We start from the raw sequence: 144179 nt of genomic DNA, 5'->3' as shown, positions 1-144179 counted from the left end.
GTATATAGATATAGCTAGAGGTGATCATGGGTCGGGCCGGGTCCAAAAAAATTTTAGGCCCGTTTTCTAGGCCCAGACCTAGCATGGCCCAAAAAATGGGCCTAAAAATTTGTCCAAGCCCGGCCCGAAAGAAAATTGCTAAGCCCAAGTCCGGCCCATATTAAATTTTACAACACCAAAATAGCATCAAAAACCTGCAAAATATAGTCAACCAACCAGAATATCTATACATTAACCAATCAACATATTTAATTTTATAACAAACTATAAATTGTAAGCTAAATTAAATTTTCAACAATTAGAAAGGAAGGTAACCTAAAAAGCAATCGAAAAAACATGAAAGTTAAAAAGTATATTTGATTAAAATTAAAAAATATATATTTAATATATAATTACGGCGGGCCAAGCCGGGCCAAAAAATTTTAAATATGTTCTTATTTTTTATCTAAACTCAATAAAATCCACAAAATTAAAATTTAAACCTTTAACTTTATCATTTTACATAGTTTCTTTAATAAATATATTTATTTTTAAATAATATAATTATTATTTATTAAAGTACTAAATTTTGACATGCATGAACAGCCCGATAATTATTTATGGTAGTCTAATAATTATTTACTTTAGGTTTATGATGTATCTATTTGATTATTATCAAAATCAAAATTTTATATTTCATGTAATAACACAATTCAAATTTTATTATTCTTCAACCCTTCTTTGATATTGTATAAATAACATATTTTTAAAATTAAAAAAAATCAATAATGAGATTTATGAATCCACCAAATATGTTTTAACCGAGACTTATTACAGCAAACCAGTCATCATTACCCTTCAGTCTAATAGAGTTCCTGAAACTTCACTTTTATAAGATAATGTCGATAAGATCACGTCGTTTACATTAGTTTTTGTTAAAAGTCAATGTAACCTCTAAATAAAAGTCAAACTTAACTTTTAAGAGATGATTTTTTTGAAATATTCTAGAATATAAAATAGAAAAAAAGATATCACCTAGAAGACTAGATATTGTATATAAACATTGTAGTTATTAGATATTTGTGAAATTAATGGTAAGGATGTTGATATGTGTCAACAATCCAACAATCATTAAATTCTATAAATAGGGTAGGAGCTTTCATTTTGTTTTTGTGTGTGTCTAATTGTAAGTGTATTGTGCATTACTAAAAATGTTCTTTTCTCTTGTAATGGTAAGTCTTGGTTACAGAGATGTCCATCTTGTAATGGTAAGTCTTGGTTACAGAAATTTACATTAAATTTCAATAGTTTTAGTAATTTTATTTTTAAAATGTGTTTAACAATTTTGGATAATTCTTTTATTAAATCTTTTAATAAGATGGCTTAAGGTGTAAAAACCTTCAAACTTAAAAAAGCAATTAAACTCTTAATTTTTTTACTAAATTGAGTACTTGAACTTTCAAAATGCATTAAAAGGCCTCAAACTTTTTCAAAAAAAAGCAGTTAAGACTTTGATTTTGTTTTCACTCAATTAGATACTTGAACTATAAAATGCATAAAAAGATTCATTAATCGTTAACTTTAATAGTTAACTGTTAAAGTTAATTACCCTAATTTTTTGATTAAGGTCATCTCGTGTCATAACACGACATGACATAGGACAAACAAATTATAAAAATAAAATCAATAAATTTTATTAAATTTTAATAAAAATATAAAATATTAAAATTAGAAAAATATAATATATTGTAACATTTTATAAAAATAATAAAAATAGAAAGGCGCTTCAACTCATTTGAACGCATGTCCTCTTATATTAACAACAATATTCGTATAAACTCAATTAAGACTTTTCTTTTTTTACTATTAATCTCATTATAAGTTTTGATCATATTTGTTCTTTTTGATACAATGCCTAAAACTACTCATAGCCCCTCTCTAACCCTTAAATAGGAGAACAACACGTTTCAGCACACTTGAATCTATGTCTTCCTACACTAATAATAATATCGATGCTAATCAAATTAAAATCTAATCTATACCATATCTAGACAGTATAAATAAATATATTAATGGAAATATAATAAACCTTATCGATGGAGAAGTTAAATTTTATTCAGGAACCATGCCCAGGGCCCATCAACAATCTCTTGATGATCCATTTTATGTCCAAAACTAAGTCCTTTTTGGGCTTAAGGCTCATAGTCATGCGGAAGTACCAGCTAATGGTAAAACATGGAACTGTATGAATTAGGATACAAGCCATTTGGGATGACAAAATTGAAATAGCTCCATTGATTTTGACTTGATTGGTTTTGAATGGAATCAATTTTTTTATGTAAAAGATTTTTTTTAGACAGTGAGTATGCAACGATTTTGGTAATTACTTGTCCCGTCTGGCTTCACTATAAAAAATTATTTCTTTTTTATCTATATATATAATTATGAAGATAATAAAAAAAGTATTATTGTATTATAAAAAAAACTATCTCTTTTGAATAATTATGTTTAAACATTTATTAGAATTTAAAAATATTGAAAATATTAAAGATAAATAGCAAAAATTAAATTAAATCGGAGCAATATGAGGTGAGGTGGGGTGGAGACGAATGCATCTAATATCCATGAAAGTCGTAATGATTTTAAGATTATACATCCATGAAGAAGTAGAATTGAATGTGGAGTAAAGCGTGTCAACTTTAAAGTGATGGTGAATTTAACAAAATTATCTTTGTTTCAGTCTAATATCATTTTTAAGTGAGACTCAAACTTGACTACTCAATATCTGGTGAGGATATCAAAGTTACATTGATTAAATATATATATATATATATATATCTAAAAAGTCTATTGGGGCAATTCATTAATCAAATGGAAGAAGCATCACTGAGAACAATATCATGCAGTTCAATTGGGGGTTGTTTTTTTTTTTTTTTAATTAGGTAAAAGGAAAAAGGAGGCCAAAGTTAGGATTTGTCCGCAATCCCATTACCAAATGGGATTATTGGTGAGATTAACCAAGATGATATTAAGAAAATTGTTTTTATTTATAATAATATTGTCCTAAAACTCATATTGATCTAATTAAGATTTTTTATTTACATATTATTTACTAACACAATCATAACTTAAATTAATACATTTCAGCTTATAAATATTCGAATCCCACAAAAATATGTTACAAGTTCGATTGATATTCTATACTTAGAAAACATAAACTTTAATAAATTTAACTTAATAAATTTCACCAATCCCCATATTGCTATTAAACTCAAATAAATTACAACATTCTTCCTATCAAATTTCAATTCAAAAATGACCCATGATTTTTTTTTACTCTTTTAATTCCTTTTGATTTTAAAGAACATATCTCAGTATATGGAAGACCAAAACATGTAACTATCTATCTCCTTATCCTCCAAAAAATTCTATTCCCACAATGCCCAATCACCTCTCCTTTATAGTTCATGGATGTCATGTAGGACCAAGGTTTTTAGAATTGGACTAATGATTAAATCGATTAAAGTATCGATTCATCAATTTAACCGATTCGATTAGTTCGATAGGTCCATTCGATTCAATTAAATAAATTATTAAAAAATCCATAAAAATGTGAAAAATTCAATTCAATTGCACAATTCAATAGATCCATATTGATTTTAATCCCCTTATCTGAACCGATACCTTAACTGATTCCTAATCTGGTTCAAACAACTTTGTGTAATATCTTTTTCTTAATCTAATTACACATTTAAAATTCAAAATTCGACCTTTCAATTTATAAAAAGAAAAGGAAAAAAAAAAGAGAAGAAGGTTGTATTGGAAGGAGTGGATTGGTGTTGTTTGAGTTTCCACAAGGGTCAAAGTGAGACCAAATAAAGGGGAAAAAATGAAGATTGTATTCTATACTATATATATTCCATTTGGTATGGATTGATTATTCTCAATATCAAAAGGAAACGTGGGGTTATGCTATTCCTCCATTTCCAATAATATAGTCAACCTCCATTCCCACCTCTACTTATAAATATTTAGCAATTGCTGAAATATATATGTCATTTTTTGTCGTGGAAATGTCTTGCATGAAGATATAGGGAGTGGGTCTGAGCCAAGGATGACTTGCCGCCCCTTCACTCAACTCAGTTAAGTTGCTACTCTTATATATATATATATATACTCTATGTTACTTCGACTCGTAATATTTTTTCAAAATATTTGAATATATGAAAAAGATTAGTTTTGAAACGAGTGAATATGATTATATCCAACACATACTCGTATCTGATATTTATCTCGAGTCTCAGCAACATTGTGTGTATATATATGTGGTGATATATGTGGCTTAATTGTGTTGATGCCGTGAGTTGTCCGGGCTCAGTTTCACTCTCTGTCCTTACATGATAGATGAACCCCGATGTCAACTAGGTCATATGTTATTTCCATTACGAAATAAATCATATATATCACATATATTATGAATAAATCTCAAAACTATAGATGAACTTTAACATAAAATTTTGATTTGATTCAATCCTCACAAATTATTAACACAATTATTAGTATAATATCATTCTATGTTTATACATTATATACAAAAATAATTATATTTACCTAATTTAAAATAAATTATTGTATTTATTTCTTTCAAGGGGTAGCACCAAGGGGGACAGGTAGGGCTCTGACCCCTCAAAATGCAAATTGTCATTTTAATCCCTTTAAGTTTTTAAAATTATAAGTTAATTTAATGGTAAATATATGTTTTGCCCCCAGATGAAAATTTTCCGTATAAGATTTTTTTTAATCTACTCATATAAATTTTAAATAGGGAGTAAATTACCCATAACATCAAATCTCTAAATGGAAACTCTCTTCTTTGAATAAAATATATATTTTCTATAAAAAAATAAAGGCATAATAATAAATTAAGCCTTTAATATTTACTTTTATCAATTTAGTCCTTATTTATTTTTAACCTAACTTTGACCTTCAAGCTTTTAAAAGAGTCAAATTTGACCATTAACTTTTAAAGAGAATTAAAGTGTTGTTTTTTAACAAAATTCTTATTAAAATGTTGAATTTTAAACATGGAAGCTCGCACAACAATCCAAGTGTACTTCTTTTTTATGAATTTTATAATTTTTGAATTTAAATTTATTTCATTTTTAAATATTTTATAATTTTAAAATTATTTGTTAACGTGACATATAAGACAAATAGTGTCATGTTAGCATGAAATGCTACCATGCATGTTGTTATGTCGATATTGTTAAAAGATTAATGTTTTAGTGAGCATTTTCATTAGAGAAAAGCAATTTGACTCTTTTTTAAAAGTTGAATGTCAAATTTAGCTAAAAAAAATGAGCCAGAATGACAAAAAATGTAAACGTTAAAGGTTAAATCTATCATTATGCTAAAATTGAAATAGAATATAACACACGCGGACTTAAATGTGCTTAAACATGTGATGTTGAAGTTGTTCCAACAACAATAATATAAACCTAGTAAATCAACCACAATAGGGTAAGTCTAGGAGTGGTATCGGTTTGGTTAGATCAAGTTTTTTAGATTTTTTTAACCTTCCATCATAATTTGGTTTGATTCTCGGATTTTTCCTATTAAACTTTTATTTTGAGTTTTATACTTATTTTTATAAAATGAGCTTTGTTTTATGGTTGTTGAATATAATTTGACAAAATTTAAAGGTCTTTTTCATAAATATTTTTTAAAATTTTTTAAAAATTTTAAATTGTTTTGAATATAAAATATTTATTTTATATTACAAAAATCAAAATTAATTATATATTAAATAAAAAATAAACTTTAATTCGATTTCAAGTAACTACGATTTTTAAACTTACAATTCATAAATCGTCTAAATACCTCGATCCAAGTTAATTTTGGAGTTTTTTTAACTTTACATAAACTTAGTCAAGACAACCTAATTTATTTTGCACCTATTGTAAGATTTTTAACTTCATATGTCTTATTTTTTAAATTATTAAACGAAATATTAAAAAATACCTTGAATTTCAATACTTTAATTAATTCAACCCTTTTAGCTTTTTGCACAAATAAAAACCTGGCCTGGCCAGTATAAAAAGCAGCTAATCTAAAACAAGCCTAGGCTAAATCCAAAATTCACCTAAAAGCCCAACAAGGACACCAACCTAAGGACCCAATAAAACCTATGCCCACTCACTCCATCTACTCTGCAGATTTTAACCGAGACTCATTACAGCAAACCAGTCATCCTTACCCTTCAGTCTGATAGAGTTCCTGAAACTTCACTGTTATAAGATAATGTCGATACGATCATGTCGTTTACATTAGTTTTTGTTGAAAGCCAATGTAACCTCTAAATAAAAGTCAAACTTAACTTTTAAGAGATGGTTTTTTTTTTTAATTTTCTAGAATATAAAATAGAAAATAAGATATCACGTAGAAGACTAGATATTGCATATAAACATTGTAGTTATTAGATATTTGTGAAATTAATGGTAAGAATGTTGATATGTGTCAACAATCCAACAGTCATTAAATTCTATAAATAGGGTAGGAGCTTTCATTTTGTTTTTGTGTGTGTCTAATTGTAAGTGTATTGTGCATTACTAAAATGTCCTTTTCTCTTGTATTTCAATTTGGCATTTCAATTTAACATCTTTTTTAATGTGATATCTATATTATTTTGATCCAATGTGTCAATTTTTAATGTTTAATTCGGTTTTAGAATTGATTACAAATCAACTTTAAAACCGAATTAAATCATGATTTATCGAATTGTACTTAACAAATTAAAAAAAAAACTCATAATTAAAATTAAATTTATTCTATTAATAAATTCATGAAATACTTAAATTTAAGAGAGGGAAGCTCCACGTTAACGACGAGGAAGTCAAGTATAAGCCTAAACCTAAACCAGATTTGAGTATCATTTCGGTTAAAGAATGTATATCTTGAGTATCTTTGTTTGTAGTTAGCTGTTAAAGAATGTGTATTTGAGTATCTTTGTTTGTAGTTAGCTGTTAAAGAATGTGTATCATTTCAGTTATCATGGTTACAGTGCACTGTCCTTATTTGCTTTTCTTTTTTATTCATCACACACTTTAATTCTTATAAAATACAAATAATGTCAAATATATAAATAAAAAACTATGGTGTATATAAAATTATTTTATAAAATATATAATATTTGATAAATTTTAATTGGAACTCGATTAATAACTAAAATTAACTTAATCAGGCATTTAATATATTGTATAGATAAACTGTAAATAATATAGGCCTAATGCGAAATTTGACATTTCAATTTAACATCTTTTTTTTAATGTGATACCTATATTATTTTTTGATCCAATGTGTTAATTTTTTAATGTTTAATTCGGTTTTTAGAGTTGATTACAAATCAACTCTAAAAATCGAATTAAATCATGATTTATCGAATTGTGCTTAACGAATTGTATCTTCGTAAGAAGAACTTCCAGAAGGAAGGGTAGGGTGCTCTCTCTTTTTGCTCCACCACGTATCTCACCATTTAAATATTTAGATGGTATGAATGTGATTTAACTCAAATCGGTGATTAGTTCTGTTTGGTTGGGTTGTGTTGAAGGAAGCAAATCAGTAACATTTTTCTAATTTTTTGTTCAGCATCCGATAGCAACTTCTTTAAACGAACCAACTTAAAAAATAATAATTTCAACTAATCAAGAAATATAAGAAAGAACTTGAAAATATTTAAATCTTTCACATATCCAATTTCGACACCATTAATTTTTTATTTATCAAATAATTTTACAATTTTATATTGTAGTTTTTCTTCAAATAATGAATAATTATATATATGATTAGCATCTTGATTTTTCAGGTAATAAATAAATATATTAACAATAAGATATCTTATTTTTACTATTTTATTATTTAAATTATTGCATTGTTATAATATGAAATGTAAATTTTAATTAAAAATATTGGATTTAACTTAGATTCCATTTTATAAATTTATACATTCACTTTGATGCTTTAAAGTTTAACAACAACAAAATAATATTTTAAAACAAATTTTCCAAATCAGAACAAGAAAATGAAAAATAAAAGGAGTGCAGATGGATTATTTCCATAATAAACCCCATCCTCGTTTTAAAATTATAACCAACTTCTTCCACTTTTTATCTAGTCATGTTAGTAATAGAAGAAAACAACAAAAAGAAAAACTTTGTTTTCAATTTCGGGTTAAATTAGGCCCAAACTAAAAAAGTTTTACTTGAGATCTGACATGTTATTTGATCGGGTCTTTTCTTTTTTTACCTAAGACTATTTTTCAGACTTATAGTTTTATTGAAATCTTTTTACTTTTTGACCAGACATTCGGGCCGAGGCGGATCGAATCTCCTAACCCATAAACAGATCTCTAATAATAATTGTATAAGCTTTATTTCGCGCATGATTTTTGTCCTTGTAAGTAATGAATTTTCTTACTACTATTCCCCTTTCAATAATTATTCAATTTTAGTATTAAACAAATAAATAATGTAAAATAATATTTTATTTTTTTATGTAAATTTGGAGTTTGGAAATGAAATAAAACTCGCTCTCTTTTATTTAGAGGTGACAGTGTTGCTGTTAATTAACAAAATAAAATTATAATTTAAATAATTGATTCCTTCTTTTGTTTCTTTAAAAATGAGATCTTAAAAATTAAAAAAACAGCATATTGTTGAAGATGAAAAGCAGATAAAGACTACACAAAAAAATTTGGTTAAACCAAATATTTGTCAACGAAAAAAGATTGAGTTAAATAAAATATTTTCCAACGAAAAATAATTATTAGTATAAAAAATTCGAGAATAAATAAAATAATTAATTCAAAAAATTCAGAAAACCAAAGTTTATAAAATTGTTTTCCATATTAGTTGAAATGGGGAGATGCATAATCTTTGGAGATACATCTTTCCTTCACATTCAATTAATTGATTTCCCTTTTGAGATACAGTGAAATGAATTTGGACCATACATACCAACGAAAGGCATTTCTTGTAAATCCATTTTCCCCAATGTCAACTCCTTACTCTTCACAATTTCTCTATAAAATCTTCCCATACCACCTTCTTCCAAAACATTCACTCAAGAAATATATATATATATATATATATACACAACCATGAAGTTGCCAACCATCCTCTTCGCAATCTCGGCAATAATGGCGATCTTTATCGCAAGAACAACTCAGGCATACTTCGACAAAGAAGTACCCAAAGTTCAAACTAATCAAATTTCATCACAAGGATTGTGTCGGTTCCTAACTCAGCAATATCCGAAACACGGCATGACGTGCGACAAATTTCCACGTATTTGTCGTCAAAAGGCCGGAAGTCCGGGACCGGATTGTTGCAAAAGGAAATGTGTTAACGTGATGAAAGATCGGTTCAATTGTGGGATGTGTGGATATAAGTGCAAGTATAGTGAGATATGTTGCAAAGGGCAATGCGTTAATGCTTCATTTGATAAAAGAAATTGTGGTGGATGTCATAAGAAGTGCAAGAAGGGTGAATTTTGTGTTTATGGGATGTGTAATTATGCTTAAATTTGTCTAAATTTAAATCCGTCTAAATTTAAATCGAGTTGCAAAATTTTAAGTTCGATATAATTTAAATAAAATTTATTAATCTAATTAATTAATTCGACCTCGATACTGATTCTTCATTTGAGGTATATTCTCATGTTATTTTATCAATGTTTTTTTGAGAATTCTATCCAATGTTATGTCTAAGTATGTATTTATTGCATTAAAATTAGATATAATGACTTTTAGGCCTTCTAATTTTATAAAAAAATCATTTTGGCCCTCTATTTATATTTTGGTCTCTTTTTGCTATTGAACTTGCATTTGTTGTCAAATCACCTAAAAATGAATTGAAAAGTTAACGTTTGTTAACTTTGCAAACATGTCATACACATAGATGACATGCCATCATTTAATTAATTTTTTTAAATTTTAAAAAATGTTTTTATATTTTTAATAATTTTAAATTTTAAAAAGATTTTTATAATTTTTTAATTTTTAAAAAAGCTAGTTAAATGCTGATGTGTTATCGTGTTATCCACGTGGAAATTCACATGTATACCACGTCAGTAAAGTAAAAAACGTTAAACTTTTTTCTCCATGTTGGGGTGATTTGACAGAAAATGTGAGTTTAAGCGCTAAAAAAAGTGAAACAATAAATTGAGGGATAAAATAATTTTTTCAAATATTAAAAATATCTTTTATATTTTTTAATGAATTTTAATTTTTAAAAAGAATATTTATATTTTTTAATTTTAAAAAATTAATTCAATGCTGACGTGTTATCCACGTGTATGTCACGTCAACAAAGTAAAAAAACGTTTAATTTTTTTCTCCATTTTGGGGTGACTTGACAGAAAATGCGAGTTTAAGGGCTAAAAGAGGTGAAAAATTTTAAGGAATATTTTTTTTTTAAGTTGGAGGACCAAAAAAGTCATTGTGCATTAAAATAAATATGTTTGTTTGTTTTTTTTAAGCTTATGTTGTACTTGTAATTAATTGATTATTATATCGTTGAAGAAAAATTAATTTGTTCTTTTGGTATTAAGATTTTTATTCTTTGTATATTTTCTTTAAAAATAAAGGCATAATGACAAATTAGGCCTTAATATTTATCCTTTTTATCAATTTAGTTCTTATTCTTTTTTACCTAAATTTGGCCTCAACCTTTTAAAAATAATCAAATTTGACCATTAATCTTTAAAGAAGAATTAAATTGTTGTTTTATAAAAGAATCCTTATTAAAGCATCAAATTTTTAAACATGGAAGTTCGCATAATAATCCACTTGTACTTTAGCATAAAACTTTTATAATATTTTAAATTTTAAATCTATTTTATTTTTGAATATTTCGTAATTTTTAAATTATTTGTTAACATGACATATCAAATAAAGAGTGTCACGTTAGCATGAAATGTTACCATGCAAGCTATCATGCCAATACTGGTAAAAATTTAATGTTTTAGTCAACATTTTCATTAGAGAAAAGCATTTTGGCTCTTTCTGAAAAGTTGAAAGTCAAATTTATCTAAAAAAATATATAAGAGTCAAATTGACAAAAAATATAAACGTTAAAAGGCTAAATTTATCATTATACAAAAATGAAATAGAATATAACACACACGCATTTTAAATGTGTTTAAACATGTGATGGTGAAGTTGTTGCAACAACAATAACAATATAAACCTAGTAAATCAACCACAATAGGATAAGTTTATGGGTGATATCAGTTTAGTTCGATTGGATTTTTAGATTTTTTAACCATCGATCATAATTTGACTTGATTCTCATTTTTCTTATTAATTTTTATTTTGATTTGTAGACTTATTTTTATAAAATGAGTTTTGTTTTATGGCTTTTGAATATTATTTGACAAAATTTCAAGTTCTTTTTCATAAATATTTCTAAAATAAATAAAATTTTCAAAAACTTTTAAATTATTTTCATTATTTTAAATATAAAATATTTTTATATAATAAAAAATAAAATTAATTATATATTAAATAAAAGATAGAATTCGATTTGAATTCAAGTAACTACAGTTTTTAAACTTACATTTCATAAACCATCCAAATGCCTTGATTCGAGTCGATTTTCGGATTTTTTTCAGCCCTACATAAGCTTAGTTAAGACAACCTAATTTTATTCGGATTCATAGCTTTTTCATACTAATTATTTTGAGTTTTGAGTTTTTAAACTTATTTAGATAAAATAATTTTATGTTTTTTAGACATTATTTGAAAAACATTCAAAAACTATATATAAATATTTCAAGAAAAAAATAACTTTTAAAATAAATAAAAAATAATCAATATTTATTATATACTATATTTAAAAATAAATTTTTATATAAAATTTTGAGTTATTTTTATTAAATATTTTGCCCCAATGCCAAAATGCTCCTCAACACCCCAGGAAAGGAGCCCACACTGCTACAAATGCATAATGGGCAAAGCCATAACACCATTCTCATAATTCCACCAATGATACTTAAGGGTGAGCTTTTGATCGAACAGAGTCAAATTGAATAAAAAAATTTCAAGTTAATCAAATTGGTAAGTCCCATTTTATTGTCCTAACTGGATTTGAAATTTTTTTCACATCGAGTTGAATTAATTGAAATTGTTCAAGCTAAATTAAAATTTTAAAGATGTCAAATTAAAATCTTGTTACAATATAACTAATTTCATGTTAGAGCATATAAATTTGAAACCATATATATTTGAAAACTCTTTCAAAATAAAATAAGATACTTTAGTATGCTAAATTTGAATTGTTAATTTATTTATTTAGGCCCCAAAATTATTATTTTAGATTTTTTAATTTTAAAATTATCTTTAGAATTTTTATATTTTTTAAAAATATAACTTTTGGAATTTTTATAAGTATTTTGAATTCTAAAAATTAATTTTGAAATTTTGAAAATTGTTTTGATTTTTTTAATTTTTGTTGAAAGAGTAATCAATTTGCTCAATTTTTTTAAGTTGACAGAGACCAAAGGGGTATTTATACTAATCTGTTATTTGAGTTGTTCAAATTGTGAAATTAAACCCGACTCGAACTCGAAACTTGAGTTACTTATTCGAGTTGACTAAAAAAATCGAATAACTTGATCCAATTAACTCAAAATTCGAAAAAAAATTAATTTTTTTAGTTGAATCTAATTTTGGTTACCCCTAAAAAACCATCATATCAAATTTAATCTCATTAATGGTCTCAACATCTCATGTTAGTCACATTTGGCCCATTCTCTCAACTCATTAACCTTAAAAGAGTCAAATTCAACTAACATCTTAAACCAGACCTAATATCACTGCTTTCAGAACTAAACTGTTCAGGGTAATGTTCTAGAGTAAAAAGTCAAATCGATTCAACTCACACCTTAAACTTGAAAGGGTCAAATCTAACTAGAGGTGTTCATGGGTCGGGCCGGGCCGGGCCCATAAAAAATTTCAACCCGAGTCCTAGGCCCAGGCCCAGCCCTGCCTGAAATATGGGCCTAGAATTTTGTCTAGGCCCGGCCCGAGGGAAAATTCCTAAGCCCGGGCTCGGCCCGGCCCGACCCATTTTTTAAATAAACACAAAAAAAGAATTTTAGAAAATTTAAAAAAAAAGTATTTTAAAAATATTTTAAAAATAAAAAAGTATTTTAAAATATTTTTAAAAATAAAATATATATATTTATTATATTGAATTGGGCCGGCCCGTGCCAAAAAGTGGTGCCGAGGCCGCCCGCTTTCTAAACGGGCCTCATTTTTTGCCCAAGCCCATATTTCGGCCTATATTTTACCCAAATCCTCTCATATTTGGACGGGTCGTCGGGTCGGGCCGCCCGCCCATGAACACCTCTAAATCTAACTCACACCCTAAACCAGACCTAAGATCTCTGCTTTCAAAACTAGACCGATCAATCAAACCAAAAATTCATCGAGGTACTGTTCTAAAATAAAGAGTCAAATTGATTAATCAGTGAACTAGTTGAACCAATCGAATCACGATCGAATTGGTTGAATTGAGAGAACCAATAATTTAACTGATTTCACCATGGATCTTATTTTGAAAATCTTACCTAAGATTAGACTCTACAAAGAAACCATTGCACACTCCAAGCCTTTCTCCATTTATAAAAGCCCTTCCAAAGTAACCACCACTTATAGTGATTCTTCGCCCTCCTACAACGTAAGGGTGTGAACCCCACTGCAAGCCATCTTATTTTAAAATTATAAAATTTCAAGTTGACCGTCGGATAGTGGTCTACTCATTAAACACCGTCGTTGTTGCGTGGAGGAATATGAACTGCAAACTTCCATCTCCTTTTGTTCATTGCCAATTGTCGATGTTGCTTTAGTCAATTCAACTACAAAATGACAAAATAATAATAAAAGTTGTGATCCCTAGTCCCTACCTTTTGGGAAACCGGCTTTACCTATGGAAGAAGGTTTTTTGTTTTTGTTTTAATTCTATCACTAATTTTTTTATTTTATGGAAGTTACGAATTTAACCTTTATACTTTAATTTGATCATTTTAGTCTTTGTATATTTTAAATTTTAAAATTTTCGTCTTCATTGAATGACAACTATTAAATTTATTAAGTTAAATTCTTTTATTTCCAAAATTTGATGCAAGAAACTTATTATCATATGTGTAATGTCATGTCACTCATCATTTCTAATGTTATTCATTAAAAATCAATTAATGGATTAACAACTATCATTAGTACCAATATTGCACTTTTAGAATTCAAAAGGTATAGGGTATTAGAATGATCCAATTGGAGAATATGGACTAAATCTATAACTATATATATATAGTTCATGACTAGTATCTGAATTTAACTGCTATTGTTTGGGTTATGACTGAAATTTCAAAATTCGAAAAGTATAGAGACTAAAATAAATCAAAATAAAGTACAATGACTAAATCCAAAATTTCACAAAGTATAGGGACTAATAATAGAATTTAACCTTTTTTAGAAAAATAATAATTACATTAAACTATATCACGGTGAAAAATAAAATTTGTATTAGAAATATATTTATAAAATATTTATTCTGAATTGAATTATAGGTAGACTTTTTCTTAGATCACTTGTCCAAGCACGAAAGCTCGTTTGAAATTTAATAAGGTTTAAACGAAAATATTTTACTAAAAATATGGTTTTTGACAACAACAAAAAAACTTATATTTCAAGCCAAGCCAAGTTTAGACAAGCATAAAGTGTGCAAATATTATGTTTAGAGTACTTGACCTGAATCCAACCTGATGTATATGAATATCTCTTTTATCATAGTTAACCAAGTTGGTAAAGTTGAGGCTTCTAGATGACCCAAATTAGAGTCTTGAAATGTGCAAATGTAATGTTTAAATTATTCTCTTAGATTATCTTATCAAGAATAAAATATTATTATAAATAAATAAATAAAAACAAAGCAGCCAATGCTTTTGTAACCGGACTAGTTAAGTCAATTTGATCTATTAGCCCGATTTAATTAAATAAATTATTAAAATTATAAAATAATAATAATAATAATGGTCAAGTATCATAAACCCTTGACCGTGTCAAGTATCATAAAGCGTCTCAAAATATTGATCTACGCATCTATAGACTAGGTGACCCAACTGATTTCAGGTCGACCTAAGATTTACATTTTTCAATCCGAGTTGATCCAACTTGATTTACCATTCAGAAATAATAAAAATAATTTACATTAATATTTATATATTCTAGAACCTTCTAAACTTTTTTTTATTGTTTGTCTATTGTCTTGTTCACTGATTTACGTGATTCATAAGTCAATTAAAAATCAAGTCAAATTTTGTACATTAATCCTAAGGAAAGTTCATATAGCTTATGCAAAGCAGGTTCTACGTGTATATTAAGCATTTAGTGTACCTTTAAATTGTCGGTGCGTTTACTTTCGATAAGGTTAAAAATAGTGGTGGTGAGATTAATCACTGTAGCTATGAGTTAAAAAGTTCTACCGCACCGCAGCCATCACCCATTGAAAAACACACTTGATTTATTTTCTTACAACATGATAATATTTTAAAAAAATAAAAAAAAATTGTAATGATTTTTATTTATTTATTATTTAGGTTTTTTATATCCAATCTAAATGTAATTATTTTAATTTCTCAAAGCATAATTGAAAATTTACCAAAAATAATCATTTAATTTTAAATTATTTTTTTACATATATATACTTAAACAAGATATAACTTTTCTTTCAAATTATATATCTTTAAATATTTAAAAAAATTCATCAAAATGCATTGGTGAATTATAAATTTATCCTTAACGTACTTTTTGCCTTTTGGTTTTAGACTTTTTTTTCAATTTAATCATTATATATATATATATATATTTTTTAAGAATTTACTGATTTTATTTTTAAATTTTAAAATTAAGGTCGATTATTAACGCAGTTAAATATTTTATTATGAAATTTGTTGATTTGATCATTTGAAATAAAATGTTTGATATTATTGTTATGAACTTAAATTTAACAAAATAAATTACAAATAATTATTTTGAAATTTACAAAATAATTTACCACGTGTGAGCCATGTAAGGAGGACACAACACCTATTATTAACAAAGTAGATTAAAGAAGCTTCATGCACTATGTGTATGCATGAAGGGTAAAATCAGATTTTTTTTTGTGTGGGGGTAGGGGAGAATTAAGTTATGTGTTTTTTTGATGTTATGCAATTTCATAATTATATTAAGTTAAAATTCTATCTTTTGAGAGGATAAATTGCAATTTGACTCTCATTTATAATTTTATAAAATATAAACGAGCTAATGTAATATTTTTCCATTTTAAGGAGACCTTAATCCTTGATAGCCCCTCTTGATGCCGCCTTTATATATATATGTCCAAGAAATTTGATATTCATGTAGTCTTTCTCTTGACGAGGCCATGATCAATAGAATAAATAGAAATTTTTATTTTACATCTCTCCTATATATTATATATATATATGAGATTCTGTATGAAATTATGTTTATGAAAAGATCTTTGTTTTTCAAATTCGATGTGCCAACAAAAACATATAATATAGTAAGGCATTATTAGATCCGTATGCTCAATATTAGATTTGATTCGATTGAGTCCTAGGCCCAGCCCATACACTGAAATATGGGCCTAGAATTTTGTCTAGGCCCGGCCGAGGAAAATTCCTAAGCCTGGCTCGGCCCGCCCGACCCATTTTTAAATAAACACAAAAAAGAATTTTAGAAAATTTAAAAAAGTATTTTAAAATATTTTAAAAATAAAAAGTATTTTAAAATATTTTAAAAATAAAATATATATATTTATTATATTGGTTGGGCCGGCCCGAGCCAAAAAGTGGTGCCGAGGCCTGCCCGTTTTCTAAACGGGCCTCATTTTTTTGCCCAAGCCCATATTTCGGGCCTATATTTTTACCCAAATCCTCTCATATTTCGGACGGGCCGTCGGGTCGGGCCGCCCGGCCCATGAACACCTCTAAATCTAACTCACACCCTAAACCAGACCTAAGATCTCTGCTTTCAAAACTAGACCGATCAATCAAACCAAAAATTCATCGAGGTACTGTTCTAAAATAAAGAGTCAAATTGATTAATCTGTGAACTAGTTGAACCAATCGAATCACGATCGAATTGGTTGAATTGAGAGAACCAATAATTTAACTGATTTCACCATGGATCTTATTTTGAAAATCTTACCTAAGATTAGACTCTACAAAGAAACCATTGCACACTCCAAGCCTTTCTCCATTTATAAAAGCCCTTCCAAAGTAACCACCACTTATAGTGATTCTTCGCCCCTCCTACAACGTAAGGGTGTGAACCCCCACTGCAAGCCATCTTATTTTAAAATTATAAAATTTCAAGTTGACCGTCGGATAGTGGTCTACTCATTAAACACCGTCGTTGTTGCGTGGAGGAATATGAACTGCAAACTTCCATCTCCTTTTTGTTCATTGCCAATTGTCGATGTTGCTTTAGTCAATTCAACTACAAAATGACAAAATAATAATAAAAGTTGTGATCCCTAGTCCCTACCTTTTGGGAAACCGGCTTTACCTATGGAAGAAGGTTTTTTTGTTTTTTGTTTTAATTCTATCACTAATTTTTTTTATTTTATGGAAGTTACGAATTTAACCTTTATACTTTAATTTGATCATTTTAGTCTTTGTATATTTTAAATTTTAAAATTTTCGTCTTCGCTGAATGACAACTATTAAATTTATTAAGTTAAATTCTTTTATTTCCAAAATTTGATGCGATAAACTTATTATCATATGTGTAATGTCATGTCACTCATCATTTCTAATGTTATTCATTAAAAATCAATTAATGGATTAACAACTATCATTAGTACCAATATTGCACTTTTAGAATTCAAAAGGTATAGGGTATTAGAATGATCCAATTGGAGAATATGGACTAAATCTATAACTATATATATATAGTTCATGACTAGTATCTGAATTTAATCGCTATTGTTTGGGTTATGACTTGAAATTTCAAAATTCAAAAGTATAGAGACTAAAATAAATCAAAATAAAGTACAATGACTAAATCCAAAAATTTCACAAAGTATAGGGACTAATAATAGAATTTAACCTTTTTTAGAAAAATAATAATTACATTAAACTATATCACGGTGAAAAATAAAAATTTGTATTAGAAATATATTTATAAAATATTTATTCTGAATTGAATTATAGGTAGACTTTTTCTTAGATCACTTGTCCAAGCACGAAGCTCGTTTGAAATTTAATAAGGTTTAAACGAAAATATTTTACTAAAAATATGGTTTTTGACAACAACAAAAAAACTTATATTTCAAGCCAAGCCAAGTTTAGACAAGCATAAAGTGTGCAAATATTATGTTTAGAGTACTTGACCTGAATCCAACCTGATGTATATGAATATCTCTTTTATCATAGTTAACCAAGTTGGTAAAGTTGAGGCTTCTAGATGACCCAAATTAGAGTCTTGAAATGTGCAAATGTAATGTTTAAATTATTCTCTTAGATTATCTTATCAAGAATAAAAATATTATTATAAATAAATAAATAAAAACAAAGCAGCCAATGCTTTTGTAACCGGACTAGTTAAGTCAATTTGATCTATTAGCCCGATTTAATTAAATAAATTATTAAAATTATAAAATAATAATAATAATAATGGTCAAGTATCATAAACCCTTGACCGTGTCAAGTATCATAAAGCGTCTCAAAATATTGATCTACGCATCTATAGACTAGGTGACCCAACTGATTTCAGGTCGACCTAAGATTTACATTTTTCAATCCGAGTTGATCCAACTTGATTTACCATTCAGAAATAATAAAAATAATTTACATTAATATTTATATATTCTAGAACCTTCTAAACTTTTTTTTATTGTTTGTCTATTGTCTTGTTCACTGATTTACGTGATTCATAAGTCAATTAAAAATCAAGTCAAATTTTGTACATTAATCCTAAGGAAAGTTCATATAGCTTATGCAAAGCAGGTTCTACGTGTATATTAAGCATTTAGTGTACCTTTAAATTGTCGGTGCGTTTACTTTCGATAAGGTTAAAAATAGTGGTGGTGAGATTAATCACTGTAGCTATGAGTTAAAAAGTTCTACCGCACCGCACCATCACCCATTGAAAAACACACTTGATTTATTTTCTTACAACATGATAATATTTTAAAAAATAAAAAAATTGTAATGATTTTTATTTATTTATTATTTAGGTTTTTATATCCAATCTAAATGTAATTATTTTAATTTCTCAAAGCATAATTGAAAATTTACCAAAATAATCATTTAATTTTAAATTATTTTTTACATATATATACTTAAACAAGATATAACTTTTCTTTCAAATTATATATCTTTAAATATTTAAAAAAATTCATCAAAATGCATTGGTGAATTATAAATTTATCCTTAACGTACTTTTTGCCTTTTGGTTTTAGACTTTTTTTTTCAATTTAATCATTATATATATATATATATATATTTTTAAGAATTTACTGATTTTATTTTTAAATTTTAAAATTAAGGTCGATTATTAACGCAGTTAAATATTTTATTATGAAATTTGTTGATTTGATCATTTGAAATAAAAATGTTTGATATTATTGTTATGAACTTAAATTTAACAAAATAAATTACAAATAATTATTTTGAAATTTACAAAATAATTTACCACGTGTGAGCCATGTAAGGGAGGACACAACACCTATTATTAACAAAGTAGATTAAAGAAGCTTCATGCACTATGTGTATGCATGAAGGGTAAAATCAGATTTTTTTTTTGTGTGGGGGTAGGGGGAGAATTAAGTTATGTGTTTTTTTTTGATGTTATGCAATTTCATAATTATATTAAGTTAAAATTCTATCTTTTTGAGAGGATAAATTGCAATTTGACTCTCATTTATAATTTTATAAAATATAAACGAGCTAATGTAATATTTTTCCATTTTAAGGAGACCTTAATCCTTGATAGCCCCTCTTGATGCCGCCTTTATATATATATGTCCAAGAAATTTGATATTCATGTAGTCTTTCTCTTGACGAGGCCATGATCAATAGAATAAATAGAAATTTTTTATTTTACATCTCTCCCTATATATTATATATATATATGAGATTCTGTATGAAATTATGTTTATGAAAAGATCTTTGTTTTTCAAATTCTGATGTGCCAACAAAAACATATAATATAGTAAGGCATTATTAGATCCGTGCGGCTCAATATTAGATTTGATTCGATTTGAGTTGAATTAGGTTAGTTTTTTTTCTTTTATTTTTTTTACTGGGTTCGTGTCATAACTCTGAGTCCAAAGATTCACCAAAATTTGGTGCTATATAGAAGAAGTCTCACAAACTCTTTGATTACGAACAAGAAAATAGGAGAATTCAAACTATATAGAATCAATCTAAAATCAATCAACCGTGTCAATATTTCGAAATCTAAGGCGACATGTTCAACATTTTTAACGATTTTAATTCATTTTTGTTAAGTCAAAAACAAATAATAATAAAAATCAATAAATCAAATTCTCTGATTCTTTGATATATGCTTTAAATAACGTTTCAACTATTCTTATCTTTATTTATGATTATAAGTTGAGGAAATAGATATATTACATTTTACTCCAAATATTACTTTTATATATCAAATTTACTATCGTTTTTATCATTTTGCTCAAATTTATCATTTCTCCATACCAAATAACATGTTTTAATAAATTAAAACTTTTTCCTCATTTTTTTATCTCTCCTCATCATTTTGTTTTATTTATTTGAGAAAATATATATGAAATATTTTACCAGAGAAATTAGTAAGATAAAATACTATAAACTTCAATTTTTTATGTAGTAATCAATAAAAAAATCAAATTCAACTAAACTAGATAACTTAAGATACCTGATAACGTGGGAGAAAGTATTATGTATATCATTATACTAATAGTCAAATTACGTTTTACTCCCTCTATTCAAAAGATGAGTAAATTAGTCATTGTATGTTAGATCAAAGATCAAATTGTTCATTCGGTTAAAAATTCATTTCATTTCTACCATTAAGAATGGTTTCTATATGTCAACATGTGGTATATGTGGCACACTAGGTGTCATTATCTAGTTATCCCGTCAGTCACGTCAATTTTTAATAGTACAAATTGATGGAAATTTTAACATAAATGATCAATTTGCTCATTGATCTAACATACAATGACTAATTTATCATTTTTTAAATAAAAGGGACCAAATAATATTTTACTTCTAATACAAAAACCTCTTAAATAATATTACATTTTATGAATAAAATGTACCTTTAAAAACTCTCTAAGCATAACTAAGAAAAAAAACAAAATAATCATATAAATAGCTGATCATATCTGTTCTTTTTGATGCAATGTCTAAAACTACCCATAGTTTCCCTCCAACTCATAAATAGGAGGATAATGCGCTTCAGCACACTCGAGTTCATGCCCTCCAACATTGGCAACAATGTCCATGCCAATTGAGTTAAGGCTCAATCGACTGTACATATAAATTCTTAAACAAAAAATAACTTTTTAAAAAGTATCTTCTTAATTCTACATATTTAAATAATATATATCCAAACTAATTTTTGAATTGCAAAGTTGGCCTTAACGTACTTTTTGTCTTTTGCATTTTTGGTCCTTTTCTTTTCTCTTTCTTTTTTAATCCTCAAATTATCAAATTGACCCTAAAAGGATTAAAGATTCTAGGGTGTGTTTTTTAAAATATTTTTATTTCACGCATTTGTTAATTTTCTTCTTTTAATTTCAAATAGCCTAAATTAAAAGATATAATTTAGAATTTTATTTGTCGATTTTGAATCTTTCCAAATTTAGGTTCAAGGTTGTATTTGAATAATTTAATTAATATTTCGAGTTATTTTAAATTTGGTTCAAGTTTTATGTGGCATTTTATTTGAATTTCTAGAAGTAGGGTTGTTGTCTTTTAGCTTGTTTTTGACCTGTATGCATCCCCTCTCTCCAACTTTGAATATTCCAAAAACATCATTAAATATAAAAGAAAAAGGAAAAAAAAAAATCAAATATTAAATTGATATTTAAATCACGCATGGAAATATAAAACTTTTTCCAAAAACTTCAACTTTAACTATATTTGGTTAATTACTAATTTACAATTTTATAATATATAAAGAGACTAATATGATTTTTTTTTTTCCATTTTCGAGAGGGCCCTGGCCCTTGTTAGCTCCCTTGGTGCAGCCCTTGCTCGCTATATAAAACTATTACTTTACCCTCATTCAGAGTAAACATGTAGAAAAAAAAAGCATTATAGAAAAACCCTTATGTTTTATTTTTCTTGAACAATATATGTTTTTTTACATAGTGTGCTAAGAGTTATTTATAGCCCATCACGAACCCATAAATAGGAGAATGATGCGTTTCGGCGCACTCGAACCCAAGTCCTTTTGCATTGACAACAATGCCCATGCTAATCGAACTAAAACTCAATCGGCTATATTTAATATCTATAAAAGTGACTGCCTCTCTCAACAATTTTGTTTCCAAAGTTCGAACACACGTTCTCTCTTTGAGAGTATAATATATCTTACCATTATACCCAATTATTTATTGGTCAAAATGATAATAAATTTTAAAATTACACACCTATAACCAAATATAATATATTGTAGAATAAAACATGCCAACTATAAGACAATTGTGTATTTAGTAAAATAAAATTATCAAAAAATTAAACTTGAAATTAATATTAATTAAAAATTTAAATGCATTTTTCCACATTTATTATAGTTTATTCTAATCACAATGGATAATTTTATATGAATTAGTGGATGGAAGTCAATTTCAACTTAGTCATGTCCTATGGCAGGCGCAATCTCAATTTAATACTATTGTTTAATCACTTTTTTCTACCTCAAAATCAACAAAAGTCTTTAAAATTTACATCCAACATCCTTAAATTACTGTTTAGTTTCTATTCCAGTCTCTAAATTTAAAAATATTTTCAAATTGAGTTCTTAAATCATCAAATTTTTTACACCAATTACGTTCTTTCGTGAACCCAGTCATCAATTTAGTCACCGAATGCTAGTTCAAATTTAACGTAGAACATATTTAAAATACGTTAATCAAATTTTCCATGTAGAAGTAGATGTGTTCATGGCTAGGACGAGGCCTGATCGAGTTCAACTTGCCCAAGTTGACCTAAATAGTTTGTTTCACTTTTTTTTTTTAAATAATAAATTTGTTAATAAATTATTTTGAAAAATTTCAAATAGTAAAATAGGCTTGACCAAGCAAGATCGAGGAAAAAAAATGAGCTTAAGTTCAACCCATGAGCACCTCTATATAGAAGGTATACAAATACTTGTAATTTGATTTACGTATTTTAAATAATTTGAGCTAGCATTTAACGTCCAAACTAACAATTAAGTTAACGAAATGAGTTGATCGATACGATATTGAGACTTTAAGAATTCAATCAAAACATTTTAAATTTTAAGGACCAATGATGAAATTAGCCCACTTTCAAGTTTTGACCGTTCCTATGTTTTTATTTTAAATGGTTTGCATTTAAATTCAACAAAATATTTTTAAAATTAAAATTGAGTCACTGAATTCTTACATAAACAATTAGATGAAACCCAAACACACACACAATTAAATTAGTCGCCGGCTTGGTTTGATTTTATTTTTGTAAGCTAAAAAAAAAGTTAAATATAAAATTGCCCCTCAAATTATACCGGTTTTTAAATTTAGGACCTAAAGTTATTTTTGGTAAAAGGTGCTTAAACTATAAATTTCATACGGCACACGTATTTTTATACTTATGGGGTAAAATAGAATAAGTTTAACGAGAGCAATCGATTTAATCGGTCGATTTTTTTAATAGACTTTAACATGAGAAAACTGACTCCATCGGTTTTAATTAAGAAAACCCGAATTGAACCAACTTTGATTCGGTTTGTTTTTTTGATTAAGTGACCTTCGGCTATTGGGTTGGATTTATATGATTAAATTATAAATATATTTTAAATAATTTAAAAATAAAGTAAAATTTTTTGGTCGATTTGGTTTAAGGATTCAAAAACCGATAACCGATCGGATTAACCAATTTAACGGAGGTTAAAACCAATCGCCCCACTCCACCCTGTCCAACTAAATGGAAATCGAAAAAATCTCTCCCTTACACAAAATTGATGTGTACTTAAATGAAAAAAATGATATAGTTTAAGGTTCAAATTTGTAGTAAAGCCTTTAATAAAAAAGAAAAATGAAAATTCTAACCCGCCTACTGCTTCTTTGACCCCGTTCTTCCCCTCCCTTATAAACAACATCTATAAAAATAAAATAAAATAAAACCTAAAAAGGAAAAAAAAATCAAAATCAAAGAATCCACAAACAAAATACATAAACGAAATCCATTTTCAAGAATCAAAAAACCTCAATTTACAGAGATTAATCTCTCTCTCTATTTTTTATATATATTTTTATATATAAATATAATCCAATACAAATCTGTTTCTTTGTTTCTTAGTTCATGCTCGGCCTGCCCTAGATCTTAGTCCTTATTTTTGGGTTTTCTTTTTGCATCTTCGAAATATCCTGAAAGATTTTAAAGATTTCCCTTCACTTTTTCTTTTGATCAACTCCATTCTTCAGGTAAACTCGCTTCTTGATTTGTTTCACTTTGCTGCTTCGTGTTGCTGTTTTTTGTTTAAAGAAAGGCGTGATTTAGTTCTTTATGATGGGGAGGACGGTATTGACTTGAGGAAGGAAATTGAGTGTGAAAATGTTTAAATTTTTTATTTTATTTTTTGGGTTAGATTTGAATTAGTCTTGGGCTTTTGGTAGACTGGAGACAAGCGAGGTCGTCGATTTGGGTTGACTTTTTTTTTTGGCAAATTGCAACACGTTTCTGCTGCTTTTTTTTTTTTTTTTGGTGACATAGAAATTGTTGAAAGGAAGCTGACCGTGTGTTTGGTTTTAGTAGTTACGCGAATCCAGAACTTTGCATTTATTTCATGAATTTATGATTTTTGTGCTTAACTAGTTGATAATTGTTGCTCTCAAGCGATTTGATTTAAAAGAAAGGGTAAATTTGTATTATTATTTAAAAAAAAATTATTTCGAAATGCGTAGAAGTAGAACACATGCTTGATTTACGGGTTTTCTTTCTTTCTTAAAAGATTATTTTAACTATAATTCCATTGCCCGAAGTTTTAGGGTTTAGTATTTGATTGAATTTTGTTGTACTTGGTAATCTAAACTGATGTCTTTGACTATGATTTGTTTTTTGGTCTCGACGATCTTAGTATTCTAATGTTTTGCCTTGTGGTTTTCCTTTTGCAGATCACCTTACATTGACTGATCGGAGAATCTGTGTTCGTTTCCGAATTTGCGGCTTTTATAATTTGGGGAAGAAGAGAATTGCATGAATATAAAGTTGTGGTGTTTGTACTAGATGAAGGGAGCGCAGGCGTGGCGACTAGGCAGCATGGGTGATATGCAAATCTTGCCTGGGTCTCGCCACCGCCCTCCTTTGAAGAGGCCGATATGGATTATTTCATTGGTTTCATTAGTTTGCCTTTTCCTAGTTTGTGCTTATATCTATCCACCACAAGGCAGTGCTGCTTGTTATGTATTTTCTTCAAGAGGTTGCAAGGTCCTTACTAATTGGCTTCCACCTTCGCCGACAAGGGAATTAAGCGATGAGGAGATTGCATCACAGGTTGTGATTAGAGATATTTTGAGTAATCCTCCTGTCCAATCTAAAAATCCGAAAATCGCGTTCATGTTCTTAACTCCAAGTTCACTTCCTTTCGAGAAGCTTTGGGATATGTTCTTCCGTGTAAGTTATTTTATTAACCCATTTAGTATCATGATTATTATTCTTGAACCTGGCTTTCATGAACTGATATATTGTGAAGAAATTCTTTCAAGGTTATACACAAAATCTGCCATGTAGGAGATGTTTACTAAGAAAGAATCACATTTTGGCTGTTGGCTTTAAGTACCCTGCCTGTTTTGTGTCATATTTTCTTTTCTGAACTAATTTGTAGGAGTATTTGTTTATTTTTTAATGAACATTTGTTGTTATAGATTCAAAAGCATCTGGTTATATGGAGCCTATCTGTGAACCAAATAGCACATTTTCTCTTCTGTTTGATTCTAATAAAGTAATTCAGGCTGGTCATCATAGTGGTTTTTATGTCAGTGAATTGTCTTCTATAAATGAGTCATGTATTTCATTCTAGTGAACATCATTTTCTTTGTTGATTGTGGATGCAAAGATGGGTTGTATGTGGTGAAGGTAATAGTGATATCAATCTGGTTTATTTTGACTTGATACTTTTGCTGCGGTGGAGATGGAACTCCAATTCCATTTCCATTGCGTTGTATGCATCAGGATGTCTCTGTCTATAAAATTTTAGTTATGTTTGACTGTCTGTTTACTTCACACTTTTTTGTTGAGTTCTTGTGGAAAGGCATTGCAATAATTTTTATTTTTTCTGCATTTGTGGTTTTTAGTTTCTTTCAAGATGTTATTAACTCTGTATATTTGTTGAATGTTCGCTCATTTTTCTGGCAGGGACATGAGGGAAAATTTTCTGTTTATGTCCATGCATCAAAAGGAAAACCAGTTCATGTGAGCCGCTACTTTCTTAATCGGGACATTCGCAGCGATGAGGTAGATGTCTTAGATTAATTTGCTGTTAGGTTGCTGTTTATCTCTTTCTTTCATTTTTCCTTTGATATGATGTTATATTGGAATTATCATTCCATGCTTCTGCATTTTTGGTGTACATGCAAAGTGTCCTTATTTTTTACTATTGTCATTAGAAAAAACAGTGATTCATCTGCTGTGGACCTGAAAATGGCTCCAGCAGGAAACCTGATAGGCAACAACTTAATTTCAGTATATCGGAGGGAAAAGGGTAGACTGCCCTGTATCTTTCCTTGTATCAAGAGTTTGTCGAGTCCTGTCATAATTTACTGTCCAGCTTTGTTTTTAGTTTGGGAAAATCTCTTGGAATGCATACAGCATTTTAGATACAGCATCATTTTACACCCAACTACTAGACACGATTCTTGTGCAGTTAGCTGTTAGGTATGTGCATGTGTGTTGATTTTAATTTCAAAATTCTGGTCAAACTTTGTAATCTTAAAAGGCTATTCACCAATTACAACTATTATTTTATGGTAATTCATCTACTTTTATTGACATGATTATTGCTTTAAGTTTTCTTATCCATTGTGCTGTAGTCGAACTGATTGTGACATTTTGATATGTTGCTATCATATTTAATAGTGGCACTGTAGTGCACAACTTGGTGACTAGTAATCCTTGGATTTACTGAATTTGCAGGTTGTATGGGGAAAGATCTCTATGGTTGATGCAGAGAAACGACTATTGGCTCATGCTCTACAAGATACTGATAACCAACATTTTGTGTTACTTTCTGAGAGGTAACTATAGTTTCATCATGTCCCCCAGGCCCTTTTTCTCCCACCTCAAAGGATTGCTTTTAGACTTACACAAAATTGTAATTTTGCAGCTGTGTTCCATTGCATAATTTTGACTATATCTACAACTATCTGATGCATGCTAATATGAGTTTTGTTGACTGGTAAGTGAAATCTTAAGAGTGAATAGGAGGCATTCAGGGAACTGTTTTTCCTTGTCTGATATGTCTCCCCTACCTCCTTTTTTCACCAGCTTTTTGGATCCTGGACCGCATGGAAATGGAAGATATTCAGAGCACATGTTACCTGAAGTAGAAAAGAAAGACTTCAGAAAGGGTGCACAGGTATGTCTGAATTGATATAATATAGAGGACATTATTATTTAGGTAAATATACGTTACAATAGGTCAATCTAAATGGTAAATCTGTAGCTGGGACATGTTAATGAACCTTGTCTCACTAAACTCTATTGACAGTATGAAGGCCATGTGTCTCTGCTGGTGTCCTATATTTTGTCAAATTTGATCCCCATTCCTCATTGTTGATGCATTTTGTATTTTCATTTTGAATGTTCACTCCTGTCCAGCTACAAAGTCTCTCAGCATCACCTCTTTAAACCAACTTATTTAGTGTCTTGTTGTGGCAATAAATGAGTGAATTTCGTGCAGTGGTTCTCAATGAGGCGACAGCATGCTCTGATAGTTATGGCTGACAGTCTTTACTACTCAAGGTTCCGGGATTACTGCAAGGTGAATTTGATCTTAAATTGTAGTTCGATTTACTCTAATAAGCTTTGTTTTGAATTTACAACTCCCTTTGATTTATGGATGAGGTAGTTGGTGAATTTTCCACTCTCATCATTCCCGAAAGTAATATTGAAAAGTAGCCTGCCAGCTCTGGTTTGTCACAAGCCTTATTTACCTTTTGAAGTATATCAGTGAAAGTGGAAAGTATACTTCATTTCTATTTTCCTGATCTCTCCCTTCATTCTTCTGACCCCGTTGCCCCTTTCCAATTCAGTCAAGATATGTTTCAATATAGTTAAGTAGAGTGATGAATATCGTTCAATAAAATATGTAGAGCTTTTTTAGGGATATAATAGGTGTTTCTGTATTCCCACTACTTCTGTTCAGTGAGGCTGGTTTCAAGTTGTGCAATCAATGTTTATCTGCCTCTTTCTATTTAACTGTTGTGTTAGCACAAAGAGACAACATTTCTAGGTGTAAATGGCTTGCCTGTGAACTAAGATAAAATAAGCACTTCTTTGGAAAGTAAAGCTTTTTACGAACTCTGGATTTGCATAAATTTAAGATCAGGTTAGATGTTAGTTTCTGCATAAACTTCACCTGTTTAGGCTTAGCCTGATAGTTTTTTGGGTTTTCTTTAGTTTCTTGTACTGTATGACAAGGGCTGAATTGTAATCAACCTAGCTCTAGAAGCTTGACTTCTTTATCCACGCTTGATCTGAAAAAAATGAACCTCAATCAAGCTTTAGCCACGCTTTGAGCCTTGAGTTTGGAGTTGAGCTCCAGCTTTGTAGTGTTTCGGCTCACTTCAGCTTGATTATGGTTATATCTTTTTTAATAGTGAAATGAATGAATTCATCATGGAGATACGTATTATTATTTATCTGGTAACTATAATCTGTAGAAAATCGAAGTAACATATAGAATTAGCGCACAAATTTTATGTTGCTGACTTGTTTTCATCCATAATATTGATTATTACAGCCAGGTTTCGACGGCAAAAATTGCATTGCAGATGAGCATTACCTGCCAACCTTTTTCAATGTGAGAATCACAATCTGGATCATGTTTTCTACTCTTCACACTTCTCCTAATTCCCTTTTTTTTTTTTTTTTCCCAATTTTTGTGCCATCAGATGATTGATCCTGGTGGTATTGCCAACTGGTCGGTAACACATGTTGACTGGTCTGAGAGAAAGTGGCACCCTAAATCATATAAGGCTCAAGATGTTACTGAGGATCTTCTGAACAACATTACGGTAACTCGTTTGTTGCTTTATTTTTAAGTAACCACTTGCTGTTTAACAACTCACCGCCTCACGTTTTAACTGATACACTTGAGAAGGTTTTGGTTCCTCTGTATGAATTTGGGTTCTGATGAGTTTTGCATTATATTTTTTTGCAGTCAATAGACTTGAGTATCCATGTAACAAGTGAGGCTAAGGTATACATTTCAAGCACATTCTCATACTTCAACAACACGGTAAAATTGTGAGATTCTTAACGCGGTTATATTTTTCTGGTTTTCTTTTTCCTCCCGCAGAGTGAACGATTGGTACAACCTTGTCTCTGGAATGGTATCAAACGACCGTGTTACCTATTCGCAAGAAAATTCTACCCCGAAACCGTAGATAAATTGATGACGCTCCTCAATTTTTGACTGTGAATTCTTTGGTCCGCTTTTTCTTGATCCTTCGGTTCCCAATCTCGGTTTCACACACAGATTATATACATTTTGTACATGGCCATGTTTCGCAACCGCAATTATCAAATGCTAGGGCTACAGAAAGAGCAGTTAGGACTGACTCGAATTAGGCTGGAGCGGAGGCTAACGAGTTGTTAGTGCTGCGTCCTTCCAGCTGGGTAATTTCTTGTCCATTCCCCCCCCGCCCCCTTCCCAAAAAAAATTCAGCCAGTCATTACATTATTATTGTTGTTATCATGATCATTATATATGTGAAAAGAATAGTGGGGGAGATTCATTTTTTTTTTTTTGTGTAAAAGTTGGAAAACAAGACTGATGCACCTCTCTTTTGTTTTTTCTGGAAAATATGAAGCTTACTTTTTAAATCCGTGTTATTTTTCTTTGGGCCAGTTCGTAGGGTTCATATTAGTCGCGGAACTTGATAAATTTCCTCAATTTTAATCTCAAAACTTGGATTCCGTCAAGGTGAGTTGATGTGGCACTTTGAGGTTATGCCATATCTCGAAAGGTTTACGGTGTGATATTGGAAAGTGATAATTCTTTTCAATTTGATCTTTGAATTTGGAGTCTGTTAAGGTGGGTTAATAGAGAACTTTGAGGTTGTGCAATGTAGGGGTAAGCAATTTTCGGTTTTAACCAATAAAATTGATGCATTTAGTTTTTTTGGTTTCGATTTAACTAGGGGGATTATTGGTTTTGACCTTAGTTTAATTAGTTAATTCGGTTGGTTAACAAATTTTTGAATCTTGCAATTGAATGGTAGAAAAATTGACTTATTTGATATTATTTAAAATTATTTAAAATATATTTATATTTTATAATATATAATAGATAATAAAACTTGGTTAATAAAAGAGTTGACTAACTTGACCGAATCAAAGTCGGTTCAGTTTGGTCGGTTTCTTTTATGTTAAAAGTTGGTTCGGAAATTTTTGAATCGCCAAATACATCATTATAAAATCTAAAAAAATTCTATAAAATCTATGTGGAAAAAAATTATAAAAGAGATAATGTGGAAAAAATTTATGAAGCTAAAAGTAGTAAATGTTACAGCTTAAAGAAATTAAAGGTGTGTAATGGTCAAATGAGACGGGTGGTATTAGTCAATTTCGTGCTATTTATGGGTCACATCCATCTCAATCCTTGATTCAATTTGAGCCTATTTAAATTTTAATTAAATGGTATTTAAGTCTTTTTTCTTTTCTTCTTTTAATTTGTAAAAGAAGTTATTGTGATAATGTGGGGTGATCTCTAATGGTTTTATTTATTTATTTATTTATCTGTGGAAAAATAAATTATATTTTTAAATTTTAAAAATCATTTAATTTAATTTATAATTCAAACTAATTCGATCATAATAATAAATTGGTATTTTATTAAAGAATTATTTGTTACAATTTTTAATCCAAAACCTAAAATTATATGTAATTTTAATTTAAGATGAGTTATTATCATATTGTTATTATATGGTCAATATCAGCCAACAAAATTAAAATCACGGTATTTAATATTTTATATATATATATATATATAATCAAACAGGAAAGTCAATCATATTTTATTGAAAGATTGTGTCTATTGCTTAGAAAAATCATAATTCATTTTAAAGAAATAATATTGTTGAATAAGATGATTAATTAGATATATATTTTTATATTTTTATTATAAATAAAAATTTACAATTTAATGAGCATGTTAAAATAGGTTAAAAGTCTTTGTATTTGTCGAAAGTTTAGGATTTAGTTTATCTGCTTTTCAGATTTTAAAATACAAGTTTAATTAAGAGGATAACAATGCCTTGACAGCCATGCTCGTACTAATAAAACTAAGACTCAATCAGTACTCCAAATGCATTTTTATAAACACTAAAATACATGCAAATATACGTTAACTATAAAGGAAATAATTTTTAGAATAAACAAAAATAAAAAAGATATCGTCGGTTGAGAGTGACAATTCAGAGTATTAATATTTTTTATTATTTTTCTTATTTTTTCATTGGATCAATTTAAAAGATGAGAAACGTGAGAGTGATATTTGCGTATTAAAATATTTCAATTTCTAACAATTATTTGCCTATGATTTTAAAATTAGTTGAAATAATTATTTTTAATTTCAAAGGAAAAATAATTCTTAATTAGGTACACAATTTTTCAACCATGTTAATCTATGGTTTAAAGGTTTGACACTAAGTTGTCTCGAGACTTCGAATTTTAGAGTTTGAGTTTCATGAAATGAAAACTGTGGAAGCAAGCATGTCAATATAAAATCAACTATAATAACCATACACAAGAAATTAAATGAGGCACACAATTTTATTTATGGAAATTTCTTTTAAAGCAAAGCTTAAAATCTACGGGATTTGAGAGTCTACTTAAAAGTTTCACAATGTTCAGAATTATCGATACAAAATCACGATATTAAGCTAAAATGTTGATAAATGGTCACATTACACTTTGGTCTCCAATAAATTTTAATTTAATCTTTGAAAAACTATAAATGATTAAGCTAACATAATGATGAAATTTCATTTTAATTCTCATAAAAATACATGACTTAATTTCACGCGCTCAAAAATAATTTCTGATTTCGCCAACACCATGGTTCATAATTATGTATGTAGACTTCTTTTTCATATATTTGGATCAAATTCGAATCTTAAAATTAAGATTATTTCGAGGGTTTTACCTAATTATCATCCTAATACGAGTACGACTACACTCTTAGAGTAAAACGGATGAATACACATAATTACACCCAAAAGTATACCATTGCTTAATGATGAGTAGCCAACCTTCCTCCCCCTAACATTGACCAAAACTATACAAGAAAGACAAATACATCACACTAAAATCAAACCTGCAAAACAGTCCAAATCACAAGTGCGTCAGAAAGGATTATCTTTTACATATATATAATAATTTAATAGAGAAACATCAAATCCAAGTAAAAGAATGGGGTGTTGTCTATCTTCTTCTTGCTCTTGCAAACATGCATCTCCGAACACAGTTCGACTAGTTCATCTCAATGGCTACGTAGAGGACTTGGACTATCCCATCTCAGTAAGTCAAGCCATAGGGAACCCTCCTAAGCAGTTTCTATGCACCGCGGCTCAGCTTTTATCGGCAGGGTGCCAGCCACTAAGCCCCGATGCTCCGCTCCAACCAGGCCAGCTTTACTTTGTGCTGCCGTTTTCGACTTTAAAGGGTGACACTTCTCCGCTGGATATGGCGGCGCTGGTGAAGAGGTTGACGGAAAGAGCTAAATCCCACCGTGCGTTGCCGGAAACTAGGTGTTTGTCGAGGACGACGATGACCATGAACGGCCGGACGAGGAGAAGGGAGACGACGGTACATGGTGGGGTTCGAAGGTCGTACAGGGTGAGGTCGTGGAAGCCCATTTTGGATACTATTAGAGAAATGTCGTTTAGTCGAAGGAGTGAATCTGATATACAAGAGATTGATTTTATTACAAGCAATGTATAGCCTGCAAATTTGAGAGGTAGGGGATGATGTTTTTATAATTGTTTATATATATATGTAGATTTTGTATGGAAAAACAATGTCTAATAACATATGGTATTCTGTATAGATTGTTTGAAATTATTGATGGTAAGAGTCATTATGTTGTAAATTCCACTCTTTTTTCTGATAAATATTTGAAGGGTTGTTTATTGAGCTAACATATTTTTTAATAGTTCAGTAGGATTTTATCTTTGGATTTTATGGAGAGTTTGAGTGTCTAAGATTGTTTAAAGAAGAGGGGAGTTCAACAAAACCCCAACCAGAAACAATATCGATCCTTTGAAAGATCCTTCAGCTTCTAATAGATAACATATTTAAAATTTTTCTCAAAAGAGTCGACTTGCACTCAAATACTCATGTTATCATGGGGTTTCAGTCACTACTCCAAACCAATCTTGTATTTTAAAATTTATTATCAAAACTTGAAACCTAAAGAAATTAATAAAGAAGTTTTAACCAATACTTAACTTCATAATGTATTTTCGAGTATAGCATAAATCCATGTGTGTGTGTATATATATATATTAGTAGTTCACAAGTTGGTTTGATTCCCACAAATTAAGTCTTGACCTTATATATGTATATAATTGGAGCAGTTAGAACTTATTGTTTGAGTTGGTGAAAAGTTCCAACCACCATGTAATTAGTCATACTGAGATGTTACCTACATTTATCCATTGGGGTTTAGGGTTGAAAGGAACCAATAAGCTAAACAATAAGCCAATAACATTACAAATACAGAATGCATGCAACAACTGAAAAAAGAAAAATATATACATCCAATGGCCATAACAGAAAAGGTCATATTTGCAGTATGATCCATTGAAATACATGAAAAACCAGAGAAAATGCTTCATTACCTTGTTAGATGCACCTTCCATCGGTTTTGAAAGGACCCTTTCTCTTAATCCTTTTCTTCATCATCTCGGCCCATCTTGTGAATATATCCGAGGCTTGGACATTACCGGAGGACTTCATCTTTCGAGCCAGTTCCTCGAGTATGTCTGATTTGCCGGCTCTAGAAAAATCGGCTGCAAACTTGTTGTAATCAAGTTGAGGAGGTTTCATTCCTTTCTCAAACATTTCTTCTAACAGTCTACATGCGTCTCCTGATCGACCTAAACGGATTACTCCTCCGATGAAAATGGTGTAAGAAACATCGTCAGGGCAAAACCCCTTTTCGCGCATCTCGTCCCAAATTGCACGGCTTGTGTCATAGTCCCTGGACTGGAAGAACGATTTCATCATCATGTTGAAAGTGTGAATTGTTGGTTGGATTCCGGTTTGAATCATTTTCTTGTATACCCTCATTGCATCGTCCGGCTTTCGTTGAGTCGTTAATAATTTAATCAGGGCATTGTAGGTTTGACTATCAGGTGGACAACCTATTTCTTGCATCTCTTTCAACAATCTAAAAACCACGTCCATATTTCTCTGATTTCCGAAACCGGTGATCAAACATGTGTAAATGGCTGCATCGGGCAAACATCCGGAATCACGCATTTCCTCGAAATACAGAATTGCGAAATTCATCTTTCCTTGCTTGCAAAACTCCCGGATCATAATAGTATAGCTACGAACATTAGGCAAAGGCCCTTTACTTTTCATGGCCTCAAACAACTTCGCTGCATCCGACGTCTTCCTACTCCTCAACAACCCATGGATCATAACATTATGAGCAACAACATCCGGCTCGAAACCCTTATCGATCATCTCATTCCATACCTTCCCTGCTTCCATCAAATTCCTCACCTTGCACCAACCGTTTAGCAATATCGTATATGAATTCAAATTGGGCATAAACCGATCTCTCAACTTCTCGAAAAGCATTTGCGCTTCTCTCGCAAGCATAACCCTCCCAAGACTATCAAGCAAGCAATTAACAGTATCAACATCCACTTTATACTTGTACTTCTTCATCAAATCGAAGACCATGACTGCCTTCCGCCGCTCCTTGGCGGCAGCAAAAGCTTTAATGGCAATAATAAAAGTATCCAATGTTAAAACCCCATTAGCACCCATCTCTTCAATCAATCTCGACATGGTTATAAACTGTCTATTCTTAGCTAAAACATTCATCATCTTATTATAAGTCCTGGAATCATGATTAAACCCCGGTTTTTGTCCGGCCCAACAGAAAAACCGAAACGCCGGTTTTCTAGCGTGCCGAAACCGGTTGAGTACATCAATGACTAAATCATGAGTAAGATTAATCCTACATTCATCCAAAACAGCTTCCATGTTTCGGTCTAAGCTAAACAATTCGTCGATCACCTTGCATACTCTCTCAACTTCCTTTGGGTCCGACCTAGATTCGGTGCTACCGGATCCGGTGTCGGTATCGGAATCTCTATCACCGCCGGTGACACTAGAGAAACCTCTCAGATTCAAATCTAGAGCCAGCAACGGTGCTTGTAAATGACGGAATGAAGAGGAGTGTGGCAAAGGAAATGGAATTTGAAGACTAAAACGATGGAGACTATGATAAGGAGAAGGATGAAGCAAATTAAACAAGGGAAGAGAGCTACCACGAGGCAAACACACTTGCCCTCCTCGACGTCGTCGTTTTTCTCGTGGTCTTGGTGTCTGGTTGAGAAAGAAAAAGTCTGCATTTGGTCCGCCATGGATGAATCTGTAAGAAAACCCAGAGTTGTAATGGCGTTGGATGAAGCTAGGGGCGGCGGCGGAGAAAGTCCTTAGAGAAAGATACATTTAACCGCCGTTAAAAGAAAAGGGGCCAACTATAAGTAAACGGAGGTTGAGGGGAGGAGCAGATAGATACATCGAACAACTTTGGTAAAATCCTTTAAAAGGTCCCTATGCTATGCATATTTGGTGGCTTTAGTTCCGGGATAAATATCAAAACTACAAATGAATTTTTGTTCTATGTACAATGCTATACATAAAATTTTAATTTGATTCAATTTTTATAAACTACTAGCATCATTATCGATGTAACACTATTTTACGTTTATATATTGCATACATATACAAATATATTAATTCAAACAAACAAAATATTTATTTCTTTAAATACATAAGCTTAATGTATATATTTGAATCACAATCGAAATTTCGTGTACATAATTATATGCAACAACTCGAGTTCACGTATCGAATTATACATTAAAATAAAATCCATGTGTAATTTTAATATTTATCCCATTTACTCAATCTTGCTATTAATTTACAATAAATTATGGTATGTGAAATTTTTTTGTCAAATATATTTATATAAAAATTGATTTAAATATTAAATGAAGCTTTAACCGAGATGGTTAAGACCGTAGAAATTACAGTGTTTTGAATTTAAATTCCATCAAACATATATTTTAAATTTCACACGATTTAATATAATGAAAGTATCATTGCAATAATATTTATTATTTTATAAAAGGAAAATTTTTTATAATTGTTTAATTAAATTTGGACTCGGTTAAAGTGACACCAACTTAGTAAAGCCCTTAAATATAATATGTAGATGTAGATGTAGATGTAGATGTAAACAGTAATGACGTTGAAGTTAAATCACATGATTTTCAAAATTAAAAATGTAGGTATAGATTTGGAAAAAGCCTTTGAATTTATTAGATAAAAATCAATATAAATTAATTGAATCGACTAAAAAAATTAAATTAAAATTTTAAATATTTAATAATTTTTTAATCGAATCAGTTTAACCGATTAAATCGAAACCTCGAAAACTTACACAGGTAGAATAAATAAAGCAAATTTACTGTTACATAAAATGTATTTCCATAATGTTGAATTTACCTGAAAACCAATTTTACCAAAACTCCAACCAATACGGGCCGGGGGAGCTGCCTGCCGGGTCCACGAGCAAGTTCCATGGAGCGTTAAAGAACAGGGTAAATTACAACAAATGTCACTGAATTATTAGTAATTTTATTTATTGGTCATTTAACTTTAAAAAGTTACAAAATGATCCTTAAACTATTAAAAAATTTCTATTTAAGTCATTGCACTGTTAAAGTTGTTATTATATGACTTTTTTTTGTTTACGCCGCCTGAATGATTTGAAAGCTCCTATCTCTTTCTCTTCAACAATTTATTTTTTTATTAAACAATTTTGAATATCACAAATCTACAATCCAGAGTCCAAATAGATTTCTTCTTCGGTTTTTGACATTGATTGTCAGATCAATTTCAATTTAAGGTGTGTTTTTTTACTCGTCGATGAATCCACTATACTGATGTCAAATTTTCACTTAAAGTTCGCTAATCAAATTAAAAAAAAACTTAACAACCCAGGAAATTAGATAAAAACTTCCGAATAATTTAATGACTATTTTATAAAATTTTAAAATTTAATAATTAAAATATAAATTACTAATAATTTAATGATATTGGTATAGGTGACCCTAAAAGTATAAAATGATGCTTTTTTTTAAGTGTTATAAATATAATTAATTAAATAAAAATTACTATTATTAAATAAAATAAAATAAAGTGGTTTCTTTGAGGGAATTTTTTCGTAATAAACAAAACAAACATCCTATTTGCGTCTTCCTTTTTAATTAATTTTCTTTTTTTTTTAATCTAAAAATGGGAGAAAGAGAGAGAAATTGAAAGCCTGGATGCAAATGGAAGAATCTTGTTTGAATGATTTTTTTGGTGTCTCAAACCCAGGCGTAGTATTTTTTTAATCTGTTTTATGTAGTTTATTAGTGTTTTGATCGCAAGAAATGAGCAAAGAGATTGTAAAAGAAGAAGCGCCATCGTCGTCCTCCGGTGTCGTTCCGGCGGAAAGCCATCCTTTTGGTAGCCTGAGAGGCGTTCAATGGCGTATCAATCTAGGGATTCTACCTCCTTCTTCTTCAATTGATGATCTTCGTAGGGTAACTGCTGATTTTCGCAGAAGGTAACCATTTCATCTTTACCTTTTCCTTTTTTTTAAAAAAAAATCCTAAGAAAAATTTAGCGTCAGAGTGTGAATTTTTAAATTACAGCTTCTTTTTTTTATTGTACAGATTACCTAAACTTGGTTTTTTTAAATTTATTTTCTAATTTTATATCCATTTTGTTCATATTTTTATAAAGCATTTCAGCTAATTCTAGCTTAAGTTTTATTTAAAATTGATAACTTTTTGTCTCTCTTAGATTGTTTCAAAGAACATTGTTTTCCTTAATTAAATTATTATTTTTTTTTTGTAAACTAACTTTGTGAATTTAGATATGCTGGTTTGAGAAGGCAACTGTTAGTGGATCCACATGTTCCCAAGGATGGAGCAACCAATTCCCTTGATCTTGTTATGGATAATCCACTTTCACAAAACCCAGGTAATTGTAGTGTTTATGCTTTCTTTTTTGCTGCATTGCTTCGACTTTTAGTTCATTATTGATTAAATTAAACAATTTGCATTGTTGATCCATCAGCTTTTGTTTTAACTAGTATTGTTGTTTACACCTTGTTATGTTATCTTGATTAATGTTGAATTCGTATGGACAGTGATTATCAGTCCAGTGTCTGTTTCGATTTCATAAAATGGAGGAGAATCTCTGTTCCTGGATTTACACCTTATCATGGTTAGTTGGCTTTTTCGAGCCAGGAATTGTAACCGAACTTTGTCAATGGAAAATTAGATCGCCCTGAATGTTTGGAATATTTCTTCTATGAGCAAATTTACTATGGTTTCGACGTATTTTATGATTTTAGGTGTTTTTTGCTTGATCTATAGTTAAACCATAGTGAATTCTTCATGCAGACAGCACCTGGAGTCAATACTTTCGGAATGCTGAGCTGGAGAAAATGGTTAACCAGGATTTATCACGATTATATCCGGAGCATGAAAGCTACTTCCAGACTCCTGGATGCCAGGGTATGTTGAGGCGCATACTATTGCTGTGGTGTCTTCGACACCCGGACTGTGGTTACAGACAAGGTATTTTTCTTAACTGTTCTGCATGCATGTGTTATATTTTTTCATGCTATCTCGTTGTAGGTTTTGGAAAGCTAAATCAGCAATGCCTTGCAATTCTAAATATTGACTGTGTTTTAACGATTTTGAATCTGAATGCTTTTTAGGGTAATTGGAGTTGGTAATTCAAATTTTATTCCATAGTATGCAATGAAAAACGTGAGGCTTCAAGCTGGCACTTTATCTGTTTCTCTTTCTTGTTTATTTGTAGGAATGCATGAACTCTTGGCTCCTCTTTTGTATGTTCTTCATGTTGATGTCGAGCGACTCTTGGAAGTGCGGAAGCTATATGAAGACCTCTTCATTGACAAATTCGATGGATTTTCATTTGAAGAAAATGGTGTCGCTTACAATTTTGATTTTAAGAAGTTCGCAGATTCCGTGGAAGATGAGATTGAATCTCAGGGCAATTCAAAGAAAGTTATGAGTCTTTATGAGCTTGATCCTGAGTTACAGGCGGTTGTATTGCTAAGTGATGCTTACGGAGCTGAAGGTGAACTCGGTATTGTCTTGTCTGAGAAATTTATGGAACATGATGCCTACTGTATGTTTGATGCTCTGATGATTGGGGCACATGGTTCAGTTGCTATGGCAGATTTTTTTGCTTCATCTCCTGCAGCCGAGTCACAGAGTGGTGTGCCCCCTGTCATTGAAGCCTCAGCTGCACTGTATCATTTACTATCTATAGTCGATTCATCTCTGCATAGCCATCTTGTTGAGCTTGGTGTTGAACCCCAGTATTTTGCACTTCGCTGGTTGCGGGTTTTATTTGGACGGGAGTTTTCACTTCAAGATCTCTTAGTTGTATGGGATAAGATTTTCTCAGAAGATAATAGCCCACTTGATGAAATTTCTGACGATGGTGAGCATTTCAGTTTTAAACTACTCGGTTCACGCCGTGGAACATTAATTGCTGCTATGGCGGTCTCTATGATACTTTATCTTAGATCATCCTTGCTTGCTACTGAAACTGCGACTTCTTGTCTTCAGAGACTCTTGAATTTTCCTGAGAGTATAAATCTGAAAAAACTGATAGCGAAGGCCGAGTCACTGCAGACTCTTGCGTTGGATTCTAACAGATCATCATTGCCATCTACATTTGTTGGGGCTTATAACTGCAGCAAATCTCCAATAAATGCTCACAATGTTTCATCCGATTTAGTTTGTCCGAAAACTACTCTAAACCTGGTGCCGGACAGCTACTGGGAAGAAAAGTGGAGAGTACTGCATAAGGCAGAGGAACAAAGGCAAAATAGTTCGGAAAAGAAAACTTCGAGTGGGAAAAAGAAATGGTCTGAAAGAGTAAAGTTTCGCCTATCTAGAACTGAATCTGAACCATTGCCTGCAATAAGAGAGAAATGCAAACTGGAACATACCTTATCTGTTAGGCGTAGTTTGCTTGAAGATTTGTCTAAGCAACTTGGCTTGGAGGAAGATGTGGAAACGGGAGCTTGTGTCGAGGTTTCTAATTCAGTGGATCATCATCCTGCTGAAGTTCACAGGGATGGACAAAATTGTGCCAATAAAGGTTCAATTTGCACGGTAGAGGATAGATGTGATGATGGAAGTGGAGCTGTTGTCAGTGAAGACAACTCGTCTATTTTTTCCGAACCACCAAGTCCTCCTAGTTCTGTCATTAATGACCATGACCATGAAAATGACACAGAAAAAAGCAGTGTTGCATCAAATTTATCCGCTGATGATAATTATGTTCACCAGCGGAGTATCCCAGAAGATTTACCTCAGCCGGTTTCCCTTCCTCCTGAAGATGTTTATCTAAATTCTCCGCATGAGAATGGATCTTCAGGGAAGATGGTCTCGGCTATGAAGGAGAAAAGGCAGCTTTCAGGTAAATTCCAATGGTTACATAAGTTTAGAGGAAGCATTGTCAGTGAGGAGACATCTGATAAACGAGGAGGTATGAGTGAAGCCGCAAATTCTCCAAATCACGATAGTAAGAGAAATACGGTAGACTCATTTACCGCCGGTGCCTCTTCTAATTCACATCCCACCAACAAAGGCGATGCTATGGACCAGAATATGATGGACACACTGAAGCATCTCGGGCAGGCTATGCTCGACCACATCCAGGTAAATATTCTGATTGTTTAAACTGTGCCAAGCTTCATACTGAAATAACATTGCATTACATGCGAAGAATGTCTTAAAAAATTCTATATGTAGTTTTTATGAAGGTTTGTGTATAGGTGTAGTAGAACACCTTATATATGGTAAAAATACTAAGGAGACCTTTGTATTAGGAGTTTGATTGCATGTTGTCTCCTTTACTTAAAAATTGGGCAAATTAATCCCTATATACTAGATCAAAGAGTAATCTGGTTCTTTCTATTAAAAACTAGCGTGGTTGACCAAATCACTAGACAATGGCATGTGGCATGCCACATATACTTTTATGTTGATGTACATGGACCAATTTTTAACAGTAAAAAATATATGAATTTTTAAAAAGACCAATTTACTCTTTGAATGTACAGGGATTAATTTGCCTATTTTTTTTAGTAGAGGGGACAAAATATAATCTGACTCTTAATATAAGGGTTTCTATAGTACTTTCAGCCCTTTATATTCATGTAATTACACCCGAAACCAAAAATGGTTTTGGTGTTTAGAACGGACGGTGCCTTAAATGTTGATAGGGGGTGATAACTCGGAGATATTCGGGAATCTGTTTTTTATTTTTCTCAAAGCGTTCTATGAAAACGTAAAACTTTATTTGGTTTACTTCCATGGCATGACCATATATATTTCAATTGGCAGGTTGTGGAGTCAGTTTTCCAGCAAGATCAGGGTCAAGGTGGATCATTAGACAACTTATCTAAAAACATTGGCAAAGGACAAGTTACAGCCATTACAGCTCTCAAGGAGCTTAGGAAGATCAGCAATCTTTTGTCAGAAATGTGAGATTTTTGTTTCTCTCTTCTCATTTTTAATGTAAACCTGTATATACTAATTGTAATTACCATTTTTTTTGCTAATAAAATGAGTTTTGTTGGTTTCTTAGCTCTTAAGGTCCTGTATGTATTCACATCTATGGCTTGTCAGTGTGAGAGATATGTATATATATAAGGTTTTCTGTTTGCGACCTATTGTACTTTTATTTTAAGGCATGAAGAAGGAAATTGCATTGCAGCAAGTAATTTTCTTTTACCTTTCTGGAAAGTTTATGTTTTGTTGTTGTGGAGGTTGAAGGAACGTTGATTTTTTCTAGAAAAGATTTCCAAGGTTCATTTGTCTGAAGTTGTCTTAAAATGTTTAAGAGGTAAGCATTCAAATCTTTTAGTAGGTGGTCGTGCACGGTCTAATCCAACAATATATTTTTATTCTGTAAAATCCCATTTTAGGCACTAGAGAATGTTAAAGCGGGGAGACAGCTTCAGTCTGATCTGAGAATAATATTATGAATGATATTTTTTGAAAACTTCTTCAAAAAAGTCGAACTTTTTCTATATAGAGGATATCAATTTTAAATGATGAGGCAGAATCTTTAAAACTTAATAAGTTATCCATTTTTACTAATTTGATAAGAATTTATTTAATTCAAATTAAAATTAAAATAACAATATTGAAATTAAATGTAAATAATAAATAAATTAAAATTTAAAAGAATTATGCAGTCATATTTAAATATTACCAAGACAATTAAATATTACAAAAAAAAAATTAATATTTTGATCCGGATAAAAATGGGTTTCAAGAACTAGACTAAACCAAACTGATCGATTGAACCAACCAAAGTATCAATCCGGTTGACCCAAAAGGCAAAAACTCTGTAAAGAAAAGAAAAACCCATGATGAAAATCTGCATTGCACTTGCATTTTACCATTTTAACAATCCTATCAACAAAAAGAACCATAAAGCATGTTGGTCTGTAAATAAAATAAGCCACTTGCAGATCTGCAGAGGGGACTACCAAGAAACCATGCAATGACCACACGTATCCGTTAAGTATACTCGCCCATATCAAGATGATTTGGTTCTCACTAAAGTATATGATCTTATTCTATGTTGTGGAAGCCGGGAAGAAGAGACGTGATGAAGCCGAAAACAATCATTTGGATTTCCTTAACAATTCCCCACCACTGATTACCGGCATTTCCTAAACCAGGTTCTGGTTCGTTCTCGTTCTCGACCGCCTGATTACCGTCATCTGCTGGTCGGTTCTCGTTCTCTGCTCCTGCTTGTTAAGCAGATGCAAGGTTAAATAAATAACAAACATGTAGAATCACATTTATCAACAATTGCTATTCTACATGGTAAAAATTATAATTTTATTGCATGCCTAACTAAATTTAATTAGGATTTGACTTTGTTGTTTCTCATTAACTTGGTATTATCTTAGTTACCAACTATGTTAATCTAATTCTTAATTGTTCTTAAAGCACTTGTGTTTGATGCATATCTGGACATTGGTATGGAGATGTAACTCTTGAAGAATCCTCCAAACACATGGAAAATCTTAGAAAAATTGCTTATAATTGATGAAACCACAGCTTAATTTTGAAAATTAGCATTTGTTTTATCATACAAAAGCTCGACAATTTATTATATACTAATATCTAGAGAGTAAATTTCGTTGCAAAAATATGTAAGAACAAATGGAAATAATGAAGTTTAGTACCATATACCCTGCTTAAATACCCATAATATTGAAGTTTAATACCATAAGCTTAAAAAAAATTACCTGCTACAGCCACATTTTCATTGCCCTGCCTTCCAGCAGCAGGAACATTCTCTGCTCTAGCGGCAGGCCTAGGTGGATGAGGAGGTGCAGCTGCCCTTTGCATGCCTTGCGAAAGCCATCTTATCAATGGTGTGAGAGCTCCAGTTTGATACCTGCAGAAACTCAATGCATGTTACACTTAAAAGTATCAAGAAAAGTCGTTGATGTTAAGAGTTTTGGAGTGCCGCACAAAACAATTGTCAGTGTTAATCTAAGCAAAATAAAAGAGGGGGAAAAACACTAAACTGGATGTGAAAGGTAAGTACAAAAACGGACCACACATCATCACGGTTTTACCCTCGTTATTTGAAAAAACTATACATTCCCCATTATTAGTCTAAACTCTAATGCCGCTAGTGAAGTATAGGTGATTCCAATGACAGAAATGTCCCCCTTCACCCACCCCACAAAGGGAGGGTTACAATTTCTTTTGAAGCAAAAACTCACACATTCTCTGGCAAAAATACTTCTCAAACCCTTGCTAATACACAAGGACCCGTCAAGCCACAGCAATCCATTTAGAACAAAGATGGTCAAAAGCAGGATTCTAGGACTTGTATCTTAGCTTATAAACTAAATGAAAATTGGGATCTGAACTAGGCGGTGGATTTGGCAACACAGTATTTTTCATTTCTGTTTTCCAATAGAAAAGCATGTGGGGGAGAGAGAGAATTAAAGCAAGCATTGCCAGATGAAAGATGTATAAAGAGTGGAAAAATAAAGCCTAACAAGAAAGAAGAATTTAAGTATATGCCAGTAGAAAGAGAAGTTCAAATACTTGTGACTCTTAGCAATTTTTAAAACAAAACAATCAATAAGAAATTATCCAAGAAAAAACAACCAAACAAATGCCAGTAGAAAGAGAAGTTCAAATACTTGTGACTCTTAGCAATTTTTAAAACAAAACAATCAATAAGAAATTATCCAAGAAAAAACAACCAAACAATCGACACAATAATCAGCAAATAGCAGTGCCAATGAGCTGAACAAGTATTAAATTAAAAGCAATGAGAAGTTTAGAACTTACAAATAGACAAGAGAAGCAAAGAACACAAGGACAGCCAACCTCTGTCTTGATCCATCTTGGTTGAACAAAAATATTACAGCTGCTAGCTTAAGTATAAGCAACAAATCCAGCTGAAATGCAATTTGGAATCTTCTTACGACAACTTGTCTCTGAGGTCCTACCTGCTGCTGTTGATGTTGAGGTTGCTGTGCTCCTTGCCCTTGATCCTCAGCTGCTGCCCCTGCCTCTGTCACCGACCGACTGTTAATGGAAACCATGCAACAAGGTGAGATAAACAACTGAAAAAGAGTTAAGTTAATGTTTGCTTACTAGAGTTAAGTTAATGTTTTCCTTTTAACCATAAAAATATGCATCATTGTTCCTACCCTCCTAACTGAAAAAGCTCTAGAGTTAAGTTAATGTTTGCTTACTAGAGTACTTTTTGTGTCATCGCACTCTATCTATGGCAATATCCTTCATGTATTGTTCTAATCTAACGAAATCCACCAATATTTTTCAAGTATATTAAAATGATTTCCCAACAAAAGTAGGGATTTTCTTACTCTGAATTTCAAAATCAATGGCAAGCCTGCAAATCAAAATAGGATATAACTAGAGTAGTAAAAGGATTAAGATACGTTTTTGGGCACCATAACCATTGAGACGACAAGTTTTGTGATCTTATATCTTCTAATAAACATGTTACAGATACCTTCTAAGGAATAAAATGTTAAAGGAATTTAGACTAGCCTAACCAAAAGGCAGACCCAAAATTAGTGAAGACAAAAAAAAGTCGAAGGAACAATAATGACAGGAAAACATCCAGATGATAAACCGATTAAGCGAGTTGGGCGCATAATAACACAAACATTCCCAGAGCATTTAGTAAAAAGGCCATGTAGTACCACTTGAGAAGGAAAATGTAATTTCTTCACTATGATCATAATAGTAGGGTCCAATGTAGCAGTTGCCAACATTAGGTTGAATAATAATAATAATAACACATACTGGAATACAGAAATTGAGAAACATGATAACTGAGATTTGCAGGTTAAGGGAGATAATTTGAAATTTTGATATATTGGTCAAGGCAAAACACATCAATTTGATCTAACTCCCATTGGCCAAAATTTTAAGAAACAATATGTAAAATAAGGGAACAACAAAAGTTGGTTTCCTGGTTCCTACCCCTGTTCATGAGCGTAAGGTCTAATGTCCTACCTCATTGACTTCCACATATGTACCAAAGAAAAAAGTGAAATTAAAGGGGAAAATGAAATCTTTTAAAAAATTTAAATCACTTCAAAATTTAGGAAACAGTATGCATCTAAGAAATGTACATTCAGCAAAAAGTAGCCAAAAACATTAATTAAAAACAGAAAACTTATAACCCAGGTTCCTCAAGAGAGGGAATCAAGGCAAATGGAGGATGGGAATTAAAACAAAAAGCATGCAGACTAAGAGCAACAGGAGGCTTGAATCAAACGTCTGAGATAGCTTTTCTTTCGGTATAAGTAAAGTTCTCTTCCTAGAAATTGAATGTATATACAAGTTCTCTTCCTAGAAATTGAATGTATAGCTAAATTTGTTTTTCTGACAAGAAGAAATGAGCAAAACATATAGAAAAATTTGGCACCGATTACAAGCCACGGATTTACTCACGTAGGTATGTTATAGGTGAGAGGAATGAGATTGTTAGATGGAATCCCAGAAACATGTCCCATAAATGGTAGAACAGGAACAGCATAAATGCCTGCTCCACGGTTCATCTGTTCCTGATTTTGTAACGAAGTTAAACCTGGAACAAATGCAGGATACATAACCGGAAACATCTGAAAATCGCCATTTTGAAAAGTTGGGAGGCCAGAGTATCCAGGAGGAACCTGAAACATAAAAAAGCCATATAGAAACTAAAAGCAAAGAAAAAGAAAACTGCAGACATAATAAAGCAAATAACATTACAGAACAAGCCCATTTTAACGAACTTGAATCTTTTAGCAATCAATCAGTGGGCCATCTCAATTGGAAAATAAACCCCAGACAATAACCCATGATCTAATTACGAAAACCTAACTATTTTCAGGACCAATTATAACAATAAGAATAACAATCAAAGTTATTGTATTAAAACAATAAGGATTTAAACCCTTTATAGCTAAAAATCAGATCTCACGATTCTTTTAGATAAATTAAACCCATCACTTTACATCCACCCTAATGCAAAACCCAATATTTTATTTCGCCTAAATTGAAAACAAATTATAATAATTAAGCTTAAGACATACCCAGAAACACGAAAAAAGAACTTAACCAAAAATTGACCCAGAAAAAAGATAATAACTATCGAAAAAATCATGGAGGCAAACTGAAAAAGCTATTTAATTGTAGGGAAAAAAACATTAATTTTTTTAAAAAAATTGAATTGAAGATTAAAAAAACCTGGGATATTTTTGAAGTGTTAGGAGAGGATCTTGGTTGTGAGCTAGATGATGACGACGCCGTTCCGGATTCTTCAGCCATTACGGAGGAGAATGGGAATTTTCAAAATCACTTTGTGATTGTTCTAAATTTCAAGCACTAATTTTTTTTTTGGTTGGATCAGTTTTATTTTATATATTTTTCTTGAGTTCGGGTTTGGGTTTTTTTTTTTAATTTGTTATTTACTACTTTGTTATTGTTTCTGAATTTATGTGTTGTTTTTGCCAATAGAAACGTGCCACGTATTTTTTAGAGAATTTGCGACGATAATAGCTTATTATTTTGTTTTGGGTAAACTACATAAATAGTCACCAAACTATCAATACTTTTCATTTTAAGCGCCTAAAATCAAAAGTTTATAATTTAAACACTCACGTTTTGATCAAAAATCACAAACGAGGAGTTGACATGTAGACCTGTTCATGGGGCGAGCTACCCACCCAGACTTGAAGGTCCGTTCGAATTTTGGGAAGATTTAGGTAAATTTATTAAGCCCAATAAATGAGTTTGGGAAAAAAATTAGGCCCTGTTTAAAATGTAAGTCAAGTTTGCGCTTGAACATTTAAGGCTCGACCTATTTTTAAGTTTGTCATACTTTATATTATATTATTTTTATATATTATGTAGTTTAGAACACAATAAAAAAATAAACACCTACTAAATATGTGATACTACTCTAATATAAACATTAAAATAATGCTAAGATTTCAATAAATAAAAACTGTATAAAATTATTAAATATTAAAATAATATAATGTAAATATTTTTTAAAATTTTTAAAAATAATAGGTTTAAGTTAAGTCTTTTGCAAATATGAGTGAATTTAGGTAAAATTTTAAGTTTGTATTTTAGGTCAGACCTAGTTTGGACAAACATAAAATATGTTAATATTATGCTTATGCTCGACTTGAGCTACCCATGAGCACCTCTGCTGATGTGACAGTTAAAAAAATCAGTATAATAATAAATTTAGCTCTTACTTTTATTTATTATATCAAATTGGTCATAATTTTAAAAAATTAATCCTCAAAATTTACAAAAAAAAAATCTCAATTTAATCTTAATTTTAAAAATTTTAAAAATATATAAAAATACATAAAAAAATTTAAAAATATATAATAATCCATCTAAATTTTATATTAATATCATATAAATACAATTATATTAATATTAAATAAAATAAAAATCTCCCACCCCTACCTCTCCCCTTCCCCCTCTAATTCCTGATGTCCAAAGAAGAAAACTTGACATGCAAGTGCTACTCTCCCACATGTGAACAAAACATTTGATACATCAAATTTCGACTTTCTTGTTTGACCTCGTATTTATATATAAATGTTTTGTCCTCAAGGTGCCGCGAGGAGCTCGCCTTCAAAATTTTATCCTCGGCTCTGAAGGGGGATTCAAAGCCCTCTCGATGCCTAAACATAAGTCTTGCACATTAAGAGGCTTGAACCCCACGACCTCTGAAGAGGTCCTACCATGCACATCGTTCTTTGGCAATCAATGGATAGAAGTACAATGAAAGTCATTATACTAGAAATTAAATTATATTATATCCCCTTTAATAAAAAAATAGAGAAATTACTTCACTTAGATTAGATCAAAAAGTAAACTAATCTTTCTCTTAAAATTTTCATCCAATTCTATAGTTAAAACTAATTTAGCTGATTAAATAACCAAACGATTATACATGACATGTCACGTGTACCTTATATTAAGGTATAGATTTTTTAATAATAAAAATAGATAAAACTTTTAACAGGAAAAATCTTTTTGCTTGTTATACTTAGTTGATGGATAAAATGCAACCTGATTTCTTGTATCAAGGTCTCTATAATACTTTTACCACACTTGTTCAAGGCTTCAAGCATTGAAAGGCGTCTTGACATTCTTCAAAGCCGAGGACAAAAACCTTGAGAGTGTGCACTATTAAATGGTTGCTCTGCAGCTTAATGACACCCCAATAGAATAATACTCGCACATCCATTCATTTAAAAGAATAACATTCGATTTAAAAGTACAGTCGTTTTCATTGGAACAAAGAAAATTATGCAATAATATCATTGGTGGTGATGAACCATTCAATCCAAGAAACCCACCATAACATTCTATCACCTGCACTCTTGACACTTAGGTCTGTACAAAATTCATTAAAAAACTCGGAGAATCCATGGACAATGGCAGGGTATCTTGATAGATACTAAATTGTGATGACCAAACACAAGAATTTTAATAGCCTTAAGAAAAGAACACACCCATAAGCCATGAGATTTTGTTTTTTAAGTAACTTCAGAAAGTAACTAATCATCCAATCGGTGATTGATGCAAATGTACAGTAAATAACGATAATAGGTGGTCTACCTATCCTCGACAACTTCAATAGTAGAATGAAGTTAAACAAGTCTTGAAGCAAACTATAACATTAAACTCTCAATCCCAAAACTACGGAAATTGTATCTGTACAATATCTTACTTGCATTTTCATTAAGCAGCCTCTCCCAGGATGAACTAGGTGAAAGGTACGCAAAGCCTGCATATGCTACACATTAATAAGAGACAAATACATATCCCTACATATATGTATGACAAAAGGGTGGAGATCTACCAACACAAAGTTAGATCTGAACCAGAGAGAAAGGGGAAAAACAAAAACCCTGACCGACAAAAACAGCATTTATTGTTTAGCATTTTGTAATTGTCTGTCATGGCTGAAACAAGATAATCATTCAAATGAATTAAGCTACTAGGTGCTTATTGCAGATAAAAACGGTGAGGTTTTGCTCTAAAAGACGCATGGTGATTTGTTCACTGCTATGAAAGTAATACGTATATATTATTGATTTTCAGCTCTTGCAGCAAAACAATAGTTTTCTAGACTTCACTTGTTCAAGCATGAAGACACCTTTCATTCCATGTTCTAGCTCCAAGAAACCCAATTACTTTAAGCACACATTAAGCATTGACATAAATTTGCCAGAAACCATAGTACTACAAAACATATCAAAAATTTCCAGGCAATAACAACACCCTAACTTCCATGAAGTAAAACCAAAACAAAATTTCAATTAGATGTATTTAAGGAGTTCCATATCCAATCACTGATGGCTTCCACTGGATTATCCAAACTAGGGATCCTAATTGCCTTATGCCTTAGCAGCTTCAAGAGGATTAGGAAATAGCCCTTCAAAGTATCAACAACCCTCAATAGGCTTTTCCCGGTGGGTAAGGTAATAAATATTTCTGTATGTTAAAATCAAAATATATTCATACAAGTCTAACAACATCTGGACCTTGATTAAATTCGCCCTGGAAGCTCAAGTTGCTTTTCTCAATGGAAAAAGTTACCAAGAGTTAGTAGGTTAAATCCCAACATAAGAACCATGTAAGCTAGAAGAAAAGCTTGACAAAAGGAGAAAACTCAAATTTATACCCTCCACTTATATATTGCCATGTTAGTTTATGCTTTCTTTCTTTTGCTTTCAAGCCTATGTTGTGTTGCATTTCACTGTCATTTTGCATTTATCAGTCTCTTTTGGCTCATAAATTTATCTTATCAAAAACCTAAAACTCTCACTTTCAATCATCATTTTAACCAAGACTCTCATCAATAATGATGATCCCATCCCCACTCTCATGACTAAGGAAAAAGCACCCGAAGAATTAAATCTAGGAAATTAAAATCCTTGACCAATAGAAAAACAATATTATTACTTGACAAAATTTGTAAACATTTGGATTGAAACAACACCATAGACCAAATGTAGATGATCTGAAGTTCTCGTTTTTTCTCTTTTTCTCTAGGGAGAACTATCATGGAGTGTATTTGGGATGAGATTGGGATAGATAATGACGGTAGAAAAGCAAGTAAGAACTGTAACAAGATATTTCCAATTAAACTGCAATGGGCTTAAATTGTTTTGTGCAAGTCACCCATGACAACAAAGTTACCGTTTTGTCTTTAGTTGGAAAAAAGAAATCTAAATTCCCTTCTTTGTTTGTTTCTTTTGTAAATTTCTCTTGATTCCCTTTTTGTTTCACCACCTGAAGCTCTCCTATGCCGGATATAGTTGTCCAACATGATTGTGGCTAAACCTCCATCAGCTAAGCTGGACCTAGCCTTGATAATTACCATGTAGGATCACCAAGGTAATTTAAGTATAGAATGGAGATTACTGTGGTTTTTAGAGTGACCACTCCATACCAAATTCCATCTAGTGTTAATTCCTTGTTTTTCTCTCTTTCCACAACTTTAAGACTCAAGCATGTATCAATTTTTTATTTTTTATTTTTTGCTTGGAACCTTTAACACCAAGTTTATCACATTTAGTTTTGTCCAACCATCAATTTAATGGTTAACAGTGCTACCACTAGTCTCTTGTTAAGGTTTTCTTGTAGCTTACTATATGGTAGAACCTTTTGAAGTGTACATTTCATTGTGATTGAGTTCAGGTTTTTGATCCTTAGTCCAAAAAAGGGCTTCCATGCATAAAATTAGAGTTAAAGCTGTTGACCAGTTACCTCAGAAAAACTAACGAAATTAAACAAAACCATATTCTTTTATGACCAAATTATCCTTCATGTCTGATTTATGGCACATGAAGCCTAATCCTTTAAGTGTTCATGCCTATCATCTCCAGGATTCAAACCTATGTTCTTTATCTAGCAATGCAATGTGGCTTACCATTGCAATCAACACTTGTTGGTTAAATTTCCATCCTAAAGTATCATGAAGGCTTTGGAAGCTGATTAAAGTTAAATCAATTGCATAACTTTATTGAGGCTAAAAAAAATTACACTTAATTTTCAGCTATTTAGCATATTGCAATAGATGTTATAGAACTAAGCTAGACACTCACCTGAGATGAGATGTCGTGTTTGAGAGAGATGGAAATTATTCAGTAGGATCATCGTCACCGTCCACGTGTCAAGAAGTTTTGTCGCCTGAACCAATCAAAATCTCCACCTTAACTTCCCCCTCCTCCTGCTCTGGAAATTTCAATTCCACATCCATGCTTGTAACATCTGTATAGTGTCCATCTACAACCAAAATCCCGAAATTAACTCTCTAGCACAAAAAAGGCTAAAATATGCTGTTAGTCCCTGTACTTTGATAAAATTTGAGATTTGATCTCTGTAATTAATAAGTTAAAAAACAAGTCCTACCTTTTTTTGTTTAAGTCCAATCATTAAAATAGTAAATATTTTCTGCAAAAATTACTTATCATTTTGATTAGACTGTCCTGGTATAACAAATTTCAGTCAATCTTGACAGAAACTACTATAATGATTTGACACCTCAGTTATACCGATCTCTTCAAAGCAATCAAATAAGATGAAAGATACAATACTAAATTTTACCTGAGACAAAAAAGTTGACGCAGGGCCAGCCGCGTCCGGTGGTGAGAGAGAGGTACTCGTCGGGAGTGAGCTGATTGGTCAATTGATCCATGAAATCGGATACTCTCTTGGAACCTTGGCGAGGAAGAGGGACCCAGAAGGAGGAGCCCGGGAGGAAAGGGAGCCAATCAGGGGTGGATTTTTGGACAATTATGGAGTGGATGATTTCCTCCATTTTGTTAACGGCGGATGCCGATGAAGAAGCGGAGTCCAGGTCGATTTCGTAAAGTTCAGCTTTTGTTGAAAAGCGGCGGAGGAAGGAGGAGTGGTGGTGGAAAATGGAGTGGCGGAGGAGTAGGGTTTTCGGTAGCATTCGGGCCATACCTTTTTCTTTTCTTTGTTTTGGGTTTGGGGCAGCAGCGTTCGGTACGTTTTCAATGGAGTTTGGGATTTTTTTTTGTTTTATTAATACTTTGGTCCTATACTATATCCTAATCTGTATTTTAGTCCTTAAAGGTTTTGGTTAAATCACTATTTGGGGTATGAACTTGACAGCAACTCTCACATTGGGCCTTAAACTCTTTTTCGGATAAAGATAACCCCAGAACTTGGTAATTATTCCAATATTAGGGCCTGAACTAAATAAATGTTCCCACATTGGGGCTTGAACTTTTCTTTGTCCAAATTAGTCTTTGAACTTGTCAATTGTTCGCTTGAACTTTAAGTTTTTTAAAGAAATATCAGAGACTAATTTAGACCACAAAAAAAGTTTAGATCCCAATATGGAAACAATTGTTAAGTTCAATGATTGACTTTGACCCAAAAAAATTTAGGCCCCAATATAAGAACAATTGCCAAGCTCAAGACTCAAAAAATGATTTAACCATTGTTTTTGTTAAAACTAAACATTATCTATAAACTTTATCTCAATTTATAAAAAAAAATTGATATTAGCTTATAAGAATATGGCATGTCATACGCTTTTGTCTAAATTGATAAAATTGATAGTTTATGGACCATTTTCAACCAAAAGAGAAACTATAAGGATTAGTTTAAGCATTGGGCATAGTTTACAAGCCAATTTACTAATAAATCCTTTTTTAATGGATGTAATTGTTAGAAGGGTTACATCTTTATTTGGTTTCTAAAATTAGTAACTATTCTTACATTTGGGTTTGAGCTTTTTTTTTTGTCCAAGTTTTGTCATGAATTTGGCAGTTGTTCCCACATGGGAACAATTGCCAAGTTAGGATCTAACTTAAAAAGTTTAGGTTTCAATGTAAGAACAATTATCAAGTTCAAGGTTTAACTTAAAAAAAAAGAGTCTAAGTCCTAATATGTGACTAGTTGCCAAGTTCAGATCCTAAGAATTGATTTAACCTTTGTAGGAAGAACGATTATCAAGTTCAACTCTTGAAAGTAACATTGTTAGGAGGAGAGCCATCACAGTCCCTAAATGTGAACTATAAAATGGACATGAATAATAAAATTTTTAAAATATATAAACAAATTAATATATTTCTTAATATTGAAGCCAAACTCATATATCAAATTAAAAAAAAAATTAAAGTGAAATTTGAAGCCAAACTCAAGGATTAAATTAGAAAAAAAAACTAAGATACTAAATTGAACATGGAAGCCAAATCCAAGTACCAAATTGTATATTATCCCTAAAAATTTTACATTTTAACCAAATTGATCAATCTTCATATCGAAACCATAGATACTTCCCATTTCCGCACACGACGTACCGAGCCCCACCCCAGGAAATTAGGGTTTGATTGAAATTGGAGAAAGAAATGGCGATGAGGAAAATTTACAGCGAGATAAAGGGGATGAAATTGAAAGAAGTTCCCGGGTACTTCAAGCCGATGCTTTCTGTGGGGTTTGTGAAGAAATCTATTCAGAGGGGTTTAGACAATTACCATGCTAAGTACATTGAGACTGATTCCATCGAACCTCTTTACCATATCTGTTTCGGTGGGATGATCTTTTCTTATCTCGTCGCTCTTCCCAATGAGCGTCGTCACCTCGAGCACAAGCGGCATGCCGAGCAACATGGTCATCATTAATCCCATTCAGGTGCTCTTCATCCCAATATTTATTGTTGGGTTTGTGTTTTCTTTTCTTTTTTTGGTAGGTATTTATGCTTCGTTGTTGAAATGTGGGTAAATTTGGGTTTAGATCAATGTGTTCTTTCTTTTTACGAATGGTGATTCAATTGAGCTTTTGTCTGTTCTAAATCTTGCTTGGATTTCGAATCTTGAAATGCCTTGGGCTTGCTAATGCTTATTGAACTTGCGATGCTAGTACTCTTTGGTTTTTAGATATAAATTTGGTTAAAGAGTGTTGTGGTTGCTTTAGTTTTATGTAACAAGCTTTCAAAAGAAGTGATTCGATTGCATTTACGTGGTTACGTTTTTCATTGGATTGTGAGGCAGTTTTGATGTTTTAAGGTAATGAAGTTTATGTGATGATGGTTTGTAACTTCCTTCATTGATGCACTTGTTTGCTATGTTGCTCGGACTCTTCATGTTTCTTTACCTGTTCTGACATATGGATATGGGATATAGCCTCCAAGGATCCTCTAAATTCGCGGAAAAACTTAGAAAAGACTAACCATTCTTGTGTCTGATACATACTCGTGTCCAACACTCACACTTGTCTGAGTATCTTAGCTTGTTTGTATCTGGTAGCTTTATTTGGTCATAGAAGATTTCTGCCTTCTTTACTAGATTGTTTTAGCTAACATTATTAGAATCGGGAATGAAATGTAATGATCTTTCCTCGATAATTATTTTCATTGTACTCTTTTTGTCGGCATCCTTGGAAACTTTGGTGGACTGATTGTCATCTGATAAACAAATGTTGGGTTGAAGGGAGATGTATATGTGAGCTCTGCAGTTTGAGCATGCTTCTGAGACCCTAACATTCTGAAAGACCATATAGTATATATATACGTATTATATTTTGAGGCAATTTATTGTTCCCGTAAAGTAATTGGAGTATCGGAGTGTGATATCGTGTTTAAACAGCTTTTGCTCAATCTGACAGGTTGGAAAAGAAAGTTTTTATTGTATTATGTATGTGCATAAGTGCATAACTTTATAGAGATGGTGAGAAGTTAGTCTATTATGATAGCTCGAGTCCACTATTAAACCAACGCTTCGTGCTGCTGTAAGTGTAAATTTTGTAAAATAATAGGATATGAATTCCATCTCATGATGATACCAAATCCTGTTGTTCTGTGTGACTAAAATTTGAAAACTCGGGTTTATTAAAATGGTGTTATACTGTTCTCAATTGCCATTATTAAAATGGTGTTATACTGTTCTCAATTGCCATTCTCTATTACTTATATTTATCATGAGCACGCACACATATTTGATAAATGTCTTCTCATAGTTGAGTTTTTTTGTTTCATAGATGTCCAAGTACCATGGAGGCTCCTGTACTAGAACTTAGATTGCATTTTGTCCCATTTACTTAAAAAATGAGCAAATAAGTCCTTGTACGTTATATCAAAGAGCAAATTGGTTATTTCTGTTAAAAACTTCATCCATTTCTATTGTAAAAAACTAGCATGGCTGATAGAAGAACCAGATAGTTACACGTGGCACGCGTATCTCATTCTAACGTGCAAGGATCAGTTTTTAACCGTAGAAATGGATGGATTTTTAAACAGAAAGACCAGTTTGCTCTTTTTTCTAATGTGCAGGGACTAATTTGCCCATTTTTTGAGTAGAGGGGGAAAAATGTAATTTGACTCTTAATACATGGGCCTCGATGGTACTTTTACATTGGTTATAATGATTTTTCATGCGTTATATTAAACATGAAGTACCTACTGTTCTGAAGCATAATCATGCCTAATATCTGATTACTTGTATTTATATCTATGCTTAGCTTATATTAATGATTTCCTAATCTAATTTTTTGCAGCTTAAAGATGGGCCGGGTTGGGCTTTTCTCGGGTTATGGGGTGACCATTTGGTTGTTATTATTTGTGAACATTGTAGGCAGGAAGATACTGTCTTGATCAATGCATTGCAGCATTAAGTAAGAAAATAAAGATATCTTTTTGTTTGTTTTTATAAGTAAGAAAATAAAGGTATCTTTTTGTTTGTTTTTATAAGTGAAAGGCTACCATGGAAACACAATTTGATTTTTTGCTATGGTAAGGCATGTATTGCTGATTTCTATTTATTTATTCATCTTTTATTTCCATGGTTGTTTTTATGGGGATAAGTTGAAAAAAAGTAAAAATTAATAAATTACTGAATTAATTATTATCGTTTAAATGTAGGTAAACTACATCAAGATTACTAAACTATTAGTAAATATACATTTTGGTCATTTAATTTCAAAAGGTTATAAAATGATCATTGAATTATTTGAAAGTTTTTAATTTATTGGGTTGTTAAAATAACTAATTTATGAGTTTTTTTATTTGCACAACTTGCATCAATTGAAAGCTCTCATTTTTTTCTTTTACAGTTCAGTTTTTTCAAGAAATATCTTTAAACATCACGAATTTGAGAATTTAAATTCAAACAGCTTTCTTCTTCGATTTTTACATTGGTCGTGTTCGATTTAGATCTAAGTTATATTCTTCTTACTTGTCGATGGTATTAATCTATAGTATCAATTGTTGAATTATTGTTTAGAACTCACTAGCTAGATTTTTTTAAAATTAACAATCTAGTGATTTGAATTTTTTTCAAAGTTCGGTAATTTAAATTAAATTTTTGAATAATTTAATAATTATTTTGTAATTTTTAAAGTTGAGTGATTAATATATAAATTTATGAATAATTTAATATAATAGTAAAAGAATAAAATGAGCTATCTCGAAATTGAATTTTATTTATAAGATTTCTTTTAAATAATAACGAAATTGCCATTACTCAATGATGAATCATTACAATTCATCCAATTTGCCAACCAATTAAGTGTCTTTATTTATTTTTATTATTATAAAATTTAGAGTTAATTTTTCATTTTTATTTATAAGAAACTTCAACTTTTAGATTTAAAATGTAAATTTAATTATTAATGTTGTTAGTATTTTTCTGTTAAATTTAAATTTATTGTAATATTTCTTATGTTACATGATTAATTTTTCTATTTCAAAATGTCTCCAATGAATATAAAAAAGTCATCAGCCTAATAATTGGACTTGGAAATTTTTTAATCTTAAAAATAGAAGGATGAATTCTAAATATATTAAAAGTATAGGGACTCAAAAGCATATTTTAACATTTGGGAAATCCAGTTTATTCTAAAGAAATAATCAAGCAGGGCTGGCCCAACGTGAAAAGCCTTTGTTCAACCTTTTCTTTTCCTTCTTCAATTTGTTTAGATCTTCCCCATTCCCGTAGGCCACGCAGTGAGCAAAATAAGGAAAATTTAGGGTTTTATTTGAATTAGGGGAAAATGGCGATGAGGAAAGTTTACAGCGAGATAAAAGGTATGAAATTGAAGGAAGTTCCTGGTTACTTCAAGCCGATGCTATCTATGGGTTACTTGAAGAAATCTGTTCAGAGGGGTTTGGACAATTACCATGCTAAGTACATTGAGACTGATTCTATCGAACCTCTCTACCATGTCTGTTTCGGTGGGATGATCTTTTCTTACCTTGTTGCTCTTCCCAACGAGCGTCGCCACCTCGAGCACAAGCAGCATGCTGAGCAACACGGTCATCATTAATCCCATCTAGGTACTTTTCTTCTCGTTTTTATTTTTGGATTTTTGGGAGATTCATTGGCATGGCTTGTCCTTTTAGATTGATGATTGTTAGTTCTTTTTTTTGATGGAATGAGAAATTTCATTTATAGTTGTTGAAATGTGGGTGAATTTGTGTTTAGATCGATTTTTTTTTGTGATCTTTTATTTTCATGATTGATGATTTAATTGAGCTTTTGTTTGTCCTAAATATTTGTGTCTTATTTTAATTGAATTTTATTGCTATGATGGCTTAACGCGTTTGGTGAGTCTTCTTAAAATTCTAAATGGGGAAAAGTCTTCCAAGTGTTATCTGTCCGGACAGAACCCTCTACGGGTCTGTATTGTCCTTGGGCGGGGTTTGGTCTCCCGGCTCTGCGGAGAGAGCCCGACTGCCTGAAATGGTGGATTGAACAGAGTGAGAGCGCCTTGTTGAAATGGACTGTGCTTGACTCATGGCTAGCTACCAAGGAGTTGTGAGCATCCACCGGTAGGGTTTGAACCTAAGTTGCCTAATGTTGTCATTTAAGGGGCATGGGTTCAAACTCTACCATAGGCAAATGTCCATATTCCCTTTGTAGGTAGCTGTGTGCCATGCATGGTCCATTTCAAAAAGGTGCTCCCACTTTGTTGAACTCCCCAGTCCCCACTTAAGACACTCGGGCTGTCTGCTCTCTGCAGAGTTGGGTGACAAAACCTTGACTTGGGACAATACCGACCTATACAACATTTTGGAGACTTCTCTCGAACAAGCTGGCTTCCCCTCAACAATTACCCACTTCTAGAAGATAATGAATGTATTGACACTTGGCATTACATCCCATGGGCAGAGAAGCAAAGCAAATATGTTGAGTAACAGATCATATGTTTCGTGAACCATATAGACTGTTGGCATACATAGTATCTTCATTTCCTAAGCTGACCAGATAAGTTTCATAGAAACAATAGAACAAATATTGTGGCTGATATGAGAAGATGGCATTTGGTACATTTCTTGAAATTTTAATTGCAGTGTAAAGGTGCTATGTTTACATTTGTAGTGTTTTCAATGCAATCACATTTATTCGAAAAATTTGGTCATAAGGGCTATGTTCAATTTCAATTGATAAATAATTGTGTGTTAGGATCTTTTCTCTCTTTTTTTTTGTTCTGGGGCAGTGCCTAGTGGAGAGTCTAGGAGGGTGGTGATAGGAACTTTGTTGAAGCTGTGTGTGAAATTGGTAGTAAAGGATGTGATTTGGTATTCCAATTCTCGAAGATAATTAATCTCTCTTGCTCTATGTCTATGCCTAAAAATACGAAACTCGGTTTTGTATACAGTGGTATGCTGTTCTCATAAGAAAAGAAAACTAATTGGTGTTAAAATGCCATTCAACTTTCCCTGCATTCCCTGATTTTAACAATATTAGCTTATTATTTTTACTGGTTGGTCATAAGATTTTCATGTATTATTTTTGCAGCTTTAAAGATGGTTCGGATCGTTGTTGTGCCCTTCTCAGTTTTATCCGGTAACAATTCGATTTGCTTAATGCTTTTTGGTTGTAATTTGTGAACAATGTAGGCAGAGGAAGATGCTGTCTTGATCAAATGCAAAAATAAAAGAGTACAATTTTCTTTAAAATAAGTGAAAGACTATTAGACTACCATGGAAACACAATATGCTGTTTGGTATGGTATAGACTACCATGGAAACACAGTATGCTGTTTGGTATGGTATGTGTTGCTGGTTTCTGTTGATTTGATTAATAAGGGTTTGTTTCATTTTTATTTTACTTGATGATTATCTTTTGCTACATAAATAGTATACTAAGAACCATAAAAAAATTAAATCAAAAGATCGTAGAAGAGACACTAAGCTGTGGTATAGAGGAGGCCATCCCTTTTGTGCAACATCTAATGCAAAGCTTTACTGCAATTTCAATGACATCGACACACTTTTCCAACCGCACGTTTTGTATATGGTGTTTAAAACCACTGCCTCATGGCATGCTCCGATAAACTCGACCATAATTCGATTTGTCGACACTGTAACTTCCAATGCCGGTAACTCTAATAGCTTAATTAATATGATTTTTTTGTGTATAGTGGGATGGTTAAGGTCTCGAGGTCTTGGTCTTTAGTCTTTACCAATGTTGCGAAGGTTTCATTGGTCAAGGTCTTTTTAGCATATTACGGAGTATGTTATATTATTATGTAATGTAAGATTTGTTGTTTATAGATGACGAAATGTAAGATTATTTAAAGCATATTTTATTAAATTGTATTTAGAACTTTTTCTTGCTTTACAAAAGTTAAAGATTATAATATTTTATTTTACTAATAAATGGATGCAATTTTAATAAAATAAATTTTATATATTTTTAAAATAAATAAATAAAATAGAATGGGAATGGGAATGAACAATAAGCAATTAGAGTGCTCTTTTATCAGTGACAAGAAGAAGAAGAAAAATAAGCTTTTTGTATTAAAAATATGCTATTTGTTATGGTTTAGGACAAATTAGACTAAAATGATAAATATAAGTAAAATTATTATAAAATAATATTAATGCAATAGACAAAATGTAAAATAGTATATTGAATGTTTATTTTTTAACTTGGGGTAATAAATAAGGTTGGATTGTAAAATGAAGAAAATATATAATAGAATTAAATAATTTAATTAATTAGCTTTTATTATTCATTTTGATTTAACTAAAATGAATAAAATCATTAAAAACAATATATAATTATAAAAATGTCTGAGTTCAAAATATATATATATATATAATGTCTCTTTAAAAATAATGTCACATTATTAAAAGGGATGAATTTCAAAATTATATACTGAACTTTGGTTCAATGTGTAATTTTTGTATGAACTTTAATTTTGTGCAATTTTATACATAAAATTTTGGATCAATTATTGACATAGGATCATTTTATGTTTATATATTACATACAGATAATTATATTTATCCAATATAAAAGTAAATTGATGTATTTATTTCTTTAAATGCGTATGATCGAATCAAAATCAAAGTTTCATGTATACATTTGAACTACAATCAAAGTTTTATGTGTATAATTGTACCAAATCAAATTTCATGTATCAAATTGCATATTGAATCAAAGGTTATGTATAATTTTGAGATTTATCCCTTTCTAAAAAAATCAATTTTATATAAAAAGTAACTACACCCAAGGTTACTAAATTATTAGTAAATTTATGTTTTGGTCAATCAATTTAAAAGAAGTTACAAAATGATTATTGAATTATTTGAAATATTTCATTTAAGTCACAGAATTATTTGAAAGTTTTTATCTAAGTTGGGCTGTTTTTTTCTTTGAAGTTCAACTAATGAGCTCCAAATGATGATTTGACGATTGGTATAGTGGATCAGTACTCATCGATGAATAGAAGAAAGCTATTTGGATTATTGATTCATAGATTTGTGACGTTAAAAGCTGTTTAATGAAAAAAACGAACCTGTTGAAAAAAAAAAGAGAATAAGAGCTTTCAATTGGTGTAAACAATGCAAACAGAGAATGTCATATTGCTTTGATTTTAATAGCAAGTAACTTAAATAAAACTTTCCAACAGAAAAATGATCATTTTATAATTTTTTGAGGTTAAATGACTAAAACGTAAACTTGTTAATAGTTTCGTGATGATAAGATATAATTTACCGCATAAAAAAATTCACTTTAACCAGAAAATGTTACCGAATCAGCCGTAAATCCCCAATTTAAAGTTTGAACCGAGTACCAAACTCACAATTTGTCCTTTTATTTTCTTAAAACGGTGACGTAGCTCGGTTCTTCTTCGTCCTTCCTCTGCAAGCTATTAAAACGGAACGCAAAACCGGCAGTTTAAATTCTCAAAGCTACAAAACTAAACCAGAAGCACCGTTCTCTCTATTTCATCTAACACCAAAAAAAAGAAATTCAAACAACAAAGAAAAAATTTTAAATAAAATGACGGAAGAAATAAAGTTAAGCGTTGTAGTGAGTTTATTCACATGGATCCAGAGGAGCCGACCGTCGGCGAAGCGGTCTAAGTTTCGTAAATTCCTCGATACGTTTTGTACACCTTCCGATTACTTCAGTGCTATGCGGCTTATCCTTCCTTCACTCGATCGAGAACGTGGAACTTACGGCCTCAAGGAGTCTGTTCTCGCAATTTGCCTCATCGATGCTCTCGGCATGTCGAGGGATTCTGCTGATGCTCTACGTCTTATCAATTGGCGCAAAGGTGGAGCTAATACTGGTGCTAATGCTGGAAACTTTGCTCTTGTTGCTGCTGAGGTTTTGCAGCGTAGGCAAGGTACGGTTTCCGGGGGACTTACTATCAAGGAGTTGAATGAGTTGCTTAATCGATTGGCTTCTGCTGAAAGCAGGTGATTTGTTTTACTTGTTATTGCCTTTCGTTCTGCTTATTTGAAAGTTAATTGGAAAAAAAAAAAAAGAGATGAAAGTTGTTGTGGTTGACCTAAAGTGAGCTAGAAGTTCGAATGCAATACATGTTAGGAGATGATTGTTTCATATAAATGTAAGAAGATATTTAAAAAGAAAAAGAATGAAATTGAGAAATTTCAAGATTATCATTTTTATTTTAATCAATGGATTGTTTCCCGCTTTTTTTTTTTTCTGGAAAAAAATTGAACATTGATTGTCGAACTCAGGCTAATAATTCAAAAGTTGTATTTGTTACTCATGACATTGGTTCCAGTAGTATCCAACTGTTTCAAATTCATTGAAGTTTTGCTTTTGTAACCAAATGAGCTTTTGACTTTTTGTTTCTTGAATAAAAAACAATTAGAAAAAGTAATAACTAAATGTAGTACAAGGTGTTGTAAATGCATTACATGAATATTTGGTCCTGTCCTCTATGTTTTTGACGTCAGGGCTGAGAAGACTGCAATCCTTGCTACTTTGATTAATAAGACAAATGCACAGGAAATGAAGTGGGTTATCATGATTATTCTAAAAGGTATTATTTAGCACCTGAACTCTTGAGTTTTCTGTCTGCTGTGAAAGCTTTGATCCCTAGTTTACTTTTCCTGCAGATCTCAAGTTGGGAATTAGTGAGAAGAGCATATTTCAGGAATTTCATCCAGATGCCGAAGACTTGTTTAATGTCACGTGTGACCTAAAATTGGTTTGTGAAAAGTTAAGGGATCGTACTCAGCGTCATAAGCGTCAGGTGTGTTATACACATTGAGGCTACTCTCAGATTCTCTTTTAACTGCCTCTGTTGGGTTAAGTGTCTAAATTTTTATTGGCCTGTAGTGTTCTAAAGCTATCAGTTGAGGGACTTCTTTTTAGACAAATCTATCCTTATTTGTACTGAAGTAAAGAAATATTCCATGAACAATCATCTAATCCAGATAGTAATAGTATATTCTCCAAGTGACATTACTCTTATTTTCAGGACATTGAGGTTGGAAAGGCTGTACGCCCACAACTAGCTTTGAGAGTTCGTGATCCAGCTGCTGCATGGAAAAAGGTAAGGTGTTGCATAGTTGGCTTCAAAAAGTTACAGCTGATCTTTGTCCCAAATAGTCAGTAATGGAGTAATAGCATCCATTTTTTATTTTATTCTTAATGACATCAGAATTCAAACTTTTTTAAGGATTATTGTTACTCTCAACAGTTCCTATCTCTTCATCTTATGTTACTTTCCTTTAACTTTTTTATATATTTTCCTAGTGAATAATCTTTAATTCTCTTCCCCTTTCCTAGCTTCATGGTAAGGAGGTAGTTGTTGAGTGTAAATTTGATGGTGATCGCATCCAAATCCACAAAAATGGAACAGACATACACTACTACTCCAGGTGAGCAGCTACAACCCCCCCCCCCCAAGGTCTCCTTTCGATATATCAAGTTTAGTGCAACTGAAGCATAGAATACCCTTTTTGGTGGTCAAACCTCCCTGCAACAGTAGGATCCATTCCTCCTTGAGCTATCAAAACTGGAACGAAAAGGGGGGAATAGGAAAATGGCTTTTCATATTGCTCTTCCTTAGAGAAAAAAGGGTGTTCTGTTTATGTGAAGCGCACATGAAGTTGGTAATTATAATGTGTTCTGTTGGCTCTAACTTAACAGGAATTTTCTTGATCATTCTGAATATCAGCACGGGATGTCAAATATTATTACACAAAATATTTTGGTTGATAGGTGAGATTTTCTAGTTTAAAACAGTCAAACTTGTATTATTTTGAAGAATTTTAGCCTTTTTACTTGTATTCTATTTTTCATTTCATCCAAGGGTATGTTCTGTAGATGTATACTTGATGACTAATGGCTCCTTTTAGACGTGTTTTTATCATTTCTGCTTAATTGTTTCCTTTTAATGTTGTGCAGGTGTATACTTGATGGAGAAATGTTAGTTTGGGATTCCACTTTAAATCAGTTTGCTGAGTTCGGGTCAAATCAGGAAATAGGTTCTTATATTTCTTATTCTTATTCCCACATATTTTCATTTTCTACTCTTTTCTACTTGAGCATCTTGCATAGTTATTATAAATTAATGAGTTGTTATTATCCTGTTTACAGCCAAGGCAGCAAAAGATGGCCTTGATAGTGACAGACAGGTTTTGTGCTGTACAGAACTTGTTTTTCTTATCACTAATTACAATTGTGGAGAATATTTTCTTGAAGTTTGATGTATATGTTAATTTTCCTTTTTCCTTTCTCTTTGGTGCAGTTATGTTGTATCCTTTCATGCATAACCTGAAGCAAGTTGCAGGTCTTGCTTTCTAACATGTTGATATTGTTATATTGGCCTAAAATAAATTTACTCACTTCTCGGAACATGTGAACTTTTCAAGTACCCTTAACTATGGGCTAGATGTTGCATTTGACATTCTTTATGTTGGGGATACAAGTGTTATTCACCAAAGTTTGAAGGAACGGCATGAGCTTCTTCAAAAAGTTGTGAAGCCTTTGAAGGGTCGTTTAGAGATTTTAGTGCCTAATGGTGGTCTCAATGCACATCGTCCTCCTGGTAAAGAATAGTAATATTACAACCTCCGTCCTGGGTATTTTAAATTTTTTTTTTTTAGTTGGCACTTATTATTCATGCAAACACAACATTTTCTTATGAAAACAACTCAACACCAGATCCAAGCTGAATTTATAACTTTATATAATTAGCATGGATGTCACCTTTTATGTAAGTCCAGAACCACTACGGTAGATATGAGTTGATTCATATTTGCTAATAACATGAACTGCTTGCTAGTAAGACAACCTTTTTGGTTCAAATGCAGAATCAAGCAGTGGTTTGCTCTATGCAAAGTGAAAAGGGGAGAGAGAAGGAGATTTCTATTGTGTCTCGAAATTCGATGGAGTGTAGTCTAGTCACATAGTTAACAAATACAAGTGGAATTAGAATTTGATGATTAATGGTTCACTTGGTTCTGTTACATCTTTTGAAGAATCTCCATTTTCTAACTGTTGTAGTCTTAATCTGATGTTTGTTGAGTGTCTTAGCCTCTGCAATTATGGGCCTCTGTTATGTACTTAAAATTCTCAACATACTGGTGGCTGAATATTGTATGACTTAGGGGCTTTCCCATGATTACCCATTGTATAAATATATGGCGAGTTCTGTGAATTTCTGAATTGCACACATATTTTTTTAGTTTTTACTTATGAGAAAAGCAGCAATGATTTCTACCCTAATCTTGCAGGGGAACCTTGTTGGTCATGTATTGCTCACAGTGTGAATGATGTTGAGAGATTTTTCAAGGAAACAATTGAAAATAGGTCTGTTGTTTTTCTAAAAGCTTCTCATATCTATATATTTATATATATATTAAGTTGTATGACCTTTCCTCAGTATATGCAATATGCATTAATTTGGAATTTTCTTTTGATTGGTCATTTATGGGTGTAAATAAACTGTTATCTACTACTTGTGCTTTTGGAAATACCCCTTTTCATATGTTTGGTCTTGCAGAAATCTCAGGTCAATTGTGGGTTTCAGTTTTTGGGTTGTATCTATGAATCTTGGCTTGGTTCACTATGATGATATAACTGTAGTCTGCTGTTAGAGTGCTGACTTTTAGTTCCGGTGTCCTAGGAATCAAACCTTGGCAACCTTAACTGTGTGTAAATATATTACGTGGACTGGATTATAGCACACTTACAACGTGTGTGAAAAAAATTTATGTGAAAATATATTCATAAAAAATTATATAAAAACAAATGAGGCTTTGGTTGAAATGTCAGCATTAAGGCTTTGGGAACCTTGATGTCCTAGGTTCAAGTCCTACCACTTGCGGCTTTATTCTGGGTTCAAATTATTTTTTATAGATTTTATATAAAAATATAAAATGTCAAAAACACCCTCATGATAATATTTGTTTCTTTGTAGATAGAAGGGGTTTTACTCAATTACGCATTTTAAGTTAGTAAAGGTATAATAGCTTTTATTATTGCTTAATGTCCCCTTGCAAATACCTGAGCTTATTTTGAAAGGTGTAGGCCTATTATTACTTCAAATAGATAGTAGCTTAGTTTTTTCCCTATTGCTATGGATATGCTTATGGTTTATTCTTTGCTCTTATTGATTACACTGTTGTCATCCATATTTTTATTTTTCAATTCTGACGCTACACTGCTTCTTATCATCTTAGGGATGAAGGAATTGTAATTAAAGACCTTAATTCCAAGTGGGAACCAGGTGATAGAAATGGGAAGTGGTTGAAGTTGAAGCCTGATTACATTCGGGCTGGTTCTGACTTGGATGTTCTCATTATTGGTCTGAAATATTCGTCTTAATCTTTTTGTTTCTTTTCTTGCCATGTAACACATGTTGTCTCAATGTTAAAACTTGCAATTTCTTGCGTGCATTTCAAGATTATTATTTTTGTTTTTAGGAGGGTATTACGGCTCTGGGCGTCGAGGAGGAGAGGTTAGTTTTGTGTCCCTTGTACTTATTTGCTTTTCTTTTTCTTTTTACGCTCTAATCTATATTTAATTTTTGCAGGTAGCTCAATTCTTAGTAGGCCTAGCAGATCGTCCAGACCCCAATGCCTATCCCAGGCGGTAGTATTTAGCAACTCTCTTATCTCTAAGCTCAGTTGTGCACCTATGCCTATATTAGTGAAATATTTCTTTTACTTTCTTGCTATGTTACTTTGAGTTGGATGTGAGTGGTGGTTGCAAGTATGTTCGACATGGAAATGTTTATTTTTCCCAAGTTTTTCACTGTACTTGGAAGATCTTTGGAGGGTCATAATAATTGTATTCCCTTGTCTTGGTACATGTTGGACATAGTTACAGAAAAGGGGAAAAAATAGTCAGAGCAACTTACCGTCTTGCCCATGGTCATAGAAGCCTTTAGGATTGTATATTATTATCTTTTACATTTATATATTATGGATGGTCTGCTGAGCCGTGGTCCATACAGAAATCAGTTGTGTTATCTATATCAGCCTATGCCCCTTTTGAAGTTTGAGACATTGAAATCTTGAGTTCAGAGCATTGTAGTGTTCTCTTGGTAGACCACAGATTGTTAATTTTGTTATTGTCATTGTTTATTCTCTTGAGGACCTCTCTCTCTTAGCTCCTTTGATCTTTTATAGAAAAACAGTGGGCCTCAAATGCGCAGAGGACCAATATTTTAGCCATTTATCGCTTTAGGTTTTAGTTGAATCAACCTTTATGAGTAACCACTGTTGCATAGGCGTGAGCCACAGGACAGGCTATGTGTTGAGTTGCATGGATGCTCTTATTTGGACCAGTTTGTATGGACCTTGATGGTTTCACTCCTCAAAAGACAGAAAGGATTTAATTAAGTTTTTTTAGTGTAGAACTCTTTTTGAGAGCTAAGTGGGCTCAAATAGTTGATATTATGCATCAATAGTTTTAGCAAAAGCATTAGAATAATGTCCCTTAGAGGACACCATGACAGGTAAAACTGGAGACTCAAGTTCTTTAGCCAGGTATAATCCGCCAACTCCCTGATCAAAGGTCCTTTTCTTGCAGATTTATATCCTTCTGCAGGGTTGGTACTGGGTTGACTGATGATGACTTGGAAACTGTTGCAAAGAAATTGAAGCCTTATTTTAGGTACTTTTCTGGAAACTGTTGCTTCCAGGTTTCTATGAGCTGCATTGACTGGCCATTGAAATGACCAAAGTAGCTTTTGCAGTGAGCCTAGCTTCCAGTTACTGGCCTTATGGCCTAGGAACTAAAAGCAGCCTTCTGAATTGTGTTGCTCTATTTATTTATGTATATATTTTAAGGCCTGGTGTGACTTTGAGCATCAGTATCCAGTTGGTTAATCTTAGATTATACACATGCATGCATGCACAAGTGTATCAACTATACATTATTCTTGAATCAAACAACCAGAGATTGATTACTTAATGTGCCAGAATTTGGAAAAGAAACATCTTTCAGTGATAATTACTTGGGTTAGGTGGTTCCTCTTTTACGGAGGAGACATTTTTATATGATTTACTTGGCTGTTATGTGGTGTCAGGAAATATGAATATCCGAAGAAGATGCAACCAAGTTTTTATCAAGTTACTAATCACTCGAAAGAGAGACCTGATGTTTGGATTGAAAGCCCAGAGAAGTTAGCATTTATTTCTTCCTCTATTATGATGGGAAAGGTCATGGTTTTTTTGAAGCACAGTTTTTCAATGTTTGTCTTTATGTTCAATTTCTTGTTGCAGATCAATCATTCTTTCTATCACCAGTGATATCAGGACTATAAGGTCTGAGGTGTGTATTTATAGCCATTTTTTAATTTATATTTTGGTCAGACAAAAGTAATAGTGCTACTCTAGTATTTGGACTTCCCCATTTTCCTTGTTTTATTTAATTGTTTACTCCTGTTCTCTTGATTTATGCTTATTTATGTTCTCTTTGATTTTTTTTCAGGTATTTGCTGCGCCGTACAGCCTGAGATTTCCACGTATTGATAGAGTTAGATATGACAAGCCTTGGCATGAGTGCCTTGGCGTGCAATGTAAGGGGATAGGAAGTATTGTTGCTTTAATTAATGAATTTCTATTTTTGGGGTGTACTCATGTGTCCTCTTTCAATTTCTTGGTTTTGTTTCAGCATTTGTAGAACTGGTGCATTCAAGTAATGGTACCACTCAAAAAGGGACAGAACAGGAAAACCAGCCTGATAGTAAAACAAAACACAAGGCACATGCTAGAAAGGCAGACAAAAAGAATGTCTCCATTGTTCCTTCTCATTTTATTCGGACTGACACGTCCAGCGTAAAGGGAGAAACCTTAATATTTTCAAATCTTATGTTTTGTATCCTTCAGTGAGATTTCCTTAGTTATCAGTTTCATTTTTCTTCTATATTTTATGCATGCATCTGCAGGTGTGTCTATGCCCTCTCCCTCATTGTATGCATTAGTTTTACTACAAGTTCTCCCCCCCTCCCCAACTTTTCAAGATTCTGTCTGTAGATGGCGTGCTGCAGAATCTACCTTTAGTTTTAGTTTGAACTTCCCTTGACATGCATAGACTTTGTTAATGTGCCTCCGACATATTCTCTTGATTCATTTCACAAAATGGTTGTGGAGCATGGGGGAAGGTTCTCGATGAATTTGAACAATTCAGTTACTCATTGTGTTGCAGCTGAAAGCAAAGGTCTTCTCTCTCTCTCTCTCTCTCTCTCACACACACACACACACACATACACACACACACATGCACGCACATCCCCTCCAGTGCTCAATAATAGAGTTAACAAGAGAACTTGTCAGGGATCAAGTATCAGGCAGCAAAGCTGCATGGGGACATTATCCATTACTCTTGGGCCTTGGATTGTTGCTCACAAAAAAAGCTCATTCCTTTGCAGCCAAAGTAAGATTTGCATTCATCAAATTGGAGCTCCCTCCCCTTCTCTTTTCTTTCCTCTATTCTGACAATTCCTTTTACCATATGTTTTCTTTTAAAGGTACTTCCTTTTTCTTTCTGAATCATCAAAGATGAAATTACAGCAAGAAGTTGATCAATACTTTGACCCTTACTATTGGGACCTTGACCTTGTGGATGTCAAACGGGTATATTTATACTCTAGCAACTCATTCTGCTGCATTAACTACCATTGTGCCTGGCAATGATGGACAAACAAGAAATTAGGAAATTCATTCACGATGTTATGATGATAACCACTAATGTTGCTTCCAAATATTTGGTGATTGACCTGTATATTGGATAAAGTAAACTTATGATAGATTTATCTTGTCCAGCTCTTAAACAATATCCAAAGATCTGAAAACTCCAAGACAATTGACTATTACAGAGCGAAGTACTGTCCAAATGATAAATGGTCCCTGTTTCATGGCTGCTCTGTTTACTTCTACTCTTCAGCTGAGTCTCTGTAAGATATATTGCCAATTATGACTCTACATTTATTCTGCTTATTTGTCTTTATTGAGTGAATAACTTCAAGTAGGTGTCTTAGAGTTTGCTACACGGTTGGTTGTTGATTTTCATTCTCATAGGTTGTAGCTTTTATTTAGGAAAGCTGATTGGCAAGTCTTGCTGAATCTAGCACTGAGGAGGTTAAAGCATGAAATTTTAATGGGTGGTGGCAAAATAAGTGAGAATCTCAGCAATGCTACCCATTTGGTAGTCCTCTCAGTACCGGGATTGGATGTGGACTTTGACTCTTTTATTAAGAGGTAATAATGGTCAATATAATTTATTGTTGTGGTTAATGTCATTTGTTGTAATAATGAGCTTCTTTTGACTAGTCTAGGAATCTTGGTTACACTATATGTTCTAACTCTGTCACAGAAAATATAATATTGCATCTTAAACACACGCATTTCAATGGTGCTTTTCTTGTGATCTTTTATTGGAGAATATGACAGTTCCTTTTGCTTGCTTAAGGATTTGAATGCCAAGATACGGGTCTCATATGGCATGGGACAGGATAGTTGTCAGTTTTGTTTGAAAGAACTATCAGCCAAACAAACAATTACCATCCTACAGTTTGCAAATTCTGTAGTTTCAATTGTCTTTGCATTAAAATTTTACAGTTGTCTGTCCAAGTCTAGGGCTGGATTTTTTTTAACTTTGTTCCTTTTGTAGTTGTTCTTTTGAAGAGAAAAATCTTGTGTGGAAAAAGGGGCTTCATGTTGTCAGATCTCAGTGGTTGGAAAATTGCTTAGAGCAGGGACAGAAGTTGCGAGAAGACCAATATAGCTTGAAACCCAATGATTTTGAAGAAACAAACTTCGTAGAAAGGTTTGTGCAAAACACACTTTAAGTTCTGTTAGCATTCTATTCTTAAATATGCTACTGCCTTGTGATATGTTAACTTATTTGAATGCTGAAACTTTACCAACTTTAGACATCGCATATCAGTTCTAACTCTGACAAGACCAGAATTTCGAGATAGGGTTAATCTAGCTCCAAGCAATATGGAAATAAACACCAAACAACCTTTGCATCTATTTTTATATACAAAACCTTTCTTTGAACTAGTCTTTTGCGACTCATTAAAGCCATATGATACTGAGGCTTCACTTACAAGACTAGGATATATCTGTTTCAAGTTCCACTCTGCATTAGAAATCTGCTCTTCATTCATCTTAAATAGAGTTGTTCAAATAGATTTATTCATGCTCTTGATTTCTTCACTTGATCAAATCATTAATCTATTTATCATGATGTTTCTAGCAGTTGGTTTGTCGAAAAAGATTATGTTCTATTAACTGTAATATTTTAATGAACTAGTCACTAAAACCAAGGCTTACATGGTATTTGCACCTTGTAAGAGAATAAACGTGTTGGAACTTTTGAACGTAATGCACATGCATTATGAACAAGAAACTGCTTTGTAACGCATCTTTATACGAGACTTTGTGCCCTTTTTCGTCCTCTGATGTAGATGTCCTAACTAGTAATTGCTTTATGTTATCACTTTTGTGCAGCAAATTGGACCAAAATCTGGAAAAATCCAAGCCAGATTTCAACGGTGTTCAGAACAAGGGTACATGTACTTCACCTGAAAGTAAAACAAAACAGAGAGGAGGCAAAGATCACCCCGAAAAATCAATTTCATCGGTTACACCTAGTCACGGGAACAGGAAGAGAAGACCTGCTAGCAAGAACACAAAGAAAGGAAAAACAGTTGTAACCCGAGCTCAAAGAGTACCAAGACGTCGTGGAAAGATGTCTGTTAAGATTAACGAAGATGGGTCTGAGGAAAGTGGTTCTGATGACAAAACAAATGAGGAGATAAAGAAGGGTGAAGGGTATAATACTGAATGCTACAGAATGGCCGGTAGGGAAAATTTCGAGTTTCATCAAAATCAAGCAGCAGAAGAAAATGCTAGCATAAACTGGCCTAAAAAAGCTCACGATACCGTGATGTGTGAAACAAATAATGACCAACCTGGCAACAAAGCCGAGAAGTTCGACCATATGGAACTAGATGAAGGGAATTACGGCCATGAGATTTCAAACTCAGAAAAGCTAGAAGTTATGGTCGATCCGGTTCGCGCCATGTTACTAGACATGATCCCAAGCCTTGGAATAAAGCATGTCAAAACCACAAATTCTGTTGTCCAAAACGAGAAACCTCACATGGATAACGATGCAGACATTCGTGTCGTAGAGGACGAGAAACTAGATGCCGATTTTATTCCACAGCCTCAAAAGAAAAAGAAAGTGAGTTACAAGGATGTTGCCGGTGAACTACTCAAGGATTAGTAAAAACGTTGTATATATTATATTGCATGGCATTGTACATTTTTATATTATGCATTACATAAATCCTAGGAGACGATAGTAGTTGTAGGTCACCATCGCACAATACTTGGATTGAGCCATTGTATACCTTGTTTCATTTACACTCCATGAGATGATGCATTTAGCTTTGGCAAAGTATATATACAGAAAGTTATTTTCAAAATGAAGATCATAGAAAGCTGCTTTGGAAAGAAAAAATTAAGCACACGTGTATTCATTCGTCATATGGTCTAACATTAATTTTGTTCGGGTCAAGATACCATTCAAGTAAAACTTTTTTAATAAGGTCGAAATACTATTCAAGTAAAACTTTTTTAATAGTGATGGCCTTAGGATTTAAACTTACTCATTTTGAAAGAACACTTTGATGGTTTTTTTTTTAACAATTAAGAACATTTTTTATAATCGAAATTACATTTCTAGATTAGTTCGTCAATCATACTCGTCTAAATTAATTATAATATACATTATTATGTGAAGTCAGGTTAATTTTTGCATAAGTTGAAACCAAAAACTAAAAAAGTTAAACATATACGGATTTAGTTTTTATATTTTTAAATCTTAGAAATTTTAATATTGATTTAAAGGGTAGAATTTAAATTTGTTAAGTTAAATTTTATTACTAATATTGTATTATATTTGATTTGTGGATTTAATGTTTATTTTCTAATTTGATTATTTTTAGGTTAATTATTTTTCAAGTTTTGACTCAAAACTGTAATAATATGTTTGTCAACTAAAATTTTGAAAATAATAGAGTTTAATATAATAAATTTAAATATAGAATAACCTTAAAGAATTGAATGGATATTGTTTAATTCGAAATTGAAATTTCAAAATTTTAAAATATACACTAAAAGATGTCCAAATCAGAGTAAAAGAACTAAATTCATAATTCATCATAATATAGGGACCAATAAAATAATTTTACCTATCACGATAGATTGGGTGCCCTAAGGCTGAGGCTTAAACCATTATACACGAATACGGATTTGATATATTCTCTTCTTTTGCGTCAGGCACGGCCACCGGCGGCGATGGAGTCTTTGTTAGCCAATTATGCTTCCTCCGACGACGATGAACCCCAACAAATCACTCACCCTCCTCCTCCTCCTCCTCCTAAAGTTTCCTCTCTCCCTCAACCCAAATCTTCTTCCCTTTTCACTAATCTTCCGCAGCCTAAACAATCCCTCAAATCCTTCACAAAACACCACGACGAAGACGGAAACGGCGGTGGAGGAGGTGAAGTAGCTGTTCGTGTTCCCAAACCTGCTGTTCCTCATCCCAAAAACCCATCCAATCTTTTCTCTCATCTTCCCCAACCCAAACCACAACAGCCACCCAATCCTCCTGTCGCCAAAAGAATCGTTCAATTCAAGCCTCCTATAAACCCCAATACCCACGTGGATTCCGACGATGACGACGAGGAGGAGAACGAAAGGCCAAAGCGGGGAGAATCCGAAACCCTAGCTCAAGGTCCTTCCGTGAAATCCTTTCTATCAAGCATACCTGCTCCCAGGAACTCCACTACATTAGGTGTTGCCCCTTCTTCGGGTTCAGGAAGAAGATCCATTATTGATACCCAAGTCATCCCCACGTCGACTTCATCTACTTTTGAAGACAAAAAGGAGGCAAGTATTGATAATAACCCACCTAATTATTCGAATTACGAATGGGGTTCGGATGTAAATGCTGGAACCACTGTGGGTTATAATAATTATGTAAATTATGATCAGTCGAGTGTTGATCAAAATTCAGGAAACTATGGAAACAATGATCAAAATATTGGTAGTTATGCAAATTATGCTGATTATAGTAGCTATCAATCGAGTAGTGATCCGAATATTGGGGGTGTTGATGCTGCTACTAGTTATGGGAGTTATGAGAGTTATGGGAATTACCATGTACAATATGAGAATAATTGGGGTGATGGGTCAACTACGGCTTCTATGTTGCCTGAGACCAAAGGGATAGCTGACTTTGGGGTGAAAGTTAAGGGAAAGAGAGGGAGGAATGATTTACCAGTGGAAATTGTTGAGGTGAAGCAGGATGATCTTACGAAGAATCGGCCCAGGGAAGACCAGGTCAAGATGACTGGAATAGCTTTTGGGCCTTCTTACCAGGTATTGAACTTCTGCTTGTTTGATTTAGGGTTTATTTAATGATATTTGCATTGCAATTTCTTTACTCTTTCAAACAAATTGTTATACTACCTTTCTGTTTGGTCTGTCTTGTGTCTTATCTATTTATTGCACTTGCTTGTGTTGCTTTTATGGTATGCTGTTCTTCATTTTTCTTTGAGTACACGGATTTGGGGATATGACCTCCAAGGATTCTCCACATACGTGTAAAAACTTAGAAAAGAGTAACCATATTTAACAGTCACACCTGAGTAACATAGCTTTCATATGCTTGATAAGTTACAAAATAGACGTGATCAATGAAATCATTAGATCCTGATTTAGCATGTGCTAGTTGTTAGTCTTTTCCCTGCAGCTAAAGTGGTAAAGGTTTTAGGTTCAAGTAGATTATTTCCACGAGATCGATCAGTAGTATTCCTCCGCTTAAAAGAAACAGGTTGTCTGGTTATAGATTGTTGTGATAGTAAAGTTATTTAAATTTTGGGGTCTAGCATGTAGAAGTTATAAATGCGGTGATCCAAGCACAGTAGGGATATTACTAAGTTACTAGTAAAGTTGATAGAGATATAAATGTCGAAGATATTTCTGCATTGTGAATATTGGAGCGTCTTAAACATTGGTTAGTAATAATTTTCTAATGTGTCACCTCTTTCAGTGATGATAAATAAAGGTAACAGAGAAGTAGTAACACCATAGATGTGAATGTTTGCATTAAGTCTTTTAAAGTATTAACAAAACAGAGCATCATCTAAGACTAATGATTACTAACAAATCCTGATTAAACCTTAACAGGACCATTTAGTTTTAGATATCCACTCTGAAAATTATCACACCTCAACCTCTTTATGTGTCCCTAACACGTGGATGTGTGCACCTGACAAAGAAAAGGAAATTTACTCCCATTGACATTAGTATAAACTGATAATGCTCACAGTGTCTCTATTTAGCTTATTACTTCCAATTTGAATAAAGAGGCTTACATTATGCTCTTCTTACTCCTCAAAACTGAGATTATGTTTACCAAGTCCTTGCTCTCTTTGTTAATTTGAAATGTTTTCGTATATGATTTTCATTGGTTGTTGAGGAAGATGACTACTAGGCTTTGTTTGGTTTACCAAATTATAAATAAAGATGGGAATAATGAAAGAAAGAGCAGTTTGAAGGATAATGGCATGCCTGGCAGAATAGATGAGGCATTGATCAAAGGCATAAAAGCAAAAGGCATAATCTGGGATCTTCAGACTGAACCTAGTTTCAGGGAAAGCAAAATTTTGATAACTATGTTATAAGTTATTTCATTTTTCTTTTAGGATATAAGTTGGTTCTACTTTTTAATTGTTGTTCTTCAAGTATCATAGATAGTTTAGTAATTGCAGCTTAGAATCCATCGGTTTAGAATGTTAAGTCCTTATGGTACAGAATATGAGTATCATAGCACCCTATCTGGTAATGCCAGCTTTTCAATTGTCTGTGATGATTCTGACCCTAGCTTTGAAGCCCCTAAATCTTGTTCTTCAACTTCTTTTAATACCCTTTAATATTTGTGGTATTTACCATCTTTGCTTTGCGTGTAGCCTGCTTCGTCAAAGGGTAAACCGACTAAACTTCACAAGAGGAAGCATCAAATTGGTTCACTGTACTTTGATATGAAGCAGAAAGAGATGGAGCTGCAAGAGAGGCGATCTAGAGGTTTGCTCACTAAAGCTGAAACACAAGCCAAGTATGGATGGTGATTTTGTAGTATTATTGATCTCCCCCTATGAAACACACCAATGTTGTTTGATCTTGTTTGTTTGTTTATTTACTTGCTTGTATCTGAGACTAGGAAATAGTGTCAATGATATGCTCTAGCTCTACTATTTCTTCAAGCTGCATTTACTGTTTGGTTGGTTCAAGAAAATTTTCTTTTACAGCATTTTTATTTTAAATTCAATTCTGCATACTACATAAGTTTTTATACCCGAGAAATATTTGAAAATGTTAAGTATTTGAAAAGAAAAAAAGGTAATATGATAAGTGCTTTTTGTGTCATGAGAATTGAGAATGTACATGTCAAAATTTTAGTCAAAACTTGAAAATTTTAAGATTATAAAACAATTAATCTTAATTTATTAAGGATTTGTATTGATTAATTAACTAATAAGTTGATAGAAATCTCATACAAAATAATATTCAAAATCATTCCATTAATAAAAACTTGATTTTACATTAAAATCTTGGAAACAATTAATGTGACTCATATAACTTTGTTTTCTTCATGTTCTTCCTCCATTTTTGCTAAACATTTAAATCAAATAATCTAAATTTTAAAGCAATAATATTTGATGCATTTATCGGTGCATAAGTTCAATGCCCCATCAGTGTAATAGTATGGTCCCTCATCATTAAATTAAACAAAAAATATGATCTAAAAATAAATATTAATAATTTTATTTAAACATAATTAAATGTTGTTTGTATCAATTATAAATAAATATTAATATCTTTGAGATTCGGATCTATGGTTTAGGATTTATGGTTTTGGGTTTAAGAGTTTATGGTCTTGGGTATTTGATATATAGGGTCTTGAGTTTAGAGTTTAGGGTTTTAGTACTTATTTATATTAAATTATGGTTTAATTATGTTCAAATAAAATTATAATTATTTATTTTAAGTCTTTCACCATTTTTATTTTATTTGATGATGAAGTGTTATGCTATTATTCATTGATGGTGCATGAAACTTATGTGCACAAATTAAACCATACAACTTAAAATATTCTAAATCTTAAACACAAAAATTTTCATGAAATCACCATACAACTAACAATTTTCTTTCACAAAAATAAAAATCGCCTAAATTTTTGGTGGTATTATGAGAATGCAATATATTAACCAATAATCAATAATTCAAAATTATTAAGATAATTAATCTTAATGTTCTTTAAAATTTGTATTAATCATCTAAAAATGTTAAGAATATCATAAAAAAAAGCAATAACTTAAAATTATTCCATCAATAAAAACTCAATCTTGTATAGACATCACAATCTTTCACAATAGAAGCCATGATTATAGTTTTCTAAAGATAAACCAATAAAGTTGAAAAGAAAAACTTTCCTTTTATTGTCCTCTTCCACTTTTGTCGCTGGTGAGGCTACCAACGGGTCTTTGATGGCTTCTTTCGCCAACAACGATCCTTCCTTCCCCTCCCCTCCCTTCTTTTGTTTCTTCCCTTCTCGTTATTATCGATCTGTCAGATTTAGTGAAGTGTAGTATATTCGTATTTGTACACTTATATTTTTTAAATAAATTGGTTTAATAAAACATTTATTGATTACATTAATATTATTTGTATATTATCCTTAACGGTTTTTGCACGGGAAGCAAAATGAAAGTAAATATTGGTTTATTAACTATCTAACATTTAACTAAAACTAACGATATTACGCGGTCGGATTATAATACAAAAAGATAACTTGTATTAATAAATAATCTAAACATGTCCTTAATCCAATCGGAAACGAGCAAATTAATTGAAAAACTATTATGTCGTCTATTAAGTTCAATTGAGGAGATACTTTTAGAAGATAGAGACATGGAGATGACTAACTGGATTGACAATATATCGAACAGGACTCTAGTAGAATAGATCCTAGATCTGTTCATGGATTTATTTACTTGTGGTGTTTATAGTGTGACATACCTTAATATTGAGTGGATGATGGACTATGTAAGCGTGACTTGTATATTTTGATGTAAGTAAAAGCCAAAATTCAAGTAGATAAAGAATTAAAAGTAAGTGCGTTGGGTATACGACTTCTGCAGTATGTAGCATTATTTACAATAGTGGAATTCACAGCCCAACTAAAAGGTAAATGATATCCTCTCATCGAATTTACATGATGATGAAAAGTAAATGTGACCATGAGTCGTTTATCTTTGTGATAAATGACTTGATTACTATTCGATAGTAATTGACTTTTCATTAAGAAAAATGTAATAGTTATCATGAGATAAAATAGAATCATATTGGGAGAATAAATTCATCCCCAAGAAATTAAAAATATCGTATGTGGGTAACACATTTATGACAAGGTTGTTCGACGAGCACTTATTAAGTAATCTTCATAATGGTATGTAATTAGGGAGAGCTCGGCCATGTTACTATAGTGAAATGATTTTGTGACTAAATGAGCTTATAATTAATAGACGAAAAGCTGGAACTTAATTATAAATTATTTGAGCCTTAATTATATATGTTCAATTGGTCCCTCCAGTAGCTCGTTGAAATTAGAAATGAATGGAAATGATGAAATTAGAGAAATGGGTCGCATTCACAAATGAAAGCGTTTTCTCACTAAGTATAAAATTACATAAGAATTAATTTAAAGTTTTCGAACTATTATTTAATTAATTAAATAATTGAAGTTCAAAAATGAAATTAAATTAACTAGTCATTATGAATCCACTGAATAAGGAAATTAGAATATTTTCTCATTGTTTCTTTTACGGTAAAATTGTTATGATTTTAACAGAATTAGAATTGAGTTGAGAAAATTATTTAATTGAGAAATTAATTTAGATAATTCAATTAATTGAATAAATAATATTGATATTGAGAAATAAAAAATAAGTATTGAGTTGAATTAAATTATAAAGTGCTAGGTCAAAAGTTTAAGACACACTTATAATTTAACTTAATACATAAGAGGCCCAATCTATCTCACATAACATTATATGAGAGGGGCGATACCCCTAAGAGAATCTAAGAGGGTGTTCCCCCCTTCTGAGTTAGACTAGTAGAGTATTTTCTAATTAAAATAATATTATTTATTTAACACTTATTCAATCAGGATTCTCCTATTTCTGTATAAATAATGGTAATTTATTTACTTGGAATAAATTCTATTTTTTAGGAATTGTGATTTTTACCAGTTTCTATTGAGAGAATTACTTTTCTATTAAAAATAATAATATCGTTTATGTTCTGTGTTTGATTTATGTTGCTCGATCCCACACTTATGCAATTTGAGGTAGAGGCCGATAGTAGAGAATGTCGTTCGGTTGAAAGACAGGATCAACCTGAATCCGTCTCGTACAAAGTATAAATATTTTTCGGTAAAGTTTATTACTATGATTATTACAAACCGGCTCAATTTAAAAAATTTTAAATTTCTGTTGCAACTGTAAACCGTATTTTTTCAACACGGCATTGGGTCTTTTTTTTAGCCTCGCCGATTCCTTTGCTTTTGTTAACCTTATATGTTGGTTTTTTGACCATCGACAGCATGAAAGTGCGAGCCTAAAAGCTTTTTTGGTCTCTCCCCCTCTCGCCTTTTTTTTCCTGTTTGATTCGTTTGCGGCATAATAATTTGTCTGCCTCAACCTATTTGGCGGTGATGGAATCCATGGCCACCCCAATGTCATGGTGGTTGCTTTCTTCCTCCGGTGCGAGTGCTGTTGCAAATGTTTCCGTGTTTCCATAACGACATTGTCTGGAGTTTTTTCCGTTTTCTGTATCCATAGTCCCTCCTCAACCTATAAATAAAAAGATAATGCACTTCAACACACTCAAATCCACGTCCTCCTGTATTGACAACAATACAATACCAAATCATATGAAACTATTTTGTAAGCCTCCTATTACTGTAATATTATGTAGCCAGCAAAATAAACATATTTGAAACATGCTCAGATTTAAGGAAAGGAAACGTGAAGATAAATCAGATAAGAACACAGTTTGAATGCAAAATATAAATATATATATATATATAATGATGTTTCCACGTGGTTCTAAGCATTTTGGAGTTTTGTTTAGATACTTAGAGTCATATGGGAAACATGATTTAATGTGTGATGGATGGGCACACAAAATACAGAATGTTTGGGACCATTAAATTGAAAACAGAAGTACAACAAAACAAAAACAAAATGCTACCAGATTCTACATTAAATCATGTTTTCCATATGACTCTAAATATCTAAACAACATGCAATAAAACAAAAGTTACCTACTTTTTTATATTTATTATTTTCATTGTATTCTAAAGAAATAATATATTTTTTTGTCACTACATTTGGCAATTAGGTTCATTTTGATACTTGGTACTTTTTTTTTGTTCAATTTAGTACTTGAACTTAACAACTAAATTCATTTTGGTCTTTGAACTTGGATTTCGCTAAAACTTAATGATGTGACCAGTGTTCTTAGAACATGGCTAGATTGATTAGGCAGACTGATTAGACCAAGAACAGTCCAGTGTACTGGTTCAAACAAAGGCGTTGAACTGATTAAACCAGGAATTGCTCAGAACTGATAAAATTAAAAACTAGGATAAAAAACCGATAGTTGAATCGATTTAATAATTTTTAAAAAATATTTATGAAATTATATTAAATTTTCAATTGATGTGGCAAATCTCAAAGTGCCACATCATCAAAATTTTTTATATTTTCAAATTCAAGAACAAAAATGAATCCAGTTGTCAAGTTAAAATACTCAAGTAAATTTAATTTATCAAAGTTTAGAATCCAAAAATTATATTATCCCTATTCTAAAAGATATATCTAATGATCCTCTTAAGAAATGTTAATAATAAGAGTGGGACATGAAATTGTCAAAGCTTCTTATCATGCGAGAACCAACAAGTACTATTGGATGTAGTGATAAAGTATATTGTATTTTTAATGGGAGAATTCATGTTCGAATTTCGTAAATGACATTATTGAGAGGGGCAACCATTGATCTCCAAAAAACGTAGCATTCACGGACAGTAAAATGAATATAAAAGATACCTTGATTATATAAAAACAATGAAAAGATGAGACAATATCCCTTGCATCTTTGTTTTCATAATTTATAATTGATATTTTTATGAATAACTTCGAATTTTGAGTTCGTAATACTTTTTACTTTTACATAATTGAACTCATATTCAAGCAAAATTAAAATAGTTCTAAGGAGAATTTATATATAGTGAGATTTAAGTCGAATATATTAAATGACAACTCATATCATCTTAAAGCATTAAGGCTCGAGAATCTCAACTTTTACTAGCATTACTAAGATCTCATTGACTACTCTTACATGCTTTTAGGATATCTAGTTCCAAACCTAAAATAGAATAAATAAGTCGAAATATCAGCAAAGGGGTTCCATATTCCTAATTTCTTTAACATATGAATTTATGTGCAATTAAAATTGCAGTATGCATGGTGCTATCAAATGAGCCCTAATTCTTGCTCTAAAATATTGTCATGGGATTAAAAAAGGATATGGGAGTGAATAAGGTTTTTAGAATTGGATTGGTGATCGAATTGATCAAGTCATTGGTTTATCCATCTAATTGGTTCCATCAATTAGATCAAATCTTCCAATTCGATTAAATAAATCATTAAAAATATTATAAAAAAATTCGATTCAACTGGACCATACCGATTCCCGAATTAACCAGTCTAATAGTATTCTCCAAACTAATACCTCAATTTATTCTCAATTCAACCAATTAATCTAATTCGATTCAAATAACATCAACACATCCAATGCCTTTGAAAAAAGAGATTCATGGGAGTGTTGGGAATGGAAAAAGCATTTATATAAATGAGTATAAATGAGTCCCTAATGAAGACAATTTTAGAGTGACCGTCTTTCAGGGTGTAGGCACGAGGCTTTCATGGTGCATGAGCTAATTGATCAAGCTCGAACCTATTGGAAACTGGACTTGCTGATTGGCTAGCTAGATGCTGACAAACTCAAAGCCATTCCCATCGAAAAAAAAAAGGACGATGGTTTGATTTTACATTTCACAAATGCAACACCAATTGCAACTTATTGTAATGTAATTTGGCATAAATATGGTGACACCATTTTGACTAAAAAAAATTGGAATTTTTACTTCAAATCTTTGATGAGTTTTAGTAGCAATTTATTGGATTGAGAGGTGGAAATAATTAAATTAAGAACCTTTTGAATCATTTTAATATAATCAAATTTCCTTAATTAAAGATATCTGATTTCTTAAAAGAATTATTCTTAGAAGATATCTACTTTTTGATACAATGTCTAAAACTACTCATAACCTCTCCCCAACCCATAAATAGGAGGATAATGTGCTTCAGTACATTCGAACCCATGTCTATTATTTGATTTAATATTGAAGACATGCTTGAACTAATTTCAAGGGTATTAACATTTATGTTGATTAAAACTTTGACAAGTCAATATATGTCTATTTAAGAAAGGTTTGTTTATTGATTAAAGTACGAAATTGAGAGCACTTATCTTGTTCACTTTGAAAAACTTATTTTAATGTATATTTGTTGTAAAACAAACTATTCTTCTTCGTCTTCTTCTTCTTCTTGCAACTAAGCTTTCAAGGGCAAAATCTTAGTGTAGAGAGTGATCTAGTTAATGTATAAAACTGAGGTTGCAACTTGGTAAGAGAGTTGAATTTAAATAACATCTTGCACGGAAGATTAATAATGAATTACTCTCTAGATAAAGCCAGAAAAATGTAGAAAGTTTTTTGAATTGTGTCCATATTGAATTTTAATTCTTGTAGTTACTAAAATCAATTGTAACTTAAAATGCAACTAAAAGGAAAACATCAATGACTTTCATACACAATTGTAAGAACACAACAAGAGACAATTCAACTCTGTATAGAATAGGGATTATTGAATTGTAAAGAGTAATGGAAACATCTAATTGTTTGATTTATTGTAATTATACACTGTAGCGTAAGTAATTATCCAAAAATAGTTGACTTAATTATAGAAAAAATATTAATATATATATATTTTATAATTATAGGTGTTTTCATCCATTTTACAATTTGAATCTAGTATTAATATGTGAACCGGGGTGATATTCAAGTGAAACCCTCTTAACAATGTTGACTTCAAGATTCAAATTTGATCCAAATATCTAAGAAAAAGTCTACATTTACTTTTTCCAACCACTGTTAGTACAACTTTGCATTTTTAAACAATAACTTAACCATATTAACCCGAGACGATAACTTTGGTTAAATGGTACAACTACACTTTTAATTCCTTTTAACTTATGCCCCTAAAACTTTTTAATTTTATGCATTCCAATCCTCCAATATAAAATTTCCGACTTCATCATTGCCTTTAACAAAAGATGATTTAGTTAATCTTAAAAAGGAGAAAAAAAAACAAAAAACAATAAATGAATTAAGGGGAGAAATGTTATTCTATTGAAATTTCAAACACAGGACATGGAAGCATACACTTATTTTACAAGATGATGATGATGGGACTAAGGGACGTAGAGATTTCAAACATAAAGACTGCCGAAAACTAAAGACTCTACTTAGGACGAAGAAGGAAGGAAAAAGGAGCATGATGAAAATGAGGTAAATTTGACAGATTTATTATTATTGTTATTGTTATCATTAGCTCACATACTCATTGGACTTTGTGGATCGTTCAGTGCTGCAATGGCTGTTTCAATCTGCACCTTTAACTCATCCTTCTCCCTTTCATCAGCCTGCATTTTTATGTCAAGCCCAAAACCAAATAAATGATACTAGAATTTATGTGAATATATATGTTTCCAAAACAAATTGCTATATTTAAAAAATAATTTAGAGATAATAAAGTGAATTAGTAATATACAGTGAAATGAGTAATTTATGGTAAAGTGAATTAGTAATATACAGTGAAATTAATTACATTGGGATTTAAATTTTTTAAGTTTAATTTAGTCCCTGAACTTGACAATTGTTCTTACATTAAGGATTGAATTTTTTTTTGTCCAAGTTAGTCCCTAATATTTCCTTGAAAACCTTAAAGTTTAAGCCCTAATGTGAGAATAATTGCCAAAGTCAGGTTCTAATATGAGAATAATTGTCAAGTTTAAGGACTAACTAGGACAAAAAAAACTTAAGCCTCAACGTGAAACTTGTTGACAAATTCAAGCCCCAAATAATTATTTAACCCTACAAAAAATCATAAATTTCTAGACGTGTTTAACTAATAAAATATAATTATAATTATCCATTAAAATAAAAATAAAAATATACAAAAATTTGAAAGTGGTCATTACTACCTCGAGTAATTCTCAACAACCCAAAGAATTTGAGCAAATAATTGGTATCTTATTTACACTCAATTAAGTTAGCTTTATTAATTATAATGATTATTCAAATATGACAAATCTGTAATTATAAGTAATTATACGTAAATTTAATTATCAAATGGCTTTTAAATACATCTTAAAATCAACAAGTGATAAACAACTTGAAACAAAAAGAGTAAATTACATCTAAGGTCACTAAATTATTAATAAATTTACGTTTCAGTCACTTAACTTCAAAAAATAGTAAAATGATCACTAAATTATTTGAAAGTTTTCAGTCATTGAATTATTCGAAAGTTTTCATTTAAGTCATTGAAATGTTAATTATATATATAAGTCCAACTAGCAAGCTCCAAACGATGAGTCAACGATATGTATGATGGATCGATACCATTGACAGGTAGAAGAACATACTTTAAATCTAAGTAAATCTAATAGCCAATGCCGAAGATCAGAGAAGAAAAATATTTGGATTTTGGTTCATAGATTTGTAACGTTCAAAGTCGTTTTATATATAAAAAAACCCTAAATTGTAAAAAAGAAAAGGAAAAAATACTTTTGATTGGTGCATACGATGTGAATAGAAAAAACCGTACAACAATTATTTTAACAGCCCAATGACTTAAATGAAAACTTTGGAATAATTTAGTGATCATTTTATAACTTTTTTAAAATTAAGTGACCAGTACATAAACTTACTAATAATTTAATATTGGGTTGTATTACAAAATTCTGTTGAAAGCGAGATGTGCGGCTATATTTGAGCATAGCTAAGGTTTATCCCTACTTTACTCGGCAAAAACAAAAAGGGGAATTTAAAAGAAAAAGGGGTAAGGGTTTGGCAAATTTCCCAGTATTTAGGCAATTGACACGTTCTTTCTTCTTTATCTTGCGGAACCGAATATGTGGATGACAGAAGGATGCATAATTTATAAATTAACATTCCAAAGGATTCATTCATATTTTTTTTCTAAATAAAAAATCACTTATAAAGTACCTATACTCATGCTTTTTAACTTTAAAGCAACCTCTACCATTATTTTGGAAGATTAAACAATTTGCTTATAAATAATATAAAGGTACCAAAGAAAAACCTTAATTGTATTTATTTATGAGAGAAAATAATGATACCCTAAACCAAACCTAACCAAACCAAAGCTTTGAAGTCTACGTATAGTGATGTGAAAATATTCAGAAAATGATAAATAAATTATGGAAATTTCGAATTGTTTAAAAATTAATAATAAAGACAAAATGTGAAAATAAAGAAGAGCAATTATGTACTGTCAATTTTCATTTTTAGTATACTGACATTTAAGAAAAGGAAATGTAAAAAGGTAATGTGTTATTAAACCATGCGCATAATATATTTTGTTTTTCACATTAGATAAATTAAATAAGAGCACGTTTTAAATGCAAATATATATTTTTATTTAACACATGGTGGTTCCTTGTGGGAGTTTTGTTTAGATATTTATAGCCACAGATATATATATATATATATATATATATATAAAACATGATTTAGTGTGTTGGTCCTATTATAGTGTGATGGGTACAAAAAAAGGCATAATTTTGGCACTGGAAAGTTTTGATAATTACGAATTGTATACGGTAGGGAGAAACAAAGAAGAAGAAATAAAACAAAAACAAGATGCTAGTATATTCTACAAGTTTTCAATGCGGTCCATACTCCTATCATTTATGTGGTGCATGTAGGGACAAAATCAATGATCTTGTATAAAAAAATTAAATAATTCTTTTAAAGAAATAAAAATATATTTAACAAAATGTATTAATTAAACAAGCAATGATAGTTGTATACCTACTCTTTATATTTATTATTTTCTAGAAGATATATACTAGTATTTTAGTATGCTAGTTCTTATAACCCTAAAACCCCACCACAATTTATTAAATATTTTCTTCTCTATTATTGCTTAAATGAAAGATACTTTAGAGTCATAATTATTAAAGAATTTAATTAGGGGTAAAGTCAAAAAATTGCTTTAGAAATTAATAAATTATATTTTTTTAGGTTAAAGTGTGATTTTATCATTATATTAATTTGTAATTTCATAACTTTTGAAGAGATTAAATTTCACTTTTACCATTTTAGGGAAAACCAATAGCCTTATATACCCCCGTCTACTCCCCTAAGCAAAGCTAGCAGGTTGTTTTAGAAAGGGTTATAATTGAATTATAATATATTTGGGAGAGAGGCAACTTAACATTAAATTTTACTGATTCTGAAGGGGATTTTGAGGCCCTGCCCACCTCATTTAGCTTCTCCCTTGAACTGGCAAGGTTTTTTTTTTTTTTAAGCGTTAGAGGGTAAAGTTTGTTAAAAAAATCAAACCCATGCTAATATAAACTAAAATACAAACACAATATTTATCACTCAACTTTAAATTCAGTTTACAAACTTGTCATCTTTTGGACTCTTATTTGAAGGGATGCCAATTATAAATCATGATCCTTCTCTAACATACATATATATACACAGGATTTATAACCATAGTTTATCATGGAGTTACCCAAATGGACATGATTGACACAGTTGACTAGAGGCATACCAAAATTTATATATCTTTTCTTTTTCTTCATGATATACAAAAGTTATATATCTCGAATTAGAAAATATTAAAAATAGCATAATCGATCATAGAAGACTGATATATTGGACGTTTAAAGTGGGGAGTGATATGGGTCCTTTCACTTTCCCTTTTCCTTTCCTACTTTAGTTTTTGTGTCGGAACAGGTTTTATTCGAACACCCTGGATTTCACTTACCCCAAATTCTGTCCATTTATATTATACAAAACAATTCATTTATTTTATAGGATCACCGTGCATTTTAAAAAAAAATATATAAGTAAAATTTAAAAATTAACATATGCCCTCTTTTTTACTTTTTACTATACTCTACATTAATATGTGATTACCCCAATTATGTTGATAGAATTTTTTTTGAATAATCTCATTATAAGTTTTGATCACATTTATTATTTTTTTGACACAATATTTAAAACTATCCATAATCACTCTCTAAACCATAAATAGGAGGATAATACGTTTCAAATAAGATTCGTACTCTTGTATTGGCAACAATACACATATTAATCAAGTTAAGACACAATTGTCATGTTTATAAAATTTTTAAGCTCCAATGATAATGTAATAAATAATTTTTATTTTGTATCTATATATAAAGGATTTTAATTCAATAAAAGGATTGGTTTAAAAATCAAATTATTTAGTAAATTAATTTTTCTAAAAAATACTTTTTATTTAAAATATAATTACTAAAGTAATTAACTACATTCTTGTCTCTCTCTTTTGTTTTTTTCTTTATTTATTTTTCACCTATCTTAAATTAGTCTATAAAAAATGGTAATGGATGATCCACTTTATTAAAGTTTCTCTATCGGTTTCCAAAATTTTAGGCCCCACGTTTCTGGCCGTTTTTTTTTTTATTTGATACCCCTTCTAACTATGTGTTGTACGCCACCACTTTTTTAATAATTTATTTGTCGTTACTTAATCCAGTTATTAATGCTTTTAATTTTTTTATCACAAAATATTTTACGGATGAAAATGTTCACTATTTTTTCCCTTAAATAAATTTGGATGTTTTTAATTAAAAGTCTAGACGAATACTATTAATTATAAAGAGGGTTGAGATTGTTGATGAGATGTTAATGAGTATTCAACTAATGAAATCAACCCAGATTAGTAAAACACCCAGATTAGTAAAACTTGTTTAATTAACTTATGTTAAGTTTGGTAATAAGCATTGTTGTTTTAATCTGTCTTTTCTTCTTTTATATATAATTATAGGTGTACTAAGTTGTTTTACAATTTAAGCTAAATTTTATTCTAGTTGAAGTGATATTAAAATAAAACCTTTCCAACAGTGATGATTTTAAGATTCGAACTTAATCTAAATACTTAGAGAAGAACTCCACTATCAGTACTTCTAATTTGTTGGTTATTTTTTGAACTTGTTTTAGTACAAGAATTAGCATTAAACTATTTTTAATTTCTAATTTTCAGTCACTTACATTATTTGTTTTAATAATTAAAGAATTTATTAAAGTTTTACTGTTTTTAATGATTGAAGAATTTATTGAAGTTTTATTTTTAATTTTAAGTTTAAATTTATACTAATTATTTTATTAGATCTGTTAAATAAGTTTTCCCTACTATTATTATACTAAAAACAGAATATTAATTGGTTATGCTAGGATCTAAGTTGCTTAGAGAGTTAAATTCGATTTTTCTATTTTGGTCTTAAATAATATATTGCCCATTTAATGGGTAATTGTTGTTTCGTACGACGACACAACTAACAAAATAAATATAATATTTGACCCTGTGAAAGGGAACGAAGAACAACAGTTCCAGAAAGACGAAAAATGGACTTACCTCAACAAACACGGTTTTCAACAGTTTACCGGAGACCGCCGTGATGTTGGCCGTAATAATTTTAAGCTTCAATGATTCAAATACCTCGCATAGTCTAACCATCGTGTCCGTCTTTTTGCTGCAGGTTATACTCACCACCATTGTCCTTTCTCCCATGTGCGTCACTTTCAGCTTCGAAAATTCAAAGTGAAATCCAAAAGGAAATACAGTTACAGGTGTAATTTTGAGAAAAAATAACTAATTACATGAAACAGGGAGAAAGTGAAGGGGGAGTTGGAGAGTGTACTTCAAGCACTTCAATAGGGCAAGCTCTTGATCCACCATAATCAAAAATGTTATCGAGTTTAGTCTTCTTAGATCTCAGCCCTGGTAACTCTTGATCATATTCGAAACCTGGATTTTTCTTCAGTTTTCCCGATTCTAACTCGCTGATCTCGGCCTGGATTCTACCCTCTTGATCGTGCAATTCTTGGATGTAATCAATGGCGTCCTTAATTATCGAAGCCTTGTCCATCTAAATCGATTCAAATCAACAACATCAAACTAATTAAAAATCAATTCAGAAAAAATAACAAAAAAACAAACATATATTCACAAATCTATGACGATTTGATAACATACTTTGCTGATGTTTGGAACAACAGCTCTAAGAGCAAAGAGGCGTTCATTAAGCTTTTTCCGTCGGTTTCTCTCAGAGACGATGTTCTTAGCAGCAACGGAAGAAGCTGCTCCGTCAGGAGAACTCGAATCATAGTAACCGGAGAACTCATCAATTGGCCAACTGCATCAATTCAATTCGATTCAAATAATTAGATTCATTTTTCTTTTCTCTTACTGTTTTCTAATGTACTAATTGTCTAACCAAAGGCAATTCACTTTTGGTGAAAATTAAAATGGGTAAAAACACCCCAAAAAAAAAAATCAAAAAAATTGTTGTGAAAAGGTAAGAAGGTACCTATATTCTTCATTTTCAAGGAAATATTTCGTCTCCCAATAATTTTTGTATTCATCACCAATATTCTCAATATTCTCCATGGCAAGCATATGTGAGAGAAAAAATAAAAGGACTGAAAGGAAAATGGAAGGAAAGATTTTGGTTTTTCTCAGTACAGAGCTTTGGACAAGTGAAAATGAAACGAAATTTGAGGGGGGAAGAGATCGGGGGGATTGGACATTTATATCACGTGGACTGTGTTGATTAACCGTCAGATTCTTCTGTAGACATATCAGAGCCGTACAATTTAATCCAATCCTGTTGGGTTAAGGAGGACCGCGTATGTATGAGAAGACCAAAACATCAGTCTATGTTATTGGACCGTGTAGTACACGCTCCTTTAATAATTGAATCTTTGGCTTAGTTTCTTTCCTGGTTGTTTTGTAAACAACTCGTCAATTCACGATTCACATGTCAGATGTATTATATAAAATATTTTATATTAAAATATTAAACAGGATTTGAAGTTTAAGGTTCGAAGTTTTTATTGGGTCGGTAATTGATTCGAGATATGAACCGATGAATTGGTAATTTAATTGACTTGATCAGGAGTGGTGCTAAGGGGATTAGCAGGGATCTCGACGCCCCTTAAAATGAGAAGTTTTAACTTTTGGCGTTTTACTATTTATAAAATTTTTAGTTAGTATAGATAAAATTGCACTTTACCCCTCTCAAATGATAAAATTTTGATTTAGTCTTTTAAAAAATTAAAAAGACATAGACTATTAAAATTGAGAAATTATATATTAACTCTCATAAAAATAAATAATTTAATTTCGGTCAGCTTAGAAAACTTTTTTGACTTCACGTCCGGTTTTGAAAATTTTAATTGGATTTTGGATTTAGATAAGTTTTTTTTTATATAAATATTTTTAATAAAATATTGATTTAGTTTATTATGAACCGAGTTTGGAGATGGACTTTGTGAAATGAATTCAGTCTCTTTAGTTTCTATAATACAAATACAGGGGCGATGCCAGAAAATTTTTTTAGAGAGCCGAAATTAAATTGTTATTTTTAATAGCCTATATTTTTATAATTTTTAAAAGATTAAATTAATTTTTTATCATTTTTAAGGGGGCCAAAGTGCAATATTACCTTTACTAATTTAAAATTTTTAAATTTTTAAAGAACCTAAATGAACAATTTTCCATCACCTGGATACGTCACTGTATGAATGTGAGTTTTGGGATGTTAAAGATTGTGTTTCAAGGCCGTCTTAAGAAGAAATCAAGCAAAACAAGATGAAGAGAAAGATTGTTAGATTAATGAGAAAGAGGTCCCTATGAGAGGATAATACCCATGGCTATCTAATTGGTCTAAGGGCGAACTGAAACATCTTAATAGTTGGAGGAAAAGAAAGCAAAAGTGATTCATATAGTAACAGTGAGCGAAACGGGAGTAACTTAAATCGTGGAAATGGGCTTGAAGGAGAGTAAAAAAGTGTGGTACTACTAGGCAAAGTTGTGAAGTGTTAGGCCTTAGATGGCAATAGTCTAGTAGCCGAAAGCGACATTAGCTTATGCTCTGATTCAAGTAGCATAAGGCACATGGAACCCCTTGTCAATTAGCAAGGACCCCCTTGCAAACGGAAGAGTGAAAAAAACCCATACCAATGAGTGAAATAGAACATGAAGCCAGAAGAACTCAGGGCTCCGATCAAGGTTGCGCGTTATTTATTCTTAGTTTCAAGACTGACATATTAAATTGATTTCGTATTGAGTTTGGTTGACATTATTAATGCTTGATAGCTAGCGTTGCCTCATCTTCGCATAACAAGTTATATTAAAATATTATTGAGGTATAAAATAAAGGTTATACGTTATTAAAAAAGTAATTAAAACTAATTATTTATACTATTATTTAATCTCTTGACTGAGTTGGTGTCAACTTCAACCTTATCATCAACTCGGTTAGGAAGTTACGGTCTTCCATAATTAAAAAAGTAATATTATTCGAGAGTATTTTAGTCTTCTCACTTAAAAAAACCCCAATAAAAATATGCATATGGTGAGATTTGAACCCCCATTAATTGTATTAATAAAACCTTTAATTTACCATTCCACTAAAGCTTTATTTATATAATTATACATTTTAATTTTATTATGCACATTTTATTATCTTCATTGGTTGTATATCTATCTATGTTATTATTTAAGCTCCTGACTCAATCGGTGTCACTTCCAACCAGGTCACAACTCGATTAGGAAGTTACGGAATGCTCTTCCATAATTAAAATAAGTAATATTATTTAAGGGAATTTTAGTATTTTTCACTTTAAAAACCAATAAAAATATGCATATGGTGAGATTTAAACCCACTCCAATTGCATTAATAAAACTTTTAATCTACCATTCAACTGGAGTTTTATTTATTTATTTATATTTTTAGACATTTAAATTTTATTATGCACACTTTATTATATATCTTTATCGCTTGTATATATTATATTAATAATGTATTTGATAGAGTTGGTATCATACGTTAACTCGGCACCGACTCAAGATTGATGACAAGATAAACAACTTAATCGATATTTTTCATTTAAATAACGTAAATATTTGAAGTGTTATTATTAATTAATTTCAAACAATACATTTTATTATTTATTATATTTGATTTAAAAAATATTTTATTATTTAATTTTTAGAACTCTGACCTTCTAACCCTTTATAATCTTGTACTAAAAATTTCTAACTTAAACTCTCTAAGTAATATTTTTAGGCATCATTTGGACTTAAGGCTAGTAAAAGAAAACATCACATTAATATTATAATTAATCATATGATCTTAAGACCCCTTTCATCCCATGATTAAATCTCTGCCATCCATCACCTCTTCAAAATTATTGCATCAAGTATTAATAGTATAAGTACTATGGAGATCCTTATATTAAAAGTATAATTATATTTGATCTTTTTTAATCAAAATATGAGTAATTTAGTCCCTATATCAAAGAGTAAACCAATAATTTCTATTAAAATTTCATTCATTTCTACTATTAAAAATTGACATGATTAACGGAATAACTAGACAACTACACGTGGCATGCCACGTATACCTCATGATGACATAGAGATACCAATTTTTAACCGTAGAAATTGATAGAAATTTTAACAAAATAATGAGTTTGCACTTTAATCTAATGTATAAGGACTAATTTGTTCATTTCTTTAGTAGAAGGGCACAATGCAACTCCTAATACAAGAGCCTTCATAGTACTACCAATTTTAACCAATCAATTAACCGTTAAGATTTATATGTTAGTATTAATAGTTAACGACTTAAATTAACATCAATACTATATGTCTTTAACTGATTAATTAATTATGATCATATGATTAAAAGATTATATGAAATAGTTCACCATATCAACATATGCACAACTTTCATTAAAGTCATGTTACGTAACCACATTTATAAAAAAATCAATTATCCTTAACCATTAATGAATTGTTGAATAATTTATGTGGTTACATATCATTGATTGAATGGAAGTGATATATGTTGGCGTAACATAACTGTTTCATACGATTTTTCTCATATATATAATAATTTATAAGCTTAATACATTATTTATATATGAGTCTAACACTTTTTTAATGTGGTATCTGTATTATTTTTAGTCTAATCTAGTACTTAAATTTGACAAAAGTTATATATTTTGATATCCAAATATAACGATGTTAACTTTTTAATTTAATTCAAGTTTGAGAGTTGATTTGATGAAAATCCATAATTAACTAATAATATTAGCAATTAAATTTCATCAAATCAATCTAAAATATGAATTAAATCACATCCATCGGATTGCATTTGACAAATCAAAATCAAAATTTATTCTATTAACAAAAGCATGAGCATTCAGACCTAATAATGTTTGTTATAATAAACGTCAATAACGGCAGTAGAACAATCCCAAAGCTACAAGAAAAGAAAATAAGAACGCCCAGATTTTACATGAAAAATCATTTCGGGGAAAAAATCACGAGCAGATGAGGAGAAATTCACTAATGTTGAAAAACGAATGATGCAAGAAGAATTTCGACTACATCTATTTAAGGGTTAAAAAACTCGAATCTAATCAAAATCAAAATGATTTTCATGACATCAATATGATATATTGCGATAGAGATTTCAAGTGAGAGAGAAATAAATAGTTGAATAATTCCCCCATTGTAATGGCAAGTGTCAACATTGGGTTGAATAGGACACAATTAATTATTCCATCCTAACCATATGTGCCGTGATATATGAATTATTTAATTCTCGTGTCACGCACACGGCTAATTAATTAGTGTATATGTAATGCTAGAGTACTAGAATCCATGTTACTCATTTGCCGTAAAAAAATAATATATATTATATTTAAAAAATAAAGTAATAAAATTTTAATGTAATTTATTAAAATAGTCACTTTTCTTTACCTCGGATTTTAGTCACTTCCGTTATCACGTTATAATATTTTAATCATTGAGCTGTTAATTGCCGTTAGCGGTGTAATAGTAAGCTGACGTGGCACATTAAATCATTATTGCAAACAAAAAATTTAGGTTAATTTATACAATCGGTCCCTATGTTTTTTCATTTTGAGCAATTTAATTTTTTTCTTTTATGTTCTTATAATTTTCTCTTTTTTTTTCATTCTCTTCTGCTTCTCCCTCTGTTTTCCTCCCATCTCCATTTCTTCTAAGTTGTTTTTCTATGTTTTCCATTTATTAAAACTAGTCCCTATACTTTTACTTTTTTGAACAATTTAATTTTTTTCGAGTAAGGCGAGTCTGTGGACTAGGTTTAACAAATGAAAAACATTGAAAAACTACGTTAAAAAAGGAAGAAGGAGGAAAACAAAGGGAGAAACAGAAGAGAATGGAAAATAAAGAGAAAAAAAATAAAGTTAAAAGAACATAAAAAAATTAAATTGCTCAAAATGAAAAAAAAAAATAGGGACCAACTATAGAATTTAACCTAAAATTTTCGTTTGAAATGATGATTTAACATGCCACGTCAGCTTACCGTTACATCGTTAACGATAATTAACGGCTCAGCGACTAAAATGTTATAACATGATAATGCAAGTGACTAAAACGTAACATGAGGCAAATAAAAGTGACTATTTTGATATTTTACCCAAAACTTTAAGTAAATAATTATCATAAGAAAGAGAGAGAGAGAAGATGTAATTTTATAAATGGTTAGTTATATAAAAAAAAGTTAGGAATTATAAGAGAAGGGGATAATGTTTTAAAATGATGCATTTGAATTATGAGGTGTGGTGTGATGGTTATTTACCTCATCTCTTAATCATGTAGTCAAGGGGTTCGATCTTCGCTCATGAAAATGAAACACATTTCATGGCCAACTATTTACTTTTTCGTAAAACACCCATAGAAAGGAGATTAGTCATTGTTGTTGTTACAGCCCAAAAATAATGTATTTAAAAAAAAATCAATGTATGTGTTAGTGTCAAATATAAATCAACTTCAACACTAGTTGCAATGTAAGGAAAAAGTTGACAGAATATTATGATTTCTCTTATTTGATTCGTAATTTTTTTGAACAAAATGATTTGAAACTTTAATTACTGAATATTAAAAATTGTTGGCAGCTTATACGAGGAGACTTATATGCAACACAAGTAAATATTGAAATTAGGAGAAGGGATTGTATGAAACTGTGATTCCATGTCATCCTTATCCCTTTTCAATAGGAGTATGACAAATCAGATTTTTTTTCTCCTAATTTTTAGCATCTTTAGTTGGATTTGAATTTTTTCAAGAGGAAAAAACTGAAAATCGGGAGAAAAAATCTAAATTGTCATGCTCTTATTGGAAAGGGATAGCGATGACGTGAAATCACACTTTCATATAATTCTTTCTCTCAAAATTAGACTTTGAATGCAATCAAAGTTATCTAAAATAGAAAATTTAGTCTTTAAAAGGGTTTGATTACTAGAGCTCTACTAGGAAGCTAAATATTGAAGACCTTTTTTAATGACTATTTTAATAGAATAAGTTGTCCAAGTTGATTGTATTTCAACAAACATTTTTATTCTTATATTTAGGTTAGATATTCGAATGGAATGGCACATTACTTGTTCAATTAAAATTATTTTTAGTGTAAACTTTGTAAGTAAATTGAATTAAGTCAATCAGTTTATATTTAAGCTTTTAAGCTGACATAGAAAATTTTCTGATTATGTGAACAATATTTTGTATCTATCTCTATTTTTCTTCTTGTAGTTACTTTGTCCAGTTGCAGCTGAACAAAATAAAATACAAAACAACATTCTTTTAATTCATAAATACCTACACTATACTAAATATAGTTTATTGGTTTTATACCAAAAATATCACATCACTATTAACTAATATATAGTTCTACAAAAACCATACACTAAAGTTCCCCCTAAAGTGTTGATCCATGGTAGCTCTCGTAGAAAGATTAAAGTTAAGGCCTACAATCAAGCCAAAGAGAGGCACCGGAAAAAAGTGCGCAAAAGCAAAACAAACCCCTAAAACCCCTATAAGGGAGATAAGGATAAGCAAGTCTTGGCAAGGAGAGGCAATAGGCAAGATTCGATGGAGTAGATCCAAAAAGTCACTCCAGATGGTCGGCCATGAAGAGGAGACCAGTAGCGTGCGACAAACCCAGCATGCACAAAACAGAAAAAAAGGAACAACAAAAAGAAAGGAAAACATAATGAAAAGAATCAACGAAGGCAGAAACAAGGGGAAAAAGAGAAGAAGTGGATGGCGAACAACCGCCGGCAGTAAAGCCAACTAGCTGGCCATTCAACTGAAAGAGGAAGAGACATTAGGGTTTCAAAAAGGATAAGGGGAGCAACGTGAGAGAGGACAAATTCATGTTACAATGCTCTCTATGAATGGGAATAAAGCCCTTGGTTCGAATCGCTTTTCCCTAAGTAATTTCAATTTGTTACTCAAATCAAATAGTATTATTCCACCTAATGAATTCTTAACATGTGTGTTTTAATAAAAAAATATAGGTGATTAATTGATAAAAAATAAACTTAAAAGACCAAATTGAACATCGAAAATAAATTTAAATATCAAACAATATATTAACTCAAATTTTTTTATAATTTTTTTATATTTTCCTAATAAAATTAAATCAATATAAATCGTTTTCCTCTTCTACTCTTTTATAGGTTTAATTGGCCAAATATGTTGGAAAAAAAAAGTTAATTGGCCAAATAGATCAGTTTTTTGAAAATTTAACGAAATGGACTGTTTTTGAAGAGAGAGTGTTGGACGAACTTTCCCTAACATATCAGTAGAAAGCTTGCCTAGCTGGACGAGGTTTCACTCACTCCCTCTAAAAACGACCTATTCCCCAAAATTTAAAAAAAAAAATCAATTAACAATTTTTTGGCATATATGACTAATTTAGCCTCTTTTATATATATATATATATATATATATATATATATGAGAAAATATTTGACACACTTAAAGTTTTTAAATTTCACAAGTAGAATCTCATACATGTTTTTTTTTTTAAATATTAATCTCATTACCATATCTATTCTTTTTGATACAATACTTAAAACTACTCATAGCCCCTCCCCAACCCTTAAATAGAAAGATAATGCGCTTCAGCACACTCAAACCTACATTCTTTTACACCAATAAAATTAAAACTCAATCTAAAATTCTCATACATATTCATAAATAAGCAATGTGTGATCATTACCTAAAGACAAATTAATATTTGGGGTAACACCTTTGTTGATTATAAATATATTTTTTAATTGAAAAGGGAGATTCTTGAAATGATGTGTGCTACACTCAACCATAAATGAATTGATTAATTTATTCAAGAAAAAAACCAAAACAAGGATTTGATTAAATTATGTGGCTATGCAAATAGACAGAATCAAATTTATTGTAGTGATAGAATTTCTAGGAATTATCTTAGCAACCTGTATTAACTTCCAGCTGTTTGCATGAACTTAGATCATGAGAGACAATGGAAGCTGCTTCATGTTGATACTTGTAATTTTCTTTTATCATATAATATAATAAACCTTCCTTTTAACTTTCTCAATTTTTATAGAAAAAAGCCCTTTGACTGGGAATAGAAGTAACTTTTTAATCCAAAGAGATGTTTTAACCACCTACATGTATTTGTATATCTATACAATATATAAAGATTTTGACAGTGTTGGTGTCACTGATAATTAGATTTTAATTTGATTATTTGGTTTTATATCAATTCTTAATAAATATGTTACATAATTATTTCACCCAAATCATATTAAATTATGACACATTTACAACTAGGAGCGAAGCCAGAAATTTTTTCTATGGGGCGAAATTTAATTGTTATTTTTACGATAGTAAAAATATAATTTTTAAAGGATTAAATCAAAATTTATCATTTTTAGGGGAGTCAGGGCCCCTGCCAACCCCCCTAGATTCACCATTGTTTACAACGTGGGTGAAAAATAGAATTATATAACAAATATATTTATAAAAAATTGATATATATATAATAAATGTGGTTTTGGTTGATTGGTGAAGTATAAATGTTGACAATTATATAGGCTTGGGTTCAATTCTTATTATGTGCATATTTTTCAAATTTTCTATATAAAATATATAAAATAATGAAAATACCCTAAAAATAATATAATTTATTTTGTAAAACAATGATATTTTCATCAATGCCTAACTGAATTGATGTTCGATTGATTGCTGACCCCTACTCAATTGAGTTCTTAATATGTAGCATGTGTGTAACACCCCTAACCTATATCCGTCGTCGGAATAGGGTTATAGAGCATTATTGGAATAAAAAAAATCAAATATAGACATTTAATATTATTTAACATTCATGTCAGAAATTATTCATAAAGTCCCTTATATGAGCCCTCGAAGCTCAAAACATACATTAGAAACAAGTCGGGATTAAATCGGGTACTCAGAGAATTTTTCGCAAAATCTCAAAATTTTTCCAATGTACATGGGTCACACACTCGTGTGGATCACACAGTCAAGAGTCATGCCCGTGTCTCAGGCCATATGAATATTCGAAATAGGGCAGACGGTCGTGTCCCTACCCGTGTGCATACCCGTGTAACTCTCTAACTTGGGTCACATGGCGAAGCCACACACCCGTGTGCTAGGCTGTGTGATTATGTAAATTTGCATTAAATAGGTGCATGGGTCACACGGCCAAGCCACACGCCTGTGTGCCAAGCCCTGTGATAAATTTTGAGCATTCTGTTTTGAAATTTTTAAGATGCAGGGGACACACGGCCATAATACACGCCTATGTGCTAGGTCGTGAGTCACACACGGCTAAGACACACGCCCGTGTCTCTGTCTGTGTAGACAAAATATGACAATTCCTAGCCATTTTTCTCACCCAAATTTGTCTTCCACCTATAACAATACTTTAACATATTTTCAAACCAATACAAAACATTTACACCAAGCCAATATCAAGTTTAATACATGTCATAGCATCCCATATACCTAAGTATTCAATCTTATCTAAATGATCTTATAAACACATATGCATATTACTAAATCATTCATCAACATAACAAACATGATAAGCCACACTTATATACATATCAAATATATCCAACTCAAGCCATTCCAATGGCTATTTACAACAAAATACTTTTAAGCTACATTTGGCCTATTTACCCTATACATGCCATTATAACTCAAAAGGAATTTTGCTAATTTTACTGAAATGAGTCGAAGGATAGTGTGATATTGCTCCGACCAGCTTCCAACCAAAGCGAGCTTCCGGATTTCTATAAAACAAAGGAAATGGAACAGAGTAAGCATTTAATGTTTAGTAATTCGTATAACTGGAATTTAACTTGCCAAATATTTCACATTCAAGGTAAACAAAACATGCTCAAACAAGTTTGGCCATTTGCCTAAACACATATCTTTATCAAACTTGTTATTCATGTAATTCACATAAATACCAAGGATTATGATTAAGCTCATCAAAATTCAAATTCCACATACATGTATTTGTCACTTCAATTGTCCATGAACACGTAGATATTTTTTCTTTGTATTTCAAGTATTTCTCATAAGAACTCATCTTCAATTCAAATTATCTCATATCGAAACTTTACCCGTTAAATCATTTAAAATATCGATGGATACTAGGGTAGTACACTTGAAGTGTACATAGCTGTAAACCGTCATTTCATATTCGGGAATGCTTATACGAGCACATAAACAGGAAGCTCTTTCTCGAGCACATATAACAAGAAGCTCATGTGAGCCATGTAACGAAAAGCTTATCCAGGCTGTTTAACAGGAAGCTCATAAGAGCCATAATCAGGAAGCTTATGCTAGCCAATAACAGGTAGCTCTGAAGAGCCATTAACGGTAAGCTCCGGGAAGCTCCGGGTAGCCATATACCGGGAAGTTCAAGCGAGCCATATTGGAAAGTTCCGAAGAGCCATTAACGGGAAGCTCATAAGAGCCATTTATCGGGAAGCTCATGAAGAGCCATATATCGGGACGCTCATAAAAGCTGCGATATGTCCAAAACACATCCAGGATCACAACCAATCAGGATGCTCCGAAGAGTTATTAACAGGAAGCTCACAAGAACCATATAATGAGAAGCTCGAGAGGGCTAATAACGGGATGCTCTTTTCAGCTGTGGTATGTCCGTAACATATGCAGGACCACAACTAACTCGGGAACCCTGTATCCATCAAATCTCATTTATCCAATCGGGACATATTATTTATCGAACATTATTGGATATGTGATTAATTTCATACATATGATTTATACAATTCACATATACAATATTAAATTAAAACATATAAATATACAAAATTTAATTACACGAACTTACCTCGATAATGTTCGTGCACACAAAAGTTACTAATCCGCTACATTCTCTTTTCCTCAATTTAACTCCGTATTTGATCTATCCGGATCTATACGAATGAATTCAACATCAATTTAATACAATTTACATTTAATTCAATCCAATTCATATCTTAGAAAAAATTACCATTTTGCCCTTATACTTTTAATTAATTACGATTTCATCCCTAGGCTCGGAAAATGAAATTCACATAATCTAATCCTTATTCCAAGCCTAGAAATTTTCATATGTAACAATAGAAACCCATGAATTTCATAAAAATTAGAATTTTCTATGAATTTAACATCTTTTCAATTTAACCCTAAATCATGATTTTATCAAAATTCTTTAATAAAATACTTTTAAATACTCATCAACATCTCAAATTCATCATCTAATAACTAAAATCATATGAACTCATCAATGGTAACTTCCAAAACTTTCAATAAATTAAAAAACTAAGGTAAAGGTTACTTAGACCTAATTCTAACAATCTCAAAAACATAAAAATTTCAAGAAGCGGAAAAGGATTTGACTCACATGAAGAAAATATTGAAGAACCAGCTTAAACCCTCTTCAATGGCTATTTTTTTAACCAAAAATGATGATGAAAATGTCTAGATACTTTTAATTTCCAATTTGTTTCATTTTAATTTGGCCATTATTTGGTTTTTATTTTATTATTTTCTCAAGTTATGCCGCCTCATCACTTACTTTAGGCATATTTGTGCCTTAAGTCCTCCCCTATTTGTTAGTTAAGCTATTTAATCACTTAATTATCATAATTAGCAAGGTTTACACCTTTTTCAATTTAGTCCTTTTCAACAAATTAGACATATAATTAGTAAAATTTCTTAACGAAATTTTCATACGACATTCCTATCATACCATAGACCATAAAATAATATTAAAATAAATTTTCTTTCAACCTCGAATTTGTGATCTCGAAACCACTGTTCCGGTCTTACTGAAAACGGGCTGTTACAATGTGTCAATTGAATATCAATTTAGTGACATCAACTCAATTGAGAAATGATTAGAATTTCATTATCTTTACAAACTGGCAAATATTACTATAAGGATATTTTTTGTATTTTTATGTAAAATCCATAAAAATCTATTTAAACCCAAAATAAATCTAGAAAGATACCTAGACATGATGGTAATTGAACATACCATAGTTTCCAAAGGCTCAACTCTACCATTTCAACAAAAACCTTATTTATCGTTTTCATGATTTTTATATAAATACATTTTTTACATATTTTTCTCCTACATCATTGGTGTGTCATAATCAAGTTAGGAAAAGATTTATAAGCTATTTATTATATAATTTCTAAACTATCTATAATCTCCAAAACCTCGATATTAGAGGATAATATGCATTTAAGTACACTTAAACTCATGATCTCTAAATTATTATGGTAATAACGATAATGTTAATAGGGCAAAAAATTAAAATATATTATTAGAGTAATTTTATCTTTTAATATTTTTATATAAAATACTTAAATAAAATAACATAAACATGAAAAAACCTTTTACAAAAGATAAATATATACTTTTTTACATAAATACTTTAAAACATATTCTCTTTTTAAAAAAAACCCCTAAAATTCTCTTTTAAAATCTACAATTGATTTAAAAGATCAATATGTTGATTGAGTCTTAGCTCGATTGGCATGGGTATTGTTGCCAATGCAGGAGGACGTGGGTTTGAGTGTGCTGAAGCGCATTATTCTCTTATTTATAGGTTGAGAAGGGACTATGGATAGTTCTAGATATTACAAAGTAAAATCAAATCACTATGTTATGTTATTTTTTGGGCAATCCACATATTCAACATTTTTTTTTGTAGAGTTTATAAATAGAAATACAGTACAAACCCGAATAGCATTAAATTATAAATATATATATCTTAGCAACTATAAAATTTTCTTTTAAAAAACATAGGCTAAATAGGTAATATATGCCGATTTTTTTTAATTGGTCAAATATGTCTTTTTTTTTGAAGATTTAGTGAAACAAGTCGATTTTGGAGAGAGTATATGAAAGCGAGTCTAGCTAGGCGAGCTTTCTACCGACATGTCGGGATAGCACATCCAGCTGGAAGCGTTTTCTGAAAATTCCAAAGAAAACGCGTCCAACTGGGTGAGTTTTCCCTGACATGTCAACAGAAAGCTCGCCTAGTTGGAAGAGTTTTCCTGCCAACTGTACAAAAAGCGTGCCTAACTGAACACGCTTTCACACATTCTCTCCAAAATCAACATATTTCCTTAAATCTTGAAAAAGAGAGAGCCCTATTTAACTAATTAAAAAAATCGACATATATTACCCATTTAACCAAAAATATAAAACCAAAATATTACCGGACAAAATTTATATATAATAACTAAGCATAATGAATTTTAAACACATAAACCACGGTAATTATTCATTGTAGAATTCACACTTTGAAAACTAAAACACTCAAAACGCTATTTGTCAACAATATCACGTTCAATGATTGAAAAAGGTTGGATTTATTCTTAATTTTAGGGATCAATCAGAGTTTTAATTTTGACAGACTATGAAATGAACGATTTTTTATTTATTTCGCAAGTTATATTTAATGTGCTAAATTATTAGCAAGTTTACGTTTTAATCATTTAACTTTAAAAAGTTATAAAAATTATCATTAAATTATTTGAAAGTTTTCATTTAAATCAATGGGTTGTTAAAATTGTTTTTGTATGGCTTTCTCTGTTTTGCGTCATTTGCACCAGTCGAAAGCTTTCATTCATCTTATCTTCTATAGTTTAGTTTTATTTCATTAAACAACTTTGAAATTCACGAATCTATAAATCAAAATCCAAATAGTTTTATTCTTCAATCTCTAACACTGACCATCAAATCGACTTGGATTTAATATATGTTATTCTACTCGTCGATAGATACTGATCCATCGCACCGTTCGTTGAATCGACACTTGGAGCTCACTAGTTGGATTTGAAAAGAAAACTTAGCAACCCAATAACTTAACTGAATTAACTAAAATTTATATGTTTTTGTCTTTTGGTTAAAATAAGTATAAAACATATATAAAAAATAAATTATATAAAAAATATATTAAATATAATATATATTATTTAATTCAGTTAATTACTCGATTTCGAACCGAATTAATTGATAATTGAAATTTTAAAAAATCATTAATCGACATCAGACCGAACTAAATTCGAGCATTGATCGATAAATTGAATTAGATAGGTTTGGTCAGTTAATTCGATTTTAACCGAACTATGAACATCTCTAATTTCTGTTGTGATTTGATCAAACGATTACAACCTCTTCAATTTTATTTTTTAACCACAATCATTAATTTAGAAAAGGTTACACGATATCTCATTGTACTAAAATATCATCTTAAACGTGTCTAAAATTTTCATGCTAATTTTGGGTTTAAAATTTCAATCTTATTTTGACCTGTGCCATTAGGGTGGCTCTGCAGTGGGCATCATAGTAGGGTCCTAGTGATTGAAATAAGTCGCATGTAAGGAAATATGTTGCCCAAGTCATATGCTTGTACGAGTCTTGCCGCAATTTTCAGTTCAGTCCACACACACGCTGCCGGCACCAGTCGAAAACTTTCATTCATTTTCTCTTTTATATATAGTTTAATTTTTTTCATTCAACAATTTTAAAATTCGCGAATCTATAAATCAAAATTTAAATAGTTTTATCCTTCAATCTCTAACACTGGCCATCAAATCGACTTGAATCTAAGATATGTTATTCTATTCGTCGATAGGTACTGATCCACCGCACCGTTTGTCGAATCGACATTTGGAGCTCACTAGCTAGATTTATAAAGAAAATTTAGCAACCCAATAACTTCACTGAATTAACTAAAATTTATATGTTTTTGTCTTTTGGTTAAAATAAGCATAAAACATATATAAAAAATACATTATATAAAAATATATTATATATAATATATATTATTTAATTCAGTTAATTACTCGATTTTGAACCGAATTAACTGATAATTAAAATTTCAAAAAATCATTAATCAACATCAGACCAAACTAAATTCGAGCATTGATCGATTAACTGAATTAGATCGGTTCGGTCTGTTAATTCGATTTTAACCGAACTATGAACACCTTTAGTTTCTGTTGTGATTTGATCAAACGGTTACAGCCTCCTCGATTTTATTTTTTAACAACAATCATTAATTTAGAAAAGATTAGACGATATCTCATTATACTAAAATATCATCTTAAACGTGTCTAAATTTTTCATGCTAATTTTGGGTTTAAAATTTCAATCTTATTTTGACGTGTGCCATTAGGGTGGCTCTGCAGTGGGCATCATAGTAGGGTCCTAGTGATTGAAATAAGTCGCATGTAAGGAAATATGTTGCCCAAGTTCATGTACTTGTACGAGTCTTGCCGCAATTTACAGTTCAGTCCACACACACTGCCGGTTTAGGGCACCAATCGAAAGCTTTCATTCATCTTCTCTTCTATAGTTTAGTTTTTTTTTCATTAAACAACTTTAAAATTTACAAATCTATATATTAAAATTTAAATAGTTTTATTCTCCAATCTCTAACACTGACCATCAAATCGACTTGGATGTAAGATATGTTATTCTACTCGTCGATAGATACTGATCCATCGCACCATTTGTCGAATCGACACTTGGAGCTCACTAGCTGGATTTAAAAAGAAAACTTAGCAACCCAATAACTTAACTGAATTAACTAAAATTTGTATGTTTTTGTCTTTTGGTTAAAATAAGTATAAAACATATATAAAAAATACATTATATAAAAAATATATTATATATATTATATATTATTTAATTCAGTTAAATACTTGATTTCGAACTGAATTAACTGATAATTAAAATTTCAAAAAATCATTAATCCACATCAGACCGAACTAAATTCGAGCATTGATCGATTAACTGAATTAGATCGGTTTGGTCAGTTAATTCGACTTTAACCGAACTATGAGCACCTCTAATTTCTGTTGTAATTTGATCAAATGGTTACAGCTTCCTCGATTTTATATTTTAACCACAATCATTAATTTAGAAAAGATTACACGATATCTCATTGTACTAAAATATAATCTTAAACGAGTCTAAGTTTTTCATGCTAATTTTGGGTTTAAAATTTGAATCTTATTTTGACCTGTGCCATTAGGGTGGCTCTGCAGTGGGCATCATAGTAGGGTCCTAGTGATTGAAATAAGTCGCATGTAAGGAAATATGTTGCCCAAGTCATGTGCTTGTACGAGTCTTGCCGCAATTTTCAGTTCATTCCACACGCGCTGCCGGTTTAGGGCACTACAAGGTCGTAGCATTCGTTCAATGCACGGATGTCACCTTCAAGGCTCTACACATATAACCCATTTGAGTGGTTATAATTTGGTCAAATTTATAGGTGAGCAATCGGTTAATTCAGTTGAAAATTTTAAAAATTATTTGATTGATTAATTTCATTTTTTTAAAATCAAAATTAATTGATTTTATGGATAAATTGAATAAATTGAATAATTCTTTGTCGATCAGTTAACTAATTTAATCGACATTACTTGATTTGGATTTAATTTTTAGTTAAGTTTGGGTATAGATAATATTTTTGAGTGGATTGAATTTATTTTGGGTGTGAGCTCGGGTAATATACTTGAGAAAAAGGGATTGTATGAAATTGTGATTCCACGTCATCTCTATCCCTTTTCAATATGAGAATGACAAATCAGATTTTTCCTCCTGAAAAAATTCAAATCCAACTAAAAATGTTGAATATTTGGAGAAAAATATGATTTGTCATTCTATTGGAAAGTGATAGAGTTGATGTGGAATCACAGTTTTATACAATCATTTCTCTATATTTGAATATGGGTTGGAGTGTTGATAAGTGTACGTAACATATAGTAAAAAATTTTAAAAAATAAATATAAAAAAAGGACAGGTGACAAAATTTTAACTCTCTGAAAATTTTAAATTCCATTGGTAGTCTATCAAATACTCACCATTAAGATAATAGATATTTTGAAGTTGATTAATTTGATTAACTCAGTTTTGGTTTTTCAAAACTAAATCGTTTTACTCGACCCTTGCAACCGACCTAAAACTACAACCGAATAAATCAACCCGACAACATCAAAACCAACCAGTTTGGTCGATTTAGTTAGTTTGACATGACTTTTGCACAACCCTACAAGTTAGTATGTTATAAGTTGGTTTTATTAGTTTATGGTTAAAATGGTTAAGTCGATTGGATATACTTATTAAACTTTATAACTTTAATCAATTGATTTGACCGACTTAATATATATTGCTTTTATTTATTTTAATGTATTTATAATATAAAATAAATAAGGATTAAGCAAAATCATAACAATAACGTGACTAGCGCGACTTGAACACAAATCACACCTAAAAAAATAAACACCCTAGTCATCAAGCCAACACACGGCTTCTAATTTTATTATCCTTCTTCAACCAAATAATAATAACAGCCATGCCACACGCAAATAACCTTTACACAATGGAACTCTTATTTATTTATTCAAAACTAATTTCAAAACAAAAAGTTAATTTCATACTTAGTGGAGTAAATGGGGAGTAATCATGAATGATTTGCGAAATTAAAGTTATATATATTTACTAAATCCCATCCTTTTCACATGCTCATTTGTTAATTAATGATTAAGCTGAAGAACAAGTTAAAAAGCACATACACGTACGTCATTAAGAGGGTATATTACTCGATTCCCATTGGTATTTTTGCCAGTGCAGAAAGACATGAGTTCGAATACATTGAAGCGTATTATCATATCATTTAAGGGTTAAAGAGGATTTATGAGTAGTTCTAAGCGAAATATATAAGCCTTTACATCTTTTGTCATTTTGATTTTTATTCTTTTTTAATTAAATTTAATCATCAAGTTTTTAAAATGAGTAAAATTTTTTAATAAAAATATCGACTAAAATGTTAATTTTTTTAACTTGGCAGCTCCCATGATAATCCGTGTATACTTTATACTCTCTTTTTTAATGTATGAACTTTTTATATATTTTTAAAATTTTGTATTTTGTATTTTGTATTTTTAATATTTTTATAATATTTAAATTATTTTTTACGTGACATATATGACAAATAGTGTTATGTTTTACTAACCTTTTCTATTGAAAAAGTAATCTGATTGTTTTTGAAAGGTTAATAACTAAATTTAACTTTAAAAGAGAATAATAATCAAACTGATAAAAGATTTAAACATTAAGGATTGAGCTCATATTGCATGTTTTGAATTGAATTTTGAATTGAGATGAATTCAATTTAAATTTAAATTATGCATTTTGAGTCAATATTGCGCTTATGGGTAGTTTTATGCATTATGTCAAAAGAGCAAATATGATCGTAACCTATAATGAGATTATTAAAAAATATCAATACTATTAGATGAGTACCAACTCAATTACTTAAATAATTTTAAAACTATTAATTATACAAAATAAAATATATTATTATGATGTTGTTTTTTATCATTTTAAGATTTTTATATAAAATCAATAAAATCTCACATATGATATAAACTAAAGCTTTATTTAAATAAATTTTTAATAAATATATATTTTACATAATTTTTCAACACATTGTGGGTGTGTCATAATCTAGTTCATATAATGTATTTGTTTTATGCACGTATATATTATATCATGGTTATATTATTTTATTTTTATATTGTATTTAAATTATACTATATTTAAGTACTGATGAGTTGGTCACAAGTCAATTAGACACCATCTCGTTGATAAAATGACTAAAATAACAAATATTACTATGAGGGTGTTCTTGTATTTTTATATTTTCATATAAAATCTATAAAATTAATTCAAACCCAAAATAAATTTAGAAGAAAGATAAAACTTGACAACTTTTCTCACATTCGTTATTGAAAATTCTTCCCACGTGAATCTCAAAACTTTTAATTTTTCTCAATTTAGTCTCTAAATTGGACTTCTATTGAAGTTGGTTGATATGATACTTTGAAATTATGTAATGTCATCACCTAAATTTTTTAAATATTTTTACGCTTTCTTTATTTTTTATAATTATCAAATAATAACATGATAATATTTTAGAGTACCATATCATCACACATTAATGTAATATAAGTTTGAAAACCAAATAGAGAAAAATTATCAAATTCAAAGATTCAATGTTAATTTATCATTAATTTGTTTCTTGCATTAATTTTCTAGGGTTAAATTACTTATTGGGGCCTGAACTTAGCAATTATTTTCATATTGAGGCTTGAACTTTTTTTGTCCAAGTTAGGTCCTTGAAAACCCTGATATTTCCTTGAAAACCCTAAAAGTCAGCCCCTAATGTGAGAGCAATTGTCAAGTCCAAGTCTCAACATGAGAATAATTGCCAAGCTCAGGTCTCAAATAGTGATTTAACTCATTTTTTTATAAACATATATTTTCCCCTACATTATAAGTGTAAGATGAATATTTGGTACACGTATAACATACATATTTTTTTATTTTACAAACAGTCTTAAAAAATTGATATGTATCTTTTTTTTAATATATATGTAAAAAACTTATTTATCTTTTAATTTTATTCGTAAACTTCACTGAAAGTATACCGAATATTATAATGATTTGAAAGAGAGATAGAGATCTCACGTTTTTAACAAAAGCAAATCACTTTTCACTTTCACCCATTACCATTTCATCAATCACCGAAAAGAGAAATGGTTGGTAAGAGAGAAATCAACGGATTTATCTATCCATCCAACCCAACTCTAAGTCGGACTCGTGCTGGAAGGGACCCGCGGGGTGTGTGTGATGCTTTCCAACTCAGTGAGTCATTTAACGTGATGTCACTTTTCATTACGTTTTCTAATGACGTGATGAGTGGCTCAGTGAGCCAACGAAAAAAAAGAAGCCTTCTGTCACAACGTTCCATATTAGATTTGGTTGGATTGCTATTTCATTTTCCACTTTCATCTTTATTTTTAATTTATTTTTTCACAATGTCTGCCCTTTCAATTCACACGTGAAAAATCTGATAATTTGCATTTTTCCTTTTTTATTTTAAAAAATGAGAAATTAAACTTTTTTCATGTGAAGAGTGGACCACTTTGGTCAAATGATGGAATTGGTCTGATAGATATTTGGTTTACGCGTCCATTATTTTAATGGAACTGATTTCCACTTAATCTTGATAAATTAGTTTCAAATTATATGTTTTCGTGTTGAAGTTGAAGGTTAAAAGTCATTGGCTGTCCTTATCTATGCCTTTGCTTTCATCATTGTAATTGAGCTCATAATGTTGTGGCAGATTGGGTTGTAAAAGCCATGAATAGATAAGATATGTTTGGTGAATTAGGTGGGACGAATTTCATTGACTTCTTCTCTTCCTGTCAGGGGTGAGAAGTTAAATCTTTGGTTAAAATGGGCGTATAGCCTTTGTATTTTTCAAAAATTAAAAATTTAATCTTTCTATTTTTAAAATTTTAAAATTTTAAAATTTAGATTTAATAATTAATACTGTTTTTTGAAAATACAATTATAGGGAATATAAACTAAATTCTTGTAAGTTTACCCGGTGATGGTTGGAGGAAGCTACCTGTGAATGTGTGATTGGGGAGTGGGAGTAGTACCGTGCGGCACGACATGGCCGTCGGACCCGCCTACACATTGTCGAGGTTGCTATCCACGCGGCAATATGAAATTTAAGACCAGACCATGCAGTTGACTTGGACAATATTCATTGATGTGATAACCCAACCTCGTTTCTGTTCCGTTTCCTGCTCTCCAATTTCCTCGAAGTACGTCACCAACAAGAACATCCTCCTCCCACAAAATTTACCAAAATAAAGGAAACTAACTGCATCTTCTTGTTCCATTCAAGGGTTTAAGTTAAGCAATTTTGAGGCTCTCACGGGGGGCGGAAATTCGTTAGTGGTATTAGATTGAGAATCAATGCAAGTAATTAGTTTAGTGGAAGGTATTAGATGGACTGATTTGAGAATTAAGAGCTAATTTAGAGGGAAAGATAGGGGCTTGGCTCTCTTCAAATGAAAAAAATTTATCTTTTAGTCCTTTAATAAATTGTAGAATTAAAAGTTATTGTGTGGTAAAATTTTACTTTAGTCCTTTTAAAATGAAAAGATTTATATTTAGTCTCTTTAAAAGTGATGAAACTATAAATTAATACAAGAGCCTTAAGAGATTTTCCAAGATGAAACTCAATTATGCTTGGTACAATCAGCGGTAGAGTCTTAAGAGATTTTCTAATACGTGATAGTGACGACCCGTTTAAAAGTACATGGGTATCTAATGGGCCTAAATGAGTGAGTAGTCTTTAATCAAAGTGATTGACTTTTGCTATTATAAAAGTTTTCACGCACAATAAAATTTTACATGCACCAATATGAGATTGAAAAAATTAAGATCATATACTTGTCAATATATATTAAAATTACGTAACAATGATATGAAATAGTGATAACAATAAACCTTGAATTCGATATGTATCGACTTGGTCTGGCCAAATAGGGACAAGTTTTTTTAAAAAAAATCGGGTTTTCAGACCGACATTACTCTATTATGAAAGTATGAAAGATGCAATTTTAACCTATAGTTCACTCATTTTACCCTTGTCTCTCTAATGATGGGACGGGTGCAGTACAGTCAGATCCATCATTTTCTCTTCTTTTTTGTTGGATCTCACATTATGAAATAAAATGAATGGGGACCTAAATGTAGTAACTCATCAAATTCAAATCTCCAAGTTTGAAAAACAACTCATTTGATTGCTGTGGTGGTTTCTCTGTTATTTTCAGACATAATATGTGACAGAAATTGACCCAAGTGTTGATGTCAGCCATGCAATGATTTATTGGGGTTGCAATTTGTTGTATTCTTCATACAATTTGATTGGCAGAAGGATGATTTGTTGAGATTCTCAATTTATTTGTATCCTTAAAATAGTTTGTGTTATCAGTTTTTGTATACACCTGTGTATTTAGATATTGTATTTAATTTGTTAAATTTTATTAGAGTTGTGTGATTCGAATCCCATTTGATTCGGTTTGAAAAGTTCGAGGTGTAACTCTTTTGTTAAAAAAATAAAATAGAGAGGCAAAATTGAGGATCTCTGTACGGACCTTGCCACACAAGTTGAATCCGTATAGGACTATACTTCTTTTATTAGACGTTGGTTAAAAACTACGCATAGTCAAAAAACCTCTTGTATTGTTGTTTCTCCATATTAGTGATGAATTTCTCCTCCTCTACCCATCGTTTTTCCCCGATAAGAGTTTTCCACGTAAAATCTGTGTTCTTATTTTTCTTTCTTATTGCATTGCGATCATTCCTACCGCCATTATCGACGTATAGTATAACATTTTAGTCACTATATTTTTCGAATTTAAGAATTAAAGATAAATATCATAGCTATACACGAACTTTAGTCAAATGTGCAGTGTGACACACATGAACTTTGATTTTGTGTAACGGTATGCAAGAAATTTAAATTTGATTCAATTTTCATAAACCATTAATTCAATTATCGCCATAACATCATTTTATGTTTATATATAGTATACACAAATAATTATATTTATTAAATATGAAACTAAATGGATGTATTTATTCTTTAAATTGTGTTTTGTTGAATCAAAATCAAGGTTTCATGTATGTAATTGCACCAAATTAAAATTCATGTATCAAATTGTACATTTGGCTAAAGTTTATGCATAAATTTGAGATTTATACCTAAAATTCCAATCTAGACCAAATAGTAAAGTTGTAGGCTTGCTCCATATTCTCCAATTTGATCATTCATAATTCATATATTTTTCAAATCTTAATGTAAACGATAAATGTTAAATTCATTAATTGGTTTTTTTGTGTGAGTAATATGTAGAAATAACAAGTTGATATGATATTAGACATATAATAATATGTTTGTGCATAAGATTTTGGAATTTTTAGAACCTAACCAAGAGCGAAGCCAGAATTTTGTTTTAGGGGCGAGATTAAGTTATATATTTTTAAGAGTGTTAAAATGCAATTTCACCATTGTGTCGGCCTTTATCTTTATGGTTTTCAAAAGGACTAAATTAGAATTTTAACATTTTAAGGGGACATACTATAATATTATCATATATTATGATTTTATGTATTTTGAGGAGTCTAAAGCATAATTTTTCCATATTAGAGGTGGTAGGGCCGTTACTTACCCTCCCTTCGCCTTTAAACTGAACCAATCTTAATGAATTTAACAATTATTTTTTGGGTAGGAATGAAATATCAAAATTCCCAACAATCTGACACGAGGTTGCTTGGTATAACAATTAAAGAAAGGAAGGAGTTCGTTTTTCTTTATTAATTTAATTAGCTATCCAACAATAAAATTATATATGTACCAAAACGATATTGAATAACATACACTTTTAAGATCGTTTCAGTAGAAAATTGAGATCAAGACCGTTTCAGTAGAAAATTGGGATCGAGACACTAGTAATTATATATCAAATAAAGTAACAATGATGTGCTAAGGTGGACTGTAATGGTGGCAAGGGGCTTTAAGCCCCCCAAAATTTTGAGAAAATTTTATTTCTCTCTTGAAATTTTTAGAAAATTTTAATTAGGCCCCTAATTTTTTGAGAATCTCATTATACTTTTTAATTTATTGAATTTTTAAATAAATACTCTTAAAATTTTTGAAAATTCTCATTAATCTCACAAAAAATTAAAATTTTCATTAGACCCCAATTTTTTTTTAAATCTCATTAAACTCCTAGATTTTTTAAAAATTTTAATTAGACCCCCAAAAATTTAGTTCCAAGATTCACCACTGACAATATGACATAAGGATGTCAAAAAAACCCGAATATGACAAGTTCTGCCCTGCTCCGATCTAAATAGGGGTAGGCTTTCTCATTCTTTCTTGAAATCAGGTTTTGGACCAAGATGGGTCAAGTTTCGAGTAAGAACAAAAAATACACAAAATTTTATATGCACCAAGATGACAATGAATAACATACACTTTTAAGATCATTTCAATAGAAAATTGAGATAGAGATGCTTATAATTGTATATAAAAGTAAAGATGTCAAAAAAATCCGAATATGACAGGTTTCAATCTACTAGGATCAGGTTTTTCTTTTTCCTTTTTTGAAATTAGGTTTCGGACTCAAGTGAATTGAGTTTCGAGTAAGAATAAAAATAGGCAATAATAACTTTAAAAACAAATTTTGTACAGCGTTAGTTGACCTTCTTTTCCCTGTGGAGAGATGGATGAATTTGCTTTAGGATCTTATTGGTTATGGTCATGGAGAAGCTGAAACTTTCGTAGCAATTTCAGAAGAGGTATGATAAATATGCTTACGGTTTAAAGAGATTTGCTTTTGGTACTTTCAAAGATTCTCCTAACCTTTCATTGCTGCTTTTATGATTTTCTTTTCACATAGATGGCTCATGGCTGTATTCAAATTGCTTTTTATTTGCCAATGAGGTCTTAGTAAGATTTTTGGGATTTTAATAGGGTTTTCACCAAATTTATTTGGGTTTAAAGCCTTTTTAAAAAGTTATTTAGATTTGGTTCAAGATTGATTTTGATTGTAGCTTATTCAGATATGTATAACTTTATAACTATAATTGTACTCGTGAAATTTAATAATAATAAAATTGCTTTAGATATCTTCCTATTTCTCAATGCATATATCCCTCCAAATGAATTTTAGTGGCAAAGTCAAAAAAATTTATTTTAGGGGTTACAAATGAATGAAAATTTTAGTGGACAAAGTACTATCTTGTAATTTCTTAAAAATTAAAGGAGCTAATAGGAAAATTTTCATTGAGGAGGGGTGGCTCGGCCTGAAGGCCCGCTCAAAAAGTGAGAAGGTTTAGGCACAAATATAGGCTCGAAAATGGATTTGGGCAATAAAATAATGTCTGTTTAGAAAATGGGCTAAGCCTTAAGTAAGCGCCTGGGCCCGACCAGAATTTGCAAAAGAAAAAAAAATTGTTGCTGTTTTGCCATTATTTTTTTGTCATTTCACTCTTATATTGCTATTATTTTGTTCTTACTATTTGGGTATTGTATAACTCTTGTTTTATTGTTAATTTTGCTACTACTTTAAAGACATTTGATTGTTAAGTTGCACTTCTCTTAGTGCTATTTAAGTATAAAAAAATTTTAAATTTGTTTTCAATTTGTTGGGAAACATTTATTTTAATGTTTTTAGTGTATTTGATGTATTATATTTTTTAATTAAAAAAATTTAATACGGGTGGGCCAGGCTTAGGCAAAATTTAAACCCGTTTTTCAAGTCGAGCCAGGCCTGCGCTTATCAAACGGGTCTGAAAATTTCTTACGGTCCGATCCATGATCACCTCTAGGGGCAAGGCCACTATCTGCTTCCTTGCACCCATGCTTGATACCATATTTACTATTAGTTCATGTACTCCACATAAGTTATTTATTTAGTATTTATAATTTAATTTGGTTAATTTTAGTTTTTGTAGTTTTCGAATTTTGAAATTTCAATGTTTAACTCAAATGATAGCAGTTAAATCCATTTGGTTAAAATATGCTATTAGTCTGTACAATGTGTAAAATTATAGATTTGGTTAAACTGAGGAACAAATAGAACCAAAATCATCATAGATGAATCGAAAATTCAAAAACTTGGTCGAATCAAATTAAACCCACCCTTATGTAGGATACATAGTGTAATAGTATTAAAAAATAGTATATGGCAATAAAAATCAAGAACTGAAATCTAGCCTTTGGAATTTTTTTATTATATTTTTGAATCAATTTTTTATTTTTATGTCCATTTTACGGTCTATATTCGTGGTATTATTTTATATACAACTTATAAAATTTTTAGATTCTACAAATATAATGAAAAATGTGACGTGTTTAATTTATTTATATATTTAATTTCTTTTTTAAAAATTATATATATAAGATACTTGTTACACCCTTAACTGACACGTAAAATTTTAAAAACTCCAAAAATTATGTAATTTTTCATATAATAATTGAGATTATGTGAAAAAACAAAATAAAAAATTGTAACATGCAACTTTAAGAAAAACAAAATTTGGGCCTTTTCACTTATCCAACCCAAAAAAAAATCCATGGTAGGTCCAAACCAATTCCACCATGCTATGAACTTCAACACTCTATATATATATAATTAGTTTTTGAATTTGGTAATTAGATCCACTTTAATACCTATATACGTTTTTGGTCAGTTTTGGTACATCATCTTGACAACTAGGTTCATTTTGGTCTTTGAACTTTGATTCTACAAAAAAAATTGAGACACCACCACTTGAAAATAAAAAATAAAATCAGGTGATCATATGACATAATCTTAAAATGTCACATCATCAAACTTTTATGTTTGTCATGTTCAAGGATAAAGATGAACCTAATTACAAAATTCAGGTAACGAAGTGGATAAAATGAAAGTACAAGTCCTAAGGTGGAACTAATAATTAAGTTCAAGGATTAAAAATTATATTAACCCAAAAAAAACACTAAAATTTCCACATATTCAACTACATATTTAGAGAGAGGGGAAAAGGTATCTACATATTCAACTACTGAAGATCGGCTTGATATTTTAGAGGACTTGAATAAAAGAAAAACTCAAAGAAAGGCTTGAAAAGAAAAGTGAAATCTGTTTAAAAATGAACTGGGCCTTGATATTTCAGGGCTTTCTGTACAATGTCCTATAGTTGGAAAGGGCCTTTTTTGAAATTCTACCTATATTTTGGGGTAAGTCCCAAACCTATTTATGACTTGGGCCAGCCCATGGAGAAGCCTAGGTGGGGATGGTTGTGGTAGATAATTGATATGCCTATTTTTCCGGTTAATATATTATTTGGTACTTAAATTTGATTTCAATGTTCATTTTAGTATCTAAGTTTTTCAATTTGATACTTGATTTTTTTTCTATATTAGTTAAGTACATGAGTTTCACTTTAATGTTCAATTTGATATCTGAGTTTGATTTCACTATCCACTTTAGTATCTAAATTTTTTTGGTCTCAATTAAGTACCTATGTTTTTTTTACTAAAGCCCAAATATTAAACATTTATCGAGTCATAAGATACCATACAGTTTGAATACCAGATTGAATATTAAAATCAAATTAAAAATGTACATTATATCTACCATTTTTCACTTTCATTTGTCATCCCTATAGATATTATATTTGACACATGATAAATTTTTAAAGATAACATTATTAAATAAAATAATCACAAATCTCGAAAAATTTTAATTTTTATAAACCATAAAATCAGCATAAAACATACTTTAATTCTAAAAGGAAAAAAAAGCCTGATCTGTCTGCCCAATAAGTATACTATAATATGCTTGCAGCCTTTTAGGTTAATTAAATGATTTTGGTGGGCAATATTTTAGCCAACCTCAACTGATTTTTAGGGCTACTCCACCCAATCTGATGGACTGTCTTTCTTCAGTGCTTTATATAGCTTTTGTAGATTAATTTTGGTACTGATTCATGATTCTGCTTAACAGGATGTAAATTCTTTTTAGTTCTAAGATTCTTATTTGATATGATGATGGAGTTTTTTCAAATTATTAAAAATTATTATATATCGCCAATTGAGGTGAACATTGTTGTTAATATAAGGAGACGTGGGTTTGAGTGCACTGAAGCACATTATCCTCCTATTTATGAGTTGAGTTTTAGGAACTACAAATAGTTTTACGAATAGTTGATGGTTAATGCTTTTGGGTCAAGCTCCTCTCTTTCAAAACACGTAGTTATGAGTTGCACAAATTTTAAGTGAATCTTACACATACGAACAATGATGATAAACATATTTAAAAAATAATAAAAATAATGAATAATATTATATTTCTTTAATTACGAAAACCACAGTCAATTCTGAATTAAATCATTTCTTTTTTGCTAGAGCTATAATTTTATATTACGATTCATCCGTGTAAAAGAAAAATATAAATTCAATATATTTAGAGTAAGTTTGGATGGATAGTGGGGTGCGGTGCATTTAGTTTACTTTTTATCTCATGTTACAATATCACTATAGTATCTAATCTCACCGCTACTGCTGTTTTTACACTAACCGCAATTAAACGTAATTCACATCCAAACCCACCCTTATTATTATTTGATGGTATCACCTGAAAAATGAATGTAGTTCAATGGGATACAAACAAAGGGAGGTTAAAAGAGAGTGGAATGAAATGCAAGCAATATGGCAAAAGAAAGTCCAAAAAGTAAGTATAATGTGAAGGAAGCAACGAGACATTCCTTCAACCCTACCAAAAAGGGAATAAACAAAAGTGAAAAAAAGCAGCCTATTCTCCGACAATACTATCTGCAAATTGCAAAGTCAATAATTACGACAATAGTGGGGTGGGGTCTCCATGCTTACTCCTTCACTCCTCACTCTATTCTCATATTAATTAATTTGATTAGTATAAATATTATTGTCAATACACGATACGTAAGTTTGAGTGTGCTGAAATGCATTATCTTTTTATTTATGAATTAGGGAAGAACTATGAATAATTCTAAGTATTATGTTAAAAAGAACAAATATGATCTTAACCTATAATGATATTGTAAAAAAAAAAGTCAATAATCACGACAATATTGGGGTGCGGTCTCTATGCTTACTCCTTCACTCCCCACTCTATTCTCATATAAATTAATTTGATTAGTATGAATATTATTGTCAATACACGATACGTAAGTTTGAGTGTGCTGAAATGCATTATCTTTTTATTTATGAGTTAGGAAGAACTATGAATAATTCTAAGTATTATGTTAAAATAACAAATATGATCTTAACCTATAATGATATTGTTAAAAAAAGTCAATATATGCTTACTCCTTCACTCCCCACTCTATTCTCATATTAATTAATCACTAAAATTTGTGCATAAGTTTTTGTTATTGGAGTTGTAGATTTAGTTTATGTAATTTAATTTAGTTCATTTCGATTTTTATATATATTTTTAAAATTTCAAATTTTAGTCTTCACTTGTATGGTAGCGATTAGTTTGTTAAGTTAAATCATATTATTTTTAGTTATATGCGGTAAATATATTACCGCATGTGAAATATTATATCAACTTAATGTTTTCACTTAGTCCTTATTTAAAAAAGGTCATGTCATTTTAGTAATGAATTTGATGACTGCCATTTGAGTCAGGGTTGGGATTTCAAAATTCAAAAATTGTAGTTACTAAAAGTGATCAAAATGAAGAATAGTGTCTAAATCTATAACGTACACATGGTGTGGGACTAATGGAAAATTTTGACCTAACGGATTTAACTGTTACTAGGGGTGTAAATAAGACATTGATCCTCATAAACTATATGAGTTCAAATCGAAAAAAATTAAATTCGATTTGGTAATTACCGAGTTGAAATTGAATAGCTTGAGTTATTGATCAAGTTGAATTTGAGCATCATAATACTCAATTCAAACTACTCATGAGCCTTATCGAAATTGAAATTATATCAGAATTTGAAATTATAATACTCATGAATTTGAAATTATATTTTACTCTTGTTATATAGAAAGAGATTAAACAAATAAGGTTAATCGAGCTTAATTGAGATTAATCTCGAGTAGCTCAATTAAGTTTCAAGCTTTCTTCAAGCTTAGAAATTGATGTTCAACAGAGTTGAAGCCAAGTATTGAGCCTTAAGTTTTGACTTCAAACTCTACCTCGAGCTTGCTCCTATTCAAGTTTGGCTTGACTCTACTACACTTTGATTTTTACAGTTTGGGTCAATATTAAAATTCCAAAATTTGAAAAAGTATAAAACTAAAACCAACCAAATCAAATCACAATACAATGCCTAAATTAAACATATACAGAGTACATAATACTTAACCATCAAAACTTGCATTATTCTCATGCAAAATAGCAAATGAAAACAGAATCTAAGTACTTTCTCTTGAGAGCTGAATTGTTAGTGATGGGTTTTGCAGTGGCAAGGATAATCCATGTCGGGGAAACCTTGAAAAGGTGAGCCATCCACATATATATACACAATTTATAAGCTAAAAAAATAAAAATAAAAAGAGCAAATGTGATGGGGTTTTATTTATTTGTGTCAGTTTGATAGGGCATGCGTTATTTCAAAACATCAAAACCCAGAAAAAAAAAAACACCAACACTGTGCTGTGTTTTGCTTTGCTTTGCTTCAATCATCAAGGAAAAATTGGTGCTTTCTTTTTGGCGTTTTCCCACATTCCTTTTTCCTGTTCCAAGAGGCTTAAGTAAGCCCCTCCCCTTTTTGAATAGTTACTGTAAAATAAAAAATAAAAAAAAGGTTAGATCATTATTTGGAATCCGAACTTGGCAACGACTCTCAAATTAGAACTTGAATTTTTTTTTGTCCAAGTTAGTCTCCGAACTTGGTAATTGCTCTTATATTAGAGCTTGACTAAGGCAATTGTTCCCATATTGGGACTTGAACTTATCAATTGTTCTCATATTAAAGTTTAAATTTTAAAATTTTCAAAAAAAATCAAAGACTAACTTTAACCAAAAAAAAATTAGACCCCAATGTAAAAATAATTACTAACTTCAGGCCTCAAAAAATATTTAACCCAATAAAAAACACTCAAATCTATAATAAAAAAAAAACATCCCTTTTTTTTTTCTTTATTTCCTGTCATTGAGCACTTGGTGGGAAATTATTGTTTTCATGAGAGTCGTTAAAAGTTTAAAAAGGCACAAATGTAGGATACGAAAAGAGCTTTTATTGATTCCCTTCTATAAAAAAATATCATGGAGACCCTAATATTAAGAGTTAAATTGTATTCTGTTCGTTTTACTTAAAAAAATTAATAAAGTAATTTTTATATGTTAAATCACAGATTAAATTTGTTCTTTTGTTAAAAATTTCATATATTTTTATTCTTAAAAATCAATCTCTATATATCAGCATGAGATATGCGTGGCATGTTATATGTCAGTATCTGGTTATTCTGTCAGCCATACTGTGCATTCATATGAGGTAACGTCGCATGTCAAATATCACTGTCTGGTTATTCTATCAGTCGTGTCAGTTTTTAACAGTACAAATGGATGAAATTTTTATCAGAAATAATCAAATTGCTCTTTGATTTAACGCACATGGACTTATTTGTCAATTTTTTTGAGCAGACGAGGTAAAATACAATCTAATTCCTAGTACAGGGGCCTCCATAAGACTTTTATCGGGACGAATCTATTTAGATCCACAGTTGATTTTATCAATATAATTAAAAAATTCATGTATGTAAGTTTTTGAATCAATCTGATATATTTATCTATATAATGTCAAACATAACTTTATTTCAGTAGAAGTCCTTTGCCATTAACCATAGGCTCAATTGACAACAACATATTATTGTGGCAGATCTTGACATTAAATTTTGGGTTAATTAATTTTTTAAAAGGTTTAATTAAAATTTTCAAAAATAAAATTTAGAGAACTAATGAAAATTTCAAAAAAAAAAGAAAAGTAAAACCCTCGATAAGTTAATATTTGATACTGAATATTTTATTTTGATTTGAAATATTATTCTTTATAAATTTTAATTTTAATTTCTAAATTTTATTTTTAAAAATATAGTCCTAAATAAAATATGTGTGACCCTAGTAATAGAGTTTGATAACTTTGAAATAATTTTTCAATAATAATAAAAGGATCCATAAAAGATGCAAAAGGTTGAGAAAACTTTTGACTGCAATAGTGGGTAGGTTTAGTGTGTACACTTCTAAACTTTTGCTTTTCTTGATTCTATTTCTACTTACTACATATATATATATCATTCATATTAATGATGTGGGGAAAAAATATAAATAGTTACATTAATTATATTTATTTGAAAGAAAAAATTTATATTTTGATTTTTTAATATTAATTCTATTATAGGGTTTTTAATGCTTTTTTTTATGTAATGCCTAGAACTAACCATCGTCCCTCCTCAACCCTTAAATAGGAAGATAACGAGCTTCGGTGTACTCAAATCTATGTCGATACCAGTCGAACTAACATTCAATTAACTTATATTTTAATTTTTTAAGAGAGATAAAGCAAAAATATCAGAAATGACAACACAAAGATTAGTCCTAATAGAACTTGAGTTTGAAGATATGTTTTGGCAAAAATAGGAAGATATAAGGGGATAATGGATACCTTTGTCTCAACCCATTGTTTGGTTTAATAGGTTTTGATGGGTCTCCATTGATAATAATTTGGTAATTCACTGTACATATATATTTTATAATGATTTTTTTTATCAAAATTGTAAACATAAAATCTCAATTGAGTCCACCATAGGTCTTATTTTCATCATCCCCACCAATCCTTTTATAAAAGCATTTTGAGAGGAAGAAATAAGTACTCCCTTAAACTTACTTATAATCACTTTTAGCACATATCTTATAACTGACATTGCAGAGGCTTATAGGTTTGTACTGATGAATTGAGTCAGGATTAGATTTCTTGGGAATTAATGTGATGAATGTCATGTTTTTTTTTTCTTTAAGAAGACCTTGAGTCATGGAAAGATAAAGTTGTATCAACCACAGTTTCTCCCACTAGATCCCAATTATTTTTATAGAACACTGCAGGCTTACCATCGGGTTCAAAGGCTTTGTTAGATCCCTATTTCAAACACTGCTTTCCAAATTTAGGAATGTTTTTAGAACCAACAAATAGTCAAATTATTAAAAAAATCAATTTTTTTTAAAATTATAATATCTGATTCAACGGTTAGTTCAATCAGTTTGCATCAATTCGTGAGTCAATTGATTTTTTACTTTATTCTAGATTAATGTACCGACTGATTTCAATCCAATCAACTAATATGATTCTGTAAACATTGAAGTATGGAGCTTCCAAGGTTGATAATTGTGGAGTAGTTAATCTTGAGTACAATAATTTGATTATAAGCTCTCAATTTTGATACATGCATAGATTGAGTGATTTTTATTAAATTAAATTCACTAAAACTGCCAATTTTCAATTCTAGAAAATTAGTTAACTTGCGACGCATTTTTTGAATGAGATTCTGACATTTATGAGTTGAGATGTCTTTTGATTGATGATAAATGTATATCTTAAATTCGAAACGCACTTTAAATCATCTGATTTTAAGTTCAAGAGCTCAAGTTATGGTCGTTCTAGTGAAGATTGTGCGTGCAAATATTTCTGGATGAGATTATTACGGGAATTACGAGTTTTGGACTTTGATTCATGCATGTGCAAGAATATTCTGAAATTCAGAATAAATAAATATTGAAAATTAAAACTTAATAAATGCAATATTTGACTTATATATAATCAAAATTAAATCTTAAAATCGAACCCAATATGAAAGTCTAAAACTCATCATTCACGTAATTACCCCATCTAAAAATTTTCTGCAAACGCAATTTTCACTAAAACAACCATAACTTGATATTCTAAACTTAAAATCAAGTGATTCAAAATGTGTTTTCGAAGCTTAAGAGATAACTCTAACATTCTTCAAAATACATTTCAACCTAAAAAACAATACAATTATGTGATAAAACCTTGTATTCGTTTCCCCTTCACAAATCCAATTAACTTTGAAACCACATAACAACGATTTTCTCATGTAAACTTTGTAAGACTGTTAAGTATGACTCCTATTTTCAATCAAATTAAAAAAATAATCTTTTAGTTAAACTCTATTTATTTATTTCAGTCAAACACTGATTAGTTTAGATTATTTTATTATTATTTGACATATGAATTTAGCCTATAAATAGGCTCTTTTACAACCTTAGAAAAATACACCCATTAGAGATTAGAACTCATAACACATTTAGAGAATTTTGTGTTTACGTTTTGAGGGTTCTTTGTTTTCGGGTTTTTGGGGTTTAGTTTTATCTCCATCTTTTGTACTCTTCGTTCTTTTACCATTATAGTAAAATTATCTTTGCCCGTGGTTTTTTATCCTCTTTGGAGGAGTTTTTCCATGTTAAATTTGTGTGTTCAATTTCTCAATTTATTCCACCATTTTATTACTTGTTGCTTAATCGGGACGATCAAAACTATCAGCACCAAAATAACACACCAAGGCAACCTCGTAAAAGCACCATACAAAGCATATATATGTTTAATAATTTTTTTAGTGTGTACGTTTGACACTCTTTTAAATATGATACATATATTTGGAACTACGAGTTTAGAATTTGGATTTCGAAAATGGTGTAAATTAAATAATAAATTATTTAGAAATTTAACATTCATGCTAAGTTTAGAACTTGGATTTGGATCTGGATTTTCTATTATATACATTAGAATTATGATAAGTGTCAATTTTTATGGATACTTTTAAACAAATCATTAAATGTTTTTAAAAATTATTTTATTTTATTTTTTATTAAAGGTTTTTAACAAATTGAGTAAATCTTGAGGGTGACATTTCTATTAAGGAGGGAAGAATTGTAACATCCCAAAAATTTCGATTTTGGATTTCGTGTTGAATCGAGATAAGTTCCGTAGGTTTCAAATTTTGTAGATTTAATCTCTTTATTGTGTAGATTTCAAATTCTGGTCTAATTGTTAACTACACCATTTCTTTTAAATTTGTTGGTATGACATTTTGAAATAAAAAAAATTTCACTCGATAGCCATATATTTAAAAAATGACATTGTAATTAGCCTGAATTTTACAAAAAAACAAAATCGTGTTAATTGTTGGACTTGAAGTTTGAAATCTAAAAAATAGAGAAACTAAATTTCTAAAAATAAAAATATAAAGCCTAATTTTAAATTTTTAAAAAATGTAAAGACTTATAACTTGAAACATGCATAGATCTATCATTATGATCTCTCTATTGATTGCAGACGACACAGTTATAAAACCATATTTAACCTACATCATAACAGAAATCCGGGAAGTAAATGAATTAACAACAAAGCCTCGTAGGATATCGACTGTGCATTTAAATGGTCATTTTTGCCTTTATATATAAGACATAAAACAAATTAGTTCTCAATATTTCTATCTTTATTCAATTTGATCCTTACTTTTTTATTTGGACCAAATTGATACTTAACATTTCATTGTTGACATGATACTATTTTTATCTTATTTACCATGTTAGCGAATAAATTAAAAATGATATAAAAAAACTCAAAAAATTAAAATTATAGAACTGCTAGAATGGTGATTTAAGAAGGTTGAGATTGAGTTTCAGTGCAGTGTAGATTATGTATCATTTGTGACTGTTGCTCTTGTGCTGAAGAGAAGTATTTATAGAACGTCGGCTAAGCCTCCCAACCGTTGAATTCCCTATCTCATATGTGCAATGGTGGGATGTGATAGATTGATGGATACGATAAGACTAAACTTCACCTTATTCTTGTAGTTGTTGATTGATTTTGAATAATCCCATTATAGGTTTTGATTATATTTGCTCTTTCTGATATAATATTTAGAATTACCTATAACCCTTTCTCAACCCATAAATAGGAAGATAATGCGCTTCAGCGCACTCGAACTCACGTCCTCTTACATTGGCAACAATATCCATACCAATCGAGACTCAATCAGCATCTAATAAATTTAATTTCAACATAGATAACAAGCTTCTCATTCTTAAAGTCTTTAAAATCATTATGTTTTTCTTTTCTCTTTTGTTTTTTTAGCATTATTCGTCAAAAGGTATGAAAGGATACATTTTGTAATGCATGCAATGTTTTACCATCATCAATCATTGTTTTCTCTTTTTTCTGACAATCTTTAGAAAAAAATTAATTTTAATTCAACAAATGTTTTGTTTTTTAACTTAACAAGGCTTGATCTTGAATTGCAATAGATTTTAGGTTTATTTTTAGAATTTAAAATTTAATATATCAAATTTGGTAATATTTTTGTCAATAAAATTTGAAAAAGAAATTGGATAAAATGAAATTTTGATTGATATTAAATTTTGGGTATCACTTATCGTTTTTGGTTATGAAAAAATAGTAACACATTTAAATTAAACTTTCTTCATTTTATTAGTTTAGTAATATCTAATATATTTACATTTATTATTACAACGATATTTTTCATGAGAAAACAAATGAGCAAAGGTATATCATTACAATATCTAATATCACTTTTGCATTGTACTCTTGTTTTATTAGTTTATATGGTTTTGTTTTTGTATATATATAGAGGGATAAAAGTGTTTTCGGGTAGATTTGATTATGGGTTGAGTCACTACTTAGGGTCGAAGGCTCGTAGAAAAAGTGGGTGGGTCTGAGTAAAAATATAGGTCCAAAAACTGGATCAGGCCTCAAGTAAGATTGTTTTGTTGTCATTTCGCTATTTTATTTATACTATTTTGTTATTGTTGTTTTGATATTGAATAACTCTTGTTTTATTGTTAATTTTGCTACTATTTTACAAGCATTTGTTTGCTAAGTTGCAACTATCTTAGTGTTATTTAAGTATAAAGCATTTTTTGTAATGTATTTTCAATTTGTTGGGACACATTTATTCTAATATTTTTAGTGTATTTGATGTATTATGTTTTTAAAATTTATTTTTATATATAAAAAATAATTTTAACAAATTAATATGGGCAAGTCGGGTAGGGCTCGGTTTAGCATATTTGTAATATGAGTCGAGCTTGGACAAATTTTTATGCCCATTTTTAGATCGAACCTAGGCCTAGAAAAAGAGCCTAAAATTTTATATTGACCCAACCCAAACTCGGTCTATTATGAGGTCAAACTTAAAACTTGATATTAATTAGAATTTCATTTCAACAAAAATTTCTTCATAATTACACCCTCAACAGTTATATGTTTAAATAATGGAAGTGATTTGATTTCCTCATACATTAATTTCTAAATGCTTAGATAAGCCTATGTTAAATTAATTTTTCCACTTCACCGACACTGTTAACACTAACAACTCTAGTTCAAGTGCATGCATGCAATGGGTTTGGTAGCTAATTTAATGCATTATACTGAATTATTAATAATTATTTTTTTCATCTTTTCTCACAGTAATTTTTTAAGTTATTATTATTATTTATTTCTTAAGATAGTTATTGAAGCGAATCCAGTAATTAATCATCCACACATTTTATATGTCCATTAAGGGGTAGATGTTGATCACGAGTTTTAAAACTGCTCTATACCTAGGATGAGGATCGAACCCTCAACTATTGATTAAGGTAGAAGAGAACCTTACCATCTCATTTAACTCCCATAATTTTATTTAAGCTATATTATTGATCATAAAGCTGCCATTGAGACTTCAATGGATCACCAATTAGGTTACACAATAAAATAGTTTGTGTCAAATCAAGATAATTTTGATTTTAAGATAGTTTGTAAAAACAAAGAATAAATTATATGTAATTTTACATTTTACCTATTTAATAGGAAAAAAATTGATAAATTTTAAGATACTATGTTTAAGTTTTATTATGTGCGAGTTTGATATTTGTATCGGAGTTGTCTGAGTATGTTAGTGTATATGAATATAATTATTGAATATGATTGTAATTGTCATCAGAGGCGATTCTAAGGGGCGGCATGGGCCCCGACCCCCCCTAAAATGAAAAATTTTCATTTAGGCACTCTAAATCTTTTTAAAATTTTAAATTAGTAAAGGTAAAATTGTAATTTAGCTCCTTCTAAAATTATAAAAATTCAATTTAATACTTTAAAAATTATAAAGATATAGACTATAAAAAATTGTTCTGGCTTCACCCCTGAATGTCAAATGATTTTATTATATATTTAAAAGGTATGATATGTATGTTATTTTTGTTTATTAGGCTTAAGTGTAAAATTGGTTCTTAAACTATATTATTTTTCTCGGGGCGTTATAATGGAGCTGGCAAGGGTTTTGGTCCCCTAAATTAGGCCATATAAATTTTATAAAACTATAAGTTAGTACATGGTAAAATTGTACTTTGATCTCCAAATGATAAATTTTTAATTTAATCCTTTAAAAATATAAAGTTATAAGCTAATAAAATAGTGAAATTATATTTTAGATCTCTAAAAAACTCGTAACTTACTTCCATCTCGAAGCAAAAAAAATTGGCTTCCCTCCTCGGTTTTTCAGTTGAAAAGTTATAATCAAAAGTGATACTTAAACTATAAATTTACGCGACACCAACCAATTAAATTATCGAATGTCAAATATTTTTATCGAAATTAATAATCTAAGTATCAAAGTTAAATAAATGTAACACAAAACTTATGATTGTGGTTCAACTTTTGGCAAGTGGGGCCTTAGTGTCCCCAAGTGATGTAAACTAGTAATTCATCATTTTCACAGCTTTGTTGAAAATTTGTTAAGTAAAGAAGTAAACCTAATCATTCGACTCCGAAAGATGTGACCAATTAATCCAATTTTCAGAATGAGAAAAAAATATTTCATATTTGGGTCCCAATTCATTATATTCTTAAACGGATATACTTTTCTTCATGGCAGAGTTAACCCAATATTCATTGCTTCTTCATCATGGCAATGCCATTGCCTTTACTAACATCAAATAGTATTTATGTTCCAATGATTTGGCCAACCCTATCCCACCAACTTCAATCACTACCCAATCTCTAGCCGATAAAGGAGTGAATATGTGTGATCCATTTCTTTAAATTTTAAAACACGAAGGTTGTGCCCTTCACTTACATTTTAAAACGATGTGCATTCCTCTAAAAATTGAAGTAAATTTAAAGTTTTAAAATTTAATTTTGACCTGTTTAAAACTAAAAATTTTATAGTTTAACCCCTCGAGAAATTGTAAAATTTTATAATTTTTAGTATATTTGCAATTGACTCACACACCATCAGTAAGAGTACATCATTACCAGTTCACACACTATAAAAAGGGTTGTCCTTGTGATTCAAACCCATGATGTGAGTTTTAATTTAGATAATACCCGGTGTCGCTAGGCCAAGAGTTGATAAATTTTAATATTATTAATACAATGATAACATTATATTTTAACTCTTCCGAAGGTTTATAACTCAAATACGACTCCCAAAAGATATTCTCTAACTTAGCCTCTGAGTTAAGGTTTTTAATTCCGTAAGTGAGTTAAAAAATGATCATATCTTTTTTTTTAAATGTTAATCCCTTGTATAATTTAAAAACTCTACCGACACGTAATTATCCATAAATTATAACATTAGATTTAAATAATATTATTTTTAAAGTTCTAATTATATAATAAATTAATTAAGGGTTGAAACTTTTGTGTTGGGCTTGGCTAGCCTTTTTTTACAGTAAACGAATGTCATTTTAATCATAAATAGATTAGAAACGACAAAAGAGTGACTAAAGGCATATTTATTAGTAATAAGATGTTAAAATTAACTTTTTTCTTAATGGACGATATTTATGACTTTGACCATAAAATTAACTACAAAAGTATAACTTAAGACTATAGGTAATTAATTTCCCTCTTTTTTTACTGTAAAGTTTTTTTTTCATCCTTTTTAGACGATTTGCTAAGAGGTTTATGTTGTTAGTCAATGCAGGAGAACTTGGATTCGAGTATATTGAAGCGCATTATCTTCCTATTTATGGGTTGGGGAGGGACTACGGATAGTTCTGGGTATCGCCTTCAAAAGAGTAGATATGATCATAACATATAATGAGATTATTCAAAATAAAAGTGGATTTATTCATGAATTGAGTCGTAATATAATTTTTTATATAATATTAAAAAGTTATATTTATAGATAAGTTTAAATAAAAATATTTTTTATTTTTAATTAATAAATAGTAATTCAAGTTGGGTTGAGCCAATCTAACATCATGTGTGAATGATATGTTGTTCATTATAATATATTTACTGAACTTGATTTGGGTTAAGCCTCGGAAAGGAAAAGAAATGATTGATTATAATATATTTTCGTTATACATTTAATAAAATAATTTATGTAGAAGATTAACATTAAAAATGGTATTTTACATCCTAAAACATTTTCTTTTCTCAAATTTTCTCTTGAATTGGGAGACAAAATTGAGTATTTTCAAAAGAAATAAAGGAATACTCAACTTTCGTTTTTTCCCCTTGAATAATAATAATAAAGTTATCCAAATAAGGGAAGAGTCTTGCTTTCCCTTCATTTCCTTTCCTTTCTCTAGTTGTGATGTAATCCAAACATAGGATAAGGTCAATTTTTTCTTATCAAAGCTCAAGAAGGGTTTGACTAGATAGGAGGATCGGTAGTTTAATCTTTAAACAAATCAACTTAACAAGCAACGGCAAAATTAAGAATTGTGTGATAAGAAGCCAAGAAAAAAATTTAAACAAAATTAAGGGATGAAATTAAAAATATTATATTATGCTTAAGCTAGTTTTTGAACTTTTGAGAGGGTTAAAATTGGATTTTTTTTTCTTTAAACAAAGAGACTGAATTGAATTATTAGTAGTTCAAAGTTGCAATTGCACCTTTTGGTCAAGGGAAGTGAATGCCCCTACATGTGTCACATACCCATTACCATTTTCTTGAGAGACCTGTGTGATAGGATATGCAACCTTAATTGCTTATATGCCCTAAAACCATTTTGGATGTGTAATACACTCGCTTATATACCCAAAGACCTTCCCTCTCCTTTCTAATGTGGGATTAATGCATCTTACCTATTCCTCTAGAGTGGTTGACATGACATTATCCCTACTCAATCTTGTGATGCCCTTATCATGAACTTCTCAATTTTTTACTACCCTGCCCTAGGGATTTTGTACAATGTCATGGTTGCTTTACCTTACCTACCCCACTCATTGGGGTGCTTAGCATGGACTCATGTAGGCAAGGTAGTCTCTAAAGTCTAGATTATATTCCATAATCAACCTTCTACCTATGGATCGACACTAGAGTTGGCCTCTTGGTTAGCACCTGGTTTTTTTTTTCTAATAAGCAATGACACCTAAACTTCACTGCACAACAACCATTTCGAGTGAAGTGCTAAATAAAAGAATCATCACTATGAGGAAGGCCAATCAAAATGGACAAGAAAATCTTTGCTTATTCTTCATTTGAAAAATGATCAACCTCATATTGCTCCGAAACTTTATTTTCCACATTAATGAGTTGGGAGACAAATAGGCTCTTGCCCCATTGGGTAGGGAGAAGACACTTGAAACAAGGTAGGTTTTGACAACCTTCTATCTTGCCAAATGGCATTTTTATTGTCGCTATTTATGTTCCATTGAGTTTTAATTTTCAAAATCTCAATGTTGCCAGTTAAGCTTTGTAATGCCCACAAACTTCTAACTGAAGTCTTTGATTCAATATTGTTGGTTGTTGTTTTTTCCAGGTAAGTTCAAATGGAACTTATTATGTTAATTTTAGTTATTTAAGTGTTATAATATCTTTTTTGTTAGTTAAGTTGTTGTGAAAATGTTAAAATTTAAAATCGAATGGATTAAATTGCAAAGTATGTAATATAGAATGATTCTGAATAAAAACGTCTCATTAGATGGTTATAAAATGTTTATATGGTAAAACAATATGTATAAATGATGATATTAAAGAGAATAAAATGTATGAATACAGAACAATGCCGTGAGAATTTAGTAAATATTTACGATACAAATGGCAAACCGTTACCATTTTAAAGGAATTGGGTGCTGGTCAGGGACTACTTTATCGATGGCTAAGATCCAGCATTTGTTACGGATTCTCTACAGCTTGGGTGAGCAACACTGAATAGAGTTAGCATAACAATATCGTCCCACAGCTTGTAAGAGTAGACACAAATGATACAAACTGAGTGCTGGTCAAGGACTTAGTTATCGATGGTTGAGATCCAACATATGTTGCGGATTCTCTACAGCTTGTGCGAGCAACATCGAATAACACTTACATGAACAATCCCGACCTACAGCTTGTGTGAGCAACTTATATGTTACAACTTGTGTGAGCAATCTAGTTCTGAGTATTCGAAATTAATTTACTATAGTTCTCCGAGCAAATATATTGGCAAGTTGATAAAGAAATGGTTGGGAAGATTGATAAGGAACTTAGTTGACATGTTTGTGATATCGTATAAGTTGGAATGATATAATACTATTTGGTATATGTGTGTAATCTGAACATTTTGATGTTATGGTACTAATATGTTAACTTGATGATGGTTTTTTGAAATTGTATAAATAGGTTTAAGAAAGCCAAAGTATTACCAAGTTGTGCATCTTTGAGTTTCTATTGATTAATTGATATAAAACTTAGGTAAGTTAAATTTCGAATGGATTTACTAAGTATTTGTTATACTTATCGTTGACTTCACGTACTTGTAGATTGTTGACCATGAAATGTGACGATCAGATCACTCTGGAGCTCGCACTATCCATCTCCCGTTTTGGTAGCCTTTTGATGGTTTTGAGTTCGGTTATACGTGGCATGTACTTAGGAATGTAATAGTATCTTATAATGTTTGTTTTGTTTGGAACTTTACTTGAATTGAACTTATGTGTAAATGGAAATGATATATGTATGCATATTAGAGAACATGATGCATTATATTTGTTTGGTTCTTAATGTTGGATATATAGAGTATAAATTGACGTGAGAAAGTGAATGTTGAATAGCTTGAAATGTTATAAATAGTTTTGATGTAAATTGGTGCGAAATGTGGCATATTGGTTCATATGTTGGAATCGTGTTCAAGTGGTATGTGTTTGGTATGAAATTGGTATAAATTGTGCAGGTATAAGTTGTGTTAAGTGTTTTCTTTGAGTTAAATTGGATGATGATTTGAAATGAGTATAAATGACCTATTTTTGCACCAAACAAATTCGTTGTCCCAATGTCATTTTTCTCTTGTTGCAACGTCGGCCAACAATTTGTGATGTCCTGACGTCAAGTGGTCTGACATTGTGACGTGACATACTATTTTGGCAACGTCATGACAAGGGGGAAGTCTTGTCGCAATGTCGTTTTGAACTTTTGAAATCTTTGCAGTTTAGTCCTTGTTCGAATCTACGTCAACTTTTAAGTTTATGAAAGCTCGTATAAAGCTTAGGGAAAGTTTAAATTTGTATTGAATGACTTATATGATAATAGTTAATGATTTTTTATTCAAATTATCTGTTAAATGTTTATAATTATTCCATTTTTCACTGTAGCTCAATTCCAGCGATTAGGATGGATAAGGGGTGTTACACACATATATAAGTGAAGTGGTTGTTTTGGTAACTATGTTTTTGCATATTTGAATGCATGAAATAGTTGATTTGGGGCTTTGGGGCCAAATGTTAGTTAATAGGCTAGGTTGGAAGCTTTGGAAAACAAGGAGTTAGTGGCCTATTTTCGTCGTCGTGATACCATATCCTCAATGTTGCGATACTGATCTTGTTTTATTTTGAAAACTTTGCAATTTGGTACTTAGATTGGAAATTTTGGCTACTATCTTCAAAGTCGCGATACCAAGCCGTGGAAATCGCGACACCCAGTTGACATACTTTGAAAACTTTTAGTTTAGTCGTAGTTCAACCCCGAGATGGAATTGAGCTTTCGTAAGCTCATATATGACCCAAAAATGATTATATATATATATATATATTTTTTTACAATTGTAGTACTTATAAATTAATTATTAATGATGAAATTTGTTTGTAATTAATCGTAGTTGTTCTAGCAACAAATGCGACATCCTAAAGCTCAGACTCGACAATTGGGTCAAGCGTGGGTGTTCAATACACTTTTGAGGCATAAAATGGGATAAAATGATAGTTTAGGTACTGGTAAAAGTACCATGAAAGCCCTTATACTAGGAGTCGAATTGCATTTTTCCCCTTCTACTCAAAAAATAGGCAAATTAGTCCTTATACGTTAGATCAAAGAGCAAACTAGTCATTCTATAAAAATTCCTTTCATTTCTATTGTTAAAAATTGATCTATGTACATCAACATGAGGTATACGTGGCACACTACTTGATTATTCTGTCAGCCACGCTAGTTTTTAACAGTACAAAATGATGAAATTTTAACAGAGAGCATCAATTTTCTCTTTGATCTAACATATAGTGACTAATTTGCTCATTTTTTTAGTAGAGTGAAAAAATTGATACTTTTATTTTTGGGTATCACTTCTAACCAAAAAAAACTGAAAATAAAGTATAGTTTAAGGTCCAATTTTGTAAACGAAACTTAATCTCTTTTTTTTTTGTCTTTTTTTTTGCATTGAATGTGAAAGAAGTAAGAGGACGAAGATTAAGACGAAAGACTTAGAGAGAGAGCTGAAAAGAAACACCAATAAATCAACCAATATGCAGCATGCTTTTATTAGATGTCGTACACTTTTTAGAGATAAAACGAGACACAATGATAGTTTAAGTATCATTTTTATAAAAAAAAAAAAAAAAACTTTTCAAGTATCAAACTGAAAATTGAGTATGGTTTAAGGACCAAATTTGTAAATAAAACATAATATATATTTTTTGGCATCGAGGGTGAAGGAAGTGAGTAAAAAGACAAAGATTAGGACAAAAGGGTTATGAAGCATTGGAGAGAAGAGAGAGAGAGAGGAGCAATAATGCAATGTAGGATAGGAGACAGAGTGTTGCTTTTGGGGGTACTACTTGGGGAATAAAATGTTGTCTCGCTCTTTCTACAAGGATTGGCGTGAAGGTGAACAACAACAACAAACCCACCCTGCCTTTCTCTTTTGGATAAACACATTATTGAATGTACACTTTCACCTTTATATATTAATTTACAACATTATAATAATAAAAAGAGAGAATACTTACAATTACAACTTTTCTTTTCCTTCTTTCTCTAACTTTTTCCCTTTACTACTTTTTTTGAATTTCTCTGCCTTTGTTTGTCCATTCAAAGGAGGGAAAATGGAAAGAGAAGCAACTTCTCTCACTTCCTTTCTTTTTTTTTTAATTTTTGAAATGTGGGTCTTAGTTGGGTCTTTCCTTTTTCTTTTCTCCACTTTCTTTTATAAATGCATCCACTTTACCATCTTTATCTTTATTTCTACTATAGTCTTTCTCAATTAGTAATTACCATAATTACAATGTAGGTGGTAGATTAAAATTGAATCAATCAATTTTTTAAGGGGTTAAAATGCGATTATACCCTTTTTAAAGAGACCATCTCAAGGACAAGGTCACTCCTTCCCTTTGTATTTGCTCCTCCTATGTGATCTATTTAAAATTAGTGGTTTTGACCCTGATCCATCATCCCGAGTATTAAATTGAATAACTAATTAATCTGAATAAATCCGGTGAACAGTGGGATGAACTTGGCACTCCAACATTGATAAATTTGTTTTTTAATCTATTCAAATTTTATTATTCATTCCGACCTCCTAAAACAATTTTCTATTTCATCCCTAAACAACGAGAAATTATGTTATGGACCATTCCCACTACATTATTTATGGTCCCTATTCAATTATTTAATGATATTTCAGTAATTTTTTTTTCGTATCATTGACATATAATTTTAATAACTTTTTTATCCTGAAATAATATAATAAAAGAATCCGTAAAACAATTTCTCCTCAACCTCCAACGCATTTGATTATAATAACTATATGGTAACGTTTACGGAACAACCATCACCATGACTTAATCTACCAATGTTGTATACCAGAAACCATGGTATTAGCTAATTCTCAATTAATTTAGGCATGCTTAGCTAATTCTCAATGTATGTATATATAAATGTGCAGCACTGTGACTAGAGGAAAAAGGAAGATGGTTAAGATTGATCAGATCTTCTTTTGCAGCTTTTTCATCGTCTTGGGGTTGAAAAGAAAAAGAAAGAAAATTTATTTATTTATTATTATTTTATGATATGTTTTCATCATGCCATGAAAGTTTTACTACTCTCCATATGCATATAGACTTTGAGGATATTTTTTTGCGAGTCCCAACAAGTGCAGTGAATGTTTTGTATTAATCAAATAATCACTTTTTTGTTTTAATAAACCAAATCATTCCTTTGTTATTTATCTATTTATTTATTATCATGGGAAACCAAAACAAAGAAAATCTTAATTAGGGTTACCTTTAGGGTATTAAAAGATGGTGCAGTCTGTGTGTGTGTGTGTGAGAGAGAGAGAGAAAAGAAAGATAGGAAGTGGAATTGAAAAGCTAAAAAAAGCTGCCCTCAATTTTAAAAAGAACAAAAATGTGGGTGAATGTAATTGAAAGGTTAAATTTTATGTAAAATTGAAATAAAGTTAATATATTTATTTAATTTTTTTAATAGTATAAGGACTAAATTAAATATTTTCTTTTTAATTTCATTGCTACTAAATTTTCTTTTAAAAGTAGGTAAATATAGGGACTGAGTTTCGAATTTGTGAAGTGTATAAAGAACGAAGGGTTTGGTCTATTTGTGTTGTATATTGGTTCTAAAACTATACCATAAGCTCTTCTTTCCAAAAACTTTCAAAAAAATATATTTTTTGGTTCTTTGTTTTTCATTTTCAGATTCATATTTGTCTATTTTAAGCTTACAACAACTGGTTCATTTTGTTCTAAGCTTTTAAGAGGAAAACAAAGGCAAATAGGGGTGTGGGGGTGGTGAGTATATTGCATAAGAGAGGAAAGTTAGTGAAAAATTTTGAGAAGAGCACAAGTTTTTTTCATTTGGGGGGTGGTGTGGGGGGGTGGGTTTTAGCCAAGTGATGCGCTCAGGTGCCTGTACGGTTCAGCAGACCCTCACAGCAGAGGCTGCTTCAATATTGAAGCATTCTCTTAGCTTAGCCAGAAGGAGAGGCCATGCACAAGTGACTCCTCTTCATGTGGCTGCCACTTTGTTAAGCACAAGGGCTAGCCTATTAAGAAGGGCTTGTCTTAAATCACAGCAGCCTCAGTTATCTTCCTCACATCCACTTCAATGTAGAGCGCTTGAGCTTTGTTTCAATGTAGCTCTTAATAGGTTACCAACCGCACCAGGACCAATCCTTCATGTTCAACCTTCTTTATCAAATGCTTTAGTTGCTGCACTTAAAAGAGCACAAGCTCATCAAAGAAGGGGTTGTATTGAACAACAACAATCACAACAGCCTATACTCACCATTAAAGTTGAGTTAGAGCAGCTTATTATATCTATTCTTGATGATCCTAGTGTTAGTAGGGTTATGAGAGAAGCTGGTTTTTCAAGCACTGTTGTTAAAGCCAACATTGAAGATTCTTCTTCATCACCTTCATCTGTGTTTCAATGTTATAACACTACTTCTGGTTCTGGTGGTATTTTTTCTTCACCTTGTTCACCTTCTCAAACTCATTTCTTGTCTTATGAACAAAACCCATTTTTCTTTTCACCTTCAAAGAAACTTTTAACCAACTACATACCAGATTCAGCTTCTTTGAAACAAGACATCAAGTTGGTGTTTGAGGTTTTGTTAAGGAAGAACAAGAGGAGGAACAGTGTTATAGTTGGTGATTGTGTGTCTACAACTGAAAGTCTTGTGTCCGAACTAACATCAAGAGTTGAGAAAGGTGATGTTCCAGATGAAATGAAACATGTTCGGTTCCTTAAATTTTATTTCTCACCTATGTCTTTAAAGTTCATGAAAAGAGAGGATGTTGAGAAACATGTTTGTGATTTGAAAAGAAGAGTGGATTCCATTGTAGCAGAAGGTGGTGCTATTATTTATACAGGTGATTTAAAATGGACTGTTGTTGAAGAAGGTGAAATCAATGGTTACAATGCAGCTGATCATTTAGTTACTGAACTAGGAAGGTTGATTTCAGATTATTACATGTCAAACAAGGTCTGGTTAGTGGCAACTGCAAGTTACCAAACATATTTAAGGTGTCAAATGAGACAACCTCCACTTGAGGTTCAATGGGCACTTCAAGCTGTTTCTGTTCCTACAGGTGGACTTAGTTTAAGCCTCCATGCTTCCAGGTTTGTTCCTTTTCTCCATTAATATTCCTTATTCTTTTTGGTTCTTGTTTTTATCTTCTAGTTATGGTCTGTAAAAAGACATATGAATCATTGTCCATGCATTGTATTATTACCATGCTTTGTCGGATATAGCCGCGCGCTGCATAAAATCAAAAGAAAAAGTTAAAAAGTTTTCACGTTTGTCTTTTCTTTTTTTCCTTTTTATGCTTTCTTTATGTCTTTGCTGTCTCGTGTTTTGAAATTATTAATCTTCATGGACCATAATAAGAATAATCTTGATGTTTGCAGTTGCCATGATACAAAAATGGTGTTCAGTGAGATGGAAAAGAAGCAATTTGAGCATGAGAGACTTACATGTTGTGCTGAATGTAGTTCAAATTACGAGAAAGATGTACAGTCGTTTAAATCTAGTGGTGGCTTGCCACCATGGATGCATGTTCATGGTAGTAACAACAGTGACAGCCAAAAGGTAAGAAGAGTCTACAAGTTAAAACTCATTTTGGGTCTTTTCTTTTTTTTTTTTTTTTGGGGGGGGGGTGGTTTTAGAGCTTAATTGTGTCTGGTTTTTGTAGGATGAAATGGTTGAATTGAGGAGAAAATGGAACACATTATGTCACAGTTTACATAGAGGTAGATTGAACCAGAGCCAGTTGAGGTCCACCATGTACTACAACAACCAAGGCTATCCTTATGGTTCATCGTTCCCTTGGTGGCCTAGTCAAAGCAGTGGCTTAACCGATTCGGCTTCGATATCTTTCATCGATTCGAAGCCAAATTCGGTGCCGAGATTCAGAAGGCAAAACTCATGCACCATTGAGCTCAATTTTGGTAATGTATCACCAAACTTGGATTCATTTAAAAACACTGAGGATAAAGAGGTGAAGGTCACACTTGCTCTTGGTAGTGATTCTCCAAGGACAAGTACTGGATTGTGTGAGCTTTTGCAAGGCAACCTGCCATGGCAATCTGAGATTATAAGTTCGATAGCTGAAGCATTGATGGGTTCAAAAAAAGAGACTTGGTTATTAATTGAAGGGGATGACATGATTGGCAAAAGAAGATTAGCACGTGTTGTTGCAGAATATGTGTTGGGGTCACCTGATTTGCTGCTGTACATGGACATGAAACACAACAATGACACAACTCGATGTAATGAGAGGCTTAAGAGAGCATTTAGCAGGGATGAAAAGGTTGTGGTTATGGTGGAAAATGTTGACTTGGCTGATACACAGTGTTTAAAACTCCTAGCTGATAGATTTGAAGGTGGAGATGGTGGTGGTAGTAGCAGATCAATAATCATTTTAACCAAGTCCATATCTTCTAGCTTTGAGGAACATTATGCCAAAAAGGACAACATTGTCATCGAGATGAAGCTCAACATCAACGGCTCTGATACCAACAAGAGAAAACACGAATGGGGCGGTTCAAACAAGACCAAAACACCAAGAACCGAACCAAGTTCCCACATCCTTGACCTCAACATGAAAGCAGCTGATGATGATGAAGAAGAAGAAGCTAATGAAAGTGGTGAAGTTAGTGACTTGACGGCTGATCTCCATGTCGGGTTTCTAGAACTGATCCAAAAACGCTACATTCTCAACCAAACCGAAAGCCAACACAAGGAGATGAAAGAAGCTTTCATGGCCAAGTTCAAAAGGGTGGTAGAGGAGATATTTGGGGGTGAAAATAAGGTTAGTTTTAGTATTGAAGAGCGGGTACTGGAGGGGGTTTTAGTTGGTTCAAGTTATTTTGTGAATAGCTTATTTGAGAAATGGCTAAAAGACATTTTTCAAACAGGCTTACAAAATGTTAAAAAAAATGGAGGGGGAGGGGGTATAGATGAAATTAGATTAAGTTATGGGGGTATACTTGAAAAAGCAATGGAAAATGGATATATGGGGAGTTGCCTTCCCAAAAACATCCAAGTTTAGTTTCATGGAGTAAAAAATTTGGATTGGGGGGGTTTTCTTATGTAAAATTCCTGACAATACCCAAAATGACCATAATGTCAGTTTGTGTAACTTTCATAGGATGTGTTTTGTAATCTTTTTCTTTTATTTTCATTAATTTTCAGTTCCTTTTGTTTTTTTCTTAAAGCTAATAATTTAATTCTATCTCCAGATATCAATGAAATCATTGCATTATTGAAACCGTTAATTTAATCATTAAATGACATATAAATCTTGCATGATTATTGACACTCATCTCTTGGATGATCCATATAGGAACCTCATTCAGTCGCATCAAGACTACATTCTTTCCTCAGTGGAGAAAATTATCCCATTAAAGCCTAGTAGATAGGCCAGCTAGTTCTAAGTAAACATTATCTTTCCTTTTTTTGTATACTTGAGAGAGCGAAATGAGATTGTTTAGGATCAAACCCAAATTCTCGTGCCCATAACATAATGTTTTTACCGTTAAGGCTAAGAGATTGTTGACGTTCAAAAACCTATATATAAATTAACAACAACAAAAAAAGGATAATTTATATATAAACAAAAGAACATAAATTGCTTTTTTGGGTTAATTTATAGGCCTTTGATAAAGTTCCAAGACTTGGATTCCATAGTAGATAACAACTAACAAGTTTGGCATCATATAAAGAGATATAAAACAAAGAACATAATGATTACATTAGAAATTTAGAACCTTTCAAGTTGATGAATTTAATCATGATTAAGCTTTTCCATATTTAATTCCATAGCCCTTCTCTTTTATGTTCTTAGCAATAGTGAAGAACAAAAAGAAAGAAAATAATAATGTCTATGTACAATGATGAATGTTTTGATGATAAACACCTAGCCAACTATCTCTACAATTATTGGTGCTATTTATTTAAATTAACAACATTCATCATCACTTGTAATTTTATTTATTTATTTTGATTGAGGAAAACATACCAGATGTTGAATTTAAGTTTTAATGTCTCATAATAAATTGTCATTTTTTTAAAATAAAAAAACACCAATAATAAATCTTCTTAAGACCGATATTTTCAAGTATTGAGTCTGAATTCTCTCCTTAAAGTAACTTCTTAATATATGCAGACCGAGGGTAAAAGCACCTCTGAGATCTCAAAAAATGAGCAAATAAATTATTGTATGTTAGATCAAAGAGCAAACTAATCATTTTTGTTAAAATTCCAACCATTTTCACAGCTAAAAACTAGCGTGGCTGACAGATTTACCAAATAGTTACTCTTGGTCTATCACATGTGCCTCATTTTGACGTGCAATGATTGATTTTTAATAATAGAAATTGATGAAACTTTTCACAAAATAACCAATTTGCTCTTTGAATCTAATGTACATGAATTAATTTACTATTTTTTGAATAGAGAGAACAAAATACAATCTAACTTCTAATACAAATACCTCCCGATTAATATTTACCCAGAAACAACTTCTTAATACATATAGATTAAGGTGGGAAACTTTTGAAGAAAATATTATATTGATGAAAATTGTTAATAGATTCATTTGACTGTAATCAATGCTCATTTATAAGTTGATCATCATAAGTAACTCAAAAAGGAGCAACCCAAATTCATAAATATATAATATAAATAGGCAATCCCACTTTTGAAAATAATTTCATTAGCCCACACATTGCACCATTATTCTGACTTTTGAAGCAAATTCTGAAATCATCAAACGGCGGAAAGTGGGGCCACTCTTCCAATCATACATACTATCAAAACAGGGTTTTTAATAAATAGTGGGGTAAACTACGCTCAAGACCATTGAATTATTAGTAAATTTACATTTTAATCATTTCATTCCAAAATGTTACAGTCACCGAGCTATTCAAAAAATTTTATTTAATTCATTGGATAGTTAAGTTTTTTCTTTTAAAATCGGTATATGGTGGATACCCATCAACGAGTAGAAGAACCAGGCTGATCTAATGGTTAATGTCGGAGATCAAAGAAGGAAGTTATTTGGATTCCGGTTCACAGATTCGTGACGTTTAAAGTTGAAAAAAAATGGAACTGTAGAAGAGAAAGAGAATGAGAGCTTTTGACTGGTGCAGGTCATGCAACCACGATTTTAACAACCTAGTGACTTGAATGAAAACTTTTGAATAGTTTAATGACCATTTTGTAATTTTTGAAGTTAAGTGACTAAATTGTAAACTCACAAAAAGTTTAGTGATCTTGGGTGTAGTTCACCCTAATTATTAATAATAAATAATAATTTAAAAAGCTTTATTTTAGCACTTATTTGCTTTAGGAAAAGCTATCAAATAATGTGCTAGTATTGTACGAGGAAAAGTATCTTTGATAGGAAATGATGAATCTATTATACTAACTACACACATGTATATTTATATCATGAATAAATTAAATAGTAGTTGATTGGTAGACCCTTTAGAAATCAGAACAAATCTTCCTTGGATATTGATAAAGTTTAAATGTAAAAAGAAAAAAAAAAGATAAAACATTATCTAATTTTTTTTAGTGAATTACGGAAAGAGAGTAAAGTTTTAACAGCAACGTAACTAGCGCGATTCAAACTTAAATAACACTTAAAGTGGCGAACATCTTGATCATTAGACCAATATACGGGATTCGCGTTATCTAATACTTTTAAGTTTCATAGTATAATTGAACAAGAAAAAAGTTTTCTCTTGCATAATTGAACTTCCACAAAAAAGGAAATATTTTTGTTTCAGTTTTATTGGAAAGAAAATAATATATTAAAAATATTTTTGAGAACATAAAATATGTAAAATTAGAAATAATAAAATTTATTTTATTTTTTATTATTTTACTAATAATGCTTATTGAAAAGTTGAAAACAATAAATTTTTTATTTTTCAAATTTAATTAATGTTTTGACTCTAGTTCGTATTATATAAAATTTTCTATCTTCGTTCAAATCCATATGATTATAAATGGAGGATTTTTTTATATATATTTTATTTATCATTTTTTATTATAAGAAAATATGTATCGAACATGTTTTTCAAAAATAATAAATATTTTTAAAATAAAAATAATTTCAGAAGCCAAATGAAATTCGATATTTTGGCTCTCTGTTTATTTTCTTAAAGACCACGAAAAAAACCATTAGGATAGGCATTGGTCCATTTAGTTACAAACCCAAAAGCAACAATTAATATATATTGGAAATTTTTGGGTAACATATTATATTAAAAAAATGGGTTTCAACAAAAAGAAATATTGAGTTCCTCAAATTAGAGATTATCATGGGCCGGGCCTCAATAGATTTTAGGTCCATTTTTAGTTCGGATT

At 30.8% G+C, this 144179-nt stretch overlaps 13 protein-coding genes across 17 annotated transcripts; 9 read left to right on the top strand and 4 right to left on the bottom strand.

Moving 5' to 3' along the window:
- The first annotated feature begins 9138 nt into the window (after positions 1–9138).
- On the top strand, positions 9139–9662 carry LOC105782006 (stigma-specific STIG1-like protein 1). The gene has a single exon (XM_012606513.2). The coding sequence runs from the start codon at positions 9173–9175 to the stop codon at positions 9554–9556; it is 384 nt and encodes a 127-aa protein (XP_012461967.1). The 5' UTR covers positions 9139–9172; the 3' UTR covers positions 9557–9662.
- Positions 9663–24421: 14759 nt separating this feature from the next.
- LOC105781756 (glycosyltransferase BC10-like) lies at positions 24422–30342 on the top strand. Of its 4 annotated transcripts, none has more exons than XM_052626752.1 (11): positions 24422–24722; positions 25413–25911; positions 26653–26751; positions 27430–27530; positions 27620–27691; positions 27781–27871; positions 28196–28276; positions 29258–29317; positions 29409–29531; positions 29678–29716; positions 29816–30342. In XM_052626752.1, exons 2-11 carry the CDS (start codon positions 25525–25527, stop codon positions 29930–29932), a joined length of 1170 nt encoding a protein of 389 aa, XP_052482712.1. In that variant the 5' UTR covers positions 24422–24722; positions 25413–25524; the 3' UTR covers positions 29933–30342. The 4 variants fall into 4 exon arrangements, with proteins under 4 accessions (XP_052482712.1, XP_052482713.1, XP_052482714.1 ...); XM_052626753.1 differs by lacking the exon at positions 24422–24722 and adding an exon at positions 25003–25155; XM_052626754.1 differs by lacking the exon at positions 24422–24722 and adding an exon at positions 25031–25052.
- Positions 30343–32719: 2377 nt separating this feature from the next.
- On the bottom strand, positions 32720–36292 carry LOC105781750 (pentatricopeptide repeat-containing protein At3g62470, mitochondrial). Of its 2 annotated transcripts, none has more exons than XM_012606259.2 (2): positions 34362–36292; positions 32720–32836 (listed from the first exon to the last, which is right to left on the bottom strand). In XM_012606259.2, exon 1 carries the CDS (start codon positions 36211–36213, stop codon positions 34366–34368), a length of 1848 nt encoding a protein of 615 aa, XP_012461713.1. In that variant the 5' UTR covers positions 36214–36292; the 3' UTR covers positions 32720–32836; positions 34362–34365. The 2 variants fall into 2 exon arrangements, with proteins under 2 accessions (XP_012461713.1, XP_012461712.1); XM_012606258.2 differs by lacking the exon at positions 32720–32836 and adding an exon at positions 33273–33421 and having other exon boundaries at positions 34362–36291.
- LOC105781752 (uncharacterized) lies at positions 32932–33462 on the top strand. The gene has a single exon (XM_012606262.2). The coding sequence runs from the start codon at positions 32932–32934 to the stop codon at positions 33460–33462; it is 531 nt and encodes a 176-aa protein (XP_012461716.1).
- Positions 36293–38018: 1726 nt separating the features above from the next.
- On the top strand, positions 38019–42461 carry LOC105781749 (uncharacterized). Its single transcript, XM_012606256.2, has 5 exons — positions 38019–38383; positions 38696–38802; positions 39228–39404; positions 39652–41531; positions 42219–42461. The coding sequence occupies exons 1-5, from the start codon at positions 38208–38210 to the stop codon at positions 42360–42362; spliced, it is 2484 nt and encodes an 827-aa protein (XP_012461710.1). The 5' UTR covers positions 38019–38207; the 3' UTR covers positions 42363–42461.
- Positions 42462–43057: 596 nt separating this feature from the next.
- Positions 43058–47847, bottom strand: LOC105781751 (uncharacterized). Its single transcript, XM_012606261.2, has 5 exons — positions 47628–47847; positions 46851–47071; positions 45210–45449; positions 44144–44295; positions 43058–43636 (listed from the first exon to the last, which is right to left on the bottom strand). The coding sequence occupies exons 1-5, from the start codon at positions 47706–47708 to the stop codon at positions 43458–43460; spliced, it is 873 nt and encodes a 290-aa protein (XP_012461715.1). The 5' UTR covers positions 47709–47847; the 3' UTR covers positions 43058–43457.
- Positions 47848–49880: 2033 nt separating this feature from the next.
- LOC105781753 (uncharacterized) lies at positions 49881–53432 on the bottom strand. The gene is made up of 3 exons (XM_012606263.2): positions 53028–53432; positions 52526–52706; positions 49881–50199 (listed from the first exon to the last, which is right to left on the bottom strand). The coding sequence occupies exons 1-2, from the start codon at positions 53386–53388 to the stop codon at positions 52594–52596; spliced, it is 474 nt and encodes a 157-aa protein (XP_012461717.1). The 5' UTR covers positions 53389–53432; the 3' UTR covers positions 49881–50199; positions 52526–52593.
- A 1286-nt stretch (positions 53433–54718) lies between these two features.
- Positions 54719–57212, top strand: LOC105781755 (uncharacterized). The gene is made up of 2 exons (XM_012606265.2): positions 54719–55088; positions 56949–57212. The coding sequence occupies exon 1, from the start codon at positions 54806–54808 to the stop codon at positions 55076–55078; it is 273 nt and encodes a 90-aa protein (XP_012461719.1). The 5' UTR covers positions 54719–54805; the 3' UTR covers positions 55079–55088; positions 56949–57212.
- Positions 57213–58327: 1115 nt separating this feature from the next.
- On the top strand, positions 58328–60502 carry LOC105781754 (uncharacterized). Its single transcript, XM_012606264.2, has 2 exons — positions 58328–58725; positions 60191–60502. Exon 1 carries the CDS (start codon positions 58443–58445, stop codon positions 58713–58715), a length of 273 nt encoding a protein of 90 aa, XP_012461718.1. The 5' UTR covers positions 58328–58442; the 3' UTR covers positions 58716–58725; positions 60191–60502.
- A 2076-nt stretch (positions 60503–62578) lies between these two features.
- LOC105781746 (DNA ligase 4) lies at positions 62579–73594 on the top strand. Its single transcript, XM_052626611.1, has 25 exons — positions 62579–63108; positions 63616–63701; positions 63778–63914; positions 64143–64217; positions 64454–64545; positions 64817–64888; positions 65075–65154; positions 65267–65314; positions 65562–65717; positions 66406–66481; positions 67354–67478; positions 67597–67631; positions 67707–67765; positions 68708–68791; positions 69207–69302; positions 69403–69451; positions 69611–69698; positions 69794–69997; positions 70214–70339; positions 70456–70555; positions 70650–70755; positions 70945–71075; positions 71218–71379; positions 71792–71947; positions 72637–73594. Exons 1-25 carry the CDS (start codon positions 62687–62689, stop codon positions 73415–73417), a joined length of 3546 nt encoding a protein of 1181 aa, XP_052482571.1. The 5' UTR covers positions 62579–62686; the 3' UTR covers positions 73418–73594.
- Positions 73595–74425: 831 nt separating this feature from the next.
- Positions 74426–77465, top strand: LOC105782915 (uncharacterized). Its single transcript, XM_012608009.2, has 2 exons — positions 74426–75579; positions 77172–77465. The coding sequence occupies exons 1-2, from the start codon at positions 74494–74496 to the stop codon at positions 77328–77330; spliced, it is 1245 nt and encodes a 414-aa protein (XP_012463463.1). The 5' UTR covers positions 74426–74493; the 3' UTR covers positions 77331–77465.
- Positions 77466–84772: 7307 nt separating this feature from the next.
- Positions 84773–91264, bottom strand: LOC105782916 (transcription factor bHLH35). Its single transcript, XM_012608011.2, has 5 exons — positions 91066–91264; positions 90732–90891; positions 90397–90624; positions 90111–90281; positions 84773–85092 (listed from the first exon to the last, which is right to left on the bottom strand). Exons 1-5 carry the CDS (start codon positions 91152–91154, stop codon positions 85003–85005), a joined length of 738 nt encoding a protein of 245 aa, XP_012463465.1. The 5' UTR covers positions 91155–91264; the 3' UTR covers positions 84773–85002.
- A 46131-nt stretch (positions 91265–137395) lies between these two features.
- LOC105783778 (protein SMAX1-LIKE 4) lies at positions 137396–141018 on the top strand. Its single transcript, XM_012609423.2, has 3 exons — positions 137396–138922; positions 139211–139391; positions 139495–141018. Exons 1-3 carry the CDS (start codon positions 137694–137696, stop codon positions 140851–140853), a joined length of 2769 nt encoding a protein of 922 aa, XP_012464877.1. The 5' UTR covers positions 137396–137693; the 3' UTR covers positions 140854–141018.
- Positions 141019–144179: the final 3161 nt, after the last annotated feature.

The sequence above is a fragment of the Gossypium raimondii genome, chromosome 13, assembly GCF_025698545.1.
Source record: "Gossypium raimondii isolate GPD5lz chromosome 13, ASM2569854v1, whole genome shotgun sequence".
NCBI lineage: Eukaryota > Viridiplantae > Streptophyta > Magnoliopsida > Malvales > Malvaceae > Gossypium > Gossypium raimondii.
This window is presented reverse-complemented; position numbering and strand designations above follow the sequence as displayed.

Coding starts and splice junctions, on each gene's coding strand:
- LOC105781749 (XM_012606256.2), top strand. CDS start 38,208: ATGAGCAAAGAGATTGTAAAAGAAGAAGCGCCATCGTCGTCCTCCGGT. Junction 38,384..38,695: donor ACTGCTGATTTTCGCAGAAG/GTAACCATTTCA, acceptor TTGTGAATTTAG/ATATGCTGGTTTGAGAAGGC. Junction 41,532..42,218: donor CTATGCTCGACCACATCCAG/GTAAATATTCTG, acceptor TTCAATTGGCAG/GTTGTGGAGTCAGTTTTCCA.
- LOC105781754 (XM_012606264.2), top strand. CDS start 58,443: ATGGCGATGAGGAAAGTTTACAGCGAGATAAAAGGTATGAAATTGAAG.
- LOC105783778 (XM_012609423.2), top strand. CDS start 137,694: ATGCGCTCAGGTGCCTGTACGGTTCAGCAGACCCTCACAGCAGAGGCT. Junction 138,923..139,210: donor TTAAGCCTCCATGCTTCCAG/GTTTGTTCCTTT, acceptor TGATGTTTGCAG/TTGCCATGATACAAAAATGG. Junction 139,392..139,494: donor ACAACAGTGACAGCCAAAAG/GTAAGAAGAGTC, acceptor TGGTTTTTGTAG/GATGAAATGGTTGAATTGAG.
- LOC105781753 (XM_012606263.2), bottom strand. CDS start 53,388: ATGGCCCGAATGCTACCGAAAACCCTACTCCTCCGCCACTCCATTTTC. Junction 52,707..53,027: donor CGTCAACTTTTTTGTCTCAG/GTAAAATTTAGT, acceptor TTTTGGTTGTAG/ATGGACACTATACAGATGTT.
- LOC105782915 (XM_012608009.2), top strand. CDS start 74,494: ATGGAGTCTTTGTTAGCCAATTATGCTTCCTCCGACGACGATGAACCC. Junction 75,580..77,171: donor CTTTTGGGCCTTCTTACCAG/GTATTGAACTTC, acceptor CTTTGCGTGTAG/CCTGCTTCGTCAAAGGGTAA.
- LOC105781752 (XM_012606262.2), top strand. CDS start 32,932: ATGGGGTGTTGTCTATCTTCTTCTTGCTCTTGCAAACATGCATCTCCG.
- LOC105782916 (XM_012608011.2), bottom strand. CDS start 91,154: ATGCTTGCCATGGAGAATATTGAGAATATTGGTGATGAATACAAAAAT. Junction 90,625..90,731: donor TTGTTCCAAACATCAGCAAA/GTATGTTATCAA, acceptor GAATCGATTTAG/ATGGACAAGGCTTCGATAAT. Junction 90,282..90,396: donor GCCCTATTGAAGTGCTTGAA/GTACACTCTCCA, acceptor GAATTTTCGAAG/CTGAAAGTGACGCACATGGG.
- LOC105781751 (XM_012606261.2), bottom strand. CDS start 47,708: ATGGCTGAAGAATCCGGAACGGCGTCGTCATCATCTAGCTCACAACCA. Junction 45,450..46,850: donor CTCACCTATAACATACCTAC/GTGAGTAAATCC, acceptor TTCCATTAACAG/TCGGTCGGTGACAGAGGCAG. Junction 44,296..45,209: donor TTTGCTTCTCTTGTCTATTT/GTAAGTTCTAAA, acceptor GAGTTTCTGCAG/GTATCAAACTGGAGCTCTCA.
- LOC105781756 (XM_052626752.1), top strand. CDS start 25,525: ATGAAGGGAGCGCAGGCGTGGCGACTAGGCAGCATGGGTGATATGCAA. Junction 25,912..26,652: donor TTTGGGATATGTTCTTCCGT/GTAAGTTATTTT, acceptor TTTTTCTGGCAG/GGACATGAGGGAAAATTTTC. Junction 26,752..27,429: donor GGGACATTCGCAGCGATGAG/GTAGATGTCTTA, acceptor CTGAATTTGCAG/GTTGTATGGGGAAAGATCTC.
- LOC105781750 (XM_012606259.2), bottom strand. CDS start 36,213: ATGTATCTTTCTCTAAGGACTTTCTCCGCCGCCGCCCCTAGCTTCATC.
- LOC105781746 (XM_052626611.1), top strand. CDS start 62,687: ATGACGGAAGAAATAAAGTTAAGCGTTGTAGTGAGTTTATTCACATGG. Junction 65,155..65,266: donor CGGGTCAAATCAGGAAATAG/GTTCTTATATTT, acceptor TCCTGTTTACAG/CCAAGGCAGCAAAAGATGGC. Junction 66,482..67,353: donor AAGGAAACAATTGAAAATAG/GTCTGTTGTTTT, acceptor TTATCATCTTAG/GGATGAAGGAATTGTAATTA.
- LOC105781755 (XM_012606265.2), top strand. CDS start 54,806: ATGGCGATGAGGAAAATTTACAGCGAGATAAAGGGGATGAAATTGAAA.
- LOC105782006 (XM_012606513.2), top strand. CDS start 9,173: ATGGCGATCTTTATCGCAAGAACAACTCAGGCATACTTCGACAAAGAA.